Genomic DNA, 144,179 nt, shown 5'->3' with positions numbered 1-144,179 from the left:
GTAGTGTCTTGATTGCTTGTGTAAGAATTTGTCTTAGATTGCTTTCAATCCTTTGAACGGAAAAAAAAAAGTTGACTTTGTTTTGGTAAGTGATGTGATTCAGTTCAAGGGCAACTGTATAGCAAAGACTAGTGAGCCATCCCTGGCACTTACCATGTATGGCTCATTTGGATCTAATGAATACTTATAATACACCACAAGAAGTAGCAGAATCTATTTTACTCATAACCTAAACCAAGTAGGTGAACTAAGAACCAAACTGATCAACTAAGAGTAAAGCAAAATATTTAAACATTTAAAAGCTATTTGGACTTGGGTTCCCATTGTCTTTTAAAGTCATAAAGAAGCTGAGCATCCAATCTTCTTTTTTATTTGATTTCCTGTATTGATATCACTGTTGTTTACAATGCATTTAACTGCACATATCTGAAGCAAAACATGCATATGTATGATCTATGATAACAAGTTAAGGCATGAAAGTTTACTCAACTGTTTTTCAAGACTTCTGTTTGTTCTCTTCTTCTCATAACTTCTGCAGTCCTGACAATGAATTCAGTTCTCAAACTTTGTGCTGAATCAGAACATAAATCTGACTGTTTTCCCTCTCCTTTCAAGAGAGTTTATGGCCAGGAATGATTTTGTGAGGAATTTATGAAAGTGAAGTCTTCACTAACTACAGGGTTATTGCCTTTTCTAGAGGAATAAATCCAAAGTACCTTAAAAGCATAAGTATGAAGTTCTCTTCTTGATAGGATTCAGCACTGACAGACCGTGTCCCAGGGTTTTTATAAGTGCTGGATGTTTTCAGGGCTGTAAAGATGTAAGTGGAGCCCAGGATAAAGATTAACAAATCTCCTCAAGTAGTCAGGCAGAACATCTACATGACAAGCAGCAAACTTGTAAGCAATCTTTTTCTTAAAGCAATGTAAGGCAAAGATGCATTACAGTATTCATCTTTTTATCTGGAACTTGTCACTAGTTTTGAAATAAACCAGATTCCAAATGCATACAATATTATCAGTATTGTGTAGTAGGAAAACACAATGTGAAGTTTCAAAATAATGCTTTTTTTTTTTTTTAACCTTTGAAGAAGTATTAAGTAAAGATAATTAAAGAAGTTAAAGACATATATAATAAAACCATAGGGGAATTGCCACTGTTGATTATGTCTCTAAATTATTTTGAAGTGTGCGTTAATGAAACTGCAAACTGAATTAAGTACCTTCATGTGCTTCTGGAAAGCTGCTCTCTCTGATGTGTTAAAGAATACACATTTTCACTGCAGTAATCAGAGGTTTAAATGGGTTTAATGTAATTAAAAAACCCTTGGAGATATATATCATCTCTTATGAAAATGGATATGCTTTGTAGATTAGAACACATTTTTTCAGCATCAGTATAAGGTTATAGAAATACAGTTCTAAGTACTAACTTTGCTCAGATATTGGCACAAGGCTGCTGTTGAATATAGAAGGAGATAAATGCACGGGATGCATATATGTACAAAATTCACACTGAATATCCCTATCAATACTACAGAGCTTGACATGAAATATGATTCACAACTGCTGTAATACTTTTAATCAATTCTGAAAATGTGACTGTGAATGTCCTTCCCCAATTTATGATGATAAAGGATAGCCAGTCTGTTGTTAGTATGACATTTAAACCTAGCTTTTCACAGCAAGATCAGTACAAGCTAAGCTGTACTGCTTCGCATGAACTTGAGCTCCTTATATAGAATATAAACTAGAATATACCTTCATGCAAATCAAAATTAGAGAAACCTGCATTCCTGATCTGCTTTCATATCTGGTGCTACATACATGGAAGTTTGCACACAATCCCACATTCAGTCTGTGGGAACACTTCTAGAATGGAAGATTTCATTTGCTAAACAAGAAATCACAGCAAAGAAAGTGGAAAATTTTTAAGCATTTTCTGACTGCATGCAGCATATCAGTTTATGATGGTGTTCCCTATTTAACACTTCAACCTTGGTAATTTGTTTCATTTAGACTAATGCAATGTTAAAATCAATTTTTCTTCCTTTTTTTTTTTTTTTTTTTGAGAGAGCCAACTGACTGAATATCTTAAGCATATGTTAAATTCCAAGTAAAAGTTATTCTGAGATTTTAACAGAAGTGTTCATGTGATTGAAGTTAAGCACAAGATTATGAGCTTTGCTGGAACCAGGGGCTTATTGACCTAAGCTCTCCTCCCCCATGAAATGGTCCCTGAGACAGTAAAAACATGATTATTAGTACTGTTTGATGCATGCTTTCTCCCTAAGGAGATATTTACTGGCTAAAAAAAGGACTAAAGATGCAGCCAAGATCCTTTTCTAATGTGGAGGATCGGCGAGGAAATTGCATTTTGGCTTTAAAGTTACATGAACATCCCCCTCAACACAGTTTTGTCAGGAGCTCCTGCCAACAGTGTTATCCTTTGCTCCTGAGAGGCTTAGAAGGTGTGCAGTGAAACCCTGCCAGCTGTCTTCAATGTCAGGTGCAGATTTACCAGCAGAGCTAAAAAGTCTTGAGCCTCCTCCCCAGTGTAGTCATTTGTTTGAAGTAATTTTCTCCTATTCTATAAGCGATTTGACATGGTAACGGCCAAATGACTGCTTGTTTCCTGCTGGATGTCATCCTAATAATTTTATAACTAAACACTTTGCAGACACTCTGTTATTTCATGTTCTAGTTCTGATATGGTCTCTTGGTAAAGACTGGAGTGTGCTAATCGCTGTGGAGAAGGACAGATTGCTACAGATCTGTTAATTATCTTAAGAACACTGTAAGTCACCTCTCTATTGCGGTGATTAACAACTAGCCAATTGGCTTGATCAGCTGAAGTTAATGAGATGGGCTGCAGGTTAAATCACAGGAGAGAGTTTGATTCTAGTTTTACCCAAATGTGTCTTTGATATCTCAGGCAACTTGTTTGTTTACATTTCTTTATTTATAAAGTGGGTGATAAATATAGTTAGCATAACTAAATATTTTAGGCTAAATTGACTGAATAATTAATTTTTAAGTACCTGAAAGGAATGTAATATTGTAATTCTAGGTGTTGTGTTTAGTTATTAAGTTTTAGACACTATGTAAGCGGTCAAAAATCTGATGATTTCTCTTAACTGTGTCAGATGAGCCACATTTTACTTGTGCTGGCTTTACTTACCATCCTATGGAAATTTGGCTATTCAGCAAACAGATAATCCTAAATAGAGAATGTCATGTTTCCACAACAGAACTATACTTTTTTTTCCCCTTGTTCTTAGTTTTAGATGAATAAAATGCTTTCAAGGTTGATGAGTGACAGTGTGAAGGTCTTTGTTTCTCTCACTCAGGGACAATAGAAGTCTCTGAAACCTGATCCCAAATAAAAGCCTTGTAAATTCTGGAAAACAGGGTATTAGAGAATCTGTATGTGTGTATCAATATTTGGGTATAGTATTGACATTTTCCCTGCCTAACCTTAGGATTCTTCATTTCTTGGAATTATGTTTGAATTTGTCCATGAGCTGTGAATGCTGAGCACAAAAAGCATATTATTCTATTTCTGGTTTTGTGTTTCACTGTAAACCTTTTTTTTTTTCTTTTCCTTTCCCTGCAAGGAGAGGATAATTGTTTGTAACTTAACTGTGGGGGGTTCCTGGCCATATGGCAATAGGAAAAATAAAATAAAGATGTAGAAAAAGTCTTTTAACATCTTAAATTGTGTTCATTTGTTTGATTGACAAATAAATTCTAAATATCGGTCCAGACTAGTATGAGAGTGAATAATTTAGTTTCAGTGGAAACTACATATTCCAAAAATGCAAGTGAGTCCTTTAATATGTTATTAACATAGGGAATTGGTGTAACTGCAGCCTTTATTCAATTATCTCTTCTACAGATGTCAGCATCAGATATCCTCAGAATTTGCCTAAAATAAGTATGTCTATGATATTTGATAGCATACTTCAGTGATTGTAATAGAATGATTTCTAAAAATACCAGTATGCTTATGGTATTTTTGGCAGCTGGCTTAAGAATGTTTTCAGTTCTTGATATCTCTGTTTACTTAAAAGCACAACTGCTATTTCTGGTTGGGAGCTGAGTTGTCTCTTGTCTGCTATTTGAAAGTAAAATGACAACTTATATGGAGATAATTATATGAGAATGGGAACACTGCTTAATTGAAACAATCATTTCTAAGCAGAAATACACATCCTTGGACTTGGAAGTGACAAGATGTTACAGTAGCCAGTGTTTACTGATATTTATTTGTAATTTACTTTAAATTCCTAAACTACTATGAAGAACCACACTATAGCAGTTTGTCTTTATTTATTTATATTTTTTTACTTTGTTTTAGCTGAAGGAAAATCATTATTTATTTGATGCCACATATATTTTAATTGCACAGCATACGATATATAATATTGTGTATAAAGGTTTTGGATTGCTAAAACAGGACTTAAATAGTCAGGATCAATTTGTATAACACAGAAACAGAAGTGCAGGATTCCATGTTGAGATAATTGTAACATAGTTCACCTACACAGATGTTTAAATACTTAGTTCAGAGAAAGTCATATATTTTGGATTTGCTAATGAGTGAAGGAGTGACCTTGGTATTATGAAATAACTCTGAGAGCTGGTTCAGACCATAATCCATGTCTGAAATAAGAAAAAAAATAAAAAAACCAAACCAAAACAAACAAACAAACAAACATATGTTTATCTTTTAGTTCAGCAAATGTTTTGTGCTTGAACTTGGAGAGAGACTTGCTGGCATTTTAGAATCTCTCACTCCTTCTAGATTATGCAGCATTTCTAAGATTTATGTCTCCAAGGAAACAGAATTTTGGGGCCCTGGAGTATTCTTATATCTTAGTTTAGATTCAGTGGGAAAAAAAAAAAAATCATTATTGGATTTTGTATTCTGAATAAAGTCAGTTCTTAATCTAGTGAGTTTATCTAAGAAATTAAACTTTACAGGTGTATGGATTTCAAGGCTAATTAGTAGAGAGGATGTGAGTTTACTTTAATCTGTCCTAGTCAAGCTATTTTTGTACTAGTCATTTAGAAACAACAGATTTGACTGACTTTTCCTGATATTTCTGTAAAGCTCTTCTGATCTTTATCTGAACTCTTCATTTGTGATCATGGCTTAAAAAGTGTAAAATGAACTCTAATTAATATTATAGTCAATCACTAGATAAAAATAGAGTGTCTTTTCTTATTCATCTCTATTAAACGTGGTTTTCAATATTTCATACTCAACGTTTTTAGCAAAACTGTCTCAGTGCTTAATCTCTCACTCTGATGCCTTGACACAATTTATGCGATTGTTTTACAGATCATGAGTAAGAAGCCTGGCATCAGTACTGTGGGGGACACTACAGAATTTTTAAAATATGAATCAATCTCTACAAGATTTTAATTTATTGCGAATGTTGGATTTTTTTTTTTTTAAATCACATTGTTTTTCACCTCCAGTTGACTTACTGTGACAATCTCAAGTACCATATCTACCAGAATCACCCTGCTTATTGTCTTTCGCTTCACAAAGTATGGTAAACTGTGACCTCTTCTTTGATAATTCCTGCTCTTCTTTTCCAAACCTTATTTGCCCTTTGTGTTCCAGAGTCTCTTGACCTCCTATTAAGGCTCACTTCCCAGTCCCAGCTCGTATCATATAGTCCCCTTCTGTATAGTGCCACCTGGTCTGACTTACGCATGTTATCTCTCAAGTCACTATAGTTTAATCTCTTTTTATTTCCAACCAGTGTTCTTGCTCCTTTTTTCCTAGATTTTTTTTTCTTTTTATAATTTTATATGGGTGTTGTCTGATCCTTGAGCACAGGTAAAATACATCCAACCAAAATGTAGACAGATACCATCCTCTTCTGTTGAAATGTTTCATGCTTCATATTTTAAATAAATCAGTTATTAATAACTTTATATTAATAATATTAATAACTTTTAATATTCCTCATCCTCCTACCAACTTCTCTCAATATTATAAATCATGGAATTATTGAAGATGGAAGGGGTCTCAGGAAAGTGTTAACTTCAAAATCCTGCTCAAAGCATGATCAACACTAGATTCACATATCGATGTGGTGGAGCTTTGACTAATTGAGTCTTGAAACAATCTGTCTTGGCAACTTCAATCATCCTTATAGGGATTATTTATTTATTTATTTATTTATTTTAATTCTACCTCCTTCAACGTCTCCTCACAAGGCAAGTGCTCCACTCCCCAAACATACTGATGATCCTTTGTTGAAGGAACACCGATTTATCTACATCTTTCTTACACTGGGGACCCAAACCATTTTGCAATGAAGTCTGAAGAGGTGAAAATACTATCAAAGTGGTCTTGAAACATGTTTTTACAGCATATGTTTGGTGGTTTTACACCAAAATACCATACTGCTGTTCTTTCTACTTCTTTATTTTATTGCATGCATGTTGTCGAGCAATTGTGCCAAGTTTAATTGTGTTGAATCTAATAGCAATAGATTGTTCTTGGTTGGTTGACTGTGAACTTGCTCTTATTTGTGAGTATATATTTCTGGAAATTTACATTTGGGTATTATGTTATTTGAAATACATAATTTAAAGAGATTAATTATACAGTTTAACTGAAATGTAAATTATATGTAAACAAATGTATATTTTATGGTTGTGAGTTGATCTGTTGTATATACAGGATAATTTTTGCATTTCACTTTTTCTGTAGAAGTTATGTTTGATTAGCAGCTCTCCTTTCAATACCTAGAATTTTCTTAAATTTTTTTGGTCATTAATACATATTACATTTCTTTATCTTTGCAAAGCGGAGGATGGTGTATATTTTATTCATGTGTTTTTGACTCTAAAAAAAATATGTGTTTGAATATTTGCACTAAATATTGGATGACTTTTAGTAAATATAAACATTTGAAGTCTATTTATTTGCATACAATCCTGGGGAACAAAACCCCTTCTATTTATACAAAAAGAACTTGGCACCAGGAACTCTAGAAAATTAGGATGTTCACTGTAATTATACACTAAGAATGTTTCACTTCTGCATTCATTTACAGTGAAATTGTCACAAAGTCATTGAAAATAACTGTTATGCTTCAATATATTTCTGTATAGTTAGACTACATGACCAACATATGAAATTGCTTAATATTTTTCTGAAAAAGGAAACTTAAATCTCATAGACTTTCTCTTGAAAAAAAGGTCAGTTTGGTTTATATAACCATAAATAGGAGAACAATAAACTGCAGGAATATTGTAGACATTCTGGAAATTCAAACAATTCATATTTAAGACTTTTTTTTTTCCCTAGAAAGTCCATCTATGGAAATATCTATATTGGTCTCCTATGTAACCTTAAATCAGCAAGAATTACACGGTTCTGATTAGTGTAAAGAATTTATTTGGATTCCAGATTGCTTTTCTTAAGATACTTTTCTCTTGGATTTAAGAAATCACCAATTTGGTACAATCTGGCACTTTCTTTTTTTTTCTTGATTATCTTTTAATCAGTTATAATCTTATTGGATACATGGTCATGGTTAACATAAATGATCCTCTTAGTGGCAAACTGTTAGTAACACAGAAAGTAAAGCTCAAGATGCTGGTAAATTTGTCAACTTTTTAAAGGTTCACTTTTGGTAGAGGAGGAGAATTTACTTTGTGGTAAACTAATGAATGATAATAACACTCCCTGGAGTTAGTTTTGGGTAGTCTGTAGCATGCATATGCATGTACGTATGTTCTCTTGCCATCTTGTGTTTTCGTTTCAAATGCATGACATTACATGACAAACCTTGTCTCAGAGTGCATTCTGCTAGCTGAGAGTATTGAAGAGGTAGGGCTGGTTTGTTCCATTTCCATTCATTACTATATTTTCTGCCAACGCTGACAAAAAACAGGAAGAAATTAACATGAGTATCTGTTTGAAATGCTCTACAATACATAGATTGAAAATACTACGAATAGTGAGGCAATTAAATGCAAAATGACTAATGTTCAATTCTAAAAAACACACTGGAGATCTGTCTTCCACTGTGTACATGGAGGGAGGTTTATTCATTTTTATGAGTCAAAGCTAAGGTGAAATTTGGTGCTTCTGGAAGCTGGGAACCACTGTGAAACATGCCCCACTATTGTTAAATTTTGCATGCACAATGAATTGCTTTTAGAGAGAATTTTAGTTGTGTTTGTGTAAAGGTTTAGATCTCATTGTTTGAAAACAGATATGAACATATCACATTAGGTTTTAATTACCAGGCATGGAGGAAAAGCATGACCTCAGGAGTGTGACCTCATTCATGAGCTCCATGGAGTCATTCATTTTTGTGAGACAACACAAAAAAATACCAAGGACTGGAAGGGCAAAGATGATGGAGATTATACCTGATAATTTTTCAACAATAGAGAATTCCTAGAATGAGAACCCAAGAAATTTCAGGAAATAATCCTTCATCCATCCTACTGTCCTTTTTTTTTTTTTTTCCCCCACCCTTCTCATGACACTGGTGTGAATTTGACTGGATCAAGAAGTAAAGGGAAGTATCTTTTTATCCTCATTGAAATCTGTGGCAGGCTTTTCAATAAGCCATGTATTGTACCTGAAAGTTTAATTAGATTTGACATGGCCCTGCCTAATCTTTCTCTCTGTGTTCAGACATGTCTGAAATCATTTGTTCTAGAACTAATTTCTTCTGTCTCCCTTAACAGAACTGCTGTCTTCTTTGATCTTAGAACAAATTTCAGAAAAATCTTTCCACAGTAACCCAAGGAATTAATTTGCCCAAATTGATCAATTTGTTTCAAACCATATAAGAATGCAATATTGGCTCATTTACTTTTACTCTATATTAACTCTTGTCACATTCTTCTCTTAGACCTTAATGACAAATGCTTACTTTCTAATCAAGCAGCTAGTTTATTCACAACTTTTTCTTAACTGTACACTGTTCTTTTGGTTTCTTTAATCTCACATATTTTTAAACCAACTAGAGAAAAAAAAAAAGGCATTTCAATGTCTCATGTGACATTTCAGAATATGTATGTAAAAATAGCCATTTCCAAAACCCAAATAACTATTTTTATATTAAGATGCGTTCCAGCAAATAATCCATATTTTTTAAATTAACACTTAGGCTTAATATATACTTATGTTACATGTATGAAAACTGGAATATCAGATTTTTCTGTCACTTTGAAAGGGTTTCAGAAGTTCATGAAAATATGACACAAAAATGAAACTTTAGCCAGTAGATGTTCTGTCAAGCTGAAGGCTGCTAATGTAATGATAACAATGATTTCTGTCACTGAAGTCCTCCATAAAAGTACGTAAAATACAGAAATCCAAATATACAAATTTATTTCATTTTGTATGAACATCGCTTTGATTGATTATGTGCTTAGTAAGACTTCAATAATTTTGTGTTGCTCTATTCATTTACGTTTTTGATTTATCTTGTTATGAATTGCAAGGTTGACAGTAAAATGTGTTGTTTTTCAAAATTCTCATAAAAATGTTTCCTCTTAACAAGCTCATAAATAATAATAATTGAAAAAAAAAAAGTGCAAAACTGAAAATGAGTCACTTTCAAAAAACCAGAAGACATACCCTCAAAACTTCCTATCTATGATGACTTCATTCAATGAGTGAAATGTTCATAATTATGGAAGAAGATGCCTACTGCACACCTCATTTTACTATGGAGTAAAATTAATACATATATGTACCACAAAACTTCTTCTGAAATTCACCTAATTTCCTTTTTTCCAATATGCATATATGGATATTTAACATTCTTTATAAACTCCCTGTAGCACTAGGTACAACTTACTCTACTAGCAATTAATGCTTAGCTTTTATATAAAAATAATTATTATTCCAGTGACTAATTTAATATGTGATGGATTTCTTTTGTCTGTCTTTGTCACATACTTGAAGCAAACTGCTTTAAAAAAACGTTTATCTCTCTACCTTTCTCCTTTTATACAGTACCGTGTTTCTACTCTTCCTATCTTTCAGTACAAAATCATCTAGAAACAGAACACTGCCATGAATATCTTCTTGCTCAGGTTAGGTTAAGTCATAACTCAGTGGGGAACCAGCAAAATGTGACACATCTGACAAATCAGGGGGAAGAAAAGAGTATCACAACTGAGAAACCTATACTGCTCCTGGACTGGGAATTACTCTCTTGCAGTTACATGTTGTTACAGTGAGAAACAAATCTATGGGGATATGTTCATTTGAGTTACTCAGACTTGCGTTTCATACCATTTCTCATCTTCCTCACCATTCAGATATTTGAAATAAGATCAGCTAGTAGGAAATCATCTTTTACTTCTGAGTCTGTAATAACTTCAATTAATCTTTCCAACAGATCTCTTTTCACCTACTCTTTCCCCAGTTTTTCCCCCTTCTTACCCCCTTTTTCCTCTTTTCTTTCGTTCTTTTTCCCCCCTTTTCCCCTCACAGCCCTTTTCCCTCCCCTTTTTTCCCCCTTCTTCCCCCCCTTTTTTTTTTTTTACTTCCTCTCCCTGCCCCCATTTTCTTCTAGTTAAAAAAAATCCAAAGAAATTCTATGGGTATTCCCATACGTGTGTTCCCATATGGGCTGAGATCTATAGGACCAGCCAGTGCACATTAATTCTGGGAAGCCTATGTACTCGTGAGGAAGAAAACCTATCTTAATATATTCATACAGACATGAGAAATGTATTTTAAGTAACGTTGCCTGGCAAACTGAAATTTCTCTTCCATTTGATGCTAAATTGGTGTACTTCAGGAAAACAGTAGTTCAGATGCAAGTAGTACTTGGCATGTTTTAAGTAGGCCTCATGCCCTTGCTGTGTGAAGCTCCTCCTTCACTGCAGGCTAAAAGACAACAGAATAAAAAGATGACTTACATGTATCTGGCTCTCTCATTAGAGATAGAAACCATGATTGATCCATTTCTATCCAGCAGATTATCTTTCCACATGAACTCAGTGTAATGGCTGAATATTTCTGGTAGAGTAAGGCTCCACTCTTAGCTAAAAGAGTTTGCTCACCTCATTTTGCTGCTGCTTTAAACTACCTATTTTGGTGGGATATGCTGGTTTCTCCTCAGCCTTTAATGTGAAATCTGTGCCTTCAAACACACTAGCCTTAACTATGAATGAATATCGTTGATGCACACACCTTAAAAGTAAGCTGATAGATATTAGTCTTGCATATCAAGCACTGATTGTTGGCAAGTTTTACTAAGTTACTACCTATTGTCTCACACAAACACCTCTCCATCCTAATTTCGATAAAACAATAGTGAATGGGGAGGCCTTTTGAGCCAAGGCCTGAATTCAGGCTGTGGTCAAATATTAAATGCAGATGTAAAACTGCACAGTACAAGTGTGAATGTCTGTGGTGCTGAAAATTATATTTTCCATATCTGTTTTGCTATTCTTGTTGGCCTTCGAAAGCAATATGTCTGGTGATCTTGAAATCTATCCCCTTCTCCTTTCTCCTGCTCTTCTGTTGGTTTAGAACGAACTGATCACCTGAGAAGCCAAGTATGCTTCACGTCCTTGTCTGTGTGGTGCATGGGTCAGTAAGGTCCAAAGACTTCAACTCACAATGACTATTTGTTTTCTGGTTTTTTTCTTTATTCTCTTTTCTTTCTTTTTCTTTCTTTTTTTTCTTTAATTTTTTTATTTTTTTTCTTAATGAAAATAAATAATTTCTTAAAATTCTGACTAGTATTAAGTTATTCTTAGTTTTTACAAAGAAACAGGACTGATTATTTTGTTTTCTTTTTTCATTTTTCTTTTTTTTTTTGTTGTGTGTTTATTTATTTATTTATTTATTTATTTTAAGGATGCTGACATCAGCTGTGTTCAGTAAAGAAGACATCTGTTCCTTGTGAGCTGTTGTTTTTTCTACGGCTGTATAAACTTTCTAGAAACAAAGGTAACAGTTTTCATAGGGAAGACATACCATTTTACAATGTCAAAATCTTTACCATCTTGTTTCTTTCAGTACAGACATTTAGCATACTACAATAAAATATTTGAAGAACACAGTACCATAAAAAAAAAAAAAAAAAAAGATTTGTTTATTGAAATGGGGCATCTTCTTTAACATCCAATTATAACTGTTTATTTGCCAAGATTATTATAACACTTTCAGCATTCACAGTGCCAGGAAGACATCTGTTAAAGTCTATTTAATGTCTAGTATGAACAAGGCGTATCTGACATAACTATTCTCCGTAAGACTCCAAGTTTAGAACATGAAGTTATGGTAGGACTGTGTTCTGTCATACGTAAGCACAAAATACATTTAGAAAATAATCTACAGATGTGCTAGAATAGGTCACTGTTGTTCCCTCCCAATTCTGCTTCTCAAATTCGATCTCACAATTCCTATCTCAGAAAACTTGTGTTCCATTTTCAGTACTTTTTACTTGTATGTGCAATTATTGTTCAAGTTGTGAATAATGATTAGGATTTTAGGTGTTCCTGTGTTATACACTGCAGTGCAATTTTCCTAAGACTTCAACTCTGATGGAGCAGTTTGCACAATCTCTGTGTCATTCCAGTGAGGATTTATAAAGCTCTTGAGTGACAGAATAGTATTTCATTAAATACTAATGGTATGTTTTTACTTTTTCCCAACAGTTCCCATGATAAAGTCAGATCATCCCAATTATTCACCTTCAATAAATGTCTAGGAAAAAACAGAATTTTCATCAATTACATCAAAAACATGTATGTGGTTTTCTTTTAGTGATGGTTCACATGCGTAATGATCATGTACGGATAATGCTAATTACTGGAGATTAAAGATAGCTCTAGGTCTGTGGGAAATTTCCATGGACAAATCTCCCTTGTTTCCCTCAGTACATCTGAGTGCAGAGGACCAGATTACTGTCAATATTTTGGTTGTCACTGCAACTGGAGAACAAGAATGGTTGCACATTTATTTGTACTGTGGGTTTCAGTTAGAAAACAAGTATTTGCCTCAAAGCAGGAGCTGTCATCAGAGATCACATGTAGCTTTCAAGCCCACTAGTATTAATCTTCTTTGCATATCTTAAAGACTGAAAACCTTTCTAATTAAACTCTTAAAGCCTCTTATCTCTGAGGCCTGGCTGATGCGCTAGTGGAATATATCATTCCCAACAACAATGAGTAAAATTGTAATTCCCTACATAGTACAAACCAAGTTTATTGTAGAACATTATGTTCATTAGAAAGTAATAGATTTTTTTGCATGTTTGATCAAAGCAGCTGGTATTTAATGTAGGCTGAGAAGCAGAATACTTTTTCATACTATTTAATGGTTAATTCATGACCAGGTTTGCAATTTGCTGAAAAAACAATGGAGCAACTTTATGTGATGCATATGCTGTCTAGATAATGTGCATAAAATACTGGTCAGCAGGTAAACTTAGCACAGATAATTCAATTAGAAGGAAAATAACTTTTAGGGCATAACTTCATTTTTGCATTGTAAAAAAAAAGCAGAGGAGACATGGGTGTGTATTAGGAGATAAAAAATACTATCTTGTTACATTTTTCATGTTCTAAAACAGATACTTCAGCTGAGATCAGAAAAATCCCCAGACCCAGTAGTATTCATGTTACATGAATGGATCCAGGAGATCTTTCAAGTTACAGGGCTTAGTTTCCACCCTGTATCACAGAAAGATAGCAAGCACATTTCTGCCTCATCACCATTGCCTGCAAAGCTCTTTAGTTTGTGCAGAATAAAAATTTGCACTGAGATTTTGAATGACTTGCAGTTTTTCAGGCAGATCTGAGAATATGGAAGCATGGAAGCTTACTGAAATAAGCTTAGTGAAGTACACAGAGGCAATAAATTCCTTCTTTACTCAGAGAAAAATACAACCACCTTGGGAAGTAGCCAGCTAATGGGTGAGAGAAATAAATACAAACTTCTCATCTCCTCAAAACGGGGCAGTGTTCCATGTAAAGAGATCAAAATAGACTATTTTATATAACACGAGATATTTGAGTTAGTGTTTGCACTTCCCTGACATACCTCCTGTGGTAACACTCAAAGGACTGCAGTGTTTATCTGTTTCTTGTTCATCACCTTTTCAGTGGTACATCATGAGGGTTTCTACACAAATGCACACAAAATCAAATGTACATATGACACAGCATTGGATATATGAAAATAAAGAGAGGTAGGCCAGCAGTGATATCTCTTTTTTAAGGACTGAGATAATGTATTCCAACAAAGACTTCATAAACACCACAAAAACAGTTGTGTCTTAATGAGGACGTACAGTGGCAGCATACAACAACAGCGGTTTATCTGCATTGTACAACATGGGTAACTTCTACTAACTTTTTCCAAATTGAAATTAAAAGGGCAGTTTAAGGGAAAGTTAAAAAAATATTTTACAGTATAATAACCTTTTCATAGTAAAACAACTATATACTTTGTGTTATGTATCCATTTTGTGAATATTTTTTTTTCATAATGGGTAATTTATGCCCTTCTTAGTTTGCACAGTATTTTGTATTCATAATTGTTCTCTGTATTGTTCTCTTCAACCTCGTTTTGTTATTTGTACATGCAGTCACACACATTTCTACTCAAACTTTTCTGTTGGCATGTCACCGTCTAAAATGTGAGATACCATTGTAGCCCAGCCTTTCCTCAGAAAGGTTATCAATATTAGGGGGACATGCTCTAGGAAAGAATAATTTTCCACCTTGATTACAAGTCTGGGATTGCTGTTATTACCCATCAAAGAGTGGCCAGACAAAAATGTAAGGAAATATATTGGCTTATTAGATCAGTGCAAACAACATGCATGTCTTACCTGTCTTGTTTCTAGGTCCCATATCTCTATATCCAGTTCTAGTATTTGATGTGGTATAATTAATATAAAACCTTTGTCTTCAGAAATAGGAATTTAAAAAAAAAAATGATCATACTTATTCGACTACTTAATTTACTGTTTAAAAATGCATACTGGTATTTTTTGTGCCTCCTTAGTTTTTCATTAAACATTATTTTTTCATAAAACTATTGAACAACTAAAGGTTTTTAATCCAAGAAATCACAAGATAAACTATGGAGCTGTGCTAAGAATTGCAACACTACCAGTGTCCTCAAAGACAATAGGAGTAAAGATGTCAGTGGAAAGAGTAGCAAATTGTTGCAAACTCTTAAAAATTGCAAAGATCCAGACTATTCCCTATAAAACTGGTGAAATAATAATAACAAGAGAAATAAAAGCAGAATCCTAGTTTTCATTCCAAATTTCTAATTTCCTGTATTTTCTGTAGAAATACAGTGGGTGGTATTGGTTTTTTGTTTTGTTTTGTTTTGTATATATATGGAAGAAATGGTCCATGCAGAGTCCAAGGCAGGGTAAGTCCAACAGGAACATATCAGTTCAGTTTTCAGTGTTTAGTTTAAAACACTGCTGGAACAAATGTGAGGCAAAATGTACCTGATCAGCCTTGTGGTAACATGCACATGCTTCTCTCGCAACAACTGTTGTGGAACAGAATGCCTAACGTAGTAAAACCGACCATAACTAATTTGCAGGGTTGATGTTCCCTATATGAATTGTAAATAAATAAGAAGAGTGTTTTAGTAAAAGACATTTACATTTCTGTAAATGATAAAAATGTTTTTTATTTGTTGTTTCTTCTTTACTTTCCAAATAAAGTTTTCTCAGTTTTGCTTACTTTAGTTTTGATTTTATTTACTAGTTTTTCCCCAAATTGCATTTAATCTTAATTGTTATTCTTTTTGTTTCATCTGTGTTTTTATTTCCTGTATTGTTTTCCAATTAAATATGGTTTTATTTGAACTAGTAAACATGATTGCCTGTCTAAATCTGATAGAAATTATCCACCAAGAACTTAAGTGTACAGCTGCACTGCATGTTAATTTGTCTCACTGTTTACTTCCTGTTTTAATATCAGTGCTGTAGCTTTTACAGATAGTTTTCACATGAAATTATGAATTAATTTCCATTTCTCAGATCTTACTGATCTTCTGCTATTGCTGATACAAAGAGTTCAATGGATAACTTCCAATATAATTAATAAACTGTTATAATAAGGATAAATTTTCTATGGAACATTTTTTTCTTTGATTATAATACTTTGCTTCACCTAGTGAATAGAATGGATAAATTTTTCTGCTTTTGTTTGTTTGTTTTTCTGCTCTGGCTGCCCTTTGCCATCTTCATGTTACAGAACTTTTCTCTCACCCCTACTTTATACTGAGACTTTTTAAAGGCAAACTTAAGGTCTGACATTTTCACATTAACTTTGCGTAATGGAAACAAAAAGGGTGAAAATAGTGTAACAGATAACAATGTCTGTACATCTTCCTGAACCAAAAGTATGTTTAATACCACTAAATATAAGAGGATTAAAGCTAAGGAATATAACAAGAGAAAAAGGGAATTTTAAAATGAAGGGAATAGTAAGAGATACTCATGAAAACAATATTAAATGTTGTTACTTTTAAGAGAGAGTTATCTGTACATTTTATTGCTTTTTAGATTCCAGGCTGCTGAAAATTCTGACCTTTCCTTTTGTAAGACTTATCAGAAAATAAAATAAATCTTTCTGGATCCTTCTACCTCTCCAATAAATAAATACGCAGAGACACATACAAAAAGAGAGAATTCAATAAAATAAGTTTAAGAAATATCTCTCATATCTGAGTGTATTAAATTCTTACATTCACCAGGTACTAAAGAATGAAATAAAAAACTGAATCATTTTAAATCAGGTGTCCATGATCTGTTATGATACATTTTCATCTGAGACATAAAAAGAAACTGGACTTATGAAAAACACTTGACACCATCCCAAACAACAACCCTGTTTCTAAATTGGAGACACTTGGGTTTGATGGATATACCACTGGCTAGATAAGGAATTGGCTGAATGGTCACACTCAAAGGGTTGTAATCAATGGCTCAATGTCCAAGCGGAGATCATAGAATCATCGAACGTCCTGAGTTGGGGGGGACTCACAGGGATCTTTAAGTCCAACTCCTGTCCTTGCATATAACACCCCCACAGTTCACACCGTGTGTCTGAGGACATTGTCCAGTCCCTTCTTAAGCACTGTCAGGCTTGGGGCTGTGACACCTCCCTGGGGAGCCTGTTCCAGTGTCCAGCACCCTCTGGGTGAAAAACCTTTTCCTAATGTTCAACATGAACCTTCCCTGGCACATCTTCCTACCATTTCCTTGGGTTCTGTCACTCGTTACCAGGGAGAAGAGATCAATGCCTTCCCCTCCTCCTCCTCACCTTCTCAGGAAGCTGTAGACCATGATGAGGTCTTCCCTCAGTCTCCTTCAGACTGAACAAGCCAAGTGACTTCAGGTGCTTGTCATATGGCTTCTTTTCCAAACCCTTCACCAACTTTGTAGCCTCTTCTGGACGCTCTCTAGTAGCTTAATTTTTTTTATCCTGTGGTGCGCAGAACTACACACAGTGCTCCATGTGAGGCTGCACCAGCACAGATCAGAGCAGGACAATCCCCTCTCCTCCCAGCTGGCGATGCTGTGTTGGATACACCAGGACATGGGTCCCTCTTGGCTGCCAGGGACACTGTTGGCTCATGTTCAACTTGCCGTCAACCAGAACCGCCAAACCCCTCTCTGTAGAGCTTTTTTCCAGCATCTCGTCCCCCAGTCTGTCCCCCAGGGCTACTGCGTCACAGGTGCAAAATCTGGCACTTGTCAAACTTCTTGTGACTGGTGATTGGCCAGTTCTCCAATTTGTCCAAATCCCTCTGCAGGGCATCTCCATCCTTGAGAGGCAATAGCTCCTCCCCATTTTGTGTCATTGGTGAATTTATGTCGTATTCCCTAAAGTCCTGTGTCCAAGTCATTTATGAAGATGTTGAAGAGTATGGCCCTAAGATGGATCCCTGCAGATCAGTGATGAGTGGTGTTCTCAGGAGTCCATATTGTGACTGATCTTGTCTAACACTTTTGTCATTGACATGGACAATGAGATCGAGTGCAACCCCAGCAGCTGTGTGGTACAGTTAACACACTGGAGGTAAGGGATGCCACGCAGAACAACCTGGACAGGTTGGAGAGATGGACCCATGTGAACCTCATGACATTCAACAAGGCCAAGTGCAAGGTCCCACCGATCAAAAGAAACATGTCCAGCAGGTTGAGGGAGTTGATTTTGCCCCTCTACTCCACTTGGATTCGACCCCTCCTGCAGTAATGCATCCAACTCTGGGGCCATTAACATAAGAGGGATGGGGACATGTTGAAGAGAGTCTACAGGAGAGCGATGAAGAGGATGAGAGGGCTGAAGCATTTCTCCTTGAGAGACCTGACATTGTTTGGTCTGAAGGAAAAAAGGTACTGCAAAGACCTTACAGCAGCTTTCCAGTACCTAAAGAGGACTTACAGTAAGCTGGAGAGGGGCTTTTTACAAGGACATATAGTGACAGGACAAGGGACAGAGGCTTTAAACAGAAAGAGGGTAGGTTTACATTAGGTATAAAGAAGAAATTCTTCATCATGAGGGTGGTGAGACCCTGGAACAGGCTGACCAGAGAAGCTGTGGATGCCCCATCCCTGGGAATGGTCAAGGCCAAATCGGATGGGTTCTTAAGCAATCTGGCCTAGTGGAAGGTGTCCCTTCCCGTGGCGGTGGGATTGAAACTAGATGACCTTTAAGGTCCCGACACAAACCATTCTGTGATTCTATGATTCTGTCAGAATCAGTCAGCTGGAGAAGTGTGATGAATCATCAGAGACTGCCAGTAAAACACAAATTCCTGCCTCCAATAGTGTGGCAACTCATTGCTCAATTCTGATGACTTTCACCTGCCATTAGGTCTACAGATACTAGTTAGCCAAAGTCAGAACTTACTCATTATTTTTATTTGAAGTATGAGATTAGTCTTAGTCTTATATCAGTTGGTTCTTGAACCTGGGAGGATTAGAAGTCTTTTTTTATGGAATCACATATAATTTTTATACTGAGAAGTGCACTAGATAATTCTCACAAGCAAACAACCAGTGACAGTTGTCATTACTTCTGCATGGTAACATCCCAGACAATGGGCAATTGGAAAACTCAGTATTTCTGTAAAGCAAATGCTCTAACAAACTGCATCAAGTTATAGTGAAGTTCTGATAGAAAGTGAATTCTACTGAATTCTGAACCCCACTATTTGAGAGTAGCACCGTTAGCTAGCCTTCATGACCACAGTTAGCAAAAAAAACCTCCAAACATACTGAAAAACCTTACTTCTTCTGAAAACAGATGATAATACACTGTTTTGAATAACATTGAAGCCCATAGACAGCCAAGGATTTAAATCACCTTACTTTTCAATGAATTATTGAGGTGCAGAGCAGTTTTTTAGAAAAGGGTCCTCTGAGGTGCAAAGCAAGTTGCACTTCCTGTCAAATGAATTATCAAGATGCTTTATAAAGCAACCACCCGTAATGGTAAAGTAGCTGTGAACTACACTGTTTTGTGAGTGGTGCTGGCTGCTTTATATATGGATTCTTGACAACTGCTGTCACTTCTCCCACACAGGATCTTTAAGTAAACTGACTGTATTTGTTTTGATATGATGTGCTTAATCAATATTAGCAAAAAAAAAAAAAAAAAAAAAAAATTTAAAAAAAAAAAATCTCTCCATGCTGGAAGAGTTCTCAACGTAGGCTCAACTGGAAGAAATCAGAACACCTTTAGGTACTGAGGAAATACTAGTTACCATCTTCCTCATCACCTTTACTTCTTTTCTTCGGACTGGTTGACCATCTGCAGTTCCTACCATTACTACAGATGGGTTCCCTGAAATGCTGTTTGGAGCATAAACACCCTTGGATATAAAGCTTTGCTTAGTGCTAGTACTAAATCAATATGACTTCTTCCTAAGCCCTCTTATTCAGCATTGTTTGTATTTAAAAAAATCTTGATTTTGCAATTGTGTGATATTAGACAAGCAATTGTTCTGGCCTAGAAAGTATTGAATTATATTCAAACATCTTGGAGAAGTTGATACTAAGAAATGCTATAACCTTTCATTTGATATGAAATTGTCAGTTGTTCTGTTTCTGGACAGTTTTGTTTTGTTCTGGCGTTTTGTAGCAGCTGAAGATTGTTTCTCTTAATGAATTCGGGCAAATACACTGTCTATGAATGTAATCTTATTTAAAAGTCATTTTGGTTGAGTGGTTGTAGAAACCAGAAGTTCCTACCTGGTACTACCTGGAGGTACATCTCCAAAGTTCTATAACCATATGAGGAGCAAACAAAAATGCTTGGTTTTGCTGTTCAGCATTCACTTTGTGTGTGACTCCAGGTCATTCCATTTTGTTTCCAATGTCAAATAATTATCTGACAAAGATGAAAAATGGAGAGGCTTATCTTTTTTAGGTGCAGGGAAAGAGCATTAAAAATGACAGAAAAGTAAAACTTTAATTACACATCATGCCAATGAATAGCATACACATCCCTGAGGAAACATGGACTGAATTGGATAAGGTGTTTTAAGCTTGACTACTGTTGGATTTCGGAATTATCCTGTTGTTGCATCTGTTCAGCAGATGTGGTAGAGTTGATCCATATGTTCACATTGTTACACACTATAGACCTTCTCCTTCCCTTCTCAAGGTACTGAATGTTTCAGTCAAAATGGTATTTAAATGACAGCAACATTTATTTTCCTGTCAGATTCAGAATTTTTATTTGTTTAGGGTTCATCATTGTTGTTGTTTTGTTTTCTTCAGTCTTACGGAAGTATATTAAAATTGTAAAGTGACCAATATAGTGCTTTAGAAAAACTGAGCTGTTTCATCTTAAAAGTAAGTCAGCTTAAATCCAAAACTTTCCTCCAAACCCTTTTGAACAAATGAACAAAATAGCTATTGAAGTCTTTTCCCTACAAGTGTGTAATGAAAACCAGAAACTCTTTGTTCTTTTCATCCATTACTGTGGTTCTTTTAACTTTCATCTGTATTTTTTGTGGCTGAGCAATGATGGCCAGTTCCACAATTTTTTACTGCTTGTAATTTCCCTGTAATACTATGTATTATTTGCAACATGGCCATTTTTAAAAAGACTGTACTGCCCGTTGGTAGCAAAACTGAATTCCATTTTACTGTTGAAATGACTTGTAGAATGTACAGCATAATAAAATGTTTTGTTCTTAATAAAAAATGAACTAAAGACAGCCTTCTGTGTGTGGTATCTTCTTATTTTGAGAATAAAATATGTTGTAGGTTCTTTTTTTCTGGTTGTTTTTCCTCTCCTTCAACTGTAACATATTTATTGCCTTTGATTTTAAAAAAGAGAACACTAAATAATAAATTTCCCAGACTAAGAAAATTAAAATTAAGTGGAATTGAAAGGATGACCATCTATTCCTTATATACCCTTTGAAATTCCAGTTTATGTTGACTTTGAAACTTGAATTTAGATTTGTTGAAAGAGAAAATTTCTATAACAAGTTGTTGCATCAATTGAACTTAAGTTTTTATTAAAGTTTTAGGTGAATAACATAGGTTTTTGAAAAGGCCAAATAATCTGAGCTAGTATGTGTCTTGTTATCCTAAGTATTTTTTTTTATTTTCAGATTACCACTTCTATTGAAGAAAGAGATAATTTAATTTATAAATAATACTTAATGTGTTTTGATAATAAATAAGTGGTTAATTTTTTTATTTTCTCCTTGAAAAAAATTAAATAGATTCAACCTAAGCAGAAACAGAAAGGTATGACAAGGATTACTTTGTTGATACGGGGACAGGAGATAGTATAGATGGAATTTTACTTCATTGACTAAATGTTGGGTCTTTCTTACACCCCTGGTAATAATCCACCACCAAAAAAAAAAAAAAAGTCCTGCAATGTTTTTAGGTAAACGTCTAAGAAAAGAAACAATGGTCGACAGCAAGTTGAACATGATCCAACAGTGTCTCTGGCAGCCAAGAGGCCAACCGTGTCCTGGGTGCATCCAGCACAGCATCACCAGCCAGGCAGGGAGGGTATTGTCCCACTCTGTTCTGCGCTAGTGCAGCCTCACCTGGAGCATTCACTGTGTGCAGGGCCGGGACACAGGACAAAAAAACTATTAAGCTATTGGAGAGTGTTCAGAAGAGGTTTATGAAGTTGGTGAAGGGTTTGGAGAGGAAGCTGTATGAGGAACAGCTAAATTAACTTGATTTGTTCAGCCCGAAGGAAACTGAGACAGGACTTCATTGCTGTTACAGCTTCCTCACAAGGGAAGCAGGAGAGGCAGCTGCCGAACTCTTCTCTTTAGTGACCAATGACAGAAACCATGGGAATGGTAGAAACATGTGCTGGGGAGGTTCATGTTGAACATTAGGAAAAGGTTCTTCACCCAGAGGGTGCTGGACACTGGAACAGGCTCCCCAGGGAGGTATCATGGCCCAAAGCCTGACAGTGTTCAAGAAGAGACTGGACAACACCCTCAGACACATGGTGTGAACAGTGGGGTTGTCCTTTGCAGAGACAGGAGTTGGACTCGATGATCCTTGTGGGTCCCATTTCAACTCAGAACATTCAATGATTCCATGATTCTACTTATATGGACTGAAATACCAACAAAGTAAATTATGCACTAAAAAAAAAAAAAAAAAATTTCTTAGACATCTGTTTGTATTTTATAAGGTACCTTTGTCTTCCATTCAAAATAATAAGGAAAGGGAATTTCAGATTAAGATCTGTGGTGATGATAATACGTAGTAAAATCTTGCAGTTTCTAAAGATACAAATTTTTATTTGTCAAAGACAATACTGATAATAAAAAAAAAAATTAAAAATGGCATTGGTCAATGTGACTTCAAAGTCTCAATACTTAAATGTTAAGCTGTGATTAGTGTCACAAGAAAATAATTCCTGTCCTAAAAATCCATTTAATCCTGAAGTAATTTGGCTGAAATGCAGTCATGAGTGGGTTGTACTGTCAGTAGCTGCCAAAGTGTTGTAACTTTTGTTGTTGATATTTTGTTCCCCTTGCAGAGTAATTTTCTTGTTGATCTGTTGGAATATATAACTGGGTATCTTCTATTAATAAGGATTAACACCTGTAAATGAAAAGCTGTAAAAAAAAAAAAAAAATCTAAGATGCTTGGAGCCATATAATCATCAAATTATAGAATCATTTTGGTTGGAAAAGACCCTCAGGATCATCCAGTCCAATCGTTAATCTAACGCTGGCATTAAACCATGTCCCCAAGAACCTCATCTACACGTCTTTTAAACACCTCTAGGGATGATGATTCCACCACTGCCCTGGGCAGCCTGTTCCAATGCCTGACAACCCTTTCCAGGAAGAATTTTTTCCTAATATCCAATTTAAACTTCCCCCAGCACAACTTGAATACATTCATTTTCTTCCTATTACTTGATATTTAGGAGAAGACTTTCTTTCAGGAAGTTGCAGAGAGCGATAAGGTCTCCCCTCAGCCTCCTGTTCTCCAGGCTGAACAGCCCCAGTTCCCTCAGCCACTTCCCATCAGACTTGTGCTCCAGAACTTTATGAACTCTGTTGCCCTTCTCAGCTCTCCCCAGCACCTCAACATCTTTCTTGTAGTGAGGGGCCCAAAACTGAACGCAGTATTGAAGGTGCAGCTTCACCAGTATCTGATACAAGGGGATGATGACTTCCCTGGTTCTGCTGACCATGCTATTCTTGATGCACTCCAGGGTGCTGTTGGACGTTTTGGTCACCTGGGCACACTGCTGGCTCATGTTCAGCTGGCTGTCAACCAGTACATGCAGATCCTTTTCTGCCAGGAAGCTTTCTAGCCACTCTTCCCTAAACCTGTAGCATTGCATGGGATTGTTTTGACTCAAGTGCAGGACTCAGCATTTGGCCTTGTTAAACCTTACACAATTGGCCTCAGTCCAATGATTCAGCCCGTCCAGATCCCTCCGTATGGCCTTCCTGCCCTCCAGAAGATCAACACTCCCACCCAATATGTTGTCACCTGCAAACTTACTAAGAGCGCACTCAATCCCCTTGTCCAGATCATTGATAAAGAGATCAGACAGAACTGGCCCCAATACTGAGCCCTGGGGAACACCGCTTGTGACGAGGTTCCAACTGGATTTTGCTCCATTCACCACAACTCCTTGGGCCCAGACATCCAGCCAGCTCTTAATTCATTGCAGAGTCCACGCATCCAGGCCATGAGCTGCTAGCTTCTCCAGGAGAATGCTGTGGGATACGGTGTCAACATCCTCAGCCTTTCCCTCATTCATTAAGCAGGTCACCTTGTCATAGGAGATCAAGTTCATTGAACATGACCTGCATTTCATAAATCCATGTTGACTGGGTCTGATCACTTGATTGTCCTGCATGTGCCGTATGATCGCACCTGGCTTGATCACCTTACCTTTTTTTTGTACTTTGCACTTTTAGAATCTCAAAAACTTTTAGAATAAATGTAGTCTTGACCTTAAAAAACCCTATGTCATTGTATTTTGAATACATTATAAAGAGTAATAATCCACACTGTGGATTTCCATGTCTTGCTTTTTGATGGAAACTAGACTGTGAATTTGTCATTGTCCTCTCTCATGTGGGGATAAATCCATAGAACAGTTAATACTAAAGCCCTTTGGAGTGGCACTTCTGAGGGAATGTTTTATTCATGTTAGGTATTGCAAATAGTGATATTTCCTTTGACATTTCTTTAAAAATAAATAAAATGCCCATGCAAACAAGTCTATACTTTCTATAAAAAAATCTTCTATCAGACTTGTATTGCTGTCACTGAGTGATTTTGACAGCTCCCACAGTGGTTAAAACAAATAGCAACAGTTATTATTTTAATTGCCTTAAATATATAATAGTTCATAGCATCTGAGGCCAGAATAGATCACTAGATTAATTAGTATGGCTTATGATGTGTAATGAGTCACCATTTAAAATTCATTTACTGATTTGTTTGACCTATAAAAATCTGATTTAGAATAAAGCACATGGTCTTAAAAAATCTGAATTTATTCTAGGGACAGAAACTAGGATGTACCAATGTAACACTGAATCATGGGGTCTTGGAGTGTTGTGTCTTGTAAGCAGGTTCATAGCTGATCGTATTTTATCTTGTAGAGGAAAAAAATAAAATAAGATGTAACAGAGGCAGTAAGGTTACCATAGCACTGTGAAGTGACAATGTCATTTACCAGTCTCTATAAACTATTATCTTTTTATGAATGCAAGTATCATAAACGATCTCTTTTTATAATGACAGTATCTAATCTGCTTTTGTTGTGGTTTGTCTGTGACAATTAAATACTTTGCACAGGCTGAGTCCTATGTTTCTGTTGTCTTTCAACATCTTAACACAGTCCTGTAAGTACTCGCCTTCCAGAAGAATCAGACACAGCATTTTTCCCTGGTCTAGCCCCTTCATTGATCTACCATACTTCAAGAAAAGAATTCTCATCCTCTAAGCCATGCAAGCATTCAGTGGTATCGAACCATGAGTCAACCTCTACGAAAATGTACTAGAACAGATTTTTTTTCCCAGATGCTTGATGCTTCCTTAGTGACATTTAGATTCACCAAAATTTAATGAACTTTTTTTTTTTTCTTATTCAATTAAAATGAAAACTTAGAGAAAAATATCATCAGGAACTAAACTAACTGTTTTAGAAAAATGCGGACATACTTTATCAACACTCACCTCTACCAATTCTTTCAAAAAGAAAACAAAAGCGGAAACAAAATCTGTTGAATAGAAGAACAGATTGATTTACATTTCTTGTACTTTTATTCTTTTTTTGTCTTTGAGGTCATAGGAATTTCTTAGATAAGATCTATTTTTAAAGTTCAAGATCAGTTCTCCAAGGCTCCAGTTTTCTGGAATGTTTTAGTCTTAAAGTATCCCAAATCTGATTCTTTGAAATTAGTTGTAGCTGATTACTTTCCAAAGTCAGAGATACAAAATAGTCTCCCTTTTCAGATGAAAGAAAATACTAGGTAGTCTTGACTATACATGTTTCTTTTATTTTCATTCTCAATATACTTATAAAGCCCCTTAATGGTGTTTGACCACATTTGATGTTCATATTTTTGACCTTTTAAACTTTATAGTTGTTGAAATGTTAAGTTGCAGCTTATCTGAATTGTTAATAAAAGGTTATTGCTTTCTCCTCTTATATGTAATTTCTTTTTATTGTGCTTTCATATGTCCTTTTTCAGGGCAAATCTCTTTGAATTTAAGTCTGTAAAATGTTATTTGAAGCAAGCATTATGATATCTCTGAGATTATCCCAGCTGTTATTAGCACCTTTCTCCTACCCTGCTCTTTTCCCCTGTATTAAAAAGTCTGTTCCAAACGAGCTATGGGTGATTTTTTTTCAGTTTCAGATAAACATTAGTTAGTACCATATTTGATTTGCATAAAGTAAATGTGTCATCACCAGTGCTCAAGTAATAGCTTATTTTAAGTGAACATATACTGTTTATTGTTCAGAAAAAAATTATTACAGCTTATAATGCAGTGTTAAATATTATCCTCACTAAATATACCCAAAATAACACAGTCTTGGTTTAATAAGGACCTACAATTTAGATTTAATTCTTTTGTGAGTGATCCAAGCAGAAATATCAGTGTCATGCTCATACCTGAAGCTTTGGTTTGTGCAGAAGTTATGTAGCCTTGATGTCATCCCATCTCACTATCTTATTTCAAGAGAAATGAGAATAAAATAATTCACTTTTTGTTTTTCAATCTTTATTAAAAGAATTGTAATGAAATAACAAATTCTACTATTAGTGTATGTCTAAAGTCTGTTATCTAAAGAGGAAAAAATAAGTAAGGATAGAGCATCTGAAGCGTGTTTTCACAATTGTAATACATCCTAGTTTCCTCTGACAGACATGGCAGAGCACATCACACTTATTATATATCTTGTTTTGTGTTGTGTAGGAAATCAATGCCCAGACGCTTTCTGAATATGATGTTTGTTTTCCTTTGTGGTCCCTGTAGAGGCAGTTTAGAGAACATGATTACCAGCAGGAGAGACTGATGGAAAGCATTCCAAAGAATATTAAATAATGGGCACGTAAATAAATGATACTAGAGAATACCAGATCTGTCTTTTGTAAAAAAGAATTGCTCACAAACTTGTTGAAGTTCTTCAAATGAGTCAGTATACATGAGAAATCCCACAGGCACAGGACAGACAAAATAACTGGTTCAGAGGCAGGACACTTGACCAGTTTTTGTAGTGGGTAGGAGGTAATTGTAGAGATCAAAAGAAGAATATGAAAGCCACTTTAATATTTTGGATAAAATCATATATGTAAACTAAATTGTTATTCAAGAATGAGGGCTTGGTTTTCTAATAGACAAACCTAGGAGAATATCAGGTAAGTAGAATTTAAGAAAAAAAAAACAACAAGATGTTATGAATTGTTGAAGAAATATAGAGAACATTATGATGCCCATAGCTAGAACTGCAGCAAACTCAAATACTGAGTAAGGCAAGCAATACTGTATCCTATTCCAGTCTTTCAAAAAGAAGATAACAGAATCGAAAAAAGCTGAAATGCAACAAGAATATATGTCTTGGATAGGGTAAACTATTAAATAACATAAAATCTTCACTGTGGAGATATTTTAGGGCCTGTTAAAAGCCTATAAAATTTTAAGTGGCACGGGAGAGAGTGAAAAAGGAAAAGGAGATAACGAGTGACAGGTTAAAAACAAGAAAAAGCAATGCTATTTCATGCAGGCTGGCATCCTGTTTGTTACAGTATGGTGGAAAGTAGAAGTTTATATGAGCTCCAAAACATTTAATTCATGGAAGAAAAAAAATCTAGCTGATATAGTTCAGGAGGATGATATCACCTTTGATTCAAAAGCCCATGATCTGGAGATCACTGATGTGCAGAGGATCACCAGAAAATATCGCTCTGTGTGCTCTCTTATATGCTTCCCCAAATATCTGCTATTGGAAATGCTACCTTCAAAGTATGATACTGATCTTTAATCAAACCAGTTACTATTTTGTTAAGTTTTTCTGATTTCTAAAATATTCAGTTTGTAACTCTTGATATTTTAGGGCAGATGTTTATTTTTTGTGGTCATAATTAGAAAGGACAAAGTTAACTAGACATGATTCTGACCTGAAGACAGATCAAACTAGAAATTATTATAATTTCCCTGTTAAAGGATACATTTAGACCTATGAGACGAATCCAAAAGTTTTCCAAAAGCCATAATAAGTTTTGGCTCTATGGAAACTGGAATGAAGGTGATTTAAAGAAAAATAATTCAGATGCTTTGTCTCATCATTAACTTTTAGACATGTTTGGCTGGTTCAGTCAGAAAGCTATTTTAAGCAATGGAGGTATGGACAAAAAGGTTGGAGAAGTCACATTTTCATTTCAGGGATTTATTCTTTCATTTCTCTCTGATATCATTCACTGGTGCTGGAATATATACATAGTGCTGGATGTATCAGTCTTAGCAGAGCTGTACCATCGCTGGAAGATAAATTAACGTTTTCTAAATTCTGCATTTTTTGGGAAAAAAAATCTACAGTTTTCACTTGTCTGAGGTGATAGAAGAAGTATTTATTCTTTCTCAAAATCCCTTCTGCATGGCTCAAGAGCTGGATAGAATTCAGCTACTTTCAAAATACATAAAAATATTCTATATATATCTGATATAAATATATACTTCTAGGATAAATATTCTACTACATTTCACTATAAAATCAAATAATTGAAATATGGATGTGTACACAAAGATAACTGAAGGATAGTTAGGTATGGAGGAAATCAGAGAGTTGTACAAGAAACCTAGTGCAAATGTACCAAAAAAAGAAAAATTGTACAAACAAGAAAGATGTCCTCTGTCTTATCCTTGTTAAAAATGGGTGTGATGTGTCTGTTTTTGCAGTCATTATGGACTTCACCTGACTTCCATGACTTTTCAAATATCATAGAGGGTGGCTTGACGTAACAGTACTGGTGCACGAGAAGAAATCCAAGGCAGTAAGCCCTGAAGAAATAAAATACATCAAAAGCTTTTTCACTTGCAACATTTGTCTCAGGAAACTAGTATTATGGGGATGTTAACTTCCAGTTATTGTGTCTTATCTGTTTGAAACTTGAATGCTTGAATCTAGAGTATCAGCCAAGCAACTTATTTTCTTCCTCAGAGTCAAGATTGTAATGAAGATTTATATGTGTAGAGTAGATCTTTTATGAGCAGATTCCTAAACTGTCTTATGAACTGTCTTGAAAATTGTTCACATTATTCTCCAGGGAAATTCTGGTTTCCTCTACAGCTCACTCATTGAGATACATGTATATTTTTAGAAATATAAAAAATGAAAACAGTCTCTATCATTTTCTCCTCAGGTCAGTACTAAACAATACTAATCTGCTCTACATATATGGTTAAAACATTGTAAAAAGTATCAATATGAAAGGCTAGTTCTGTCAAAATCTCATGAACTAGAAAACCATCCTGAGAACACAGGAAATAATGAAGAAATAATGAAGATCCCAGACAAAAATATTAGTTTGAATTTTTTTCCAGTCTGTTAAAATTTACTTACTTTTTTGTTGCACAGCAATTATTGGAGCATGAAAAGGGCTCCTTTTATAAACCATTCTTAAAATAAAGGAAGATCGGTAATAATATAATATATCGCTCTTCAAGTTTTTATTGATCGGTAGATCAACAGTCTACAGATCTGACGAAGGTTCTTGTTACCTATCTAAATATTTTAAACCTGAAAATGCTTCACTTGGGACAATGTAATTTTGCTTTATATCATGCAAAACTGAAGCCATTAAATTGAAACTTTTCCTTCTCATTCTCTTGTGGACATATATGCACATGTATTAATACATTTGGAGAAAATGTGGCTGCAGTAATAGAAAGAGTTTTGTATTACAAAATAGAATCATAGAATCAGTTTAGTTGGAGGAGACCTTCAAGATCATTGTGTCCAACCATAACCTAACTCTTTCACTAAACCACGTCCCTAAGAACTTCATCTCCATGTCTTTTGAATCCCTCCAGGGATGGTGGCTCAACCATTTCCCTGGGCAACCTGTTCCAATGCCTGACAGTCCTTTCTGAGAGGAAATTTTTCCTAACATACAATCTAAAATAATTGTACAATAGGAGTGGACCTGCAGCTAGAACTGTTGGTTCTAAGGCTCATTGCTGACCACTGTGTACATACTTCAAACTAGCTCCAACTGTTCACACGGACTGACTACCCATTAGTGACTGGGAAAGATACTTCAGCAGGTTTTCACTCAAAAACAATTCAAGTTGCCTATTCTGAGATCATTCTCTGATATTAACTAAAATACAATGAACAGATATGCTAAAAAGCTTGCCCCAGATTGAACCTAAAGAGTAAAAGGCTACATAATCATTAGCTGACATCATCAAAGTCAGCAAGTTTAACTTTGTTTTTGAAAAAGTTACAGAATGTTATATTCAAGTAGGTTATTTATACATAGCTATGAAATAAATGCAGAAGCAAGAATGTGCAAAACCTCCTTTCCAATTCTGCTTCTTATTGTTTTTCACTTTGAAATAATCTAGAGGTTCATTATTGGTAGAGGTGATTTCTCCATTTTGATTGTCTTCCTATGTTTATTCCCTGAAGCCTGGTTAAAAAAAAAAAAAATTAAAAAAATCAAGCAGTGTTTGAAGATTATGCTTGACACTTGGAATTTTATAGTGTTCCAGGAAGGTTAAAAAAAGTCAAGTGCAGCAATTACGTTATTACTCCATTAGAATGAACAAACTGAGATATAATGTATAGTAAATACAAGATTCAGAAGAAATTAAAACTCCCAAAGCAGCCATTCTGAGAAGCAATCATGTCATGCTTTTGCAAAATACACCCGATTAACAAAAGAAGAGAGAGACTAAGCAATAGACAATTTCTATTTGGAAAGCTTTTGCATTTCTCAAAGTGACATACATTAATATTTGAGTATAAGAATCACATTGAGTAGGTTTTGAGAAATCTGTCCCTGAATAATGTATAAATAAAGTGGGTGAGTAAAAATTTTAGAAACCTGACTTACAGAGAAAGAAGAAATTTGAAAAGAACAATAGTTCTGTGAAGTCTTTGAAACCAAGAAATTTTTGTATTTTACAGAACTATGTCTTGTGGGAGAGGTCCAGTACATATATTTTTATATATATGTATAAATAGAATACTAATAAGGGTTAAATTTATGTTGCAGTTCACTCAGTGGAACAAAAAAGCTTCTATTAAAGAAATCAAAACAAAACCCAAACGAATAATGCAAAAAAACCCAACCAACCGAACAAAGAACAACATGTTTTGTCAAAACATAGACTAACCATCTGAGAATTGTAGTTAAATTTACCTATGGAGTATTTACTTGTAAAACCTGCCAAGCAAGCTCTGAGGTCCCTGTTTTTCCTCCATGACTTCAATTCTGCCTTGCAAATCCTGGAAGCTGGGTGATCTCTAGGTCTATGGGAACCTGAATTTTAATATTTCCCCATTAAACTGGAGCAAGCTCTGTCAGAAGTCTGCCTTGTATAATTGTAACTGACACTATATCATAAAATGTTTTGCTTTTAATGGTTATCTTTCATGGAAGAATTCTGTCAGTTCCACGACAGGCATCTATAGTAGCAAATGTACTTGTTCTTCCTACTAGTGATTCATTTGCAGAGAAAAAATTGCCGATTAAACTTGATAAACATTATTTTTGTCAATAGAAATACAGGAGTTTTTAATCTATTAGTTAAGCATACACCAAAAGTAGTACAACATCAACACAACTCATGAGCTTGCACCAAGATTTTAATTGAATGTTTGTGGGATGTTTCTTAGTACCTCAAATGCAATAAGTGTTTAAAGTTACAACATCTTCTAAATTGCTCTCCTTGAGCTCTTAACTAGTTCTGATTTTTGTGGTAGCTAATAGTACTTGTCAAAGGAAAGATACAGAAATTTTCTCAAGAGTTTAATTTTGCTATACACTGTAGAAAGCAAATTTTAAGCATGTTAATATACATTACATAAGAAAAAATCTCAACTTCATGTAATGCCAGTATTTTCTAATTCTGTATATAACAAGAAAGTGGAAAAAAAAAATTGTTATTTTCAAGTACAAGACTCAACACATAAAGCTAAGCATTTTTAAAACGCTGAGGAGACCAACATGAAGCAGAGATTTCTACCCTCCTTCTCTCCACTGGGTGGAAAGGCCATTAATTTTAGATATTTCCTTCACTAGACTTTTCAGAAGCCGATTTTTTTCAGGACATGTTCAAGATATAAGTTGCTATGATTCACCTGCCGGAATGGATGGTAACTGTTTATCCACTTGGCTATTAAAGTTATACTAATGTTTTTTCCAGCAGCAGAAAAAGGGGAGACATCTTGGCTAAGATGGATCTCAGTCATAATGAGACAAACATCACAGTATTAACAGCTAGAGAATAGAGTGCAACATTTCACTGAGATTTGTTCTCTCAATACCAGTTTTTTCCTATACTGTCCTTGTATGAGATATGCTTTAATTAGTGGGGTACAGACTTCAACCATCTACCATCTATAATTGGATTGGGTGATAGTGATACTTGCTAACTAATTTGGAATCCATAGGAGCACTCCTGTAGTAGAAATAGAAACAAGTTTACTTTCTTTTCTTCACATAGAATATTATTGTTCTTCATTTTGTTAGTACAAATAATTGTTACTGTACTATCAGTTGCAAATACATATGTATGAATGAACTCACAAAGAAAACATGGCTATTAAAATAATGTTATGCATGCAAAACAAAGAGTTTGCATGTGGATGCACATGCTCAGCTCAGGAATGTAACAAAAAATTCTCTGAAACTTTTGTCAACAAATTAGATTATACTACTGGGTAGAGCTTGTGTGAAAGTACAATGATATGCATATGCTGCTTTACTTCTAATATTTCATCATTTTAAATACAGATGTTTCACTTGAAGGGCAAAAACTGATAAACTGAAAGTGTCAGAGGATGCATAAAATTCATAAAGCAGGAAAATAATCAGATGTTGTATAGCATGATGATGGCTACAGAAGATAATCATTCTCAGCTTCATCAATCTCATATAACGATCTTCTTTTAAAGGTCAGGAACAGATTGAGGCCTACGCCGAAAATATATTACGTTATGGTCACACTGGCTACTTGCCAACTGAGTATCTGAACTCAAGATGTGTATAATCCATGAGGTTTGAAGTTTAAATTGCTGGACACCATAAATATATTAAGCAAATTAATGTCCAGTGAATTTTCCATAAGCACATTTAAAGTATATCTGGTTTAATCTATTTCTTATAGAGAAAAAATGTTAAAACTTTTAAATACTATTTAGTTTGACAGAGTTTAAAAAACTTTTTCTCCTATCTGGCAAGCCAAATGATGCAATTTTTGTGTGAAAGCTTTCTGTATTTTTTTTAAGCTCTTTATTCTGAATATGTTTATGTCAGACTTCTTACATAGTTCTTTTTTTAGTGTTTTTTTTTTTTTTTTTTTTTTGTAAGTTCAACTGTCTTTTAATGACTTCACTTTTTACATCTTCACTTTTGAGTGGAAAAAAATGAGATTCACCAATCCCCCTCTAGATAACTGTAAACCATTAATTTACATCAAATTTCACACTTTTCTTTATCATTGTCAATTTAGATAGCTCTGTGAATTTGGAAGCACTGCTTTTTTCTTGTTTTTATTCTGCAGACAAAATTTACTGGAAATATTGTTTTTATTAAATCTTTAAACTTAGTTGCATCAATAGATTTTGTACAGAATTTTTAAAAGTTGTTGTTTGGTTTTAATATGTATTTCTCAGGTTAGTTTTGTCTAGTCTTCTGTCAATACCACTACGATGACGCCAAATCCAAGTCATTATATTATGTTTATGCAAGATCACCATTAGCTTTGTCTTTCACAAAAATGATAAGGACTCTCTATTGAACTCTCTTCCATGCCAACAGAAAAAAGCATGTAGCAGAACTGCATCTTCTCCATGATACATTTTTCTCATTTTTTTTCCTTAATCTGAATTAAATAATATTCTCATATAAAGTCTCCATTTAAAACTAAAGTGGAATCTTTCATTCTGAAGGAGAGTAATAGAAATTACAATTCGAATTACATCAAATGAGACTTAAAAATGGATTTATAAACATTAAATTGATCTGAAATATTTCACTGTCTACATTGACAGCATGAATTCAGGAAGTAAATCTCAGTTAGCTCCAGCAAAGATGGATGGTTTAACTGAAATTAACATTCATTACATGCAAATCTATTCAACATGTAGCTTTTGTCAACAAAGCAAAACCTGTGAGAGCTTTGAAACAAAATTTGTCCAAGCTTGCTCATCTAATATTGAGTTTTTATCAAGACAAAAATGTATTTAGAGAAGACAATAAGGAAGAGGAAAAAAAAAAATCAAAACCCCAAAACACCCCTTCAAAACAAAACAAAATAAAACAACAAAACACCTTAAAGAAAAACTTTCATTTCAATTGGAACCATAGAGAATCTTGAAGAAGAACCTTCAACAAAATTTTCTATCATAGGGTGTCTCAAATGAGTGTGAGCATGTTTTCAATGAGATTCTGAAGTAGCAGGGTAGGTTTAATGAAGAACAAACAAAATGAACATTAACAACTTGTCAATGCTCTATCCTGTTTATGTAGGTGTTCTAAAACAAATAAAGGATGCAATTATTGAACAACAGACTACAGTGTGTAACGTCTTGTTAACTAGTGGTCACAGGGATGATATTCTGAAAAAGAAACAAAAGCTATTCTGTACACTGATGTGTCTCACAAGCCTAATGGAGTGCTTTGAGGTAATTAGTGAGTGTCTGAACAAGAAGAATATCCAGGTAATCCAAATCTACTTAGATTTTTCAAAAGTTCATTCATCTACACTCTTTCTCAAAACATCTTGAAAAACCAAATCCATCATGGGATAAACGAGGGACATTCTCATACAAATAAACTGTAACTGTTAAAAAAATAAAGTAAATAGATATTAATTTTGAAGCAGACACTGGAGGGTCATATTAATATGAGATGGTGCTTCTGCTGTTGCACCTAGTCATCTCAATACTCATACCTTTTATGAAAAAGCAAGATATTTGGTTTAGTAAAAAGAAAGCCAGTTTCAAAGAGTTTCAGAGAGTCCTTGCTGCTGAATAATTGAGAATTAAAATGACACATGAAATAAAATACAGACAAATGTAAAATTATAAAACTCTGAAAATCTCAGTTCAGAAGAGTCAGTTCAGTGATAAAGTTTAAAGGATGACAGGAATTATGAAGAAATAACAGAGAAAAAGACAGAATTCACTCTTGTACTGTAAACTGCATCTTGAATGTTCAGCAAAATCCTCAGAGAGTGCACAATTAGCTTGCAAGAAGTTAGAGATGACAGACAGGTGATTCAGAAGGAAAAAAAGTGTTTAGGAAGAAAAGAACAGAAAAGGATATACTACCAAAAAAGGTAGATACTTAAGCATCCCATTCAAACCATGGACTCCTGCTGAGTTTACGTCAGTAGTTGTTTATCTAAGTCTTGAAAAGCTCCGAGGATGGGCATTTCACAACCTCCCCAGCAAAGCTCTTGTATTATTGCACTACCTTAATACCTAGAGGGTTTTATGTTGTCCTTTTAGAACTTCTAAACTACAATGTTTGTTTACCGTCCCTTGTTTTATGATTTTGAAGTACCCAGAAAAGTGTATCTTCATTATCTTTTTAACTTTGCTATATCTAGTTGTAGGTTGCTATAAGATGCTTTTACTCTCAGCCTGCACTCGCCTAAAGTAAACAAGCCTCTTAACAGCTCCTTTAACTTTCCTCGTAAGTTATATTCTTTTGCCTTAACAGTCTTGGCGACCGACAATTTATGGTCTTATTAGTGCTGACCAAGATACAGAATAACTTCCCCTGACCTGCTGCCTGTGCAGTTTTTATTCAACATGTGAACATACATCAATCTGATGCCCACCCAGCCTCCTAGTCCTTTTCATCAGAGCCGCCACCCAAGCAGTCAGTTCCTGGCCTGTGCCCATCTGTGCTCCTCTAAACCGCATCACAAGGTTAAACTGCACTAGATGCAAAACTTCGCACCTCTGTTGAAATTGATGAGGTTTTGTAAGACTGGTAGTCAAGCTTTCAAAGTTCCTCTGCACTGAAGTTCTACCATTTGGCATATTAACCATTTCACACAAATTTATTATCAGCTGAATATTTGTTGAGAGTTCTTTCTTCTTCATTGTCTCGATTGATGTTTAAATTATTAAGCCATACTGGCTTCAGCAGCAAACCGTGGATTAATTTGTTAATTTGTTAACATTGCTGTTTTCAGGCCAGAAAAGCACTTCACAATTGCAGCAGAGACTGTGAAGCTTTCATAGTTTTCATTCAGTTAATTGCAGCCAAAAGTTTACAGTGAAGAAAATACTGAGCAGATAACTGTCTTTGAAAGTATAACTGCTTGGTATACAGAAGAAAACACTATTTAAACAAGATTTTTAGACACACACATACAAAAGAAAGTGTATTACTGTTTTCTCACAATGGAAATTCTATCCCTAGTAGTCACATTTATATTAACTGAATTTAGTGTGAAATTGCAAAATCTATTATTACAGTTTGGATTAATAGCTACTCTCACTTAAGAGATTCTGTCACTTCTTTGATGGATTGGGATAATAAAAGGATATAAAGGCCATGCCTGGCTGAACTGAGTGCCTCCATGTAATCTTTTTTCTCCATAATGTTTGGGAGACTGTATTTCTGAGAGTAACAGAAGGAAAGGAAGTCAGACAATACATATCCTGTAATACAGGAGATGTCTGTGCTCAGATGTGAGACACAGGCATTATGGAAAGTGTTCCAAGGACGCAATATATATGACACTCTACAGTTTAAAGGGGACCATTTCTTTGTAATTAAAGTCTCAGATGTCAGTTACTGTTTTTGTCACTGGCATCACATTTTCTGAAAAGCAAAACATGCTTTTTGACAAAACTCTGGGGGTTAATCATCTATGAATCAAAATCCCCAAAACTAAACCCAGAAATTGTTTAACTTGTTGCTGCTTTAATTACATTATAGAAATCAAGCTTCCTAGCTGAAGGTCAAAAGACTTAGCCTTATTGTCAGTTTGGATGTCTTCTCCTCACTCAATCAGCTCTTCTTCCTTCATTCATGAAAAAAAATAAATAAATTTTAGAAAATATTAGTCTGTGGAATTTGACTGGAGTCAGGGAACCCAGACACCCTGCTCCATGTAATGGAATCACAGGCTGACACAGGAGATCTGGAGTCCATCATGTTTGTGTAATCTCTTCCTGTGTTTATGCTATTGAGACAGGATTATTCGTGTCCTTCTCTAGAGGGCCACTGCTCTCCCATCCCTGATGCTTTTGGGTGGATTGGTGCTGCATTTCCTACACATATTCTATATAGCTTCATCTAAACTCAGGGTTTGAACTTTTGTGGAAGCTTAATATCTTTCATTAGTCCTTTATTTTTGCTTCATCTCTCACTTGGCAATAAATGGCATAAATGTCAGTTCCATAGTAAAATGTAGAAATGTGATGTCAGTACGTATTTCTCATGAGTCTCACTGCTTGAGAATTGTAGTCACAATTTATGTCGCTGAGGACATCACTCTTTCAAGCGAAGGGTTGCAAATGGCAAACCTGTGTTATATATGGTCTTCAACAGCTAGCTGATTATAAGGATGATGGGAGATGTGAAGCTTAGCTGACAGTAACACTTCAGTAACTTTGCGGGGACATCATTTATTAAAGGCGTAGTGCAGCAACTCTCTGATTCTTCTTCTGGGCCCAAATTATATTTGATGGAACGTTTAAGAGATCATCATGAAGATCACTAGTGTTGGTTGTCTGGGATGCCACAGAGGTAGTTCAGAAACTTTAAAAAATAAAATAATTCCTGTTTCTCTATGAGTGAGAACAGGTGTTCAATTTCCTGTACATAAAATGAAGGAGAAGCCTGAAATGAAGCCATATATGTTAAGAATCTGATCAGGAAGCTAAAAACATTCTTTCCGATTCTACAGGTTTCCTGGGTTTGGCTAAAACAGGACCAATTATCTTCTAGTAATTTTTCCTTTCAGTTGAGCTTCTTTTAAGGTACTACACTTTCTGAATTTGGCTACAAATTTTTCAGGTAGCATCTGGTTCCAGAACACATAACACCTGCTGTTTAGAGTTTTACTGAGCTAATGGTAGAAATGTTATGCAAAAGAGGCACATATTTATTCTTACTACTATAGTAGCCACAAGTGAAGGGTTATAAAAAGGGGTTGTACTTGCAGGAGGGGCAGGCAGAACAGGTGACTCAAATTGACTATTTCAGGTATTTTATTCCATACAGATCAGACTTAGTTTAAAGCTGAGGAATCACAAGGGTCTCACTCTCTTCTTTCATGGTTGGCATCTGAAGAGGACTTTGTCTGTTGTTCTTCTGACTCCGGTTCTGATCAGTACATTCCTGAATCCAGTTCCCATCTAGTGGCAAACCTAACCCAGGACTTTCCTGTGTCTGCTCTGCAGCCCCTGGCACAATGCCATCCACCCTGGCCCACAATTCCATGATCATTTGGGAGATTCAATACTGGGTTTTTATATCTTGCATTATTTATCTTATGAGTAGTATAATTAGTAAAGTTGTTTAAATTTTCCAGACTGGAAGTCTTTCTTCCTCTTCCTCCTTCCTTGGTAGGGATGGTGAGGGTTAATAAGAGAGCATCCGCGGCTCCATTTAATGCCTCCCTGCCTTAAACAGTGGCAATGGGCAGTTTTAAATATTACGATTTTGAATTTAAGACAAAAAAAAATATTTTTAATGATAAGGGTTGAGGGCATTTTAATGATCACAGAACATAATCTATTCTAGGTGTATAATTGGGGAATTGCTCGATATACTACACAATCTAGAAGTGCACTGAAAATAACAACCTGCATTTTTTTAATTCTTAGGTTTTGACTTATTGTTGGGATATGATTTCTGAGTACTTTGAGCCATAGAGACTCTAAATGAAAAGATACTATAATATAAAAAATGAGTTACAGCTGAAAAACTGCTACTGTGCACATACACACATTTTCTGTAGTGGACTTTTAAAGATATGCAATGATGTATGTATAGCATTTTAGGTTAGAGACTCTCCCTTTATTTTGAAAAAGTATTGCTAAACAAACATCTTCCTAGAACATGATGGCAGTCACAGTACTACAGGTGACAGAATAAATGAGATGTCCCAAGAGACTATATTTAACTGTTAGTACAGGGGAATAAAAGAAACCTACATCATTGTGTGGACAGAATAGAAAATCATCAGAGACTTGTGATAAGTCAAATGCACATGTGCAAATAGCTCTTGCAAGTTCACAGCTATGTGACTTTTTGTTAGTAACAAACAAGATACTGTCTTGTATTTTTCCTGCTCCTTTTGTTTTAATTAAATTATGAAACATTGGCTTTATTTTCTGTAGCTCTAGTCTGCAATATTTTAAAGGCCTTAAAAATGTTATGTGCAAAAAATACAACAAACTCCTTTAAAGGCTGGGTGTGTAACTTCCCAGACTTTCTGAGAGCCCTGGCCCCAGAAACCTGATCTCATTAGTTTCAAAACAGTAGCTAAAACCCTTAGTCATGTTATTACTAATGATTGTTCCACGTTTGAGTCCCTCATGGTATGAAAATTATTCTCCTATGCATAGTAGGAAAATTACTGCCCCTTGTCCTTTTGCCTTTTCAATAGCTAGCAAATGTGTGTTGCTGACAGCAGCCATTTTCTTGAACGTATCTCTGAAAGCTGTGATCCCAAGTTGATAAATAGGATATAGCCTTTTGCTAACCCTCTTCTCTTAACTGTTGCATTAGATGTGATTAATGAAGGCTGCAGCCTATTGCTTGCTTGCTTCTAATAGCTAGAGCTAATAGCAATTCCATGCCCTTAGTATTTTGACCTGAAGAGCATATCACAAATAGAAAGACTTCAGTAAAGTGAGGTGATTTTCCCCCTCCTCCTTAAGTAGAAAGAAAAATGACAGCCCTGAAATTCTAATCTAAGAAACAAGATCTCCTGTTCCATCTTACTAATAACATTAAGACCCCCTCAACCAAATAATTTTATACAATAGGTAAATGAGAAATGCACTTACCTGCATAGAGGACTGCAGTCTCAGAGTTCTGTTCCACACTGCTCAAGTCATTTTCACTGAAGGCACTCATTTTTACATTAGCTACTCTTAGACTATTATATTGAAATATATATATTACTTTACAGTAAAACTTACGTAGTTAATCTGAAAAAAAACCTCAAATCTAATTAAGGATATTTTTTAAGCCATATCCTTTCTCTTTCAGAAATTAATTAATCTTGAAACTCTTAGTAGAAGAGGCATTGTTTACCATTATTGTCTTAGGTTTATAGTGTTTGTCAATTGCCTAGTATAGGGTAGAGAGTCCATAGAAGAGACAAAAAAATGAAGACCACCCACACTAGGTATAATGCTCTCCTCTACAGTAGGAAGTTGGAAGAATTATTTAACTTGAATCAAAATATGTCTCTAAATCGAATGATTTGTGAGTTTATGTGCTGACACATTTGATTAGTTTATGGACTTTTTAATTGTAGTTTACCTAATTTCTACACTTTTTTAACTTAACAAACTGGAATGGGAACTGAAGTCATGATCATTAGATGCAAGAATATTGCTGTGAATATGATTAGTTCAATGAAACCATTACTGTTTACGTGTATACACATTTGTAAACTGCATATATGCATATAACTGCATATAGGAACACATATATATGTTCAGCAGTCCTATAATTCTAAAACTAGAACAATCTGGATTTTTTTGAAAATTGTTTGCATACGAATCCCAGCAGACAAGCCTGACAGATTTCTTCATTATATTAAACAAATGGGTAAGTAAATAATCAAGTTAATGTGAAAACTTTATTAAATTGCATCTTAGAATTCAGGTTTCTTCTTTTACAACATATTAAAAGTGGTCATGCTGAGGATGACAAATAGGAAAAAATTCAACAAACCGTATAAACTCTCATTTTAAACAGGGAAGATACTACAAACAGCTTGTGGTGATAGTTCAAGGCCTGTTTTAAAAAGATGTTACTAAAATAATTCTAATCTTTCATTTATTCAAATGTGTATTTTATTTTTCGTTATTTTTGTATCATTGTTTTGTAATACAGCTATTGCAATGTTTGTGAAATTTACAGTCGCATATATGCAAATAAGAACAGATACTGTGAAGTGACTTTGAAAATTTTAAGGTTTATGTTCACAGAGAAATTAATTCAGTGTAGCCAGCATGGATTTCACTCTCTGGTTTATTGTGCGTATTTTTTTATGTGTAGGGAGGAAGCCTATAATCTTTCCCAATTTAATTAACAGACCACTGAAGGATTTTTGATGAAGATATATAGTTACATATACACTGGAAGTATGGTTCTCTATGTGCATTTATGGTACGGCATCTCAGAGTCTGTAATGATTCAATTTTGTTGGCGTGTTTCCACAGTCACAACATCATATGTTTATCAGTTATTTACAGATTATATAAAACATCATCTGTGTCTGCAGACTGACAATGAATTCCGTTATAAACAAAGGAACATTTAAAATGGTTGGTTTTTTGCTTGAAGAGAAGGGGATGCTGAGCATTTTGCAAGAAGTAATTATCAGGAAACCCCAAGGTGCCTCCTCACTTTCCCCCTCTACTCCCACATGCTCAGGGACGGCAGGTGGTAGATTTTATTTTCCAGACTTTCACCAGCTTCAGTGGATCCTTTATTAGGCACTAAACAGCTAGACATACCCAGCAGTTCAGAAGGAAAGTCAAACCAAGAATCTTTATCTCAGAGTAAAGCTCGTTTTTGATATGGATTTTTTTTAAAAAAAATTTCTGTAGCAGCTTGATAATCAGAAGTACACATTATTGTTAAAAACATGTTTGTATTTTAAAACTAAATGTTCATTTCTAAGAGAAAAGCAAAAAATTATGTGTTGTTGATTCAAGTGACACACCTAGGTGCACAAAGATAGGTAATGGCTATTACAGTGGAATGTAATGTATTATTCAAGCTATAGGGACTTCACAGTAAAATTTTATTCTAAAATTACAAATATTCTATGTATTCTTCCTTGCTTCATTATTTCTGCATAAAAGGTCTATGTGTGAAGAATTTAAAGACCATTTTAACCAATGGCTTATCTATTTTATATTTTACACAAACAAAATGTCCTAGTTCATTTTAAATTCTTCAGTCCTGCCACAGATTTGAGTGGTGCTTCTCACTACTTCGTAAAGTGATACAGTCACTTCACTGCATTAACCTGTAAACATTACAGTAGCTGCAAAAGAAAAAAAAATAGATTATAGAGACCTATTTACTTAAAAGACATTTAAATAGTTCTGTGTTGGCACTATGTGAACTAAGCAGCAACCAATCTTTTTGATACACACTGCTGGGAAAAAAAAAAAAAAAAGAGATGAAAATGTCTGAATTAGGTCAACAGCAGCAGGGTCTGCAGTGGAGGAGTGAACCAGAGAATCCTCTATGCACATACGTATTTCCATGGCAGGTTTTGGCTGTAACCACCTCATATCAAGAATTTAAGTGTTTGTTTGTTTAACTTTTTTGATGGTTTCCAAAATTTCTTTTCTTCTTTGTTTCAATTTGAATTCAGGTTTTAGGTTATTGCAGTATAAGTGTCTGAAGTTCTTTATAAGTCTACATTCATGTAAACTATACATAGCATAACAATATTACACCGTAAGTATGAGTTACATCTATAATATTAAAAGAAATGCAAGTTTGAGAGTCACTTAGCTTTGTCGATATTTTGACTATGCTTAATGTATTCTCAGAACAAGTAAGAAAAAAATAAAGGGAGTTTCTGAGCACTGAGTAAAGTCTGAAATAGCTTTATCCCATAGGGTACTTCTAATTTTAGGACACTATTAATAGATCTATTAATAATAATATTACTATATTATTCTATCTAGGTTACAGTGGAGGCTTATGCTTCACCTTACAACAAACACTTTAGTTTACATTTCAGATTAAAACAAACTCCCTAGCTATGTGTATTGCAAACAGATAACTTCTTGTGGCATATAGTATTTTAGTCCAAAACCAGTTCTGTTTACCCAGGACGATAAGGGACTGATGTATTATTCAGCATGTTTAAGCAGTGTAGGACTCAGCCCTTAGTTGCAGAAAAACATGAAAAAAATTTCCTCATGTAAGATATTTAACAGTAGGGCAAGAAAGATAATGTTGAGAAGAAAATTTTTATTTGCTAATTACCCATTTTTCTTGTAGTAAACTAGTTATTCCTCATTTACTTTTCAGTGACATTAAAAATTCTTCTAACCTCAGTTATGTTCCACTTTAGTCAAGTATTGTATAAGCTAAATTACCTTGTTATCCTGCTGGTAATGCAGGTGTGCACAACACAGGTTATACTGCCATTTCTAAGCAGATTGAGACACTAATTTCTGTTTGCTTTCAAAACTCAAAACCTGTAATCATAATTCTTACTCTTCCCTAAGCATTCCTCTTTTTTATTTTTTCTTTTTTTCCTTATCATTCTTTCTGTATAAACCTATAATTAATTTATTTTGTTCAGTCACAGTGCTGACAGACATCTCATCCTCTTTTTGTCATCTCTTCCATTTGTTTCACTCCTTAGAACTTCTCAGATTCTCATAAAATCAGATTAGGACTAATTTAGGCTCAGAACAATCAATACCGTTTTTGTTCCCAGCTCAGGTTTTCATCAGTTCTGTGATCACCAAATTTTTGTCCAAGTGGTCATTGTTCATATGGCTTCTCATAGTGTCTGAGTAAAAATGGCTCTCACTAATTTCATGAAGAGTATTTCTAAAAAAGGTGCTGCAAAAGAAATATTTATTCCCAACTACACAGTGATGTCTTGAAAATGGAAATGTAGCATAACGTTTCCCGACACAGAGAAATGTCAGTTGTAAACAATGGCTAATAAGAAAGACATCTTATTAAACACAGTTCTAGAAGTAATCTGTTTACCATTTTTCTGGAGAAAGTAATCTAATATTGAGCAGAAAAGAATGAAATTTCAATAGTTAACAACTCTAACAATCTTTCAACTATATCATTTTAGACCAAGACAATTCATTATTCTACAACCCTTACATGCTTTCATAGCCTGCAGGTGCAGCTAGGTTTTTTGTTTTGTTTTGTTTTGTTTTGTTTTTAAATCAGCTACTTATTGTAGCAGCTGTGTTTATAAAAATGATTAAGTAGTTCATTTTATTCAAGCACTTTTCACGCTGAATTCAGTTTAGGCCTTCAGACATATGGAGCTTATTGATGACTTCACTAGAAGTTGAGCATATTTACAAAGCCAAACTCAAAAGCAACAAGTTTATACAAATATAAGCAAGTTTATACACATACATATGGTTAGCTATATTTCTGTTTCTTTTTCAGGTAAAACTTTCCTAAGTTGTTCAGAAAAGGATTATGTAAACACAGAGGAAAAAAGTTATCATGAAAAATGAAGCAAATTAAAATCACATTGGTCTATTTAAATTTATTGTGATAAGTGTGCATTAAGAAGTATTAAATAAAAAAAAAAAACACAAAAAACCTCCAACCAACCAACCAAAACAAAACAAAACAAACACAAAAAAACCCAAACAAACAAAGCAGAATAGAACAAACAACAAACTAACAAACAAAGAACACAGAACCCCCAAATGAACAAATAAACAAACGAACTGACAAACAAATTGCCAGGCAATTGAGTTGCACCTGCAATTTTTAAAATTTTATTCTGGTGCCAGTTCTTGGAACAATTAGTAGAATACAGCTGGAGGAACCAAGGCATAGTATATACTGCAATTTGTTCTAAATAAGCACATGCAGGTTATGTAAGAAAGAAAGAAATCCCTGATGAACACTACGTAGTTACAACATGCTGATAATATCAGGTTGTTGAGTTCTGTTAAATTGTTGTCCTTATGATTATCATTTTAGTTAATTTAAAAGCATGCCAGTGAATTGGAATGAGTTTTAACATGACAACAGCAACAGATGTGTTTGGAGAACCAAACAGTCTCATTTACAGTCTGTCAGGTTCTGAGATTGCTGGCACAGGGCAGGGATTCTAGCTCATTGGGGTTTTTTTTAATTGATTATGGAAAATGGCAGCTCAGCTGACCAAGAGGATACTGAGTTTGTCATTATGGAGTGGATTTGCAGCCACAAGAAAAATTGATACACACATCATTCTGTGCATTTCAGTGCATTCTGAAAACATTTTTCACAGTTAGGAATGTTGAATTCGTTTAGTCATCTCAACTAATCTATGTCATTAGAGACATCATAAACCAGACATGGAAACTGTCATGTGAAAACATTTGATGTCGTTTGACAGTGGTGTGTAGAGGTCAAATGAGGAAAAGACAGATCAGGAAAGGAGCTGCAACTCTTTTAAGTGCTCTGTCAAGCAGATAACCAGCAGAATGTGTGTATGCAGTTATAAAAGCATGACTTTGCACAAAGTTTTCTATTTGCACAAGGAGAGGAATAGTTTGCTGCTTCCCCCATCTCCTGCCTTTAGCTCTTACTAACTTATAATTTCTTCTTTTTCACAAAACCTTTTGTACTAATTGATACATAATTCCTCTTTTTTCCCCTTTTTTTGATAGCTATTCAGGTGTCAAAAAGTCATAAACCTCTTTGTGTCTTCTGATAATTTTAACAAACATGTCTCTAACAAATCCCTGTAAAATTCTTTCTATGTTCTTCTTTATATTAACCCACTAATATGTATCATATGACACCCCTGTAACACCCCCAAAAAAATCAGAGGATTACTTCAGAAGAAAACATTTCTGCTGAGTTTCACTGCTATTAAGAAACATAGATAGTCTCTATTTGATTTGAAATGGACAAAATATTTTTCTGAGCTGAGACGGAGGAGAAATTTGCTAGGAAAAGCTTTTCTGGATGAGCATGAGATAGCTAGCCACAGAAGAGAATACCATGGGAGTGAAATGTTGCTTCCAAATCCTTTTATTTTTACTTATGTAAGTGGCTTTCAGTTTTTAAATAATAACCGGTCCATGGGGGAAAGGGTATTGTTTGTGTCAATAGCCACAAATTTAGAACAACGGACTTCAGTTTTCCCACTGAACACACATTTCCCATATGTATTTAGTGAAATCATCCATAACAATGTTTCATGAGCACCTGGGCAACCCAGACCTAGAAATCTATTTTCAGAGTCATATAAATAATCAAACTGAACTTTCAAAGGGAAGTGAGCTTTTTCTCAGAATGATACTCTGTGGACTGTGGAGTAGCTGTAGCCAAAATTGATGTTACTAGCTGACTGACAAAAAAACCCCACATCCAAAACCAATAAAACTCTAGGAGTTTAGGTGTCCTTTTGAAAAGGAATTTTGGAAACCTTTATTACATAACCTTGCCTGTTTATGGGTTTTTTTTAATCTAAATTTACAGAGTGAGAACGATACCTCCCAAACCTGTGGTTCAGGCTATATTCATTAGTGACTGTGAGCAATATTTCAATATTTCAAACAGATGAATGTTCAGTGACTACGTGTCTTTCTTTTAGCTCTGACACAAAGATCTTGCAGGGCATTGCACTTGTCCTTGTTGAACCTCATGAGATTCATATGGTCCCACTTCTTGAGCTTGTCCAGGTCCCTCTGGATGGCATCCCGTTATTCATACGTGTCAACTGTACCACTCCGCTTGGTATCATCTGCAAACTTGCCGAGGGTGCACTTGATCCCACTGTCTATGTCACTGATGAAGATATTAAGCAGTACTGGCCCTGGTACGGACCCCTGAGGGACGCTACTTGCCACTGATCTCCATCTGAACACTGAGCCGTTGACCAATTCCTCATACACAAAATAGTCTATCGATCAAATTTACTTATGTCCAATTTAGAGAGAAGGATGTTGTGTGGCACCATGTAAAAGGTTTTATAGAAGTCCAGATAGATGACATCCATAGTTTTTCCTTTGCCCACTGATGTAGTTGCTCCATCATAGAATGACCACTAGGCTGGTCAGGTAGGACTTGCCCTGGGTGAAGTTGTGCTGGCTGTCCTGAATCACCCCCCTGTCCTCCATGTGCGTATTCCATGATCTCCCCAGGCACAGAGGTGAGCATGACAGGTCAGTAATTCCCAAGGTCCTCCTTTCTACTCTTTATGAAAATGGATATGATGTTTCCGTTTTTGCTGTCACCAGGAACTTTACCTGACTGCCATGACTTTTCATACACTATGGAAAGTGACTTGGAAACTACATCAGCCAGTTCCCTCAGGACTCTGGGCTGCAGCTCATCAGGTCCCATAGACTTAGGTATTCAGGCTCCTCAGGTGATTTTGAACCTGATATTCTTTTACAGTAGGAGAGACTTTGCTCTCTTGGTCCCATCCTTGAGGTCTAACCATGCAAGAAGTGTGGATTTACTAGCTCAGAGAAAAAAAAAAAAAAAAGTGTTCAAAATATGAACAGGATAATATTTGGGGAACACCTCAACCCTTTGGGGAGAGTCTGAAATTTTCTCTTTTCCGGTATCTGCCATCCAGTAAGTCCCACTCTTGGTTTCTTGATAAAGAGTTTAATTTTAGTGTTTTGGGCTTTTTTGTTTGTTTTTTTATTTTAGTCAGAAAAATCTAGAACAAAAGAGGGAGTTACACAGAACAATACATTGCCTTGAATAAAGAACATTTACTCTTATATATCTAAGGAGTTTTATGAAACATTTTATTTTACTATAGTAGAGAGAAAAAAACAAAAAATGTTTCCATGTGAGACTGCTATCTGCAATGCTTATCAGTGAAATTTTCCATTTTCCTTTTATGCATCTATTTTGTCACTCCTGGACAGAGGATTCAGAGGTAGGTGGAAAAGCATTCTCATTTGATGTTGTTTTTTCCTGGACAACAGGATATGGAAAATGTCTGTGAAGGCTTGCTATGTGTTCTCTTTGTAAATTAATTTAAAGAAGATTTTCTACAGGCACTCTAAAATGCTTTGCTAGGGTATAGATATTTGAAAATAATTTTCTGGAAGACTGTCTGCCCTGCAGAACACCCCTGAAATGACATTTAAAGAGACTCCACTTCCCATTAACATATATTAGAGACTAAAGAGCTGTGGTTTTAAGTGTTAAATGAGTCCCAAAGGACCAAACCTGAAGGTCTCAACAGGATGTCCAGTTTGATTTAGTGACTAAAGACTAGAGCTGGAGAGGGAGGAAAGAGTCAAAGGAATAAAAACTTACACTACCTTTCTGAAGCAGGAAGATACCGCTATTTTGACGGTGCTATTTTTTGTATGAATTATGCATTACTGATCAAAAATATATTTTCTTTATATCCCAAACTTGTAAAATCACTGCACATGTACATATGAGACATCCATTTTCACTCACTGTCTTCTCAGTTGACATTCTCTGCCCTCAACACATAGCCATCTGGAGAGTTAAGGATGATTCTTACAAGATCCACTTCATCCAGTGCCTTCTTGTAAGATTTCTTACTACCCTAATTCTTTTTATGTTTCTCCATTTTTCATTGATTCAAGCAGGCTTGGGGTCATGAAACTGGCAAACAGGAATCAGTGTGTTTTAAAGCAAGTTTGCCTAAAGCCTGCCTTCTTTCAATATTGATGTGAACTTTGCAGATATTATTAGGGGACAAAAGCTTTCTGTGAAGCTGAAGTCTGTGTGTAATTCATATCCAAGTCACCACTTTTGCAGGAGTTAAATGTGTACTAGCTTCTCACTCACGCTCATATTTCATGGTTGTATTTGTCCTGAATGCTTAAAAAATTAGTTACTTAAACTTCTAACTGATATAGCAACTCACATACAAACATGCGTGTTCATGCGTGCATTATGTATATTTTAAAACTGATACACAAATAAATAGGCACTTATAACTCCATATCTTCATTGACAAGTTAAAAATAAATTCTGACATTGTTTTGACTTTTAACCTTTCTTGACAGGCAAATTAATATGGAAGTGCAAGATTAGATTTGTGCACCTTTCTGGGTGTTTTACAAGAACCTGACTATTTTGAACACTACTACAATCTACATTGTGAGGCATAACAAACTTTCAAAAGGCTAAAAGTTAGCAAACAACTAAGGGGAGGAGCAGAAAGGGAAAAGAGAGTCTAGCTCATCACGTAATTTGTGAGTAATTAAGAATCCAAGAATGTTCAGGATGGAGCGTCGAATGACAACAGTGTATTTAAGGATCATTGCACAAAAAAGTGAGAGAGGATGTTTATTTACCTTTTTTTGGACTTTGTACAGCAGTTCTGGTGCCAGAAGTCATAAAAGTCTGCCTATCACAGAAATATGGATCAAAATTATCAGCATGTATTGCCTTCAAAAGGAAGTGCAGTACCATTTGACACAGTTGTTTGAACAAACTCCTCCCCTTGTGACAATTCATGTTTTTATATGAAATACAGATAGATAAATTGGCCCTGAGTTTTTGAACAGTTAAATCTTTTCTGTTTTTCCAACAAAAATAAAGTGAGAAGCAAACCAGAATATGTCCTTTGTGTAAAGAAGTCTAAATCACACGTAAAACTTCAGGACTCTTGTAGAAAAGGAAAAGGCAGAGGAGATAAACCAGGATTAGCAGTGACTGGTTCACTAATCCTCATTGCTGTCTCCTCAACAGTAAACCAGGGTGCCATTTCAACTTGATCATCCCAGGAGACTTCCTCCTCAATAAAATCCCAGCTGTTTTCATTTCTCTTTCTGTAAGGTGAAAAGTCAAAGATACTAAATATACATGATTCATATATATGTTTTTGATTCATCTAGGCTGTCACATCCTCCCATCTTCCTATCTAGTAAAAAGAGAAGGGTTAATGGTTGCTAAGAGAAAGACTGACTTTTCTGCACAATCGCCTCAATTACTTACATTTCTGCAGTTCCACCAGGAGATAAATAGCTGAAAATTTACAGTTTATAAAGGCAGGCCTTACACAGGACTGATATTATATTGCCATCACAATCAGTATTTCAGAATCTGTGCAATTTATTTCAGTATCTTGTTGGAGATAAAAAGTGTATGCTGAAGTTTGTGTTATTTGACCTATGGCAGTAACTTAAACTGAAATTTACAAAACAGGAGTAAAATATAGGTAGACACTAGTAGGTAGGTAGACATAGAAACACAGGAAGAAGAGAGTAACTTCATATTTTTTATAAAGAACTTTTGTAGTCTAGACCTAAGGTGTTTTTTGCTGTTTATGATTGATTTTTTTTTGTCTCTCACCATTTACATGAAGACCTGTATAAATACTATTATACATATTAAAAAAAAAAAAAAGACAGAAAGATAAAGAAAATATAAACCTTTATCACAGAATCACAGGATGTCAGGGATTGGAAGGAACTTCAAATGCTCATCCAGTCCAATCCCCCTGCTGGAGCAGGAACACCCAGATGAGGTTACACAGGAAGGTGTTCAGCTGGGTTTGAATGTCTGCAGAGAAGGAGACTCCACAACCTCCCTGGGCAGCCTGGGCCAATGTCTGTCACTCTTACTCAGAAGAAGTTTCTTCTCGTATTTAAGTGGAACCTCCTGTGTTCCAGTTTGAACCCATTACTCCTTGTCCTATCATTGGTTGTCACTGAGAAGAGCCTGGCTCCATCCTCGTGACACTCACCCTTTATATATCTGTAAACATTAATGAGGCCACCCCTCAGTCTCCTCTTCTCCAGCTCCAGAGCCCCAGCTCCCTCAGCCTTTCCTCACACGGGAGATGCTCCACTCCCTTCAGCATCTTGGTGGCTGTGCTGGACTCTCTCCAGCAGTTCCCTGTCCTTCTGGAACTGAGGGACCACAACTGGACACAATATTCCAAATGTGGTCTCCCCAGGGCAGAGCAGAGGGGCAGGAGAACCTCTCTGACCTACTGACCACCTCCTTCTAACCCACCCCAGGTACCATTGGCCTTCCTGGCCACAATGGCACAGTGCTGGCTCATGGCCATCCTGCTGTCCCCCAGGACCCCCAGGTCCCTTTCCCCTATGCTGCTCTCTAATAGATCATTCCCCAGTTTGTAATGGAAGCTGGGGTCTGTGTAATTCTAATTTCAGCACCCAGTTGAGTTCTGCTTTTACCTTCTAGCAAACCTTTCCATATACAGCTCTGTGTAAAGAAATCAAGGCTTTTCCTTCACTCCTTCTTTGCCTCCCTCAGAGAGCGAGAAGTAGAGAACATCGTTTTCCTGAAGTACACAGTCTGTTATTTCTACCTCATTCAATTCCACACAGATTTATCTCCACAAGAGATAAAGTAAATAATCAGTATTTATTTCCAAGACCTTGCAGACCTTAGCAAGATTTGCAGCAGCTACTGTCCTAAGCCTTTCTTTTTGTCCATATATTGCTGTTTCTATATTTGCTGCATTCCAGAACAATTTGAGTCCTGAAGCAGTCATTTTGTAACAACTTTAGCTCACATGTAAAACCAGCAATTCACTGCATGAAGTTTATACTAAGCCACTGTGGATTTTTCGCCAGCCTAGCACACAAACTAAAAACCTACATTCTGAAAACTGGAAATTCACTTTTGCACCCATGTCTTTGTAGATGCAGGCTCGAAAGAGTTTTTTCTTCTTTCAGCTATGAGAATTCTCCCTTTTAAACTGGCTGGTCAGATCTGGATTTGACAGTGAAAAAAAAACATGACATGTATCATAAGCTTCAACTCAGTTGCAAAGGTTTATGCCAGAGGCAAAGCTGCAGGCACAAATAAATAAATAAATTCAAGGGACCTGAAATGTTATTGGTGCGTAATGTCAGAGTTGCTGTGGAAACCATCTCACAACTTTTTTAATGCCCTGAAGACAAACCCCTTCTCTACAGCACAATATTTTAGCTGATTGTAAACTAGTAATGGACTATTTGAAAGACTGAGAGAGCTGGGGATTTTCAGCTTGGAGAAGGTCCCAGGGAGACCTTACTGTAGCCTTTTCAGTACTTAAAAGGGGCCAATAAGAAAGTTAGGGACAGACTTTTTAACAGGGTCTGTTAGAATAAGACAAGGCATAATGGTTTTAAACTAAAAGAGGGGAGAACAATGAAAGAGACATAAGGAACAAATTTTTCACGAACTGGGTGGTGATACTCTGGAACAGGCTGTCTGGAGAGGTGGCAGATGCCCCATCCCTGGAGACATCCCAGACCAGGCTGGATGGGGTCCTGAACATCCTGATCTGGGTGAAGATGTCCCTGCTTACTGAAGGGGTGTTGCTGACCCTTGGAAGTCCCTCTCAAGCCAAATAATTCTATGATTTTATGATTCTACGGTTGTACTTATGGGTCATATATAAATTGAAACATAATGATCCTACATATCTTTCTAGAAATTAGATCAATTTTCTTCTAGTTTTATTTTGTAGACATTAGCACTTTTTACTTTCATAGTCAACCCATGTTTAACCTTCTTGATAAAGTGACTTTGACAACAGGTGCATGTAAGTTTAGTTTTATAGCATTTGTGTAGGTTTAGTTTTATAACATTTGTGTAGGTTTAGTTTTATAGCATTTGTTCAGGTTCCTGTTCCTTACTAACATAAAAACTAGTACAATTAATTTAAATTGCACTGTTCATGCAAGATGCATTTTCTTGAATGAGCAAATTAATGGAATCATACCTCATTGCTCAGCTATGGACTGTTCTTCTGCCATTCTGCTTTGAAGTTTACTTTTGAATAGTTTTAAGAAAACTGAAAATCTGCTAACACATAAAGCATGACAACTGAGTTACGTGACCAAAGATAGATCTCTATAGTCCTTCATAAAGACAGTAAGTCAGTATTCCAACATAATGTGATAAAATAATAATAATTCATATTACAGTGTTCTATACATCCCTATAATTACGTTAAAATTATAGTGTATTACATGTTTTATTCTACAGTCTTTCTAAAAAACCACAAAAAATAACATGAGTAAAATTTTCAGAATGGCTCCCTAAACCATGATTGAAATGCCCAGGACAATTTTAGATTTTCAGAAAGAAGAAAATAACATTAATTCATTAAAATCTGAGAGCCATGTAAGGCTAAGTTTTTCATTAGTTTTTTTTACCATGGGACTATCAAATTTCCTTACCAATAAAGAGTGGTACTTTAATGGAGTTTATTTGTCTTCTGTTCTTGCATTTAAGCAGTAGAACTGTGTCTTGACAATGATGCTGTCACATGCCAGACCAGAGACAGGATGGACAGAAAGGAATCTGAATCAGTCCCTCTTCAGTCAGACTAAGCACTCATCTTCGTGATGTCTTGAATATCCCCGTGTGCTTTCTGGAGGGTGGGATAACATTGAATCTTCAGCTAGTTCTGAATCCTATTCTTGTAGTACTTCACTAAAGCAAAATTTCTGAGACCAAGAATGCAAAAGGTACTTTACTATTCTAATGAGTATGACCCTAGTTAGAGTGTTTGTAATATAAAGTCTTGTAATACAAAAAATAAATGCATTAAAACAAAATGCTGGTCAGATCCAACTCTTGACTTTCTTGGCTTTCTTGAAGTAACTGGAGAATATCCACACTGATTTATTTCTTCTTCTGATAGACATATCTTCAAAGAAACTAGGCAGTGAATCTGAATACCCACTACACTGAATCAGGATGTAATTCTTCCCCATTTTGAGCAATGAGAACTACTTAAAATAGGAATGACCTACCTTTTAACAACATCAACCTGAGATTAAAATATCATTTCACAACCTCCTTCTGAGACGTTGATAATAGTGCTTAAAGTGACTTTTTGAATATTGTAATAAAATTTTTCACTGAAGTCTGAACTTACACATAAAATTGCAACAATGAAATAAAATTTTAAAATGGTTTCAGAAAAATAATTACTGAGTTATCCTCAGAACTTGCAATTCAAGTATGCAAAATGTAAATTATCAAATTTAGCAAGATCAGAAGAAAATGTCTAAAACAGACCAACCTTGTTTTATTCTGATATTTGTTTTTGGTTTTTTTTGTTTGTTTGTCTGTTTGTTTGTTTGTTTGTTTGTTTTAAGTGATCATTGCTGTTTGATTATCAAGCAAAGAAAATATTATCATAATACCTCACAGGTTTAAGGAATATAAATCTTTGCTGAAAAGCCATTTTAATACCATGAGTCTGTCATGTCAAAGTGTACCTTTTTAGAATGGTCCTGTGGAATTTCACCTGTAAGTAGGATACTATGACAACAGCTGGAATCTTACCTAGGTTATTGCAGTTGCAAACCTGTTGCTTCTTGCAGAAATATATTATTTCACGATTAAATTGAAGATGACCTAGAGTTAAGAGATGGATAGTTTTCACCCATTTAAGGAAGACCAGATTAATCCTTCACTTTTACTCCTCATTCCTTACTTAAGCCATAAATATACAGGATTTAATGGTTTACCTCTGAAAATAAATATATAAACACTTGCCTGTGGGATAACTAGATGTCACTAGGTCTCAGGATTTGTCAGCCTTTTTTTTTCAGCAAGCAACATAGTTGATAGTTCAGGCACTATTTGATAAAGAGTCTTGCTTCTTTTCAGAAGTGAAACAAATTACCTTCCTTTCAAAAATGTAATTGTCATTCTATATCACAACAGCTTTTAAAATTACTGTCACTGAGATCTTTGTGACTTTATGACTGACAGCAGGGACCATCAAACAATTTATATGAGATATGGTAGCCATCCACAGCATTGCTATGTCTTCTTGGAGTGCTTGAGCTTGTTCCTGAGTTGTGTTGGTATATTAAAAGGTGCTCAGTAGTTAGAACAGGAAAACCCTTCTTGTCACTCTTCGTTCTTGAAAAATTGTTGTCTGTCTAGAGGACACAGGAACATCTGAAGCAGCTGTGTAACTCCTAATTTTTCAGCTAATGCCCAAGTGTTTCTCACTGAAAGATATATTTTATTCTCTGAACATTTGAAGTTGAACATTTGAAGAACATTATCTCAGAGTACGAAATAGTCACTGGGGATTTTTTTCTTTCACACAGACCAAAATCTGTTAGTCCAGACAGACTTACTATGTCTGTTGTCTATTTTCCACAGACCACGTTCTTTCAGTCTTTGTTATTTTTCTTTTCTGCCATGAAAGCTTAATGCTTTCTTAGGAATAAGAAAACACTAGACAAAACCTCAGGGAAATCTTTCGAAGTGGTTTATGGAGACTGAGACAAGCGAATGCTGTGCGCTGATAGACTTGCACACTGCTTTGAAAGTGTCCTCCCACCTCTCACATTTGTTATGGTTTAGCAGCGGATGTTCAAGTTAATTTTTTTTTTTTTTTTTTAAATAATGAATTTACATATATTTATTTGTATTCTTGAGCAAGCTGAAGAAAGAGACTGGTCTCCACAAACCCATACTTGCCTGTGTTTCCCTTGATGTTTAAAAGGTCTTTGGAACCCATGCTCTTCAAGCATGCTCTTCATCTTTGCTTATTTAGCTTGAACATGTAAGTGCTTAGTAGTATTTATTTTATGTAGAGAATGTAAAGCTCATCACCCATAGCTCTGCCAGTATTTGGACAAATCAACACCTTAGCCTCAAGGTCCTCCTGTTGCTTCAAATAAAGTAATTGTGTGCCAGTGTTTGGCTGTTTGTGTGTGTGTGCAAGCCTATAAGAGTAATTTCAAATTTCTTTCAAAATAAATATTTTAGAATATAGTCTATATTTGGAGACAGTTGTTTATGTATCTAGAAATATTCTTGATGTATCTAAGGAGAACAAAAGCAAGCATTCAGTACAGTTCCATGTTTAAACAGATAAGTCTTACAAATTTCCTCATATGCGTGTATTTTCCTTGTCAAAGAAAGAGAAAAAAACATTCATTTTGCAAGAGTATTTGTGTTTCCTGTACAATGTGATTTGGCTGGCAAGTAGAGGCCCTTCTCTCAAACACATGGGAAGTGATAGAGGATGCAGCAATATCAGGTGTTTATTGAGGAATTCTGCAGTTTCTAGAGTATAACTAAAAGTGAAATACGAGAATAGAAAAGAATCTACCGACCTCAGGATGCTTTAGGAAAGATGGTTACTGCTGAAGCAGTTTCTTTTGAATGAAGTTTTGGCTGATGCTGGTTTGGGTTAGACAGAAAGGAAGAAAACATTACGACCTCACTACTGCAAATTACTTTTCAACAGACGTTTGACACAGACATGGTGTATCTTCAACAGATAATGATGAAAAGATTAAATGATGAGATGGACTAAGTGACTTATGCTTTCCATTTATAACTTCTGCATCTTTTTGTCATGGAATTTTCATACTCTATTTACTTTAAATATTTTCTAGTGGTGCAAAGTAATGTTAATTTGTGAGTGTTTAAACACTTCCGAACAACAACTTAAGGGCCCATGTCATAGCAAATGCAAATCACTGTTCTCTTAACTTGTGCTTGTATCAGATGTACATGAATGCATAAAGTAACAGTTCACATAATATAATTTAGATTATAAACTGGTACATATCTTACATATTTAAAAGGTTTAGAAGATGAGAAAGTGCATCATCAGCTGCACACAATAATTCCAAAAGGTTTAGTAAAACAACTGTTTTTCAGTTCATTGCATTAAGTGTGCAGTGGTATTTGCTCTGGGATATTAGGCAAATCTCTAACAATGGCTTGGAATAGTTTGATAGACCATTAGGAAAATTTCATTTTGAATAACTATTATACAAGATACAGCCTCACAGCATAACATACCTACATATTAAGGTTATGTGATATGGGTATAGAACATCTGTCTCATCAGAGGTGGTGTTAACAAGCTTAATCTACCATCAATATGTTTGCTGGCCCAAGAAGGAAAGCTAAGGCTGTTCTAGTCTTCACATTAGCAATGCCTGTAACGTATTTATTACTAAAGTTGGTTGTGCGGGTTTTCCCTTCTCCATTCACATAGCAGCATGTGACAGCAGATTTTCAATTTTTTGATGGGTTGATGTAGCAATCCAAAATGTTTATTTAAAAATCTAATTTAAAATGTCCAAAAGTTTAAGTGTCTTGATTGTATTTCATTTTTAATGAAATATTAATGAAAAGTGTTCAATTTCTGATTGTACTAAACGTCATTTAAAATTTGAAACAAGTCTGTAAATTAACAGAGCTGTTCATCATCCCTCACAAGCCCAGTGGATCAAGAACCTTATTTTAATAACATAAAATCCTTTCAGCCACTTTGTTTCTTACATTTTATTTAAAAGTTCTTGTCAAGTATTTCTTCACCCTTCTCACGAACCTAGCTAGCTTTCAGGAAATTATAATTAGCCAAGTGAGAAAGTTATGGATTCTTCTGTAAATTGTTAGAATTCCTTATGCTTGCGACAATGCCATCACATAATTTACAATCAAGTAAAGCTGACTATAGTAACTACAACTTGTCATTACAGTGCTATAGTAACTCCAGTGGTACTACAGTTGTGTGGTAACTGCAATACACTAGTGCTGCTGCAACATATTGAACTGCTTGCTGAACAGTGAGCACAGTAATGTAAGATTCTGAAGCAAACAGTCAGACCTCATCACTCTTTAAAGTAACAACACAATGTGAGTGTAGTCAAGCTTCCTTCTTACTGAGGGTCCAAAGTTGCATGTTTCGATAATGGTTATAAGAAAACAGAGATATGCTCAAGATATTGTGCCACTGAAGATATCTAATTTTCTCCAAGAAACAGTGAAGAGTATATCTTATTTATTTTTTATTATGAAATAGATTAAAAATAACATATATGAACAATTTCATGAAAAGAAAATTGACATATTTAATTTTATTAAAACAAATCTCCCTGATCCTTAAATCCATCTGAATCTGTATGTTTCTCCATACATTTGCATATGCAAATTACAACATACCTTTTAACCACTCTGGCTAAAACAGAGGTGTAAACAAAAAAACATGGAAAAATGTTACCGTGCCATATGCATCAAGAGACACACCACGGAAAATCATAGAAGAATTCCCAACCAGAGACTGAAATGATGAATATGGGTTCAAGCCAAACAGATGTGTAAGGACTTGTAGTCAAAATTTTAAGTTTCTCAGCTCTAGTCAAATTAGGTCTGTTCTCAGAGAACAGATCAACAGGTTTAAATTCAAATGGAACTTTGAGTGAGCAGAGACTTAAGAATCCAGTTAAGTGTAGTCATCATCGGATGATTGTCTTGGGCTGGTGCAGAGGACATGCTAACGAGTTGAAGTAATATGATTTACTCATTTGCTAGTTTTCCTTCAAATCTGGTCTTACGAAGTGAATACACAGTTTTCAATAATTTTTTTTAGCAGTTATTAATAGAATACTTCCATAATAATCTAGTAATCTAGAAGATAAGACATATTTTCCATAAATTTTCAAAAGAATTTTCCTTTCTTTTCTTCTTATCATCCCCATTTTCTTTTATATTCTAGACAGTATCTTGTTTTCAATCTAATAGGATAAAGTAACATCTTTAACCTAAAGATACACAAAAAAATGGATGGTTTTATGTGACAGATCTTCACCTCAGAATCTATGCTGAAAAAAATGTATCACCTTTGCTAGGTATATTTCTTGGGTTCACATAAACCCAAATATCAACATTTTTAATATTTCATCTTTTAGTTTCTTTATCTGCATACTCATGCAATCGACTCAATATACATTTTACTTATTTTAATATTTTGTACTCTCTGATACATGTTTTACCTGTCCTGAATTCTTGGAATTTTTCTGTTCATTGATAAGTGTAGCTTGTGAGCATAACCAGCTATCAGTAGTCAATGACTGTAATAATCCAAAGTTCATGCTATATATCAATTAGGTGATTTATAAAGCAATTAGACATCATATCACAAAATCAAGACTGAATGTCTCCTTTGCACACAGTATTCGTATAGCTTCAAATACCCTAGAATTTTGGAAATAGATGTCAATTTATAATCAGTCTTGGAAAAAAAAAAAAAAGAAAAAAAAAAGAATCCATGTAGATCTAGTGATGCTAAGATAAACTTATTAATGAAGCCAATATACATAAGTTTTAAATGTAGTTTGTGAGAATAAATGTCCTCCTGTAGTCTTCTGTAGTAGAAGAATAGAAATATATGTGAACAAATGCATCTGCACCTTTCATCACCACAGATTCCAAGCACTAATATCTCAATATGTACCATATAAAACACTACAGAACACAATGGTTTTCATCTGGAAAAAAAAAAAAAAAGGTATAGATTTAATTTCTTTATATACTGGTAGGTAGTAAAATTTCCAACATAACACTAAGATGGAATCACTAAAAGAAAGTTTATTACTGTCTTTAAAAATGAGACCGCTCAAGATAATAGGTGACTAAAATAAAGTCAATAGAGTTTTTCATTATCTCGGTTTCAAAAATGGTTCAAACTCATCTCCAAATATTTTCTTTAACATTTTCACCACAATTTATTATTATGGGTGAATCTGATAGTATTTTGCTCTTGTCACAGAATGAGTGGAATGCATTCGATACATAAATCACAGAAAACCACACTATGAATCTTAAGTTCCATAGCAATTTATTCTTTCCAGATTTCTAGACACAGATATTGCTGATGTTTTGGAGTTGTCCAAAAATATGCTGTTTCTTCCTGAATTTGGTTAAATTAAAAAAAAAAAAGAAAATCAGAAATTCAAATAATTCATACCTTTTACACCAAATCTAAATATTAGCAGCTTTGCAAAACAGATATTTACTTAGTAGTTTTCTTAAAGAATTTATAAATATTGTTAGAGGAGAATGTATCATGCTGCATCCTTCAGTCTAAGAGAGGCACACTTAGCATCCCCTGGTACACCCAGCAGCACAGAAGATGCACAGAGCACGCTTATAGACCATAGATGTACATACATATACAGCTGACCACACAGATCACAAACAAACATTCTTGGTGGGTTTCACATCTGGATACTGAGGCTGATGTTTCTGCTAGGACGACCTTGACAGGGGTTTGAACATGATATTCTATTTTCAGGAGTCCTTAATTGGATTCCTCTCTCTTATTCTGCTTATTCTGCAGATGGACCTTTGATGGACTGATGGACCTTGTGGTGGGTCTGGGAATAGTCAAGTTATTATTTGGGCTTCTGATCTTGCCATTATTTCTCTCAACTCCTTTGGGACTATGCAGATAAACTTTATCACATAAGCTAAAAAAAAAATCTTGGAAACAAATACACATAATCTCTCAAGACATTCAGATGTTTTGCAGATGACAACAAATTGGGTGGGAGTGTTGATCTGCTGGAGGGCAGGAAGGCCACACAGAGGGATCTGGACTGGTTGGATCATTGGGCTGAGGTCAATTGTATGAGATTTAAGAAGGCCAAGTGCTGGGTCCTGCACTTGGGTCACAACAACCCCAGGCAGTGCTTCAGGCTCGGGGAAGAGTGGCTGGAAAGCTGCCTGGCAGAGAGGGATCTGGTGGGTGTTGATTGACAGCCAGCTGAATAGGAGCCAGCAGTGTACCCAGGTGGCCAAAAAGGCCAATAGCATCCTGGCTTGTATCAGGAATAGTGTGGCCAGCAGGACTGGAAAAGTGATTGTGCCACTGTACTCAGCGCTGGTGAGGCCCCACCTTGAATCCTGTGTTCAGTTTTGGGCCCCTCATCATAACAAGGACATTGAAATTCTAGAGAGAGTGCAGAGGATGGAGGCAAAGCTGGTGAGGGGTCTGGAGCACAAGTGTGATGAGGAACAGCTGAGGGAGCTGGGGCTGTTCAGCCTGGAGAAAAGGAGGCTGAGGGGAGACCTCAGCAGACGCTGTCTGCAACTACCTGAAAGGAGGTTGGAGCATGGTGGGGGTTGGTCTCTTCTCCCAAGTAGCAAGTGATAGAATGAGAGGAAATGGCCTCAAGTTGCACCAGCGGAGGTTTAGATTAGATATTAGGAAAAAATTCTTCATGGAAAGGGTTGTCAGGCATTGGAACAGGCTGCCCAGGGAAGTGTTGGAATCACCATCCCTGGAGCGGTTTAAAATGGGTTTAGAGGAGGTTCTTAGGGACATGGTTTAGTGCTAGGGTTAGGTTAGGTTAGGTTAGGTTAGGTTAGGTTAGGTTAGGTTAGGTTAGGTTAGGTTAGAGTTGGACTCGATGATCCTGAGGGTATCTTCCAACTGAAATGATGCTATGATTCTATGATTCTAACCGATACAGACAGTGGCTTTTGTAGACAAAATTAGGTGTTGTTCAGTGTGGAGAATGAATTTTCCTGTAGGAATCAGTGTTAAAAATCATTTTGGACACTTTTTTTGAATGACTGCAAACTGCAACAATAATCAGAATGCACTGCAGTAATCTGATCTAATAAGTATGATCACTTTAAAATTATATGACAAAATAAATATAGCCATAGCTATGCCTCCACCAGCACACAGGGCAATCAGCAGACTTTCCTGTCAGAGGGCAGGAATACTCCATCCTGTCAGATGGTAGGTTGCAACTCTGACTGGAACCAGTGCAAAAAGCGGGTCCCTTAATTGGCCATTTTAGACATCACATATTCCTCCAGAATTATTTTTCCTTCTTCACCATTGTGATTGTACCGCAACCTCGAGCTAGCAACATCACACTGAATTGTACAATCTTCCGATGGAAATCTCCAGAAATTGAGTCAGGGCTTGGAGAAAAAGAAAACCAAAGCAAACCAAACAAACAAACAACCAAACAAAAAGCCCTGGAACTCAGCTTTCTCTAAGTTTTGTCAACTTCACTGTATCAGCTGTTGTGTGATGTATTACAAACATGCTTTGAAGGTGGGAAGAACTCCATGGTAGGAGAGGAAGGAGGGAGGAGATGTTTCAATAACCATGTATTTTCTAGGCCTCTTAATAGCTATAAAAATAAATTCAAAGCATAAATGATTTATAATTAGCATTTAATTAGGTATTTATAGTTGTATTCTATGTAAAAAACACCCAAGAAAATTAGAAACGGTCAAACTGTGTAGAAGAGAGGAAGAAAAAGGAGCTGTTGAATAGAAACCTTAGAGCATGAGTTAAATATGGACCAAGTATGCTGTCATGCCAGACTGAAAAGTTCAGAGGTTCCCTGAAGACCCAGCTACTACAAAGCAAGCGAAAGAAACTGAGAAACTGACATTAGAAAACAAGTGCTCGGGAGGAAATAGGGAAAGTGGTTAGTGATTTCTTTCTCTGTCTTAAAATTCTGGCAGCTGAATAAATTTCAATGGTTAATTAAACCAAAACCAACAACAAACACCACCAGCCCCCAAACCAACAAAAAATCCAGGAAGAATTGTCACAGAATGAGGATAAATCTGGACCCCATCCACAATCAACAATTAAAATAAGTCAATCCGTAGCACATGTCATGAAAACTGAAATTACCCTAGCAACGAACAAACAATTTTCCACTGAAGCCAAGCATATCTCAGCGTGATGGTGTAGCCCCAGATTTTCTGATCACTACAAAGAGGACCCTACAGCCCACAGATAACTTATTGCTAAATGGCATAGCTCACACCTCAGCAGAATGCAACTGAGGAGAATTGCCTGCAGATAAAATCAATCCTATGATGAACTGACAGTCAGGGAGGAGATATTATAGTACTTTGGGGGCTATTTAGTTTAGGTTTTGTCAATAGCTGAGCAGCCGTACACTGAATGAACTGATGCAGAAGCAGAAAGATGTCTAACATCTCTGCAAACAGCATTACTGTAGCCAGTAGCCTGTCAGGAAAGAGAAACACTTCAAATATATTTGCATCCTAAGAAATGAGATACCATCTTCACAATGTTTTGTGCAAGAATAAAAGAAATTTTGATAACAATGAGTACCAAATACATACTGACATTGAGATTCCCAGACTACAACCAGAGGATTAATTTTTTATTTTGTGGTCAGTAAGATGTAGCTTGATATGGAAACAAATACTTATGGCCCCTGAGACTTCCAGTGTCTTCTCTGATTTTATTTTGTTTTGAATAATTGTTTCTGTATATCTCAGTGCTATTACACATCTGACTAGATCCTAGCTGAATCAATATTAAGGTCTAATGACTGAGAAATCAGAGCTTCAGCAGCCTATCAATGAAAGCTCATCAAATGTTTGTGAATGTCTTGCCCAGTGGCAACATGCAAATTGGAACTAGTAAATAGGCCAAAGGATGTGAAAAAGTCTCCCGCTGACATAAAATGACATCTGTTAGCTAGGTAAGAGCAGAAGCAATGCAATCAGAGTGCTGCCAGCACGACACTTACATTCAGCTCAATCTAGCATGATATGATGATCAGTTATGTCACTCAGAGGTTGTTCTTAAAGCTTTGTTCTACCCTGAAGATGCAGCTCCATAAAAACTTCACAGTAGGGGTTCACATTTATTGTCTCTAAATGACTGCAGGTCAAAATTGCACATTTTACAGGATTTCTCCTCCCTTGTGCCCATAGCTATCTATTTTTATATATCAAAACTTAGGAACTGAAAGTCGAACTGAGAATTTTTTTTTTTTTTTTTTTTCTTTTTTTCTTCTTAAACACTAGTTGCCTAATACTTTGAGGGGAAAGAGCTACGGAACTGGTTATCTAGAAAACTTCAGTTGTGGTTACTGCTTTTATGATGTGAGTGTTTGCCACAGCTATATAATTGCTGGACAGTAAGTGAGAGAGTGCAAATGCCATGAAACAAAAGAAAAAATAAGTGCCTTCTCTGCACAGCCCTTAGTACTACTGTGGCCATGTCTCTAAAAGGAACTGACTTCAAATTACATGTTTTAGTTTTAAAAAATCCCAAGCAACAAGACAAATCCAAAAACATATGCTGGTCTGAAATTAGAGTGTTGAACACTTGGTGTGTGTTTTGTGTGCTCAACATCCTCTTTTGACTGTAACGAAAATCGTTCAAGACATATCTTTGGCCATGTGTTATTTGTCACTTGTGTTCTTCAGCATTTTGTTGTTTTTCTCATGCTTAGACCAAACATTTAGATTGAAAGAGGTTAGAGAGCTATTGTGCAATTAGGTAAAATTACATTATTAGAAGAAATGGTTAGTTTTGGAAGAGGAAAGTGATGAGGACAAGTTAAGGTACACAAATGCACATGGAGAGGGATGTGTGAACATATTCCTGGACATCTGCTACTGACTTTCACGTACTCCTTTCTGAGGGCCGTGGTGATCATGTAACTGATATTTATTAAAATTCCTTGCATCATGTAGAGTAGAATGGATTGGCATATCACACCTCTGACTTTCTATTTCAAGGATAGGAACTCCGTGATTTTTTGTGGGCAACAGCTCCTATTGTGTGCTTTCAGGACCACAGCGGGTCTGGAAAATTCCAGAAGACTTGATCCTGGCACCTGCAGAGGCTCCAAGGTCTTTAAAACCCCCATTGAGCCCTCCTAAGGTATTGGCAGAAGTGCAGTAGAAGGGAATTATTTCCCGCAGAACAAAAGACAGCTGCTCCTTTCCCCCATGCAGTATAGCCCAGCAGGAGCCTGGCTCCACAGAAACTCTCCACAGAACTATACTCTTGCATTTCCCCCTCTGCTTCCAGTCTTGTTAAAAATGCTTCATGCCAGAATATTGACAAAACCTTTCAGCAGCATCTAAAATCCTAAGCAGGTGCCCAGTGAAGAGCTTTTAAGGACATTACCATCTCTGCAATAACTTCAGGGTAAGAAGCTGAGATTTTTCATTAGGCCATTGATAGTGATGCTTTTATCTTCCTTCTTTTTATACATCGCTGGCAGCATATAGGTCTGCCTTAAAAATGAATTGCAAGACCTTTTTCCCAAATTTATTTTCATATATAAGTGGAAACATTTAGTTTGTTGTATTTAAGGGAAATTTCAATTCTTTTTTTACCGTGTATTTTCTTTTAAAATATATCTGGAAGTCTAAATCTTTTACTCTAGACAGACAAATCTCTTATTCTCATCCCATTAGAACATTTGAAAAATGGTTTAGGAGGCTAATGAGTTCAGCATACATGCATAAAACTATAATTGTCCTTCAGGGTCTTCAAATTGTAGGTAACTCACTAGTTTAATTATCGATATCAGCCTTTCTGCAGAATCACTGGCACTGGTTGTTAGGAATCAGATCTATTGCTGTACCAAAAGTAAAAATGAGCTTCTGAGAGTAGCAAGCATCAATATAAAAGTCCAAGATACTGTGCTTAGTGCAAGGTCCTGCACCTGGGTCGGGGCAACCCCCAGTATCAATCCAGCCTGGGGGATGCAGGGATGGAGAGCAGCCCTGGGGAGAAGGACTTGATGGTGTTGGTGGATGAAAGATTGGACATGAGCACTTGCAGCAGAGAAGGCCAATTGTACTTTGGGCTGCATCAAAAGGAGCGTGGGCAGCAGATGGAGGGAGGTGATTCTGCTCCTCTATTCTGCTCTGGTGAGACCCCACCTGGAGTCCTGTGTCCAGCTCTGGGTTCCTCAGCACAGGGCAGACATGGAGCTGTGAGAGAAAGGCCAGAGAAGGCCACCAAGATGATCAAATGTCTAAAACAGCTCTGCTGTGAGGACAGGCTGAGAGAGTTGATGTTGTCCATCCTGGAGAAGAGAAGCTCTAGAGAGACCTCATTGTGGTCTTTCTGTACTTAAAAAGGGCCAATGAGAAAGGTGAGGACAGACTTTCTAGCAGAGCCTGTTGTTATAGGACAAGACATAATGGTTTTAAAGCAAAGCAGTGGGGGGGTTCAGGCTAGACATGAAGAGGAGATTCTTTTTTAATAAGTAAAAACTGATTATAAAACCAAGGCAATTGAAACATGAATAATCACTAGTAAAACCTATTATACACATGCAGAGGGGGAAACTTGCTTCTGAAGAGAGCTTCCAGAAAAATGTGAAGTCTATTAAACTATTTTACATAAGCAACAACAACAGGAACACTAGATTCTAACCAATGCAGCATAAAGCTGCTACCCTATGTCTTTTCAGCTTGTCAGATTTTAATATGTAAAGGAGCATGGGTGACTACCTACACAATGGAGGGATGAGAGAAATCCTGTATGTAGAGAAAATAAACAGTTTTGTGACAGATTTTGTTCTGAATCTACTGTTTTGATCTGCTTATAGTTTCCAAATTTGAAATTGCTGTGGATTTAATTTGAAGTATTCTTTTTATGCTTGTTCTTATTCCATGTTGCTGCTTTATGTTTTGAACTATGACATGTTGATTATTTTTTTATTTCCCTATCTGCTTCCTGATTCAATATTCCTAAAAGCAAAGCTGTACAGCAGTTTTAAAAAGCGGAGGTACAAGTATTTCACCCTATTTTACTGTTCTATCAGATATAAATCACGTTGTTATAACTACTGACAGGAAACAGGCTTTAAGTATTAAGTATGAAAATCTGAGATATTTGACCTGATTTCATTATGTAAAGGCTCCTGTGAAGACATGGCATTAAAAATTATTATTAGCATATTTATATGTACTTCTGATAAGTTAATAACATTCACACTAAAAACAAACAAACAAAACAAACCCAGAAAACCCTTACATTTACAGAATTGCTACGATCTGTCCAAAATATGCCTTTAAAATGAAATTTTGCTATTAGAGGTACAGATATTTTACTATGTTACCTAACAACCTGCTGTTCTGTTTGTTTGTTTTTTCTTCTCCCAAAAGAACACATTACAAGTAATTCTATGTGAAATCAAAGGTTACTTAATACAGTCTCCTTTTTTGTGTAATTCCAAAACAAATTATTGTGGTTCAAACAGTGGGTGCATAAGATTAGCTGTGTCTAATATCACTTACGGATTTCACCCAATGCCTAATGACGAGAATTTTTTCCTTGAGTCTGCTAGAACAGAACCTACTAAAACTGTCAACACACTGTAGGAAAACGAGAAAAATAAAAATATTTGAGTATTTTCTTTGACAAGTTTTAAAAGTTGCTGTATATTTACACTTGCAGCACAGTTCCCATTTCCTATCAATTTTTTACTATAATGCTAAAGTGCCATTCATCATTATGCCCAGGTTATCACAATAAAAATACAATACAAGATTTTATTCTTACTGACAATTATTAATAATCATATTTACCTAATGGAGAGTTCAGTTGGAACATCTATCCCATGTATTCCTCAATATGTACAACACTTTTCTTGAGGAAAACACTTTACTAGGAATCCTCTTCAGTGATTTAAAAAAAAAAAAAAAAAAAAAAGAAAATTATGCCTTTTGAAGAAATTCTAAGGTTTGCAGGAAAAGTAAAATAAGTGTGATCTGATTGTAATCTGATCTGAGAATCCTTGGTCCCCTCTGAATTCATGGGGCACTGTCAGTTCTCGTCATCAATAACTATCTGTCATTCAGGGTTGTTATCCTTGTTAGTTTGGTGATAGTTACACAGTGTGGCATTCTCACTCCTACTTTCACCGTGCTCTGCATCTTCTAGTGACTTTTTAATGAGCTGCATAACTGCAATATTTGCTTTACGATTCACAGACCATCCTCTGATAAGAAAATGATTTAGAAGATGATAAAAAAGTTAATATTTTAAAGTGCTACAGTAAATAGTCTTGGGAGTGCTGGTGAGCCAGAACCAAGGAATCCTTTGAACTAAACACAGTCATTTCTCTTAGCTGGATTACATGTGTACCTCACAGAAAATAAAGAAAATGTTTGCACTGTTCGGTTTACTACAAAAAAGCCTGACATTAGTAATTTGCAGTCCCATGTACTCTACCATTTTAACCCAAATTCAACTTCGGCTAAATTTTTATTTCTAGTAGTGTAAATCTGGCTTATAGAACATAGTTTCCTTACAAGAAATAGATCTTGCAGGATTCAGAATTAGAGTCTACCTTTATTTTCCCTTAGCACCATGATATCAGCCTGTGGTCCTGAATGTGATCAAAACCTGAGATAGTCTTTGAAATATACTAATCTATCCAATTGGTTATTATGAACAGGAGAGAAAATGTTTTGCAAAGAGAAAGTGAGTGTTTTCAGTGGTAGCGGAAAAGCAGCCCCAGAAGAAATTCAGTTAAATATCCGGTTACTTGTACATGTGTTCAAACATTTTGACGAGACTATCATCATTATACGCAAAATTAATTACTGCTGTTGCAGCTACTTCTTGACCTCACAAGCAAAACATACCTGTTAAGATGTCCGCATTTTTTCATGAAATATCAAAAGTAGAATTGACATAACTATTCTAGAGAGGGATGTGCATGTCTGTGCTCTATGAGCATAGAATTTGGCCAATATGCATCTTAGAAATAAGAGCATTTAAGATTGTTCACTGGAACCATAAATGTGAGAATACTGCTGAAAAAATGTTTTTGATACATTGTAGGATTAGCTTAGGAAGAATGAAGAAACAGTTACTTTCCCCAACTGTCTATCACTAATATTGGAGAGAATGTATTATAAAATATAAATAAATAACAAGCATTAAAGGCAACTACTGTCAGATTTTTAATAAGTATCTGCCTTCCTAAATAATTTCCCCTTTCGCCAGCTCCCTGAAAGAATTAATGAATATTTTATGAGTTAGGTAAGGGATGATAACAACACTTCTACATTTTGTACTCTTAATTAAAAGCTAGCATATTGAGAATAAATAATTTCTGTTCTTAGTTTTTTTATATCAAAATAAGGATGACTGAGAAAAGGCAAAGCTGAAATTACACCATCAACCAAAATGAACACCAAAGCATTTCTCTACAGAATCTTCTTTTTACGATAAACTGTTTTTTTTTTTGCATGCAAGTTCATATGCAAAAAAAATTTATTTAAGTTCAAAATTTGATATTTTATCACATTAAATAAAAGCATAGTCTTTAATATCTTATTTAATACAGTGAAAATAGTTAATGCAATTTACTTTTTTTTAATAAACCAGGAAGATGTAATCAGTTTTGTACATTGCGTTGCAATCATGCAGTTCAATATCTTGGTATCTTTTTTGGTGTGAAAGATCCCTTAAAAACATGAAGAAAGTTGTTCACCATTTAACAGAGCATAAAAATTAAATTATATTCCAGTTAACTGCAGAAAAATACTTTCAGGTTCAGGAACCTCTTGGATCTGTGTCGAGGTTTTGTTTGCAGGGTGACAATAAAACTGTGGCAGATGTATTGTTAACCTCCTCTTCCCCACCTTTCCCCTTCAGTCTCTCCCTCTCCCCCTTCCCACTCAGGACAGGTGATCAGGAGGAAAAGAAGGACAGAGAGAAGAGAGGTGGAAAAATTAAAAATGTTTTACTAATGCTACTAATAAAAATAATAGAAAATAATAGAAAATACACAAAACCAATCTTGAAGGTCCCAGCAACTGCAGAGCCAGCACCTGAAGTCCTGGACTGGACTCTGCAGCCAACCGGAGTTGGATTCAGTCTGTCACTAGGCCTCAGTTTGCAGGGACGACTAGCAAGATCCTCTCCTAATGTTGGCCATAAGGAAAAGGGAGAAAAGCCTCATGATCTCCCACTTTTATATGAAGTATTCACGTGAATGGGATGTTATATTCCATTGGTCAGCTTCTTGATCACCTGTTTCTCATTGCCCCTCTTGTGAGGGTGCATCCATGCTTATCGATAACCTCACATTCCATTGCTAAGTTTACCAAAATGTGTATCTGGTTTTCCAGGAAAATGCAGCTAATATGAAAGCTTTAGCTGACAGGCAAATTCAGTAAAAGAGAAAATTGTTTTTAATAAAACCAGGACAATCTGGTATTGAGGAAATGAGTTTTCAGCTTTACCTACTGCTGGGATAGTGATCGAGGACAGAGTCTTACAGAGAATTAAGTATTGAAATAATTTGTAGAATTCAAAGATTAAACTCATGATATGATAACTCAATTTCCTGTTGTTTTTGCCATGGTTTTATTGTGTAGTATTTATTATAAATATTACAGAGTGAACCTGACTTCCAGTTGGTCATGTGCTGTGCAGTAGAAGAAGAGGAAAATGTTGATTTTTGTCCGTTTATCTATTATCTTGTGGGTCCCCTGACTATTATAATTTATGAGAGTTAGGAAGCTGCAGGTGCATGTTCTGGGGCTGGAACTGTGCTGTGCTTCGTCTGTCTTCATATAGCAAAGTGGTTGCAATGTACTACTGTGGGCATTAAATTCCCAGTGGACTGTATGTCAGCCCAAACCTTGATCTGTAAAGACCTGGTTAATTTCCTATTTCTTCAAGACCAGCTGTGTGGAGAGGCAGTTTCTCTATCAAAGTTGATTTGGAGTTATGTACAGATGTTTTTGATTTTTGAAAGGGAGACATTCTCCAATGTTTCTGAATAAACCTTTTAAGCTTAGTTGACTACTTTTGTCTTATTAGTTTTGCGTTTCTTGGGAGTAATTTCTCCAGAAACACATTATTTGAAAATCTTTCTCTTCTGTCAAGAGTTGTTGAATTTATTGTTTCAAAAATCACATCATTTGGCCCCATAGAAGTAAAAACTAAGTGAAAGAAGAGTTTCTTAGGAACACACAGCCACGGTTTGAAAAAAGACTTGCAGAAGAGTACAAAAGAATATGCTTCTGGTTTCTGAGTGTTCCTCTTCCTATTTTCATGCAGTGTGGATGCAGTGTACAAGGTCATTTCCGAAAGTCTATGCAGGGGCACTGGGAAAGTTAAACAGACCTTCTCTTAACAAAAACAGTAGCAACAATACAAACATAGTGAAAATACTAAATCTGATGGAGCTTGGTGGCCAAAATCCTACTTGTAAGTGTAACGTTTTTCTTGGAATGCCTCTCCTCACGCACATGCACATGCATGCCCATACTGTTTCCTGGAAAGACTGCCATTGGAGCACACTCATAAACCATTTATGAGAATTGCGAACTGCTGCCCAAGGCAAGACTTACAAAGTTCAGTCTGCAAAGAGCAAGAGCAAGCAGCCTACAACCCAAAAACTCAATTTAGCCAATGGCCTTTTTTTTGATCCCTCTTCTTTGATGGAAATGTGGCATCTGAGACATGACTAAGTTCTCTGACTCACTAAATGAGTTCTCTCTCATTAACTATGAAGTATCCCAAATCCCCAAAACCCAGTTTCATTTCCATCACTTCATTCACACAGAAAACATTATTTGGCTGAGTACTTTTTAATTTTCCCATACTGGCCATATGCAAACAAAATAAAACAAATATTAAATATAAATTAAGTTAATTTCACTGAAAATATTAGTCTGATCTTACAATGGGACCAATTCATTCTTCATTTAAAGCACTACAATTTGAAATTCAGTCATAGTATACATTTATAACAATAAAACTTCAATATGATACAAGGTTATTTCACACAGAATTAGCTGATGCTTTTATTGTAGATTAAGTACCTGTGTTCATAGTGGGTTTTATTTTTTTTTCTTTTTTTTATGTGTACTTTTATTTTTTATCCTATCTCAAGAGTTGTGATTTATACTTTATTCAGTCCAAATGAATGAATACACAACAGTATGTATGAGTGAAATATTATTCCAAATATAAAATAGACACTGAATGCAGACACAATTTAAAGTGCAAAATGTACAAAGCAGATTAAGGATACTTTTATTAATAAATGCGAAGGGAGGGTCACAACAGTAGTCTACAACAATGAGCACTGCATTAGCATCCTGCCTTGACAGGGCAAGTTGATGTATACTTAGCTTTACATCTTGAGTTTTCTGTGTATTGTATTGAAGGTAATGGTTGAAGACAATGCAGATACTTGGGCTTGAGCACCTTTTTCAATGGGATCCTCATGAAGTAGATGGGTTGCATGCTATACTCATATGTCATCGTATGATATTGTGTACACATACAAATATTTTAATCACCTTCTCAAGATGGTAGATGTTAGTGACCTATTTGGACAGAAGTGATTTAAAGTTTAAAAATATTTTCAAAATAATGAAAGAACAGAAGACAGTCCAAAAAGAGCCAAAGAAACAGAAAAATATTATTAAAGGTTGAATGAATCTTCCCCTTCTACCCACTGACAATAAAATTAGATGCTATACATAGGCACATGGCGATATAGGCAGACATTTAATAGCACAGGTTGGCCACTATATGTGAACATCTTAACTGAAGCAGAATATGAACTCCAACAAATTTATTGTAATGTTTAGTTTTTTGTACTTAGGAGACAATGAGCACGGCAAAGAAGTTGCTTCAAATGGATGCTAAATTTTATTTATGCATTTCTATTCATGAGTTACAGGTCTTTACTTCCTATGTTTATTATACATTTTTTCATTTTACTCTAATTTTTTTGTTTTGTTTTGTTTTGGAGCCCACACCCTTCTCATCTCTCTAGGTTTTGCATTAGCTAATACACTGGCAGTGCTACAGAAACATTGTAATAGCTATTCTCTGCAAAAACCACAAAAGCTGCATATGTTTGAATAAAAAAATTCGAATTTACTGTGTTTTCTTTTCTCAAGAACAAGATTTTAATACATCCTTTCATATTGGAGAGCCAAAGAATAGTTCATTACTGAACATGTAAAGTATCACAATTCAACAAAGAGACTCTGAACTGCATATTCAAATGGATTTAACTCGAACTCTAATTCTGGGGCATATTCAAGCAATATGGGTTTTACTATGGTTTAATCGTGAGCCTTGAGAAAATGGAAATGATTTAACAACTTGCAGCTTCCTGTTTACTCCCTCAGATAGTGCAACAGTTGTGCTTGATATTCTCGTTTTTCTTTTGTTATTGGAGAGAGGAATCTCGTTTATGAAAGAAAGAAAAAAAAAAAAAGAGAAAAAAAGAAAAATGAGATTCGCCATATCTCCACAAATTTGCATTTATTTTTCTTAAGTGTATATTCTTCTAGATTTGCATACGCCAATGTCAGCTGGGTAGTTGACAGAGTTGTGTAAGCATATCTCCACAGCAATAATTTAGCGTGGTCATTAAGGTGTTTATTTTGCTATTTCTGCTTTAAACACAATGACTGTCATTTTGAAGCATTTTCTCACCTTTGAGGTGAGAAAGGGACAAATAAAGAAAAGAAGAACCTTAAACTGAGGAAAGCAAAATGAAATAAAGGAACTCATGTCAATATCCGTAATCCCATGCAGTGACAAACGAATAATTATAAGTAATTTAATAAGACTATTCCAGCAGGTGAATTTTAGCTTTAGTGAAGAGAAAAAAAAAATTCCTGAAGATTCTTTTAATGTAACTTATAGGCTAATATCTGACCCGCTTCAAATCTTGTGATTAGTACAACTCTGAGCATGAAAGAGAGACAGTTTTTTTTCTTATCTACTTTTTATCATTATTTGATAAATTGAGATTGAGAGCACTAACAGCTTCTCATCAAAAAGTTCAATGACACATGGACAATTTCCTACCACACAGGCACAATGTAGTGACTTAAATTAGAAATATCTTTGTCATAGTCAAAGCTTTTTCACAGTGAGGTACAGATTAATTTAATTAAAATATATAATGAAAAATAAATATTTTGTTTATTTTGAAACAAACCTGCTTTTACTGTAGCACAATCATATTCCTCAGAGATAAACCACTAAATAAGACTCTAAACTATGCTGCCAAATGATGCTATCTGAGAACACCGGTCCAATGAAAATAGGTATATGTAAGAGTTCCTGTATAAGGTGCTAATATTCAACACAGTGACAGCAATTCAGTGTAGTTGTCTCATTGACTGCATCTGAACACCTAACAGTGTATTTGGGAAAAGTGTGCAAATATTTCTCAACTACGGTGTTCAGAGGGCCTGTAATTGAATTTTTTCATCTTACATTTTTACATCAGCAGGCGCTAACAAATTAAAATCAAATATTTGTTTTCCAAATGACACATTATTCTGCTGAATGCATTTTGAAGTTCCTCTTTTTTCAGCATTTACCAAAAAGTATGGATAAAGAAATTGAATATTTCAGGAAGTGGCATCTAATACCTTTGAATTCAGTGAGATTGTAGCTCTGAAATACTTTAGGTAAGAGACTTAGGGAAAGTGCTTGTATGTTTGCACTAGAACAATATGTGTGTAGCCTTCAAAACAATGTAATAAAAAAGTTCTGCAGTGGTACAAGTCTTACTTCAAATTCTCTTGTACTCTCCTGTACAATAGTTGTACAATAGTTCCTGTCAATAGTTCAGGAATATTCACATAGGAATTTGGTTTCATGATATATTGAATTTATGACTTATTTAATGTCTTGAAAAATAAATAATAATTTAAAATGATAATATTAATGGATCCATGTTTTCTTGGTATTATAAAATGATTTTATTTATTAAGTATGGAATGATTCCTCCTTACAATTTATTTGTCCTCAGACATGTATGGAAATCTTGTTTTCTTTAACATAAGAGATGTAATTGTCTGCTAGAACACCTGCACAAGGCCATGTTTGCTTTTGGGATGGTGTAATTATCTATTTTTATTACTATGATAAAACAATAATTTCTAAAGAGTTTAGTTCTCTGCAATTATTAACATCGTAGAGAATTAAAAAAAAAAAAAACAAAAAAACAAAAAAAAACCCACTTAAAAAATTCATGTTTAAACAAAATGTCATGCTTCCCACTTTAAACACAAGTGGTCATTATTCCTAATTTACTGGAGAGAAAATCTCATGCAAAATAAATGGTCAGCCTCTTACCAATCAGATTTTAAAAATATTTTTAGAGGAAGGTGTTTATTTTTGTTTTAATTAAATTCCTTTAAAAATGATACTCCTCAAAGACTGCCCTTTAACTTTTTAAATTTCAATTTAAACAATTTGGAGATCAGCTTAAAATGTTGCGAAGAAAGAGAAAATTTATTTATGTAGTTTGATACCCAAATTTATAGAAGTAGTTAGGTATGATTCTTTACGTATTAACATTTTGAAGGATATTTAAAGTATACCTCATATAAACTTGGAGTCTAGGCAATGTAATCGACTGTTTTTCAGTCACAGGGCAGATTTTGCCTGTGGTTCTGGTGTCAGCTTTTGCTTCTACCTTGAGAAAATATATTTCATGCTTCTAGTATGTGATTTCTCCACAGTGGAGAAAAAAAGAAGAAAAAAGAAAAAAGAAGAAAAAAGAAAAAAAAAAAGAAAAAAGAAAATAAATGTCAATATATTGATCAACATACAGTCTCTATTTCACTATAATGAATTCAAAAGTAACTTCTGTTATGGTAAAAGTTGGTAAAATATTACTTTTACTTCCTACAATGGAGAAGTCTAGAGGTAGACTTGAAGAGCTGGAAATGGCCACCTCTAAGGTAGACAGATTTCAACTTGACAGTGAACATTTTGGCTGGGGAGGTGTATAACCTGCCTCAGTGGCCCATGTCAATGCGCAAAGCTGGCACAGCTGTCTAACTAGGAGAAATATTTTTTGTCTGAAGACAGTGTTTCAATCTATTATATGGATATTTCTGTTGTGAAAATATTTTCGTAGAAATCTTTTTTGAGGGACTTTTTGAGAAAATAGTTTGTGCAGTAGTCCTGATGCTGTGTCATTGACAGTAATACTGTGTTCTGATCAAAATTGTGTGATAAATGTATTATGATCATACTGCAAAACAACAGCATGTATATGACTTCATCAATCACATTTTATTAGTATTAAGGGGTTTTGATTACATTAAGATTGAAAGTACTTTGAAAATAAACTGGATTAACTGTTCAGATTTTGAAAATTATTTATCTAAATGAATCACACGTAGGTGAATTACCAAGAGAAAGGAGCTTTAATAACTAAGAGCCATACAACCAAAACACTAAACTACAGAGTGATTATATTTTAGCCTATGACACACTCAAAATCACAGAATCACATAAAAGCTGAGAACTGGAGGACAACCACCTTGCCCAAGCAGGGTGACCTGAAGCAGCTTCTACCCAGGACCATATCTCTACAGTTTTTTGAATAACTTTAAGGATGGAGGCTCCACAGGCGCTTTGGGCAACCTGTGCTCAGAACATTGATGTTCTTTGTCATCAGAGCTCTCACCTAAGTGCGATGAAACATAGTCTTGTTCTCTAAGGAAAACTGTGTGGTAATATAATTCTGAGGAAAAAGTAATTTGACGAAGAAACTGAGATTTCTGTCCTGTGTTTTCTTCTTCCCAAAGATGTAATTCTGCCTCTGCTGAGTCAATAAGAGTTTTCCTGCTTAAAGTGTACTTCAGGAAAAGATTGGGTTGTATCTCATTCACACACTCAAAAGTGTACCTCTGATCTGGAAATCAATATATGATGTTTCAATATAACATATACTATTTTTCAATGTTTTGATTGACAGTAAGAAGGAGAATAGCAGAATGAAACTGGAAACAGATCCTTAATCAACATTTTTATGCTAATGTGTATCCAAAAACCTTACTGAAAGAGAGAAGTGAAGTTTTAAGGTTTTCTTGTTAATTTTTGTTTTGATACTTCCATTCTTTCCTATTCTTGCCTGTATATCTCCAGGGGTATAAATCTTTATCATGAAATTAAGCAAGAAAAGAAAGTCCAATTAAAAACAAAATAAGTATTATCAGTAGCCATTCTTTTCAAATGGATTCTATCAGTCAACTATTCCCTATTTCAAGCATTTGTAAGGTATAATAGTGAAAAGAATTTGAGGTTTTGTCAGAAATCCATGTAATCCTACAGAGGATGTTATGGACAATTAAAATAAACAAGAGGTAATATCTGTGTCTAGTTCACCTGAGATCAACCTCCCAAACCAAAGCTGAAGTAACAAAAACCTATCAGGCTGATGGCTCTCACTGAAAGAAAATTTTCATTTCAAAGATGTCTTCACAAACATAAAAAGAGTAACCTAATCAATCTTTTTTAACACCCTTCACTTTCCTTAAGTAACTTTCTGGTTTCTGGTTTTGTTTTTGGTTTTTTTTTTTAATATATTGTGTTACAGCATTTTCCTAGAATTCTCACACAGTGTGTAAGAACAAGAAAGTGAATCCAGTAAAATTCAGTATCACAGTTAGATATGATTAATATGGTGATCATAATTCAATACATACTGTTGCAAAGAAGAAGATGTTAGATATTTGTAGACTTCATACTCAATCAAATTCATGAACATCATTACATTTACGAAAGATATGTTGTTCTAAGCACTTCTTTTTGTGTTGTGAGTTTTTAGGAGCATCAATTAAACTAAATTATAAGGTCTTTATATTCAGAAACTGAAGCTGATATTGTGACATTAATCAACCAGTAATGTCATTGAACACATCATAAAAGAGAGAAAGATAATAATTTTGTGTAAGGGTATGGTTCCTTAATGGGTGCATGTGTCCATCTGGCTGGAAAATAAATAAGACAATTTTTAGCATTGCATTGAAATGACTGCTGAACAAGGTAATAATTGAAAAGTGTATGACAAGGGATGCATAATAAGAGAGATGGGTAATCTTAGCAAAGATTTTTTTTTTCTTTCCCCTTTACTATGTAAGCTAATGTAACCCTGATTTGAAGCATTTTCAGACTACAGATTTTAACTTCAGTCCCAAGATACTGATAGTCCCTTCCTGTGTGTATTTTTTTAGAAACATGTGCCACGTAATACCTAAACTCCTATAAATGCTTTTGATTTTAACCTCTGGCTTTATTTATGCACAACTTTATTTATTCTCAGATGCTAACATACTGTTGTCTTGACCTGCATTATGAGATAGCGTCTGTAAATGCAAGTATGATTAAAGATGTACAATTTGAAAAAAACCCAAAAAACCCACAAAACAAACCAAAACAAAAACCCCCACATATTTCTAGCACCTACAGAAAATCACGGAAACTTAAACACTTTAAAGTCAGTGGAAATTTCACCATACGGAACAAAAAAATTAAGAAATGAAAAGCTCTATCAAATATAATCTTTCAACTAAGGAAGAAATTAAGCACTACAGAAATCTCTAAATTATTTTTCTCCAACATATTAAAAATTAAAATCAGTCCACTTTCTTTATAATCTCTGTATGTGAAACACTTTCAAAGAGTCTTCATCTCTCCCTGAAATTAATAAAATTTGCTACATCAGTGTTTCTGAAAGCTGAATTATCACAGAATCACGGAATCACAGAATGTTAGGGATTGGAAGGGACCTTGAAAGATGATCCAGTCCAATCCCCCTGCCGGAGCAGGAACACCCAGATGAGGTTCCACAGGAAGACGTCCAGGCAGGTCTTGAATTTCTCCAGAGTAGGAGACTCCACAACCTCCCTGAGCACCCTGGGCCAGGCTCTGCCACCCTCACTGAGAAGAAGTTTCTTCTCAAATTTAAGAGGAACCTTTTGTGTTCCAGCTTGCACCCATTACCTTGTCCTATCATTCATTGTCACTGAGAAGAGCCTGGCTCCATCCTCCTGACACTCACCCTTTATATATCTGTAAACATTAATGAGGTCACCCCTCAGTCTCCTCTTCTCCAGCTCCAGAGCCCCAGCTCCCTCAGCCTTTCCTCACACGGGAGATGCTCCACTCCCTTCAGCATCTTCATTGCCCTGCACTGGACTCTCTCCAACAGTTCTCCAATAAGCAGGTGAATTATGTCCCAGTCATTATAAATTTTACAACCATGAATAAAATTTGGGTAAAAATTGCAAGGAACTAGTTTTCTCATGTTTTTATTTCTTGTCATTAGAACATATCTTGGTTTTGCATTTTAAAGATGAAAGAGATCTCTATTCATTTTGTTTTGTTTTAAAATTCCTCAGTGCTTCAGAGTATTCAGAGAACTATAGCTCTAATTCTCTCTTTCAACTCAGAGTAAACTGTAAATCAAATTATATGTCATTGCATTCCCTATATCACAGATTTGCAGTTTTAAATGAAGTTTACTTTAGTCATAACATACAGTAACTCCTGAAATTGCTTTTGAAATAATACCTAACTTTAGTTTTTGATGTAAATTCTGATTTTGATTGAAGCAAATAAAAAGTAGCAGCATTTTTTGTGAGTTCTACTCCTGTACCATATTTTCAGTCAGGATTATTCCTTTCTAGCACAAAACCTAATGCCTACGTTACCTTGAACAATGAAAATCTGTGCCCATATTTTTAAATTTTTATAGGTAAATCTGTTCCTGCTGATCAACAGGAGCTCTCTATTTTTTTTCAAGCAGGAACAGGCAACATCAGACTAACCCTTAATAAATTGCTACCACTTTTACTAGTTCTAATCAGATATATTGAGTTAGTTGAGGTTTGTTTTTAGTGTTTGTTTGTTTGTTTTTAATTATTAGTCTTACTTTTATTTACTTTTTTTTTTTCTTACAGTTGAGGTTGAAACCTCACAAAGTATTTTAAAATAAAATAATTTATAATTCATTTAAAGAAAAGCAGCAATTTGTGAGGACAAACTGTTCCTGCCAATGCTATCCTCATTAACATTTTCACTGGAACTTGAAATATGCCTAGAAGCCAATAGATAGGAGATCATTTTGGAATCTGGCGAACAGCATATGTTGGTTTACCATGGAGAGGAGGATACTGAAAAGGAAAAGGTATTTTCTGTAGAAGTTCCTGCTATCTGTCTAGCTTAAGGGAACACTTATTTTAGAAGAAAAAAAATAAAGGTTAAATGCACTGTGCTGTACTCCACACAAGTGTGGGCAGAAATATCTACATGATCTTTCCCTGTCTCTGTCATGATAAAGAACTCTGCATCTGAAGTTGTTCTCCCTTAATATTCTCCAAAATCCCCAACTCTTATTGTAACAGGTTTTCTTTTCCTTCCCGCCTCCCGGTACTTTTCAATTCTCTTCAGCATGGCTACTAATAATAAATAATTTTGGGTAGATGACACTTACTAGATGAAAATGTGAAATTATGTGGGACTACAAAGAACATTCCTTCTAAAATGGAAAAAACCCAATTTAATATAATTTCTAATTTATATGAAGTTTTATTAATATTTAAGCAATTGTTAGCAGTTTTTTAAAACCAAATATTTGCAAGGATATTTCATTTCAGTATTTGAATTTGTCTGAGAAAACTAACCCACATAATTGAATAGGTATATATAGTGTATTTTTTTTTGCTTGAGTAGTAAGCTGAAAATTCAGCCATTTCCATACCTCTGTCTCAGTGGTGTGTGTATATTTCCTTTCAATTTAAAATCTCCTGTTCAAGGTACAGTATTTTCCATGCCTAAGGGAATAATTTAAAATACCATAGTCCTCATTCCATCACCACTTCTACATGGCTCAAGTTCTTTTAGTGAAACTTTTGGGAAAAGTATGGATTTTCTCATTTTACAGATAAGTTACACTGTAGTGGTTTCATTTAGTTGAAACTCTCTTTAAAGATGTATACCTCTTTCCTAATAAAAGAAATTATTGAAGAATGCTATGGAAAAACAAGAACAGAACGTGTTTTTTTTCTCAACTGTTTCAACCTGGGACACATATAAATATTTATATTCCGGTATTTCAGTTTGAGCAGGATGTAATTATACTTTTATACATACATGGCATTAAAGCAGTGCTATATGGTAGAACAAAAGTTTGTTCAATGTTCTTGAAGAATAATCACATGTTTACTATACCAGAACTGCTTTTTGCATTAGAATGAGAGTGTAATTAGAGATCTGTACATGTAATCAACACATCTTTTTTCTTCAGTTTAGTTCTCATACTGAAAATACTGACATAAAAATAGAGAAAAAGACCTCACAAAACCAGAAAAGTCTATATCTAGTCATATCTAGTCAGTCATTCATGCCAAGAGGAATAAGGACTGAGAAAAAACAAACAAACAAACAAACAAAAAAAAACCACAAAACCAAAAACAAACAAAGAAACAAAAAAGCATAATTAAAGACCTAGAATACCTGAGACAGAGCACATAAAAAGACAGCATTAATAATATTTAATGCAAGAAACAGACTATACAACATTAGGGTTTGAAGTTATTATTTAGTGTACAGATAACTGAACGTGGAGAAGATTTTACCAAAAATAACTCCTTCCTATGAGGTTCTAATAAGAACCTTCTTTTCTCGAACTTTGTCTTCCAGACATTTTCTGCTTCACATCAAGGAACTACTGCATTTTTGTGTCTCGTATGCTTTTCCTTACAATATAATATTGAGCAATAGTAATAAAATCTAAACAAGCTAAGATCACAAAATGAATTATCAGATGAATTTCACAGCATAAGGTTATGATGTTTATCTACTCTTTGAACATATTCCATAATTAGCTTTTACCTTGAAGGAGATACTGTTCCATTATGGAGTAGAACACAGGGTTAAGAGCTTGAATGAATGAGTTGTTGCCTTTCTTTATAAACTAAATATTGCAATAGAATATTTTGTGGTAAAGGTGTTCCACAATGTTTCACTTGGCCCTCTGTGCGGAACGAAATGTCTGAAGATGTTATGGTCTTCTATGTACAAATACAGTAACAGATCTAATGGGTTCACATGTGACACAGCCATCTGGCAAACTCAAAGGTTACTTTCAATAACAAAAACCAGCAAAAAATACTGCATATTAAATTACATTTGTCCTGTGTCATTGCTCTCCGAACTGTAATCCAAAACCTATTAACAAAATAAAATATGCTTTCAAATCAGTAGGTAAGCTATTCTGCAGGGAAGAAAAAAACCAGCAAAAAAACCCCCTAGTTACTTTCTTATTTTTTTCGTATATTTGAAATACTTCCAAAGGAATAATCCTTTTAAACATTCCAAGTGTTTACACACACATAAATTTATATCTAAAAAAACAGAAATAAAAAAAAAAAAAGGAATACGCAGTCCTGCAAACATAATAATTAAGAAAAAAAAGCACATTTTGAACATACTTGAATATTCATATCTACAGTGGGACTGACACAGGATTGTGGTGATATCCCCATCAAGGTAAGGGACAAAACCAGACCAAATCCTCAGCTAGTATATTCTCATGTATGACAGTATGCTGGCTATGTAGAAAATTTTATAGGGAATCCTTGAATCTCAGTGTCACGGAGGCACCCCGAGGCTGATTTAAGGGACAACAGGGTCCAAAACAACTTTTATTAAACCAGTGAGAAACAGGGTTTTAACACTCCAAAAGTGACTTAAATATAGGTTCGGGTATCAGTTGAGGAAAATTATTAAGGGGTAACAACTAGTACAACAGGCGGTCCACAGAGTACATACACGTGGCTTCACCCAAAACTATGCTGGAACCACCCTCGAGTCCCAGAGGAGTACACACTTGCCTGAATCCGGTTTCTGGATTATTCTTAGAGAGATAAAGGTAAAGCGTACACTCGCAATTCCACGAGTGTAAATTTATAATACACTCCCAATTGTGCGAGTGTTTTACTTACGCACGTGGCGGCAAGGCAAGCGGGGTCTCCATCCCGGGGAGGAGGGGTCTCAGCAGCAGAATCTTGCTCGTAGCTCCGAGAGACCGGCAACAACTGGCTCAGTCTCGACGAGAGTCCCGTTTTTATTGGCTGATCAGACCTGACTGTAGGCATTCTAGAAGCTTCTCTGCACCCCCACACCCTGTGTGGGGCGCCCCTGAAGCCTCCAAACACCCCCCACACTGGTCACAGGTGCCCAGCGGCTCACTGGCGCCTCGGCACTCCCTTCTCCTAATGGCCCTAGCCAGGGTGCTCTGGGCCAAACAAAAGAAGCCGTCAGCCTCAAGTAGCAGAGACAGGGAGATGTGCCTACTCCCTCCATATTGAAGGAGGTGGGGGGAGAGAGGGGGGTTTGCATTCTGCCACAATCCACCCCGTGACTACAGTCATGGTCTGATACTTTGGAGTGGTGGTGCAGTCACCTCTTGCCTCCAAAGTAAAAAGGGGACACTTCTGCCGGTGAGCCTTAATGTCCACTGTGGATCACCGTATCTCATGGGTTGACTTACCCCTGCAACGCAGTTATTAATAACAATCAACAATAGAATTGAAATAATTAGAACAATCAACAATTGCCCAAGGTAATTATTGAGTCCCAAACATCAGTCACAGTTCGTTAGTGTTTCCATTCCTGTGACTGCCTTCCTTCTGAATGGCTTGCATCTGGATTCTCTTCCATCTCTTGCTGGTGATAGCTGGATCCCTTTCCACCCCGTCATTGCTGGTGTCGTTTTGTTTCCAAGGCATCTGGATCCTCTTCCACCCCGTCATTGTCCTTTGCCCTGCAAGAAAACACAAGAACAGACCTCGGTCCTCGAGGAGGAACCGGGCTTTCAGGGTTAGTAGTCTGGAACTATCCACCGAGCACTAATACGGTGGGTTTTCCCATTCTCATCAAGGGCTTCCCAGGCATATAACCCTCTGGGTTTTGCTAGAGTCATGGGTACAATACCAATAGATGGTAATTTCACCATGACAGGCTGGCCCACTTGTATTTTTGAGGAATGCGCTTCCTCTGTGTTGGTTGTCAAGTTGCTGTCTGTCAATGGCTTTTCAGGACAGAACGCCCTGATTTTGGGGCTCCCATAGCTTCCCCAGCGGTTATTGACAAGGAAGACAGCTTGTGCTAATCGCTTGTCCCAGTTGTGTCGTGATACATCTGCATACTTCTTAATCAAACCATTGGTTCGTTCCACGATCCCATTGGCTTGGGGATAGTATGGTGTATGAAACACCCACTTAATACCTTCTCCCTTAGCCCAGTCTTGAACCACGGCAGCTGAAAAGTGTGTGCCATTGTCACTCTGGATATTCTCAGGAGTGGGTAGGATACCAAACCACCCACACAGCGCTTGCACGGTTTGATCTCCAGTGGCCGTGTTGACAGCAGTGGCCATTGATAATCCTGATACTACCTCTACCCCCACCAGGATGTATTTCTTTCCATTAGAGGGTCTCAGTGGCCCGACATAGTCCATTTGCCACGTGCTCCAGAGAGTCTTGTCCTGCCTGATATGTAGGGCCGGGGCCTGATTTGGGTGATCAGCTTTAAGTCTGATCCGACATTGTGGACAGGCTGTGAGAATTGCTTCACATATTCCCATGGACACTGGCCAACCCCGGGATCGGCATTCGTAATAAAGATCTGCTTTTCCAGAATGGCCTCGCTTAAGGTGTAACCATTCAGCTAACCGTGCCCACTCCTCTGGTATGCTTTCAGCCAGCCTGATCTGGGCTAGAAAGTCAGCTTGTTGATTCCATTTGGCAGCGAGGGTTCCATCCTTTGCATGTCCTTTTACCCAACCCACACTCAAAGGTCGTGACCTGCCAATTTCTAATAGTCTTTGCCAATCTTCAGCTCTCCACACTCTGGTGCGATTTACTTCCCATTGGTTAGATTCCCATTGGCATATCCATTCAGTGGCACCCTTATAGGTTGCATAGGAATCAGTGTAAATCATGGAGGCTCCTCCTTCTGCTGCTAATAAAAGAGCACGCAGTTCTCCTACTTGAGCACTACCTTCCCCCTCCTCTGTTATTCTTTTTCCAGTAGCAATCTCCAATGCTGCTGCCTTGTACTGCCAGTTTGTCCCTACCCGATGGGCTGATGCATCAGTGAACCAGACTCCTTGTGTGTCTGAGTCCTGAGTTAGCTTAGGTGCTTCTTTAATAGGAGAGGGTTTATAAGGCAGGCTCAACAGGACCGGATCAGCGTTCACAGGTTGTTGAAGTTTTGAAACTTTTACAGAACCCTCCTTTAGTAGTAACAATTGGCTAACTCCCTCTAAATAGGCGTACCATTTTCGTACTGTTGCTTTCTGTGCCACCCCCTCAGGGGGCGGTAACCCTTTAAGGATTGAATTCAACAGAGGGAAAGGGCCTTGTACAATAACTTCCTGTGACGTACACAGTTTCTCTGCCTCCTTAACTGCTCGGCTAAGTGAGAGAAGCCCCTTCTCCCACTCCGAATATCGTTGTTCAGCTCCCTTAAATGCGGTGGAAGAGAACAACAAAGGTCTAGCTGGCCCTGTTGGACCCCTTTGGAATATGGCACAATAGGAGGCATGTTCTGCAAACCCCCATTCCACTCTCAATGGGTCTTGTGGATGTAGTGGGCCCAATTTCTGATAGGTTTTAAGTTCATCTTTTAGAACATTAAGGGCCTCTGTATGTTGTAGAGTCCAATTCCATTTCTTGTTTTTTCGGAGTAGGTCATATAGGGGACGGGCAATCACTGAGAATCCTGGGATATGTTTTCTCCAGTACCCTAATGTACCCAACAGGCATTGTAGGTCTGCTTTGCTGTTTGGGGTGTGTCCCTTGTCTATAGTAGCCAGAACATCATCAGGCACTGCTATGGCTCCTCCTATCCACCAAGCCCCTAGGAATTTAACTTCCTGGCTGGGACCCTGGCACTTGGACGGTGGAATATCTAATCCGTTCTGTGTTAATAAATTCCAAAGAGTTTCTGCTACTTGCCCCACCTGTTCCTTATTGTTTCCACCCACTAAGATGTCATCTATATATTGATATATGCAAATGCCTGAGGGTACCTGTACAGTGTCAATGAGTGCAGCAAGGGCATTGTGGGCAATAGTAGGAGAGTGTTTGTACCCCTGAGGAAGCCGATTAAAAGTGTATTGCTTCCCTTCCCAGGTAAAAGCAAATTGTGGCTTGTCTTCTTCCCTTAGGGGAATCATGAAGAACATATCTTTAACATCTAAAGCAGCCATCCATGGGTGGGCTGCTGCTTGTATTACAGTCACCACTGAGGCTATGTTTGGGACGGCAGCTGTTAGTGGTGCAGTGTTACTATTCAGTTTTCGATAATCAATAGTTAGGCGCCATCGCCCATCAGGCTTGCGAACGGGCCAAACTGGAGAATTATAGGGAGAATGGGTGCGGCTAATTATTTGTCTTTTTTCAAGATCATTAATAACCTCCGTAATGCCCCGTTTTGCTGCATTTGGCAGGGGGTACTGTGGAGTACAGGTTATTGTAGATGTGGGTAGAGCAGGAGCAAGTTGCAAAATCCTAACGTCAGTAGTTCTTTCGAACTGCAAGGGTGCAGAGGTAAGTGGCAATATTCTAATACGGGCTACCTCCGCTCTGTGGTTTCCAAAGCTCCAAATCTCCCCATTAGGTAAGCACCACCGTCTACCTGCCAAAATATCAAATCCCAATATGTTTGCCTTATAAGGACTCAGGGCAACTTCCACAGCTGTTGTCCGTTTTTCCCCAGGTAGCAAAAGGTGGGTTCGAGCTAAAGGACATCTCTCTGCTACACCTGTTACCCCTACTATATTGATGGCTTTCCTTGATGGTTTAATCCCAAGTTTGTCAGCTTGCCGCCTGTTCAAAACACTGATTTGTGCGCCTGTGTCAATTAGAAATTTCACACTTATTCGCCTTGGACCAACGGGGATATGTATGTATGGTTCTTTATCACTGGACCATTGGCAAGAAAATACAAAGCGGGTGGGGCGGTCCTGCTTCCCATCCGCTTCTACTAGTTTTTTGGCTCCCTTTGTGAGGATACGAAAGGGTTAATGTTTCGCTTGTCCTCAGGGAGGGGGACGGTTACCGGCGCCTCCTCTTTGTTCTCTGATCTTCCCTCTAAGTATTCCACCAGCTCCTGTAGGTGCTCGGTGGAAAGCTTATATAGCAGTGTTCGGGGCACACCCAGAGCAGCCGCGCGGCGCCAGAGGCTGCTCTGCTGCAAGCTGCTGCTCTGATCTGACCGGCAGCCAAAACGCTTCGGTTTCTGGGACGGGGGGGGCGGCCTCTGAAGAGGCTCGGCTCGGCTCGTCTTCCGGACCGTCCGGCTTCTGCACGGGCCGCCGCTCGGGTCTACCCACCCCATCTCGCGCCCATGTGTAACCACATTGTGTAAAATTTCCGCCCAGGTTAATACATGTTCAGGAGGACTTCGGGGATTTTGCTTATTACGATCAATAGTCCCCTGAATTTTCTCCTTAAGGGACTGGACATATATTTTTAAGGCATCCGGTAATCCTTTAATAAGCAGCCGAAGGGTGACCGGATCCACCGGCGCCGCCATAGGGGGGGACTGCCGGCCCTTTTCATACATTGCTTGTATACAAGCCGCCTTTTGAACTCCCTCAGCAAGATCTGATAAGTCTTTTACAACAATTGCAACTGGCTCCCCACGTTCCCTGGGATCTATACCGCCAGCCCAGTAAGCTACACGAGATGTGATGGAGTGATTACCATCCGGACCATCACTTAAAAATACCCCTGGGCCCCAGAAGCCTGTGGCCTCGTCCTTACTCAATAATATCCTATCACCCCCGGTAAGTGAAACGCGCCAAAGATATTCAGTCTCTGTCTCGCCCGGCTTGCGTGAGAATCTAGTTTGTAAATCTCCTAGCTCCAGTCCTGAATATGGCGTGCTATGGGTAGCCGTGCGTGGATTTTTGCCTCGTCCATCCGTATGTGTTTCAGTTCTAATAAGAGGACGCACGTCCTTTGTTTCTACCCCCCCTTCATCAACACTGTTTTCAGAATCAGTATCTTTGTCGAGAAACGGGGGGGCCGAGGGGCACACCTGAACTGGGGAGACGCTAGAGGAAGTTCTCATATTAATTAACAAAAACTCAAGTTTTTGTTCCAAAAAAACAAGTTTCTGTTCTAACAAGCCAAATCTCTGTTCTAACAAATCCGACCGTATGCTTTGCCGAGAAAAGTCCTGTATCAGAGAGTCAAACTTTTCACTTTCCCGCGAAAGGTTTTCCTCCATTCGCTGCTTAATTTTACACAAATCCTGTGCTACCTTTAAGCAAACACCCAAACTGAAACACACCGCGATCCACATTACGGCAAGACCCCAGGTTACTGCAGAGACATTAAACAACCCTCTAAATAATTCCTCCATATCTGATACCCTGCTCGCTGCGCCAAAATTGTCACGGAGGCACCCCGAGGCTGATTTAAGGGACAACAGGGTCCAAAACAACTTTTATTAAACCAGTGAGAAACAGGGTTTTAACACTCCAAAAGTGACTTAAATATAGGTTCGGGTATCAGTTGAGGAAAATTATTAAGGGGTAACAACTAGTACAACAGGCGGTCCACAGAGTACATACACGTGGCTTCACCCAAAACTATGCTGGAACCACCCTCGAGTCCCAGAGGAGTACACACTTGCCTGAATCCGGTTTCTGGATTATTCTTAGAGAGATAAAGGTAAAGCGTACACTCGCAATTCCGCGAGTGTAAATTTATAATACACTCCCAATTGTGCGAGTGTTTTACTTACGCACGTGGCGGCAAGGCAAGCGGGGTCTCCATCCCGGGGAGGCGGGGTCTCAGCAGCAGAATCTTGCTCGTAGCTCCGAGAGACCGGCAACAACTGGCTCAGTCTCGACGAGAGTCCTGTTTTTATTGGCTGATCAGACCTGACTGTAGGCATTCTAGAAGCTTCTCTGCACCCCCACACCGTGTGTGGGGCGCCCCTGAAGCCTCCAAACACCCCCCACACTGGTCACAGGTGCCCAGCGGCTCACTGGCGCCTCGGCACTCCCTTCTCCTAATGGCCCTAGCCAGGGTGCTCTGGGCCAAACAAAAGAAGCCGTCAGCCTCAAGTAGCAGAGACAGGGAGATGTGCCTACTCCCTCCATATTGAAGGAGGTGGGGGGAGAGAGGGGGGTTTGCATTCTGCCACACTCAGGTAAAGTATGGAATAATAACGTTCCCGTGCCTCAGAATCATGGTTGCACATACATGTCTAACAATAAATGATCTTACCCTTTGAATCCTTTGATGATCTTGAATCTTATGTTGCAAGCTTTTTAGATTTTATTGGTGCTTCAAGACCCTTCATTCTGCTTTGTATACTAGTGGGCTACAAATCAATACTCATGAACGTGTGACATTAATTCAGATTGCTTTTAAGTAAAAAATTCTAAACACTTAAAAAACTTTAATTTTTGTCTTTCAGAAACTGCCGATTGTATGGTTACAGATTATTTTTGTGACCATATTGTACAAAATTCCTTCACCAGAGTTGTGGAAAAAAGCTTTTTCTAAGAGACAGCAACTTTACTTCTTGGAAAAATATATAGGAAAATTTAAAATTTAAATTATTCTTTTTTTTTTTTCTAAATTACTTTTCAGCGAAAATATCTGAAAAGTTAAACATGGAAAATTTCATGGGATGAGAGTAAAATAACATAATAGATAAAGCAAAAGCTGAATGCACAAGCAAAGCAAAATAAGGAATCCACTCACCACTTCCCATGGTCAGGCAGGTGTTCAGCCATCTGCAGGAAAGCAGGGCTTCATCATGCATAACAGTTACTTGAGAAGACAAAAGCCATGACTCTGAAAGTCCCCCCTTCCTTCTTCTTCCTTCCAGCTTTCATTGCACGACATCATCTGGGATCAGATATCCCTTTGGTCAGCTGGGATCAGCTGTTCCAGATGTGTCCCCTTCAAATTTCTTGTGCTCTCCCAGGCTATTCACTGGCAGGGGATGTGAGAAGCAGAGAAGTCCTTGATGTTGCACTGTTCAAAAATAGCTGAAACATCCCTATGTTAGCAACACTGTTTTCAACACAAATCCAAATAGCCCTATACAAGCTACAATGGATAAATTTAACTCCATCCTGGCCAAAACTTGGCCGTGCATTCAGTATAAATATAGAGTCAGGTGACGCAGCTGGGACATTTCAAGATTGCAAAGTACTATAGCAATTACAAAGAACTACAACTAACATTGAGGTTTTTTTTAAGTTGTTCTGAAATGTGTTGGTAAAAATCTTAAGAACAGGCTGTGGATGTGTAATATATTTGCACAACGGCTTAATGAAAGGTTAATCTTGTAATAATATGAATACTAACAGAGGATAGCACTGCATTATTAAAATGGTTTTAGAACCTTCAGTCACTGATAGATGACTAATTGAGTAATAATTTCACAAAGAATAATATACTTCTCTTATTTGTATATTCTTTGAATGCAGGAGGAGTCATGTCTTTATTAGCTCTGATAAAGAATTCTCAATCTGGAAACTTATTTCTGAATTCTGAGATAGGATTAAATGAACATGATTGTACTGTACCAGAAGTGTGAAGTTTCTCCTGAAGATAAGACCAGACATAGAAGCTTTCTGAATTCACGGACATAACAGCTGCCCGGGAGGAGAATGTTCTATACTGTCTGAAGATTTCTTGGTTTTCATAGGAATGTGGTACTCATTCATGGTTTGCTAGGCCTGTAGAGACAGAAAGGGGTTTTCACTTAGTATGTAACCTTGTCCGTTGACGAGTGCAAAGACGTGATTTGTGCTTTGTGAGTAAAAATGGTGCGTGCTTCTCCTGATTAAAAAAAAATAAGGGATTAACCACTAAAATACTCTCTGACTTCATCTCAGCTATTTATCGTCTAATGTTGATCTTTTTGTTCAGTTTAATCACCCCTATGCCTTGCCCAACAAGGTCAAGGCCAAACTATCTGAGATTCTCTATTAATATGAAGTGATGTTGATTAATTTGAGAAATATTAGGAAAACTGTAGCAGGGGCTGTATCTTCTGCGTATGCTTAGATTGTATGCTGGCCACTTGTTTCTTGAATTCACCGTTCACAGCTGGTAAAGCAAATACAGAAGCCATATCCATTCATCTTTTTTCTTGTATTTTTTCTCTTTATGTAGAGCTTTTCAATTTTTTTTTTTTTAAGATAATGTAGCTATGACTCTTGTCTTTACTACAGGATTGCACATGTAGGCTTATAATTTATCTGTTGCTGCAGATTAAATGCACACAGAAACTGAAATTGAATAAAATGCAAAAGCCTACTTATTTGCTCTTGTAGAGCATATTAACAATCTTTGTTAACAATATGATATGTTTTCTGGGATTCTTATAGATCTAGAGATAGTACTTCTTTATAGCTTTTGCTAGAGGGATTAAGAAAATTCTTTAAATGTATAAACATGAATTTCATGTTGTGATACTCTCCAAATTTCAGCTAAGTTAAGCAATGATAGTAAAGCTAGGTATTCCTTATGTCAGAAGGGAGAGGCTGAGGCAGGGTCCCATTTCAAACACACCCAGAAAACTTCTACAATCTTCTTCACCCTGTATTAGTTATTTCAAAATATTCAGAAGCTTATGACTATTTATAGAGATGATATTTTTGGATGGAAAATATGCCATCAGCTCCAATATTTGTGGGTATTTTTTTTTCCTGAGTTCTATTTTTTTTTCTTTATTGTTGGTTCAGAGGAACTTGTGGTTTTATCTTACATGATTGCATTCCCAATTAATATTGATTAGAATCTGGAATAAGCCTTATTTTTATATTTCAGAAATGAATGATGATCAGCTGCTAACACAAGCACTTTTATATTGTATTAGTAGCATAAACTACTTATTAGTAAAATCTTCCTCTATATTTCTCTCCATATAAATAAATACTAGTGAAGAAGAGACTTGCAGTCTTACAGAGAGTAGAATCTTAGCTTTAACTGCTTATGAAGAATAACCATATTGCCTTCTCTATGATTACCCACAGCGTGCACTGCTAAGCACCTAAGTTAACATGAGCAAGACTGAGAGTGAGGTGTATAGCATTAGGCAGATTTTGTCATGCCTAAATTTTTATTGTGACATGTTAGGTCAAAATTAGCTAGCAAGTAAAATATCATTTGTGAAGTGGTTGCTGCCTACACAAATGCAGGAGTGTGGCTGAATATGTACACACAAACACACACAGAAGTGTGCATCTGATTATTGCAGTCTTGTTTTGGACATCTGTTTTGAACATGTGGGTCAACAGTTCACATTTGATTTTCCCTGGGAGACAAGAAAGGAAAAATCCACCAGAAAGTGGGTGGAAGAAGCCAGCTATGCCAGCAAAAGCATGTCTACAGTCCCCTGGGTTTTATTCACCTTTCATGTCTCATTTAGTCTGATTTTGATTTCCAATATAACTACTTTCATAAGAAGCAGTCTGGGACTGTGTACATCAACACTTCACTATAAATTAGCTACTGCTTCTCCAAAATACCCATTCTTTCTGTCAAACACATGTGAAGCTGGTTTCTACAGAAGCAGTGATTTGCTGTATGATAAAATTCAGACGTGCCCACAGACAGAACACAACTGAAAAATATAGACACCAGGTAAAAAAAGAAATAACCAATTTGTGGTTATCGGAAAACAAGGTTAATTGACACAGGTCAACCTTTACCTCTATTTGTGTTTGTACAGCAACATGTTAAAAAACTTTAAACGGTCATAATCCCTTTTGTTGTTTTTGTTGTTTTGTTTATAAATAAACATGTCCTTCAACCCTTCTGATTCATCCTTTATCTGCAATGAATTGACAGGCAACAATATTTCTTGTTGGATGATTCAGATTCATTCCAACACGGGGTCATTTTTCATGTTGTCCCCTGGAAAAAAAAAAAGAAAAAAAAAGTGTGTGGCTATGTAATGAAACATATAAAGAAAATCAACAAAAGGACAAAATTAAGATTTCCCCCAACCCTATAACTTCTCAGAATATGGAATAATAATTTCATGTGGGTTTTTCACACTTACTTTGCAGGCATTGTAGAGCAAATGAATTGTATCTATAGCTATTCCAGCAAAAATGCATCCACTTGAGTTACCTATGAATTATACTGAAGTCATTTAGCTCATTTCATAAACCTCCCACATTTAAGTTCTTTTAACGGCCCAGCACTGGGAGACAGGTGGCCAGAGACTGTAAGAGAAGATTTCACAGGTGTTTCCTGATAGAAGGAAAGAAGACGAGACCTCAAAAGGTCTCATGTTCACTTTGGTCAAACTCGATATCTAAGCTGTTACTAATTCAGTCTTCCCTCTTCCCTTTTCTTGCATCTTGCTCCAAACTTATTCTTGTTATAAATTAATGTTCACCATTGACCAAATCTAAGTTTCATTGCCCAGTAAATTCTATTTTCCTTTCTCTACTTCTCTCACCAGAACTCCACATTTTTTTTATTTAATCTTAACTCCTTGCCCTCAGCTATCTGCTTCTCTTTCTCCCATCTACCTGGACCCCAGTCACTTACATTATCAGTGGAATCATTTTAGTTAAGCTGAGATCATTATCGTAATGAATTATGAAAGTAGTATAACCATCTCTAAAATATTAATCCACTTTCAATTGCTCCTTCTTAAATTTATTTTGTTCATTGTCTTTTTTTTTTTTTTTTTTTTTGGCTTTTCTTTGGTATTATCTCACAGATAATCTCATATTTAATTTAATAGAACTGGACTGTTTTCACTGATATAATCACATATTGAAATTTCCACTACTATGGAAAGCTTTTATACACAATAAGTAACTTCTATTGTGCTACCTGCAATGATGTTTTCAGGCTGACTTTGTGACCCTTTTTGACAGCTTGTCAAGAAAATTAAGAGAACTTTCTCTTTTCTAAAGAATTTATAAGGAAGTTCCACAGATGATATTGTTAAAAAAAAAAAAAAAAAATTAAAGAGCACTGTTTTTCTTTCCAAGGCCTGAAAGACCTGTCTTCATCTTCACACAACTGTAATTATCTATTGAGTTTGTAGCCCCATGTATTTTAAAATGGATTGGAATTATGAGAACTTAGGAACTAAACTATCTTTTCATAGCTTTCACAATACTTTAAAGAAATAAAGACTATAAACACTGCAGAAAGAATCTTTTATCTAATGTAAATGGAAGCCAATAGTGGGTGCTTTGAAAGTTATTATTTGGAACAATTGGCCAGAATCAAAACTCAATGGAAGCTGTAACTGTCTTAAAAGTACAGTTTGATGTGATATAATTGATTTTACTCTTTGTTATGTTGAATACATACACCATTATTTAAAACAAAGTTATTAATTGGATGAGAAGATACAATATTCTATTAAAATGCATCTCTCTCTTTATTTTTTTTCTGTCTCCTTTTCCCACAGGTGTAAGACTTCTGATTTATGGTCATTATTACCTATACCCTTCTCTGAAAAACAGCTAAGTCTATCTCCTTCAATACATCTATGGTCCTCTCTTAAAAAGTTCAGCAGACTAAGACAGTTTTTCAGACTTAAGTGATTTTAAGATACTTCTGCCAAAACTAATTTGGGTTACATCCCAATCATGGTTTTCAGGAAATGTGAATGAAACAGATGGGTTTAAACACCAGGATACTTACAACAGAGCTGTCAAATTATAGAATATACTCCAGATGCTGATGTTCTCTTTGTTCCTGAGAAAACTCATCCTGTGAGGTGTTTGCATTTTCTGCCACATCTGTTGGATAACACTGCATGAAAAAAGCACTTGAAGATCAAAGTTCTCTGTACCCACTCACAGTGTACTTCTAACACTCTCACTACTGTATGAGAAGACCGGGAAAAATACAGAGATATCAGCTGAAACAAAAATTTGTGACTCAAGACATAATACAAGGGAAACACCTGATCATGATCATATTCCAACTACTTGTATCTAAGCTGCTCACACAATACTTGATCATTTATCTTTCTTTTAATATGCTACCATCCTTGTTAGATAAATTTTAGCTAGTTTCTGTAAAGACAAAAATAATACTTCTGTTCATATCAAAGGTCCATTTCTTCACTATCCTGCCTCCATAGGTGGTCAGGAGGGGCAGAAGACCTGAAGCTGCCTACATCTGGCTTCCTCTGGGTGTGCTAGCTGAAAACATCATGTTCACTATTGCCACCTTCACTGCCTGTTGCCAAACTTCAGTCATCATTCTTGCTGGCGTTGTCTCAGACACTGTTGCACAAGATCACACTACTAAGACCACTACTTCGTTGCTACCTCTTACATCTTCATTATCCTAACCATCATGTAATGGATTGAACTTTCTTCACAAGAAAGGCCTAACCCTCCCTCCACCCAGACAAAGTACACATTTGAAGAGTCAGTCCCTGAGCCTAGAGGAGTACTTTCACATGTGGTGTGAAATCTGGTTCGTGCTTCACATATATGGACCACCACGGTCACTTGAGTCAGACAACCTGGACTATCCATCAAGTGGGAGCACCTCCGTAGGTACTAATGGTGGCAAAAGCCACCATTGATAGGAGAAAGAGCTTTGTGTAAATGTGTGCACACTGATCCAAGCTGAAAATATTAGAATATTTTAATTTGGAGGGCACCTACAATAATCATTTAAGCCCACTTCCAGAACCTGTTATTGCGGTTCTAACTGCTTCTTTTTTCTATTTCCTTTTCCACCTTTCATATCCCCAGAAAAGCCCTCAATGTAAACAGGATCTTCTTATCGGTGTGCTCCCAGTCCTGGCCACACCTCTGTCTATCTCATCTGTAGTAGGAAGCCTGACTGAGGGATTTCAGTAATATGAAGGCTACTTGTTTTCACTTCTCATGTTTGCTTTAAGGTAATGATGTAAGTCAAACTTAAACTTTGGACCTTGTGTTAAATGTAATGTAATTATTTCATCTTTGAGCATTTTATCTGTGTGACTGTGGGAAACAGCCTTCTCTGAAAATATGTCAGATAAATCTATGTAGAAAGCAGTCTCTCTGCTTTCATTGCTAATTTTCTAAAACTATTTAAAATTTTAAGGCAGCAACTAAAATACTTCTGTTTGTCACTTTAGTGATAAGATGATTCATATATGCTTAAAATACATTACCGTGATGAACGTATGCTTCTGGGACATCTTAACATCTCCAAGGAGGAAATCTGGCTACAAAGGGAAGACGCAAAGCAGTAGATTAACAATTTAATATGTTTAAACATAATCTGTACCTGTTTTACCTATTCTTAATGAACTTAAATCGAGGTCTTTAAAGGAAGTTGAACTTCTGCCAGTCTTTACAGTCTCTTGAAAATCAGATACTAACAGACTGAGTATACTCTTCAGTATGAAAAACTACATCACTGAAAATTTGATATTGATCTTTGTAACTTTTACATTTTTGAGGCCAGAGGGAAGTGATTTTGGGAATAGAGGTAGATTTATTTTAGAGCTCAGGTGGTATCCATCTTATTCTGGCATATCAACAAACATTTTCAGTCTGCCCTGCTGCTTCTCTAATCCATTGGATGCTTAAATCAGGAAACATGTTAAGAATGACCTTTTCTGCTTAGATTTATAGTTGATTTTAGATGCTTCTCTGTAATGAAAAATGTTGAGTTGTTTTTTAGATTAGATGAAACCAGATCGGATAGTTCAAAATCTGCATAGTTACAGCTGTGCAACAAAATATTTCAGTGGGTCCAGGCTGGAATAAATTGGATCAGAATACAACCTTCAGTTTGATAAGTGTTACACATTATACAGTGAAAACAGTGGAGTAATTTATTTTCTAATACAGTTCAATCTTACATCTGCAATAACACCTGAGGCTCAAAAGTAAGACAGTAGAATAGTGAATAATGATCAATCTGGGTCGAACTGGTATTTTAGAGGAATGTTTTCAAGTTTTTGGGTTGTTTTTGTTTTGTCTTGTTTTGTTTTGTTTTGTTTTGTTTTGTTTCTCTGTGTGTGTATGTGTTTTGTTGCTGTTATTGTTTGTTTTGGTTTTTACTGGAGTATTGAAACAAGACAAAGAATCCAAGTACTTCCACCCTTATCCCACCCCCTCCCACACTGCCTTGGTTATTCCTTTAATTTTTAAATTAAAGGTAAGATTTATTTTGTTGAAAAAACACTGATAATGTTGAGAAGGGAAAGGATAAACACCAAGGAAGTGCAGTTAAAAAAAAAAAAAAAAAGAAAAAAAAAACAGACAGAAAACTTGTATAGTGTAGAAAGTGGCAAACTGCTTTGTGAAATACACTTTGATAGCTTGGTCCTTCACCTGCTCAGCTCAATGAAATTTCACAGCTATCCTCAGTTCAGAAGACTTTTATGATGCTGGTTTAGGGAATTGTTGGAGTTGTGGCTTGTAAGGGTTCCAAGCTCTGCCAATTCTCTGCTGTCATATACTACTTCTGTGGCTCTAAGGAGACAGAAGCAGTTTGGAATTGCTCAAAGACATATCATTCTTCATTGTTTCTTGATTTAAACACTCAGTAGGTTATAATAGTGGCTGGACAGATGATGGAACAGCATAAAATTTGGCAGAGTCATAGAAGTTGCTGTACAGATGGACAGCTATACAATGTGGGAAGCACAGAGTATCAGAAAACTTAGTTCCCTGTACCATCTGTGGCTTAAAGAATCTCACTAATCGGTGCAATATATCTGTGATCCTGAAAAAATCTAATACAAGTTAAACATCCCACTTTTGAGCTTAGTTGATCATACTGTGTCACTTCTCAAGCCATGCATACTTAATAAAAGAAATAATCTACAATTAAAACTGGACTAACAGATGTGGTAATGATGGAGACACTGCTGAGATTTCATGTTCTTCATTTAGACAATATTGATCTGAGAAAAATACTAGTTAATACTTCAGATACAAATAAAAAATTCAAATAAATATATAAATAACAGTCACTATAGTGTTTGGACAGGATTTCTAGTAAGAAAATCTATCTTGTGTGATTTTTACTGATGTCTTGAAGGCTACCTGTTCTGAAAAAGTTGTCATAATACATATCTCATATATTATAATATTTAATATATTATAATGTTATATTTACTATTATGATATTTAATACCATAATATGAACTATAAAATATAATTATATAATTATATAATTATATTATATATTCTATTACATATATAAATATATATATTAAAAGTATATATTTTTTCTTTTTAATAATCACTGCCATCTTAGAGGATCCCATCTTTTCAAAATACATTTCCTACTAGACAATCTTTACACTGCTGTGAGCGGTTGATGGATTGACAGGAAATTGTAACTCAGAGTGTAGTCAACTTTGCTTTCATTCCAGGCAAGTCATGGTGCCTGTGCAACTAAAGTACAATTTTGGATGATCCTTTGAATTTCAGGCTTCACATGTTTTTATACAGAGATGATAACTTGTCATATGGGAAGGTAGGTCTGTCTATATTCTTATATAGTTAGATTTAAAGAATCAAACGTAGTATGAATTGAATTACTCACAGTAGAATGGCCTAAGTCATCAGTGATTCATATGTTATTCCTTAATCCAAAGTCTCAAAGGCATGAGACTGTAAAAAAATGCAAATACAGAAACAAATATAAAATAACGTTCAAATAGGTCCCCTAAGGAGTACATATTGGTCCTGCCTGGCGTGCATATGACTAAATCAGTTGCAAAGACACATATCTTCAGAGACAGAAGGATGCTGAGCATTAAAAAAAAAAAAGTAAATAACATTAAAAGGAGATCAGTGTATCAGTTTCATAAAACAAACAAACAAACCTGTTGTTTACCCTTTTCTTCTAATAACTAACAGCTACTGGAAGCCCTGAAATTTTTCTCCCATACCTTATAGATCAAACAAGGCCAGGACTTTCAGCTTCCCACCATGCATTAAATAGTCAAATCTTTTAGCATTGTTGTTGCTGTTCTATGACTTCAGTATGCATATACCTCACAGAAGTAAACATCTCCAATTTATCCAGAGCTGGGCAGAGAGGAATAATCCCGTGTTCCACATAAAACATTACCTTTATACATACCAGCATAACATTTACTTTATATGTCAAAACGTCACATTGTTGACTTGTAAAATGTGATTCAACATCCACTTTGAACTTTTTCTGAAGAACTATTGTCTTCTCTTTTAGCTCCTGTTTATGTTTTTGATTTCTCCTTCCTAGATGTCATATTCAGCATGTGCCTGTATATAGGAGACCTATATTGTTGACAAGAAAAAAAAAATGAAACTATAAGAAAAAATCCTTTTCATTTAGAAAGGTTGAGCAAATTTCTAGATTCTGACATCAGATAAAAAGAGTGAGACCAACAATGATTATCCATAACCACTGATTCACTCTTTTTCCTCTCTTAACTCTGAAAAAATCAAATGCAAAGAACATATTATTTTTAAATTTTGAGCCCTCAAAGTAACCTAGAAAGGTTATAGTTACTTTCTCAGTCTCTACTTATTAAAATTTAATGTATTGTAATTAAAATATGAGTTCTCAGATAATCACAATAGAGGATATAATGAGGGAAATTAGTATCTTGTTTAATTTTATTGCCCTTAACAGAATTGCAGCACTGCTGACTCTGGACGACTGTTTTTTAATGAAATAAGGACATTACTGACAAAATTTTGATTTTAAAAGAATGCTCTATTGTCCTAACCTTGAAAAAATTTCTTTACCATTTTTTCTGTTATGTATTTATTTTAGATTTTTGGGTCGTCTCTGTGTATTTAAAGCTTTCACTCTTGTGAAGCAACTACTGAGTTTTGCACAGATTATGTCCACTGTGTTTGCAGTGTGCCAACTTTTATTAATCAACAAGCATAAGAATTTATTATTGATAATACGTATTCATAATTTTGATGCATCTACGAACACTGAATGAGATAAGAATGTGTGATACAATGAGAGAACATTATAATATGACATCTGTACAGAGTTCTACAACTAAAAGACAGGGTAATAATTATCTTCTTCTAAGAGTCATCACTATGTTCCTGATTCTTCCTGTTGAAGAACTGTAGATAAAGTAAGGTGGTTTCAGAGTTGTATCTGTAACCAAAATTGAAAAAAGTGTCATGGTCAGAAAATAGTCACTTTCTATGAAAGTAACAGTCTCAGTTCAATATTTCTCACCATAGAAGAGCTGTCAAAAATTGTGTCATGGCAATGTGGACTTGTTTGTTTGTCTGGAGGTACGAGCAACTCTCTCAAGAACATTTATTCTGTGTTTCTGTTCTGACGATTTACGTGGCCTTCGGAGTAGGCTCTGGCTGAAGAGTGCTGGTCAACATTTCTAGGCGTTAGATTCCCACACCATGTTTTAGATGAATAAGAAAGAGTTAATGTCTTCTCAGTGATAAGCAGCTTTGATCTGTACTTTCCAGCTGCAAAGTAATTATTGTGTGTAGGTCAATACTATTTTACGGCATGGTTTTCTTCTGTTCTTCAGATTGTGCAGAGACATATCATAGTGAGTATACTATATTTCTGCACATATAAATGACTGCGGCAGTCACACAACACTGAAAAGTCAAGCCTCGTTACCTATTCCCAGACCTAGGTAAGACACCAGTTGATCTTGATTTCTTTTCCTGTGCTTACAGAATGGAAGAATCAATACTACAGAATAATGTATGAGCAATTAACAGGTCTCCTCAGAAATAAATCTTACATAAATGATAAAGACATGGTTTCCATAGCTAGGACACAACCTCAGCATACTAGTTCATGATGGAATTACTGGTAGTAACATTTTTATTGTAGCTTTGGTCCATGATAGACGTGATTACGTTTTAATACACTACATCTCTGATATATCTAAATTGAAGAAGTGGTTAAATGTTATACACCTTTTGAAGCTTTCATGTTGTTTTGTTGTGTCTTTTTTTTTTTTTCTTTTTACTATAAACATTTTCTCAATTTCACTCCCATATCAGTCTTCAGCTCCTCTTCATTGTTTTGCTGTTTCCTCATACAGTCTTTTACTGCAGGTCCTCTGCTGTAAAATCCATATCTCCTTTATGATGTCTATAGATATGCTCTCATTTCTTCTTTGTTTCTCTATTTCTAGGACAATGGATAGAACACCCTTTCATGGTCATAAATTTCACCACCTGTAGTCAAGCTACCTGTCTCAAGGAACTTGAGTTAATTCCTGTAAGAATCAGTAAAGAGACTCCTATAGACTCTGTCTCTCCTGAATGAAACATAAACAAGGATTGTTATGTACACCCTTTGTAGTTGTTTGCTGTGTTTGTTTGTTTTTTATTCCTTCTTTTCTACCTTCACCATGAAACTGTCTGTGCATTTTGACTAGGCATGGACTTCTTTCATCTTTTCTGCCGGTACCTACATCGTTGTATTTCAATTATTGGTTATAATATCATATCATATCATATGGCATTACTATTTTAAAAAAAAAAAAAAAAGTGTTCTGTAACTCTTATCCAGTCTAATTTAATTTTTTTTAAATTATTTTTTTTAAATTCAAGTAATGCATAAATTGAGGAACAGTTTGTGAGGGAAGCTACTGCAATTTAGATGTTGCGTAACTAGAATAGGTAAGATTAAGCTATAGAAGTGAGTAACTTGGTTTGAGACACATTTTCACACTCTCTTACCAAGTGACTTTCTCTCTGTGTCTTTCCTAAGCATTCTTCATCTCAGAATTGCATCTGATACTCCTTTATTTTCAAACTGCATGCACCAAAAGCCATAGACTAGAAGTAAAACGTATGTGTGGGTGAAAATTACATCTTGTTAAGTAGATATGACAGCAAGTAAATTGTAAGGGAGTATAGGCAGTCTTTTCAATTCAATTGCTAATTATTTAACTTTATTAACTTCATTACATTATTTATTTCCGAACAATATTTTTTTTAACTTCAAACTAGATTAAAAAATCCCAGCTCATCACAAAGTTATGTCTCTGGAGTTTCTTGATATGGTCTGCACCCCCGAAGAATTCTTTTCTCTTAAACAAATTATGACCTTGATAAAGGTAAACAAGTGAAATAGATATAATTTGAGCAAGATATATCTATATCCCAATGGACCATCACAGAACTCTGAAAAGATGATTGCAGGTCCTGGTACCTTTCTGTTTTGCAACTAACATAGAGCACAGCAGCAGCACCCAGAGGATGCAGAAATGTCATTCTGTTACTGCCCTGGAAAACTGTTCCAACCACAGGCAGTGATATCAGGGTTTCCTATTGACTCTTTTCCTAGAGATACTCATGACTTCTGCTTATCCAGTGTTTCATATTGCACACAAAGAAATTCTATTTTTTTTCTGGACTTGTGCTTAGATTCAAAATATTTGGTTTCAGGAGTCAATAGGTCAAGGCAAATCTGTAAGAGGATTGTCTTCTATCTAATCTGTAGGTTAGTCTATAGATTCTGGGATGTCCATAGGTTTTTAGATTAAGACCTATTCAGAATTGGTTCAGTTATTTGGTTAATATGTATCTGAGCAAACTGAAATGTCTACAGTGCTTACATTGAGAATTACGACTACATCATGCCTTTTGTGACAAGGTAATGAATATTTGTGGTGTTGGTATTAGCACCTGTCATGGAGGGACCCCAAAATTAGTTTTAGGCAGACAAGCAGGTTCAAAACAGGCTTTTATTCTGTCCGAGAATGTCTGGGAAAGTCTGGGAAAACAACCAATTAGAAATGGAGTTTATATGATCAGATACTCTGGTAACATAAAATATAAATTTGGATATCAACTTTGAGGAAATTACTGGGGTACAGCAAATAAAAATAATGGAGATCCACAGTGTGCATACATGTGACTCACCAAAACCAATGCCAGAGCCATTCCTGACTCCAGGAAAATACATGTGCTTAAATTTAGGCATGGCATACACTCACTGGTCTAGTGAGGAAAACACCCACCCAGGCAGCGAGGAATTATTTAATACACTCACTTATCTAGCGAGGAAATAGCTAAGTTATCACTCACTCACACATGGAGATGAGACAGTCCCATTTTTCTTTTGGGAGGTTACCTTAGATGGCGTCCCAGTCCCGGGAGGGCTCTTGGCAGCAGAATTTGGCCCATGCTCCGAGAGGACCGCATAAAAAGCAGCCTCGGCGGACCCCATTTTACAGTCATCAGATCTGGCTGTGGGCAGTCTAGAAGCTTCACGGCTTCTTTGCACCCCCCTACTGTGGTTATGTGCACCCTGCACCCCACTATTGTGGCTACATGCACCTTTGCATCCCCCTACTGGGCTGCTGCGCTCCCTCTCTCCTAACGACTCTGGCCTTGGTCTCTCTCAACAAGAGCCATTAACTTGCCTCATTGCAGGAGAGGGAGGAGGTGTTGGGGAAGAGGGGAGGTGTGCGCACATGCAGCTGCCACATCAGTTCTCAGCAGAGGGGGTAGGAAAGGGGGTGTGGGGGACTGTGCACTGCCACAGCACTTGACATTATTAGAAACTTTTTCTAAGTTTTCAAATAGTTTTTTTGCTACTTCTTGTTTCAACGATGCTAATTTGCTGTCTGTGTTGCTATGAGAGGTACTTGCACAGTCACTGGAATGAAATACGTACTTGTAGAGCACTGATCATATCTTGGTGGAGCAGACAAATGAAAGAGACCAGAATATTTGTATCCTAAAAGGTCTTATTTATTTCCTTTAATTAAAAGGCATCATATGGGACTAATTTACCTGTATATTCTGAAGAGATAAATTTTGACCCTAGCCTTCAGATTTCAAATAGCCTCACAAGGACACTGTGAACTGAAGATATGAAATCTTTCGGGACTTGGTTGTATTAGAAGTTTAAGTATACCAGAAAGTTTGTCCCAAAAGAATCAGATGCTTAGGGTGCTTCAGATTTCTACATAAACTGTGTAGGATTTTTCACCTTCATAATTTGGATGGTGGGTCAGAGGACATCCTCAGCAAGCTCACTGGTGACATAAAGCTTGGAGGAGTGGTTGATATACTAGAGGATTGTGCTGCCATCCAGAGGGGCCTTACCTACCTGAAGAAATAGATTGACAGGAACCTTGTGAAGTTCAGCAAGGAGAAGTGCAAAGTCCTGTACCTGGGGAGGAACAATCCTGTGCAATACTGTGTGCTGTGGATGAAAAGGCTGGAAAGTGGCTTTGCAGAGAAGCATGGGGTCCTGGTGGGTAGCACATTGAACAAGAGCCAGCAGTGTGCCCTTCCAGCAAAGTCGAACAGCATCCTAGGCTGCTTTAGGAGGACTGTTACCAGCAGGTTGAGAATGGTGATCCTTCCAGTCCACACCACTGGTGGGGTCGCATCTGGAGTATTGTAGCCAACTCTGGGCTCACCACTATGAGAGATCGACATCCTGGAGAGAGTCCAGAGAATGGCCCCTGACAAGATTAAGGGACAAAAGCACCTTCCCTGTGAGGAAAGGCTGAGAGAGCTTGGACTGTTTAGCCTGGAGAACAGAAGGCTCATGGGGAAACTCATCAATGTCTACACAAGGGATGGTGAAAAAAGGACATATGTAACAGCTCTTTCTAGTGAGACCTAGTGACAGGAGAAGAGGAAATGGGCACAAAGCAGAGGTCAGGTTTTGTTTGAACATCAAGAAAAACTTTTTCACTGTGGGGGTGACTGAGAACTGGAACAGGTAACCCAAAGAGGTTGTGAAGTCTCCTACCCTGGAGATATTTAAAAAACATCTAGACGCAGTCTTGGAAACCAATTCCACGTGCCCCTGACTAAGCAAGGCATTGAACTAGATGTCCTCCAGAGGTCCATTCTAGTCTCAATCATTCTATGATTCTGTGATTCAGATCATTCTTTGGTATCTGGCAATAGGATTTCACCTCTGTAACATCAACATTGTTGTGGATATTGTTAATAATGTGTATAAGTATCTAAGATCCATTGATTTTGGACTGTGGTATGTTGTGATGCCTAGAGGCAGACTGAAGCACATACTTGCATACTAACCTAGCTCTTCTCCTCTCTGGTTCTTACGCAGCAATGGAACAGTCGTGTTTTGTTGTCCAAAGTACATAGAAGTATCCTTCATATTTTATGTAAATAAACTAGCATTTAATTTTCTTTTGCATTGTTTTGTGTTTTGTGCTATGTTCTGTTATTTAAGTTTTGTGCTTGACAGACCTACTATATCTTACTAATGTTGTTTTTATAGTTTTGTTGAAACTGTAAAACTATAATATCTTACTCTTAATTTATCTGTTTGACAGTGTTTACATGTTTATTCCTTGACTGTGTATTATAACAGTGAAAAGAGCTTTCAACAGAGAAAATAGTGTGCTTACAATGTATAAGAGGAAGTATGGTTGAGGTCCAAATATATATATTTTTATATAACGGTGTTTAAAGTAAATGAGGGAATTTGCAATCCAATTGAAAATGTATTAGAACATGGAAATATGTTACAATGGCATGCTCTTTCTATTTCAACTGATTATATCTGTTTCATTTTAAGTGTAGTTTAGACAATAAGTGTGATATCTAGAGGAGAAATGAGGAAAAAAGGAGAGAGCGTAGAGAATACTGGCTGTTTTCAGAGTTGTTACATACAGTCTGAAGACTAATATCCACAAATAAGATCAGCTACTTTTATCATTTAATTTTTGGTTTTGTTCTACATTGTCCCCAAATGACATGGAAAAGAAACAACATTTCTGCAAAAAAGTATTATGGTTCTTTGATACTTCAAAGGCACCAGACACAACGATTTCAGAAATTGTTGTAGAATATTACCCTCAACCAAAATTCCGACTTTTCTTTCTAATGCGACATCTGCTCTGATATTTTTGCTGAGTCTTTTGGATTTACCATATTAAACTATCTGTACTTGTACATACTTCAAAAGTGAGAGCGCTTTCACACTCATAGCCAATGAGTGCATGATATATTTGCTCAATATTAACATTCCTCCTGCAGAAAGGTAATATAATAAAAATCCTTAAGCAAGTGTGATAAGTCAAGGAAAATCTTACTGCTAGAGAAAATAAGTCCAGTGTCCTTTCTTGGTATTTTTCTGAAAGAAGGAAAAATATTTCTTACAGTGTATAGTGCAAGGTCATAATTTGATATTTCATTCTCATTGTTCTCCTTTACCTTTTCATTTTTTTTAAAGAATTTTCACTATCTGTAATAAAAAGAAATTCTCTGCCTCCAGACAAGATAAGTGAAAAATCCTGGTAAATGAAGTCACATTTTCTTCTTTTTAAGTTTCTATAAGTGAGATTTAAAAAGAGGGATAAGTTCTGCTTAGACAGTATAAGTTAAGATAACAGTGTTTTTGCTTGAGATAATTTATTAGACTTTTGTTTATAATTGACTTAATAAAGGTTCTGTTGATCACGAAGGAGTATGGTTTAGGATCTTTTTTATGGTCATGCCATTAGAAACAGCCTGATGGAATGGTCAGATATTAGAAAAAGCCAGGTACTGAAAAATTTCCTTGCACATCCAAGCATTTTTCTGAGCTCTTGTTTTTAATCAGTGCCACACTTCTCTTCCTCAGATTATGACTCTTTTTATTTGTGGACATTTATCAATGTTAACTTCTGGCAGAACAAGTGCTGAGCAGGCAATGTACATTTATTGTGCAACGTTCTGAAATGAGAATTTGATCTGAAAGGAATATGTCTGTGTACAGCATATATTCTTCTTTCTCTGAGAAATATATTATTCATTTGGTATTATAGTTACACTGAATGAAATATCTTCATTCTAACCCTTTTAAGGTGAAACTGATTCACATATTCTTCATTTATTTGTTGACATCTGCATGTAGAAAACTCCAAATATTTTTGAAACAGTCTTGAAATGAAACTGTAAGCTAACATATAGACCATATTACTGTATGTAGGAGTTAATTCTTCACTTAACTTAGATGTTACAGGGCTGATGACACTTGCTGTTGTAGTTTCTTATTTCCTTTCCAAAATTTATTTTGTTTCTCCAGAATCTTGCTAAATTTAAATTATTTTATGAAGAATGTTTTGTTACATACATATTTAAAAATTATGAGCACAATTAACAGGAGTTAAGCATCTTGGGAATGTGATCCTAAACAGTTTAGTTATATCTGAAAGACAAAGCTTGGACAACTGGTTTATAATTTCAAACAATTGTCTTGCCTTTGTTTTTGAAATACTCCAAGGATTCAGAGGAGGAGCTGGACATTTTCACGTGTTGCTTTTGTGCTGGGAAGCTGTCTGTTATCTCTGTGGCAAATATGCTCTATTTCAGTCTAACTATAAATTTTCTCAGTTCTTGTGCACTCTGCTCCTTTACAGGTACATTTCCTAACTTTTGATTTTTGATCATGATTTACATGGATATAAAAACGTGTGTGTTGAATCAGGGACCACATAAGGAGTCATCCAGTGCTGATGTTTTGAGACAATTCAGATGGAGATAATCTTACCTCATTTGTGTTATCTCCAAAATTATAAATTCTATTTTTTTTTAATATGTTGATTTCTCTTGTTTCTTAGATTTGATATCTAAGAATAAAAAATTTGCTGCCTTGAAATTTCAACAATATTTAGGCTTTGGTCTTCCAGTGATCTTACTTCATATAGTCAGTCACAGAGACTGTAACATGTCACAATCTGAATTACAGCAAACTAACAAGTAAAAAGTGAAAAAAAAAAATAATACCAGAAGTAAAAAGTTTCAGGTGTTGCTGATTGTCTCCTAATATTTGTATACATCAGTAAGTATCTATTTATATACCACACAGTGCTATACTTTTTAACTGTGTTCATATTCCTATTAGTGGAAAGAATCAATTCAAACCCACATCTGTGCCTTTATGTGTCTGTTGCTTTCAGGTGTTTTATGTAGTTCCATCCCTCTTCAATGCACAGTTATTTAAGTTTGCAATACCAATATATGTGCAGCATAGATGGAACCATCAGAATTTCACTGTGACTGAGGAGGTTGGATAGATGGTTTAAGAAATATTTATTCTGCTCCTAGAATTTATTAAACCCCAAAGACTAAAGTATGAAGATTAGTGTGATACACAGTAGGATTCAATATTTTACTTGAAAAATATCTATCATTTTAATACAGTCTCAAAGTTTTCTTAATATGTCATCTAACAGTACCATGAGATGCAGCTCCAGGATAAAAATAAATGTATCTTGCAGGACTACGTGTCAGTTAGTAAGTCATCATTTTCCATTGCATCATCATGTTTTTTGTTCTAAATACACTAGCTCAGCATGTTTGGAAGTTGTTTTCGTGAGACACAACTGCTTTTTAATTCCCCAAACAGACATGAAGATTTCACCTACAATATTATCAGTGATGTTTAGAATATATTTTCCATAAGTGTTCCTATTGCCTACTAAAGAAAATATTTATTTCTTTCTTGTATCCATATGAAAATGACAACTTAGATTTCAGTGACTTCTGAAAATAGAAGGTGTCACAGCTGAGTGTAGTCCTGTTATAAATGAGTGTGACTCTTCTTAGCCTTCCTTGTCACTGAAGATTATGTCTTCAGCAGGTTTTTTGATATTTCTCATTACATATTTAATATCCTGTGGTTTAGAAACTGTCCAAGTCATTAAATTCAAACAAAAACCTTGAGGTGAGTTGAAAGCTGACCACATCAAAAGATTTGCAATACTTGTATTAAACAGATACTAGAATGTTTGACCTTGGGAATAATTGTATTGAAGTAAACCTCTATTGAAGGAGATCAACATTTTCTTATTTTTTTGTTTTCTGTCTTTCATGGAAAACCTCAAACCTTATAAATTAAAAGAAAAACCAAACTGTATGAATTAAAATTAATGAGGTCCTAGTGTGAGCTTCTCTGCTACCCCATGAGAAGAACAGGTCTTTGCAGAATAGTTGTATAAGCTTGTGTCCGACTGGTGTTTTTCTCTTCACCAAAAGGTATCAACTGGACTTTTTCTGATTCACTGTTTTGCTTTTGTGTTTCTGTGTGTTATAGAATCCAAGTTGTTCCCAGCGTAATATTTTTTTTTTGTGTCATCAACCACCTATAATTTGTAATGGAAGTAGAATAACTTTTTTATATATTTCCCCCAAATTAGAGCAGATTTATTTGGTGTGTTGCCTCACTGCAACAAAATATTGTTTTTCAATCATATAATGTAGTAAAACCTATATTTGATCTATGACATGCTGTTTTCTATTATCAGTACCATTCCGTTTATGAAAGTAGCTGCCAGTTCTGTACTTTGATTTTTTTTTATGTTCTTCAGTTCTTCATCAGTAATTGCCATAATTTAACAAATACCAACTGGAGAGTTTTTAAAGCCGTACTGTGTGGAAGCTGTAGATCATCTGTGACAAATAGACTTGCTTTAAACTTCATTAATTTAAATAAAAGTAACCATGATATAAAAGTAATTAATAAATAATGAATTAAGAAAAAAACACAGCAGCAGCAACAATTATAACCAGGAAAAGCTGACGAAGCAAACTGTGAGGGTTTAATATATAATATGTTTGATTGGAAACAAAGCTGTATGAGTAAGTCCAGGTAGCTCTCTCAAACACAATCTTTTCAGTCATTTGTGTACACAAATACATAGCAAGGTAGTAGACAAAGGATTAAAGACAAGAGTTTAGTTGAAAGGTTCAATTGTTCTCATCTTTCTTGAAATTTGGCAGGGTTATGTCCTCCTTGACATGACACTTTTGTTATTCCCGTGGTTATTTGTTAAGCTTATCAGAGCCTGGCTGTTAAGTACCCACAAATGCCCACAGCACAGCCCTGGCACTACACAGCTGGTACCTGCCAGCTGGGTCACCGCCGTACCACAGCCGTGGAATGGCACAGGTCCCCTGTCAGCAGGGTTGTCCTTTAACCTTGACTCACTGCACCCAAGGGCTGCACAAGGGCAAAGTCTGGATGACTCTCCACTCAGCACATCCATACTCGGCCAAACACCTGTCTATATAACAAAGATGACACTCCACTGCTGCATTTTATATTGAATAATATTAATTTTCAGACTTGTACAAATCTATTTACATAAGCAACACAGTGTATCTGGTGCAGACTTAATCTTTCAATCTCCAAGTACTTCTGTTTCTGAATCTTCCAGAAAATCTGTGAGTAGTTTTGGTGTCCTGATCAATTAGGAATTCTGTTTTTATTTAGTACCATTGTTTTAAATGTACCGTTTCTCATCTTGTGCTTTTGGGGTGAAAGTTAACAGCTTGCAGCCTAAAGTTTGAGCCAATCTAGCTGTTAAGTATGCTACACTAAGCAAAATTTATATAAGTATTAATAGTAAACAAAATGGCATGGTAGGCTTGCAGTGAGAGTAGAAGATGAGAGCAGGCAGCATCAGGAGCAGCAGACAGACAGCTATAAGGGACATGTTTTGCAGCTGGGTGCAGTGGGACTTGTGGCCCAGAATTTCTAAGGTTCTCTGGAAAGACTGTAAAATCAGACTAGGATAAGAAAATAATTAATTAAGTCAGAAGCCTAGAAAACTCATGGGGTGCTGGACAGCATTCAGCATCAATAGATGTGCCCACTATGCTGGAGGATGCTACTTGGACCACCTTCTCCCCTAGTCCTGGTATCCAGAGTCTGCAGCATCCTACTGTACCTAAAATTCCTCACAATTCATTCTTTGTTACTGGTCAAGGCATTTCTACAATACCATGTATTGTTCTGTGTCTACTAATATTTGTTGTTCTTTTAATAGGAAATGTAAACATTTTAATTTCTTTTGACACAGACGAAACCTAGAAAGACATGCATGGTGACCTTTATTTTCTAAAGAAGCACATAGACAAACAGAACATTTCAAGCAATCTTTGTATGTCTTGCTGGCAGATAACAAATCATCTAAATGTTCTAGAAGTATAGAACATCCAGGTAACATATCTTTCCAGTTTTCTCCTTGCCACCCTAACATGTGATACTTAAAATAGAATAATAGAACCATTTAGGTTGGAAAAGACCTTTAAGATCATCAAGCGCAAATGTAAACCTAACACTCCAAGTCCACCAATAAACCATGTCTCCAAGTGCCACATCTACATGTTTTTTAAATCCTTCCAGGGATGGTGACTCCACCACTTCACTGGGCGGCCTGTTCCAATGCCTAGCAACCCTTCAACAAATAATTTTTTTTCCCAATATTTGATCTGTACTTCCTCTGGTGCAACCTGAGTTCATTTTCACTTGTTCTATCAATTGATAGTTGGGAGAAGAGACTGACCCCCACCTTACTATGACCTCCTTTCAGCTAGTTAGAGGCAGCAAGAAGGTCTCCCTTCAGCCTCCTTTTCTCCAGAGTAAAAAACGCCTCATGCAGCTGTTCTGACCAGCGACAATATTAGAGTCTGAGGTCTTCCCATTCTTCATTAGGTCCCTTCATTTTCTTAGGGAGGAATATTCCTCCTCATCTCTCTAAGATTTCTGCACGAGCTGACGACTGTAGCATCCTTCTTGCTTCCTTATCTTCTGTCTCAAACCAGCTTGGGGACCTTCTTTTACATATCTAAGTAAAAGTTCAACATAACTGAGTGAGTGAAAGTTCACAGCTTGCAGTCTAAAGCTTCAGGAAATTTAGCAACTAAAGCTAAGCAAGTTTTGTGGATCATGTTCTATATAGGTAGTATACCAAAACACACAACATATAGAAAATACTAATTTTCTAGGTAAGATAATTTGGGTTTTTTGCCTAGAAAAATCTAGGAGATGTATTTTGAGTAGTATGTTTCATTTCACCTGAAAGGAGTAGAGATGGCAAGCAGTGATGATTCTGGTTTTTTTCTTCAATGTTTATATTTGCTGTGTTTGTTTAAATCTATACACCTCAAAATAAGAATTCCATCTAATGCTGTAATGGAAAGTTATAAAAAAATGGAGTGCACTACAACTTTCATCTCAATAAATTGACCATCAGGGCCAACAAGGGACTTTTCATGCTAGACATTTCAAGAGTCTCAGAGCTGGTATATATTTTCCCTTCTAAACTCTCTTTAAAAGGGGGTTCAAATAAAAATAAATAAATAAATAAATAAAAACAACCTTTTTTTTTTTTTCTGTTAAGCTGGTTGAGAGCTACAAGAAGCAACTAATTAAACTACGTTAATGTAAGCCTTTTTGTCTGTTTGTTTGTTTTGTTTTGTTTGGGTTGGGTTGGGTTGGGTTTTTTTGTTGTTGTTTTTTAACTCACCGGTTTGCTTGTCTGGTGAAATTTTTCACATTGTGGAATCAGGGACCTTTCCTCAGGCTAATCCTGAGTAACATTTCGACTGTGAGGTCATTCAAAGCAGAATATTGCAAAATAACAGCTATAATGCTACATTAACCAAAAGGATCTTCACTCTGTGTTCAGATTGGGATACAAACATCACGAAAAGAAAGTTAAGAGTTCAGTCTTTCTGGAGTTATTTATTGTAAGCGAAAAGAAACAAAATGGCTTAGGCATCAAAGTATCACCTAACTGTTCTTTTAGGCTTCTGAATAGAACGTGTAAGTTTTCATGTCTGTGATCAGCTGTCAGTTAACCAAGATAGTTCTTGGGATCATTAATGACACAATTTTCTGCTGCTGAAGTTCCTGAGATCGCTAAATGTGAGCTCTTGCTCTGCACCTGGGTTTTAAGAGCTATTAGGAGACCTGTAAGTATCCTCAGTCCACAAATGACTTTTCTTACCTCTGCTGTGGGGTCTTAGCATAGACTTTCTCATAATACAATTTCCGTAAGAGTTATCATACTAAGAGCAGGAGTTGCTCATGGTCATTTTTATTATACAGCTGTAATGTGAAAAAATTAATTCTGTTTTCTGAATATGATATGTAAAGTTGTGTGGAACCATCACCTGTGTGCAGTTCTAATCAGTTGTCTATGAGAAGGGTTAGTTTGGATCTGTCTTCAAGTAGGTACACAGATGTTTGAAGAAACCAAGCCTAATTGTACAATAAAAGATGAGAAAGAAAAAAAAAAAAGGTAAGTTTGGATACATGACAGTGCAAGTACATTTTCCAGGATAATGTCAGAAAAGCCAGACCTTGGGTGGTAACCACCTTGAAACCGACAGCTGCCCCCAAAGTCAGATTTCACAAGAGTTAACTTCATTAAAAAAGCCGTCCAAGAATGCAGACATGTTGGAATGAAAACTCAATTATTTGCACTTTAGAAGCATTAAAAGGCTGAGTAGGGACAGGACCAGTTTTTACAGAAACAAAAGACAAGTAAATACCTTGAAGTTAAAGGCCGGTGTTAGCACAAGAACAAATTTATAGAAATGCAGTGATTACTCTGAGGTAGAAAACGAGAGATATGTCTTTAAGCCTCAGAGTGGTGACATCAAGAACCATATCTAACAATATTTGAGATCCTTGACTCAGGTTTTCCAGTTTTATATTCCTACCATCTAAGTGGCAGGAGCACATATCCTAGATCTAAAGATTCACTAATGCGTAATAATCACATTCTCAGGTTTCTTTCTAAATGTGAATTTATGTGGTGGTTTCTCTCTGTGTAGTAAACATTTGTGTTAGTAGACACTTGTGTACACTAGAAATTCACTCAAAAAATAAAAAAGAAATTCAGACATTAGAAATAATCAAAATCTTGTTTATTATTTAGGTCCAACACTGGAGTCATGTCTGAATCCTAGTAAGAATGATAAACACTGGAGAGCTCTGTGTGAGGTGTAGAGCTCTTGTTCCTTGTTCTATAAAGTTCATGTGATAGAATATCAGCTATACCTGATCAAGGGTGATCTAGAAAAACAAACAAACATATAAACAATAAATTGTTTGTCAGAGCTTTCACACATGCATACACAAAGAGGAAAATTAATAGATAATGAGGAATGAGAAAAAATATTAAACTTTGGCTGCTGTCTAAAATTTAATCTCTGATACAGAAGCACAAGTATAATCATCTCTGGACTGTTCTGAACAGTACAAGGGTTCTTTGATAATTTACACATTACCTTCCTTTCTCATAGAAATCCCATAAGGACTATGGTTTTGCTAGCCTTTCACATCTGCTAACTGATGAATGGCTGGAACAGAATATTATGCATGTGCAGTCATTTTGAAGCTGCATAAAACTTTGACTTTTCAATATCCAGTAGTTTTCTTTCATTTTTTATATTGTATTAGATCGGATTAGATTGAACACTTCATTAGTTCCAAACAAAACAAAACTAAAGCATAAAATAACCAGAACTTTAAGTGAAAGCTATATAACTATTTAAAAAATTACACAGATATAAGTAATATTACTTAGCATAAAACACACTGCTTATCTTACTCTGTCAGAATTCATGTGCTGAATTTATACATCCCCTCTGTTCGTTGTTGAAAAAGTATTCCGATCATAAAAATACTATGGGCCTTTGGTGACACTAAAGTTTAATGTTACAAAATATGGTTCTTTGAAATGCACTGAAGCTCTTGTCTGATTTTATTTGTCCATTCTTTTACTTCCTCTCCCTGCAGGAACTAATTTTCTTTAGTAAGATCAAGTTAGAATGCAAATGTTTATTAAATGCATATTCAAACCCTGCAGCCACAGGCGAACTGCTGCAGTGCTCACATATTGCAGTTTGGCTACTGTAGGTGCCTTTGTATTAGAAACTACTTTTCCCAAGGGCTGCCTATAATGAAGAAGTCAATGACCTGTAAATTACAACTAAAATGCTCAAGCTGGTCTTGCAGATGAATGCTTTTGATTATGGTCTACAGTATGCAGAGTTCAACTTCTATTTAAAGCAAAGAGCTTTGGGTTTATTCGGATGTATGTGTTTCTTTTTAATTTGAAGGTTCAATATTAATGTGCATTAAACAAACCTTCTGATTTCAAATTTTATTGAGAACTTCAATATGAGTTACACATGTGCAATGACTGTTTGCTATTTCAAAAACTTATATGAAAGACAGAAAAAAATAAAGCATAGATCCAAGTTTATAGTTTAATGTATTTTACTAATACATATAAACTTATAACAATAAAAATAATTTACAACTGATGATAATAGAAAAAGTTTAGGCAGATATGAAAAAAAAAAAACAAACAAAAAACAACAAACCACAAACTTTCTCAAAAAATTAAAAGTAGACTGGTTTTGAACACATTAAAATAAAATACTTCCAGAAATAATTTTAAGATATTTTGGGAGAGAAGGGAGTGGGAATCTGGGAGGAAAGATAGCTATTTGAGTGGCAGATTCCCTTTTTCTAGTCTAGGGATGATGAGAGCAAAAACCTTGGTCTTTAGAAATCTGAATGTGTGTGATTTCCAAATGGAAAACTCCTGCCTGTAATCTAATCATCTTTGTCTTTTAGCTCAACAAGGATCTACCTTCCAAAATGAAGAAGATGACATTTTTAAATGTCACACAAATAAAAATACACAAAAAGAACCTCAAAAAACTTTTGAAATACTTTCATTTCAAAGGTGGAACAAACCAAGGTCTTGAAATCTTAAGGTGAAGTAGAATTACTTCTTTTAGTCATCTCTTGCTTAATGTTTATTTTTTTTTATATATTAGATTAATTTTTTTGAAGCTGAATTTTTCTTTTAGATAGTAATTACTCATACCATGTGCATGAAATTCAGGTCATGTATCGAACTGATTTGTAAAAGTGCATTTTCTTGAGTGATACAAACGTAAAGACAATCTTTCAAAAGGCATGGCAAAAGAAATACAGTTCTCAAACAAAAATTCAAATTTTAAAATACCTTAATATTATAGTTAAGAAAGTTCTATTATTGTCTGGTAAACTCTGGATTACTTTGTTTGTTGTTTAGCTTTCACGTTACTGGTAAATAAAGAAAGCAAAATAAGAGGACTTGTTAGGCTTATAGGATAGAAAACAAACATTTGGCAAGAGTATGAACTAGTGAAGCTTCGGAACACATCTTAAAACATTTGAGGACTATTGTACAAATCCTAATCCTTCAAAAGTAAGTGCAAAATAGTAACAAAATATGCTTTTGATATCGTCTCTAATTTCATTAAGAATTCATGACCACCAGAAGACAACCTCTTCTGAGAAGGAGCACAAGCAGCTACATGTAGGTCAGCACCATTTTTTCTCCATCTTATGTAAAGAGAAACATCTGTGTATGCAGGAGACTATCCAGAAGAAAAAAAAAAAGGTTTAAAAATAAACAAACAAACAAACAAACAAAACCCAGTCCATTACAAAAAAGGGAGAAACAAAGGAAGATTTATGAAGGAAAAGGGCAGAAGAGTTAGGATCTAGGAGATGTCAGGACCAAAGAAAGTTATAGAAGCAGAAAAAAACCTGCCTCTGAGATCAGAGTTAGTGCTTTAGAGATGTTCTGAATGTGGTTGAACAGTGCAGCAGGAGCAACCAGATCCACACAAAAATAAAACTGTTTTTTACATGTTGTCTCTTTTTACAATGTCATTAAAATTATTTAAGGAAAAAAAAAATGGAATAAAGTTATGTCATAATGGTGGGATAAGGATGGATGGGAGAAGCTTCAGGAGAGGCTTGAAATGTTTTATAGCTTCTTTTTATAATGGCAAGTATGGGTGCCAAATAATGATGAACAAAATGCCAACCTACCGTATCAGTGTGCATTAGACAAAATGTTTATAATCTTTATCAAGTATTTTCTTAGTATATTCATGTTAGCAATATCTTACTAAGATGTTTTCTGTCATTGACATTTTCTCTGAAATATTATTAAAAATTTTGAAAAGGAAGTACGGGACAAACAAGAAGTGACAGATTGAGAGCTCCCAGGAAACAAATATAATTTTGGCACAGAAGAGGTGCAGTTTAATGTACAAAACTCCAGGAAGTGTTCAATGGAATAGGATGTGATACTGTGGTAAACATAATTTATTAGTGGTCTGAAGAAAGAACAGGTAGCAGCAAAGAACTGATAGAGGAGTGATACAAGTATCAATAACAGAAGAACAGAAAAGCACAGATGATAGGCTGTCATCACGATCTGGAGGATAAGGAACTCACACAGGAGCCTGGACAGAGATTTGGCAGATACTCATATGTGTTAGTGAAGTACTTTGTCAGTCTGTTAATCATTTGCCAGGATCCTCTGTTCCCTTCCTGTGCCAAGTTTCCTAGAAAATATTTTGGGAGAGAGGTTTCTCTTGGTATTCACACGAAAGAATATGATCAAAACACTGGGAAAGACAAGTGTACTTTCAAAGTTAAAGCTGTAATGCTTTGCCTAAAATAACGAAGGTGACTACAATAAGAGGTCCTATCTTATTTGTATAGTCAAGGGAAAAAAAGCCTAAATTTACATTCATACATACATTTAAGACTACATACTTGGTCTGCTCAAAATAAATTCTTGACCGTTTGAGGTATCAGATTCTGTTTTCTTGTAAACTTTCCTTTTGTTTGAAAAGGGTTTTTTGTCAAAATTAAAAAGAGATGTTTTTCTGTGATAGTTAAACGTACTTTAAATATTCTTTATTTTTCCTAATGAAGGAGTTTTGGGGAAAATTTTGTTTTTAATATTAGTAGTTTGTTTTATTGTTCTTTTGTGTGTCTAGTTAAGAACAAAACTACAATTCAGCAACGATGAGAGAATTTGAAGTGTACCTCTAACACTGAGAAGTCTCTATAAAGTCAATCTTATGTAGTTTTGTGTTGAAGAGTTGGGCCAAATGCATGATGGAAAACAGCCTGTATTTGAAAACATGACTTGCTGGGCATCCTGTTATACCACAGATCTCAACTTATGAAGTGATACAAACAGCTCAACAGGTGGAATTCATAAAGCGAGTTTGTTGGTTGTTAGTTGTCTTTTTTTTGTTTGTTTGTCTGCTTGTTGGTTTGTTTGTTTGTTTGGTTTTTAAAAGAGATTTGTATTCTCATGAGTTTGGACCAAATGAATTAATAATTTCTGTGATTTTATGATTCTGTCCTTTATACTGCATACCCACAGATTCCCTAAGGTCAGGCATGGTGAAACTAAACCTCCCGCCTTTTATAAACTTCACAAACAGAAATGAATCCACAGCTGTTCCCTGAAGATCATGAATCTGCAAAGAATTAGGATGCATTTTCTTACATGTGGTACTTCAAAAGACTCCCTCATCTCCTTGTGGTGGGAAGCTTTTCTAACATTAGTGATATCTAGAAACTGCAGAGTAGAGAGCTGAACGGAATTCTCTTTTCTCTGCTTCCACGCTGATTTTGGTCATGATTTTGTTCATTCTTTGCTTGTTTTCTTTTAGTCTATTGTACTGTGGCACAAATTACATCCTCTATTGTGCTTGTCTTTCGAAAGACATATTTCATTATTATTTTTTTTTTTACTGAATTCCATGTGGTGGAATTACATTTTCAGATATACTGTCAAAGTAATGCAGTTTTTCTCTCATTGCTGTTTTTGAACTACTTTGGTAAAGAACAACTGAGTTTACCCAGCTTGGTACAACATAGGCATAATCTGGGGGGACAGAGGGAGGGTGGGAAATGCTTTTTAAATCACTTAATTTCTCTTCACTCCATTATTGAACACTTATAGGTTAGAATTTTAGATTAAGAAAAAAGAGCTCTGATTATATAAAGAAAGTGTTTTCTCTTGCTAACAGTAAAGACAGCAAATACACAACTGACTTGCATTAACTCAGTACATTGAGACAGGTCCATGTGTCATTCAAATAGCAGGATGAAGGTAGCCTTGGAAGCACCTCTTTTTCTTTGTGGTGATGGAGAGTAGCTCTTCAAGCACTGAAGTCTGCATTTCCTCTGGCTTGTGGCTCAGTACAAAGGACATTCACAGTGTTAGTAAAAGCCTCTTTATTAACCTGACCCTGTAGGTCTCAGGAGTTGTCCAGGCTTGTGTTGGCCTAAGCTGACTTTGCCTTATTTTAGTTGTGACTCAAAGTGGTTAGGAGGCAACTCACTATGATTTAGCTTGCTTCAGCTTAGCTCTGTGTGGACAATATACAGTAAAATTCTTGAAAACTTACATGGTCACTAGGTAACAATCATTAGCTTTATGTTAATTCTGGGAGACTGTTGTATAATTTCAATAACAGTTGGGGTGTGAAGATAGTCAAACAGTAGCTAGGAATGGAGGAATTAAGAAGACTAACTCTGTTAGAATACACTTTAAAATAACCCCAGACTGGACCAGGACTGAGGTGAAGGAAATCTGTACCACGAACAGCACACACCTGGTGATGTGCTTAGGATGCTGGTGAGTTGTCCTAGTTGTCATCACCATCAGCCTCAGGCATCCTCAGAAGGAAGGTGAGATCTGGACAGCACTGAGAGTTTGAACATAACATTATAGAAATGGGGGTAGATATTAAAAACTTTGTGTATATTTGTCTTAACTATCTGCATAACTGTATAAGTCACAAGGGTGGGCTTTGTAGCTGGGCTTTGTAACTGATTTTTTTTATTTGGCTGTTGAAACACAGATTCGACTGGAACTACTCTGGACTATCTGACATGGTGAGCTATGTTCTGATGTTCTGCCATCTGACTGCAACACACTATTTTATAGTTGTTTCATTACATCTATTATCTGAGACTAAACCATCCTTTCTCCAGTAATGGCAATGATGTACTCTGTGGTGGATTGACCTCAACCAGCATCTCAGAGCCCACACAGCTGCTTAACCAGTCCTCCATCTCCTAGCAGGACTGGGGAAAGCACAGGAGGAGCAAAAGTGAGAAGATTCCAACATTGAGGCATTTACTAAACAAAACAGTTTAACAAATAATGAAAGAGAGAAAACCAAAAAAAGCGTGAGTAGTACAAAGGAAATTGCCACCTCCTGCAAGCGGACATTGACAGACTCGGAACACCTTGAAACACCAAACCTCCCCAGGTTTTGTTGATTAGCACTATATGGCGAGTAATATTCCTCTGGCTGGGTCAGGTCAGCTGTCCTACCTGTGTCCTCTCCCAGCTTCGTTCATACCTCTAGCCTATTTGCTGGGTGAACAAAGTGGGAAAGTCAGAAAGCCTTGATACTGTGCAAGCAATGATCGGCAACAGCCAAAACATCGGTGTGTTATCAATAGCCTCTTAATCACAAATTGAAAACATAGCAGAATATGGGCTGCTGTGGAGGAAATTAACTCCATCCCAGACAGACACAGAAAAATCTGCAGGAGAATGTAAGAGAAAGACATGTTTCTGTACATCCGCATGATACTCTCACATCCAAACATGTTCTGTTCAGGGACTTCCTGAACAACTATGAGTTAGTCTCCTTCTTTTGGAGTAGTATAAATTGAATTGTCCTCCTGTGCTGATGTAAATATGCTCTAGAATTTAAATTGGTATGTTATTTTAAGGAAAACCAATATGATTTAATGATGTCGTTCAGCTTTGAAGGTCGCAGTTTGTTTGTTTATTTGTTTTTTAATTTATGGCAATGTATATTTCTGAAGTAATATGATATACAGTATTGATAATGTAAAATTTTTGAGTCTAGATTCACAACTGATACAATGCTTCTGTATTATATGAAGCTATTACTTGGTATAATGCTACTGAAACCAAAATAATTTTGTGGGGTATGAATTCATGGATAATCAAAAATAAAAAATTATGATGCTACAGTTCACATGAATTCCTACTGAAGTAAAATTATCTTCTGTCCTAATAATTACTTTTGGCGAGTGTCACTAAGGGAGCTGTTAGAATTCATTTCATGCTGCATCAGGTATGAAATTCTGCTGTATAAGGCGTGAGTTTACCCAAGTTAGATCATATTAGACTAATGTGATATTCTTTTTCTAGATAAAGTAGATGATGTAGATCTAATCTATGTGAACTTTGATAAAAAGATAGTATTTTACACACAGGTAGTCTACAGCAGTTGGCACTAATATAAATACGAGGGAACATCTACATCACCTGATACGGAGATTACATTTTGCTGAATGAAAAACAAACTCTCAAACTGGAAAAAATAGTGACCAGAAGGCATTATCATACTTTCTAGGACCACTGGTGGAGAGGCTGACCTATCTCTAGCATTTATTGTGCACAAAGTGCAATTCTGTTGACCAGTCTCTGAAAGAGAGGCACCTTCCCCCATATGAATGTATAGAAAAGCTACCTGCATTTTTATTCTGTTTATCATGTTTTCTTATAAAGTAGTCTAAAATGCTTGTTTCTTAACGCCAAAAAAAATCAAAGGAGTATAAAAGCAAATGAATACAAAATAACTCTGAATAAATTTGGGTTGAAAAAAATCAGTGAGGATGGGTCTGGGATAGTTTCCAAAGGAAGAAAGGCAGCTTCCAAAGGAATAAAAGACTACCACAATAGAAGATGTAATTTAATTAGTTTCTGTCAAAAAAAAAGAAACACAATTGCCTTAAATATAAGACTAGACTTGTGGGGAGAGATTCTCCAGTCTCGGGTTTCTAATTTTAATAACTACCAAACTTGAAAATGTTTACATACAAAATCAAAGCTTGGATTGGGTCCTGTTGGAGTGCGGATGACACCTGACAACTTTCCTCAAAAAAAACCAATAGAACACCTAAACAAAGCAGTGTGTTCATGTATTTTCATTATGTTGGAGTAAGGCAAGTGTAGTTATTATCTTCATTTATTCACAATATTCATATGAGATTGTTCATCCTTCCCATCTTTTGACAACCATAACAAGAGTTCACACAATTTATATATAACTGTATGTATGTGTGTGTGCAGGTGTATATTACATATGCAGACAAAGACATTTTTCTCCTATATGACATATTAATGAAGAAACCAATGAATCATCATTGCCTAAGTTACATGAGACCTCATGACAGGAGATTTCTTTTTGATTGACAGTCAGAAATGGAGCATATACTGAACCAAAATTTTTTTCAAATACTGTTAACAAAGGGTGCCAGTGAACTTGACAGAACATACCCAGTTAAGTACAGTCTTCTGCACTGAACAAATCCATGTGTTTCAGGTTTGTGGCTTTGTTTGGTTGGTTCGTTAGTTAGTTTTGCATTTATTTTGTTTGGTTGGTTTGGTTTGTGGTTTTTGGTTTTGTTTTGGGTTTTCTTTTTCTTCCTCTGGAACTTTCCAGTAGATCAAGGAGATATTTTCAACCCAGAAAAGTACAGTAAGTGAACAGAGAAAGTGTTGTTCCAGGTAACATGATTGAACTCATGTGAGTTGCAAAAATCTTATGTGATCCACTTTTCCTTGGATATTACCAGCAGCTGGACAGAGAGCAAGATGAACAACATATAAAAAGAACACTTAATGCCTTCTGGGTATAAACACGGTGGGGTGACATATGTTATTTCAATGTAGCAATGAATTTCATAATGAGCTATAGCCAAGAGTGAATGGTGAAGTACTTCACCTCCATCAGACATTTCTCAAGCTGCTCACAATAGGATGTGATAGGCAGCAGCTCTTTCTTCTGCTGCTTCTCTGTAGAATATCCTGCAGGGATTACATCTTTCCCCTCTCCTCATTAACACATCTAAGACCTCCATGAGAGGACATTTGACACTTTGGACTGCAATGCTTCCAGTAGCTTCATAGCCCTCAGTTTTACATTTGAACAGTGACACGGCTGACAGCCTGGCAGATATTACCGTGCCTGATTGACAAGACTTAATCACCTAGACAACAGCTGGTTTAATATTAATCATTTCAAGATGCATGAAATGCTCTAAGGAGATGGTGGGGATAATTATATTTCCCTCCAATAAAGGCAACTTTTCCTGTGTTACCAACAAGAAAACTCAAAGGCTTCTGACTATGTCCTTTTATAGTATTTCTTAAACCACAAATATTTATAATAACATAACATTTTCTACCGCTCATCTGTGACAGAGAACTTGCAGAGTCTGATATTTACATCACAACTGATGTTATGTGTTTGTACTGTTTATTCAGATAGAAGGTTTGTTTTTTTTCAGTTTCTTTAGAAATTTTCTGGAGTTTAGGTAGGAATCTATTCCTTTTATGAATAAAACACACCTATTTATTATCTGAAGATTTTAGGATAACTCAGTGTTTCAGAGAAAAAAAGTCTAAATAAAACTAGATTACTACTCATAACTAATAATGAACTCACCAAAAAAAAAAAAAAAAGAAAAGAAAAAATGGTAGCGGTATCAGAATCGTGTGGGTTATTTATTGGAATAAAGTCACTAGTAAACTAAGCAAAAGTTAAATTGTAATAACTCTGTCAGTATGTTAGGTGATTTTTAGAAATGAATAGGTAAAGAATCTAAACTAATTTATAAGCAAGTTTAAAAATCTTTGACACTGTGTCAGCTTTTTCCCAACAAATCATCAACCTATTCCTAGGTCAAAAGCTACAGAAGTCTCTAAAGCAAATATGATCAACAAATTTGGGATAACTTTGTTACATTCATGGGTGGTTTATAATGTGATGAGAGCAAACAGCTTGCACTACATAGTTTTCAAAGTGGAAAATAAAATTTATTTTCTTTATTTTCCCATTAGAAAATAAAGAAAATTAATGTATTAGATTAAATTATTCCAATATTTTTTCCTCATATTTTATCCAGGAACTGTCTTCTTAGCTGGTGGACCATGGCTGTTTAGGTGATGGTTTTTAATGTCCAGACAGCTACATAGGGAAGTGATCAAAAGAAGCAGAATGTTTTTACAGTTACCAAAAGATATTATGCCTATGAATTTGGGACATTCAATTTAGAACTTTAACATGAAAAGAAAAAAAAAATCTTTTGAAGGAAAAATATCCATTTTGTCAGGAAGGATTTTTTTTTATGATATTTCAAGAAACAAACATCAAAACCTCATCAAACAGCAAAATACAGAAGTTCATAAAATAATGAAATATTATGTAAAACTGATACCATTAGACATTTGCACACATTTGCACACATTTCTTTATTCAAGTCCAGCCATGAGATACTTGATTTGACCTAATCATTGTATACTGCTGTTTTCCTGAGATAGTGGATCTGCATGGAAAGTTTTGTTCAGTACTGCCAAGTATTTTTGCAGATCGCTGGTTGCTGTTTTCTCAGCAATTTTCCTGTTATTCCACTTAGTTTGATGTGGTGCTAAATACTGGAGTGTCATCTTGTCTTCAGCTTATTCTACATGAGAAGAGCTGAAACCAATAAAAGAGTTTATTGTGCATTTTCTAGACAATATCCCATATGAATCCTTCTACTATGGTGTCTTTAATAAATTCTGGAATGGCGTGGGTAGCCTTGATATTACTTGATTTTTTTCTGTTGATCTGATTCAACTTCAAATGAGGACTTATCATCAAAGAGTTGTATTGATTACAGGGTTCAAAACAACTAGATAGTACATGTTTTAAGAATATTTTATAAATAGTCTGAACATAGATTACAAATAGATTACGTATAGATGATGCATCTTTACACTAATAACTATCATTTTAACAGTCCACCAAACTGTAGTGCGTGCTGGACTGTTAAATATTTCTGAGCCCATATTGAAGTTTTTGTTCTAAAAAAATATTCTATCTCAATTCAGCAAACACTAAAGACTGATTTTATACAAGAGTTAGTTTGGATCTCTTGTAGTTATAAAACCTATAAACCACAATAAATATTTCAGATTAAGAACTTCTCAGTTACTGGAAGTGTATTTAGTTTTCTTTGTTTTATTAAGCTTGCTTGAATGTCATGTTTAAGCTTCCTAGGTATTCGAGATACACATGTGGAAATAAATCACATATCTTTTGACGAACTTCTTGTCTTACTGCAGAACCACAGTAATATGCTTATTCTGAAAGAACAAGAAAAAAGAAAATAATTGATTACTTGTTACAATTGCAGTTAGCTACTATAATGGCAATACTAAAAATTCTCTTTCAAGCTTCTTGATGTTTAAAGTACCTTAATCATAGCTTTCATTATTATGCCTTAGAGGAATAAATATTCAATAAACTGCAACTAGGTTATTATCTAGAATTTAAGCAAAACAATTTGTCAGCCAAACGTCAAGCAGAAGAAGTGAGGCAAACACACTACCCTGAAGGTCAAGCAGTCTCAGGAGGACTGTTACAGAGAGTAAGTTTTCACTTGATTGACAAAAAACAACTTTCTGTTTCAGAGTTCTATCTCAGTGGTTTGAAAGAATATAAGCTCAGTGTCTGTATTGTGTTGGAGTTGCCAAATTCTTCTAACAGAATGATTTGAAACTACAGTTTGATTCTATAATAACTTTGCTGAAAGAAAAATTGAAAATAATAAGAAGTTCATAAATTGTCCTTTTCCTAAAAAGACTTATACAACACTGACAATGAGCCAGATGACACTATATTATTTTATCCTCGGAAAGTGAGTTTACCAAACATGCTGGAATTTGTTTTATTCATAATTCTGGAAAAAAAAAAAAAAAAAAAAAAAAAAGCTGAGAATATTTCTGACTGGATTAAAATTACAAAAATCAGCTTCAGAGCACAACTAATTCCCCAGTCTAAGGTATATAACATTTAAATCAATGCTCTGTGATAGGAAATTATGTTTGTTATGATGAAAACCATAAAAAATTATTTGTTTTACTGGAGGATTTTTCCTCCTCTCCCTTTATTTGTTGCCAAAACTGGAATAAAGAATTTTGTTTTGAAGTTAAATCAGACTGCTCTGTTTCTAATCCAGTTTCTTTTTCTGACTTCTCTATTAAATAGCAACAAATTATTTATTCAGTAAAACAGTTTTTAATTTCAAACAAAGAAAAATTGTCTTGTCTTTTGAGAATAAATGGAATATATTGTAAATCCTTTAAAGAAATTAATTTAATTTAGTTTTACATGGTAAATAAATGTAGATGTGAAGTAGTGAACGGAAAGGGAAATAAGACTGTAATAAAATATTTCCAGAGTAATGTTGTATGAAGAAATGAGTAGATGTCACTTTGTTTGCATAAAAAATGTCATTATGAATAATGAAAAGTCTGTATTTTATTTTTCTTTAGAGCAAAATAACAGATTATACTTTACTACTCCTTTGATTTACTGTACAATTCGTTCATAGTATTTTGCACTACTCTCATCACTGATATGACTCTTGGTCATGAAAGTGGCAGAAAAATTGAGCAGATTCCGAACACTCAAGACTTTATGAAACTGATTTGGGAAGTTATTTGATTTATTTTTAGAAGCTAGAGAGCAAAAATTTCAGTCTATACAACCAGTAGATTATATGTGGTACTGACAGCTTTTGCAGCATAGTCCAGTAACATGCTAAGTACTTTTGTGGTAGATTGTGTATATTCTATAGCAGACATTTTGATCTACCATAAAGAGTGAAAGGTAACAAAATCTACACTTACTTCAATGGCATTCAGTAATAGTATTATTGTAATAGGCTATTGGTTCTACACTATAAACTCTGAGACCCAAACTCCTTTAAAACACATTATTTTTTCTTCATCGTTACACTTTTGACTTCAGCAGATTTTTTTACAGTAATATGCAAAGTCAGTTCTGAAATGAGTCTGTTGTGTAAGTCATTGGCTAAAAGATTAATATTTTTTTCTCAGATTCTTCCACTGATAAAAAAAAAAAAAAAAAAAAAAATTAAGCACAACAGAATGTTCAATAAAAAACTTGAAGATTATGGTTAGTAGTATAGGAACAGCAGCAAACTATCAGTATTATCCTAAACTATTTGATTTCCAGATACCTAAAAAGAACTGTCAAAGAAACATACAAATCCTAAGATACATTTTGTAAAAGATCAGCGATTCAGAATTGGAACATGCTAAAAGCAAAGGGTTTGATGCATGTACTACTAAGTAAGAAGTTATCAAAAGCTTATCAAAATGCGTACAATCTTCTACATTTTGTTCTACACATTTACTTTCAAAATAATAACAGACTTTCATTTTCTTGAGTTTGATCAAAATGATACATTTGTTAGCTATTGTTTTTACAAGAACTTTGTCTTGTATTTATTTTTTAAAAATTAAAATGTCAAAAATTCAAATTTCAAACATAAGAAATACCTGGTTTTGAAAAGAGGTGTAACAAAAGGAACAAGATTGATTGTGATTTTGGATCTCATGTACCAACATAACTGTTTTAAAGATGCATTCAGCTATAATGAGATTATATTTTAATAGAATAATTTAAAAAGTTGCTAATTACATTTCTTGAGTTAACAGGGGAACCATTAGAGAGAACACTATAATTAAAAGATCAACATATTCTTCACTTCCTTCATTTTGCCATTGGAAACTAAGTATATTCGTATGTGTAACTCTAGCTGTATTCATGATTCAGTCATTTTTAAAATTTATTTTGTTTCATGCAACAGAAAATGTAACTACTAGGTAGGACTTCAAAATATTTGAAAGTATATCATTATTTCCAAGCTTTGATAAAGGAGCTGTACATATAAAATACTACTAAATACTTTTTGCTGTCATTCTAGTTTTAATTTCAGTTAAAACAATGCAGATTTACTCTTCCTCTACTAAACTTTCTCATAGCTACATGCTCTAGGTTCAAAATCACTCTAACACACTCTCAAAAAGAGGTGGTGAACACACACCTCTTACTTAGGTTTCAGTGTAGATTTAAGAAGCTGTTGCTTTATGAACACTGTATACAACAGAGGTACAAAGGAACAGAAGAGCTATAGATCCTCTGTGGTACTGTGTGCATCTGAAAATTTATGAGAAAAACTTTTTAATTTGGCAGTGATCACTTCTGATCATTTTCTCAGTTCAGCTGAGCTTCCACACAGCCTGGAAGCCACAAGTTGTGTCGAGAGCAAGATGGCAGTAACTCCAGAAATGAACAAGGGGGGATTAAGCTCTTTTCCCTATAGGTTCTGACTCTTGCTCCCTCCAGCATGGTCTGTGTTATGCAATTTTGGTTATGTGAATGATGAAAATACTTTAACAGATCTTTTATAAAAAATTGGAAGATGACTTGCTGAGTGTACTGTTTATTTGTATAATGAGCAGTTAATACATATACTGCTGAATAGATGTTTTTCATGAGCATGAAAACTAAACTTCCTAACTCTAAACTGTGCATGCAGACACCTGCCTTCTTGCACAGATCATTGCCACTCACATCAAGAGCTTAGACAATGACTAATTCTTGTGCAAGGTTGAAAAAGAAGGCATTTCTTTTCACATAACTTGTTCACAGCTTGGCACCCCTGGTCACAGTTTAGGTTTATTTCAAAACTACTTCTTACAATACACGAAATACTAAATAGCGGTAAATATACCTCTTGCCTTCTTTATGTTCCATTCATGTGGTACATGCAAATAGAAGATAAGTAATACTATTGACCTTTAATACCCATGTTAACCATTTCAGAATGAGAAAAAAGCAAAGCAGCGGTGTAGGTCCTACAAAGATTGTATCTCATACAAAAAATGAAGGAAGCATTACATGTATTAAATTGTGATAAACTCTAAAGGTGATGGAATAATCCATTTTCTCCTAGAGGTAAGAAAGAGGCTTAATGAGTCTGTCTTCCTCTTCCAGAACAAGTAAGAAAGAAGATAAAGATTTTATGTTTGGAACAATCATAACAGGGAGAAAAATTAAGGAATGATTTGTCACTAAAGACAGCCATTTGGCTGCAGTATCAGCCCGTGTAATGAAACCCACTTATTTTAATTGTTCTTCCTCCAGAGATATTCCCACATTATTTTGTAGCCTTGTGGTGAAAAACAGGTATTTTGTACAACAAAGCTGGTTTTTTGCAACACCTCTGAGAAAAAATGTTAACCATTCAGTTCTTAAAGAAAGAGCTCCACTTTCTGTAACTATGACTTTTACTAAAACATTGCATTATCAAATGTGGGTATTCCTTGTTTGTTGGCAGGTTTTTGTTTGTTTGGTTTTTGGGTTTTGTTTGTTTGTTTTTTGTTGTTGTTTTTTTAAATTTATGTCCCATCGTTTATTTAATTTTGTGAAAATGTACTTGAACAAACAGTAACGTCTCTTCTAAGCCTATCAAAGTGATGGTACTCAAGTGGAGATTAAAAAAACCCTGCATGTTATCCCCAATGCACACTTCACCCTGTGGTTAATCTAACCTATGACGGTAGCTCTTCCATTTGTTTATTTTTTTTTTTTTTTACCTTATTGCTCATGCAGGCACACAAGCTGAGAGCATCATTGAGTACACCCATGCAACACACTTTCATGTTGATTAAAAGTCTTGTCTCAGGGTCTGGATTTTAAAAAGTGAAGACCTGAAGACCACCTGCAAAAATAAAAAAAAAACTATAAGACCAAGTACCACTGAAGGTCCACTTTTTCATGTCATTAATGTGTCTATGTGGACAAAAAAAAATCTATCAGTGCACAAATATTCAATTTTATTCATCTTATTTTCTTCTTCCTTCACAATCATTCAGCCTATAGAAGTAAGTACTTAAATAAATATGAACTATACGACCTACTTAGAAAGAAAAAATACCATAGTTTCTTGGCCAAGAATGTAACAATATGCTAATCTAAAAGACTTGGCACTTCTGTTCTAAGTCACATGAAAAAGATTAGGAAAAATATACACTTTGAGTCTTTTTTTCCTTCCTGCAAGCTCAGGAGGGCACTTTCTCGTATATATGTAAAACAAATGCCGAGTCCACTGAAGTCCTCAAATCCTCCAGACTAACAGACATAACTCACTGAAAAGTAGCCTGAAAGGTACTTAAAATATCCTTATACAAAGGATGGTTATCTAGCATTTAAATAAATTCATACAGATGGAATTTAGCCAGTGTTGCTCTGTACTGTTGTTTTAAAATTATTCTTCTGGGTTTCTTTCAGAAATATTCAGGAAAGACTATATTGCTGTTGAAATGACTTGAGAATCTGAAAATGTAATTGAAAGTATTCAGAAACTGTAATAACTTCCAAACATTTACTAGCTATTCTGAAACAAGTTTATCAATGTGGGTTTCAGAGAGGTGACAAGCAGAGATCATCTTGTTATTAAATTGTCAAAGGAACGATATATTCCATATTCCTCCCTATTTTCTTATTGCTGCTTTTTTATATTTGGGTTGGTTTCTCAGTAATTATTAACCACAGCCTGTTTATCAGCATCTCTGCTGCAATAACAACATTTGATTCTCCCCAATTTTACAGATGAATACAGGTCTCACATTTTGTTATATTTTTTAAGTTTTACAGAAATAGGAGATAAGAGAAGAGGGACTGCAAATGCCTCAGCTGTGAAGAAAGCTGAGCTCATATACTGTTGGGAATGAGAGAAAAGGAGATCTAATAATTGCATGACCCAAGAGTAAAACTTCAGTAGCACTTTGCAACTGCTTAGACATGAAAATCAATCAGCTACAGTACCTCTGTCCTCAAAAAGCAGGGTTCATTATATCTAGCTCTTAGAGAACATTAATTCTCTGCAAGGGGGATTTACTGGCTGCACCTGGACTAATAAATAAAACAGGTGAAGATTTTTTCACTGTCCATAAGGGACAGGGGGCAGAGGTCTCATCCATGCAATTAAAATTTCTTTCCTTCCAAGACGTGCCTGTGTTCACACCATTACCCTGTGCAGTGACTTAACTGTGGAAAAGCTTCATCACAATCCGTGTCAACAATATAACAAAATATACAAGTACGTGGTAGCAACTGCCCTGTGTCCTTGACCTTTTCTGTATATTGGTGTATAGATTATACCACTGTGTCACGCTAGCCTCGGTTATCTGAACATAAATCTCACCTGTACAAGTTCTATTCATTCTATATTAGAAGAAAATTAGTTACTTGAAGTAAACTTGTTGCCTATAGGTCTTCAGTGCTACAAGGTTTTGAATCTTGTTATGTTTTCTAACTTTTAAACTTTCTTATATTAAAGTCAGTAGTATCTTCTACCCTTGCTGTTTCCTGAGCACAGATGAAGTATTTCTGGTTTTCCCCCTTTGGCTTTCCAGAAAGTGCCCAAATTTTAGAGCCAGATCCTTCTCTCCAACACAGTTTTCCCCATGAACTATATAATCACACTAATTTCCTTCTCTCAAGTGAGATCCACTGTCTCTATCTGATTAAATCTAACTTTGCCTTTTCATCCTTTCCCCCTTGTAGCTATAAAAGCCCCTTTGGCACTACTTTTTACTTAAACCCACCAGAAGTCTGTGATCAGTAGCAATAATTTTCCCTGTTTAAAAAGGGTGGCATTAACTTTTTTTTTTTCTGGCTTGCATTTAGAAAAGTTTTTTTGCAGTTCCACACCCAGCAAGAAACTGAGCTCAAGTGTTTTCACGAGTCTTTAGGTACCACATTGTCCTTATGTTGTTTCCAAGTCCGTGCTCAGCCATCCAGGTTTAAAGGCTCGCATCTGGCTCGTCAGGTAAACCCACAAAAAGAGAATGTCTAAGCTCATTTTTGGTCATGCCTCACTACGTAATAAGGCATCCAACAGCTTCACGGTTGCACACGGACGAACTGTACACTGATGAGTTCCCTGAATTGCAGCAATTACTGCTGGGTCTATGGGAGTCCTGAAGTTTCCAGAGGTGAACTCATTTGCACAGTTCTGTCTCCAAGTCCTGTCTTAGGCTGTTCCAGGTGTGGAAGCACAGTCTGTCAGGCCTCCCCTCCCGCTGAAAGCAAAGAGACTACTCCTGTGTTATAAAACTGTGATTTGAGTTAAATATTATTTAAAATATCTTGTCAACTGCTTACTTACGACCTGTGGTATATGCACAGTAATTCTTCCACTAAAATCAAAGGGATGATTAAAAGTGAGTATTTGTGGTTTTATTTGCTTGAATTGCCCAAAACTTGTGAAATTGGTACTGCAATTTGTGGAAGTAAAAATGTTATCAGCAGAGTTTCTGATACATATAATCTGCTTTAAATATTACATATAGTTCAAAATAGGCCACAATGTACATGTAACTTATGTATAGTCATACTTGATATAACAGGATTATATATAATATATGATTAGTTGTGCATCTGAATCTTTTTACAGTGCCATGGACAGATGACAAAGTAAGAGGAATTCGGATTACTCAATTTTTCTTCTAAGCAGCACCTTTTCTGAGCCATAAATATCTGTCTTAGCAGTAATTGGTTTTCTCTGGTAGGGTGCATCGCTTACATCCTAGCAGCAGAAAAGAAGTGTTAAACTGTCAGTTATGCTAAATATCATTTTTCATTCTCACAGTCCTTTTAGTCTTCTTGCTAAGATGATTTTTATCAATAAATCAGTAATTTTTCTTTGATCTGCATTTATTGAACTCCTTTCACTTCGTCTTTATTTAGCCTCCTATATACTAGTAATCTGAATTCAACTATGATTATTTTTATTTTCACCAGATTTAATATAATTTTTTTATTGGAGACTTTTTTTATACAGCAGATGTTTTTCTTGCTGTGTGTTGATTAACCATATTTCATATTGTCAGCTCCCTCACAGCATTTCACAGTTTGTGCTCAATAAATACAGTACATCATAAACTACATTGCTGATGTTCAGATACACATATCTATTTTTTACTAGCTATATTATTAACACTTCCATTTGCATTTCTGAAATTATAGCTGTCATTATGAATGTTTGTTACTTTCACAGTAGTACTTCCGTTGTTGACTTGGTAGTATTTATTTCAATAAGTTCAGGTTACACCAGAAGTTAGTCATTAAATGGTCTTTGTCTGATTGTTATAAATTATAATATAGCAGGTCATTTTGAAACATGCAGCTTCAGTGATTACTAAACATGAACATTCAGTATGTTCTTTTTTATGTTTTAATATTTATGTCCTTAAAAAATTTTCCTGCTACCTCAATTTTTATGACAATCAAACTTAGTAATTTAGGTTTACTTTGTTTTCTGCCTGGGTAGACCGAAGAGTCATGTAAAGCCCAAGGCAAAATCTGACAGTTGGGGGGGCCTACCATGTGGAGTCTTTTGGTGGTTGATGTTTTGTTTGTTTTTGTTTGTTTGTTTGTGGTTTTCTTGTTGTTTGATTTTTTTTGGGGGGGGTGTTTGTTTGTTGTTTTGGTTTGTTGGCTTGTTTTTGTTTGTTTTGGGTTTGTTTTTTGTTGTTGTTGTTGTTGGGGTTTTTTTTGGTTTTTTTTTGGGGGGGGTGTTGTTGTTGGTTTGTGTAGTAAATGAATAGAAATATTTTCTTTGTTTAACTCCTGATTGAAATTTTATTTGCATTTCTGTTATTGCTTATCCTATCTGGTCTTTTTAGTCAGAAAATTTAAAAGATTGCTTGTGTTACAAAGTTAATTTTTAGCATTTATGATTTATCCACAGGTGAGTCTCCTTCACTTTCAGATCTAGAGAGTCTCACTTTTTATATCCTTGAGATTCTGATCTGAAGTTATGTCAATGACAATGTTTTCATGGTTTTCAATAGAGTTTGGCTTAAAGACTAACCACAGACTTCTCTTTTTTGTTCATATTGCTCTCAGGAAAAGCATGAGAAGCCTCATTTCTGCATTCAAAAATGCAGAAAGGGAGGGACGGTATTTGTTTATCTTTATTTCCTGGCTTCTGTAAAACAGCATCAGATTTCATGTATTTTACTGGAATAGTAATGTTTTATTTTTCATTGTGGTACACATTTGATGTGATAGTATGCAATAAAATCTAATAGTTCCCAAGGAAAAGCAGTCTTTTTAATGCAAAGGTCTCAAACTCAGGTCTCTAAGTGTATTATTCACTAAATTTGATCTACATTTCTTCCTTTAGAAAAAGCTTCCTCACTCCACAAGTATTTCAAATACATTTTTCCGCAATTGCTTAAAAAGCTAAAGGTCTATCCCAGTGTTCATTTTCAGGACTGATTTTCTAGATTTTTTCTCGTGAAACTTCTTGTCTTCTGCATCCTTCTTAAATAAACTTTTTATATTTAAAGTCTTGTTTCATGTTTGAAGTTTATGTCTCTGGGACACCAGATCATCTTGCTCCTGGCTTTCTTTCCACTAGATAAGGAGTTTTAACCACCATATTAAGGTTTCTAGGCTTAGACATTGTCACATGGTTCTCTATTTTCTAAGTGAATTATTTGGTTTGGGCTTGGAGATAATGTTTCTTTTTAAATGCAGGAATGTTTTATACTTTAGTTGGGATAATTGAGAGTGACATCAAGAGAGGACAACCACCTTCTCAATTTCTAATCAGGTCCTAGGAATGTTTGATCCTTTAGATGGCAAAAATTTAATCTTATTTTAAAATTACTTATTTAGATAGTGGTATTAATTTTTAATTCTAGTTATCAGTATCTGTTTGATAAAGCATGAGTACCTATAAATTACAAAGTATCAATCAAAGAGCATTTTCTGCAAAACAAGAGACTTACATCTTAATGGTGACATTCACGTTGCTGAATAGGCAGAGATAACAAGACTGGTATACAAACTCTGTCTGTTAAAATGCATCCACAAAGCATGCCTTGCTCCTGTGGCAAAAAACAGCTTTTCTCTGAGGAGTTGTATTGCCTGTGCCCGACTTTTTTGTCAGCTGGCGGCTTTATTTCCTTTCTACTCTCCCCACCTGGTTATGATCAGGCAGGAAAATTGCTATTGTTGATGTAGAAAGCACAATAGCTGCCGGTTCCCTGGTGTCATTCCTGTGTTCCCAGGCTGTTGCCCTGGAGCCACCTTGAATTTCCTCAGCAGGACAGTTTTACCTGATGTCTACAAATTGTGCTGAAGGAAAGAATACACAGGGGTCTCTATTTTTTTTCTTTTTCTCTAGGAGATATTAAGTTTTGCTCTAAGGGGAAAAAGCTGGTAAATATAATAAAAAGTACATTTTAAAGTTGTGTGGGTTTTGTTTTTTTTTTGTTTGTTTGTTTGGTTGTTTTTTTAATACCTACAAAAGTGTAACACTTCTTCTCCTTGTAATAGAAACAGGTTAGAAAACAATCGCTGTGAATGTTTTATATATATATGTATATAAATTAGTAGTGCTGCTCTTTGTCAGTTTAAAAAAAAATTCTGAAGGGAGTAACACGATGAACTGAAGTAAAACAACAAAACTTCTTAAATCAAAAGTAGAATTATTTAAGTGGCCAAGTGACAGTTGACTTAAACTGAGATTATCTTCATGAAGCCTGACTTATATTTGTGATTTCAACTAACTGAATGAATTCATTAGAAAATGATTTAGACATATTTCAAAAGCAATCAGTGTTCGTAGCTGACATCATTTTATGACTAAAATCAACGCCATGTTTTGCAAAACAATTTTTTTCCTATCTTGCTGTTCTTACCGTCTTTGTTACAGAAGACATGGCAAAAAGAAGATCTTGAAAAAAATCACGAGGACATCTTCTAAAAATGAAAATATTCTCTGAAAATTTAGACATTATAAACTGGATAAATTATATGTCTATATCATCATCCTCACAAAAACCTATTCAATCAGTTCAGTTACATTGTTCCATCATCATTAATGGTCCATTGACTTTTCTGTGTTCTCAAATCATTGGTTTCAGGGAACCTAACTTCACTATTGGAAAATATCTTATTAAATCATCTTCATCACCAAGTTCGACACATTCCAATCTGACACATTAACACATCAGAAAGCTTTATTGACTTATTATCCAACAAGCAGGAAAAAAAAAAAAAAGAAAAAAAAAGTAATTCACACATCCATGGTACGAATTAAGTCTAATAGTGTGAATTCCCTGCTAGGAAAACCTTTCAAGGGGCACAATAGTTGCTAATGTTAGTGATTAAACAGTTCCCTCGTCAAAAGTGCCCATACATATTTTCTCCAAATTATCCAAGTAAATATATTCTTGTGTATGTTTAATCTATATAAACACTAAGAAGGAAGGAGGTCCTACTTGTTGAAGGGTGATGTGGATTGACCTGAGCAGTACAATTGTGCAAAGTAAGAAAAGAGAATTTCTCAGACCGTGCTGATGTGAAGACAAGCTGACTCGGGTGGGTAATTTGAAGCAAGCACTGAAAATGCTTCAGGATGCAGTCCTACAATCAAAATAAAGAAGACAGGACTTTTGTTTGTTTACTTTGATCAAAACTGCCATGAACTAAAAGACAAAGAATTGTTAAAGGTCATTTTCTACTACAGTTGGAGTTAATTCAGTAGCTTTTACCTTAGCTGTTATTGTGTGGCCTGTTTCAAATGTGGAAAAGACAGTTACCTGTTCTCTCCCCTGTGCTGCTACACTCATGCCATACCTTTCTTTTGATATCCTTCTGGTGCAGTTTCCTCAAAATCTTGCTATTTTTTAACTTTTCAGTCACACATATTGGAGCAGCTGCTACTTGACTTTCCCATCTTAGCTTCTACTTCCCTCTCTTCGTGTCATCTTCTCTTTCATCCTTCTTCTACTCTTCTTTCTTCTTTCATGCAACCTATATTCTTCTCCTGGGTCACATCCATTCTTGAGTTGAGAAAGTGTTCTTTTAAGCCCTTATAATCCAACTGAACTTGCCTCAGCCTTATTCCTGAAATATCAAAAATTTCCTGCACAGACAACAAGGATGAAAAGCAGAAGGATCATTTCTTTTCAGGTACAGCTTTGTTGCTCTTTTTAAAATTCTATTGCTTGTGAATAATGTTATCAACATGGTGCGAAAATTACATGAACTGTGAAAAAGAAATATAGAACAGTTCACTTCTGGTTTATTCATTAATTAAAGAAATCGTAAGTATTCTAGTTCCAGTAAAATGTTTTGTTGAAGATTTCTTCCTTTAGTTTTTCTTCTTTCTGTATTTTTCCTGCTGTCCCACACCAATATTGTCCATTTGGTATTTTGTAAATTTCACCTTTTTTGCAGTTCATGGAAAAGCTATCATTCCAGACAAGTAACCTGGGATCTATTAAAAAAAAACAGGGCTTCCCAATACGATTTTATACCTTTTCATGTGGCCTCTGGTGAATATGTTTAAAGTTTCAATCTTTAAACTCACACAACTTGCGTGGTATCAAGATCACAAAATGCTCTGACTATTGCCCACATTGGTGATATTTGGAGCTTACCCACTCTTCTGTGAAGCTTTTTTGCTCCATTACTTCTGGTGGAACTAATGCTCAGATGCTATCTTAAGAAATAGGCATACCTATAGCCACAAGAGTCCTTCCTTCTGTCTCCTTTAGTGAAGTATGAGAACATGGGAACTGCAAAAAAAGCATAAAGCTTACTATAGAAGTTCCAAGATTAACAAAATTAAAAAAAAAAAAAAAGAAAAAAGAATACCTAGTCGTATCTCCTATCATATCTCCTATATATTAACGTAACATTGTAGAATATATGTCCTTGAATATATTTGAAATTCATACATTAAAAATTATGTCCAGAAAGGAAAAAATAAGACCTGTTCTTCAGTCCTATGTGCAGAAAATGCAGGCAGGTTAACCCACTGTTTTCTTTGGAAGCGCGATATTGCTGGGGTAGTGTGGATGGTTGAGAGCTGCCTGCTTTCCTCACTCGGTCTGCAAATAGACCGTGCCAGGGTTTAGAGATGGCAGGAAGTACACAGTGCACAGACTAATTAGTGTACAAGGATCTGGTCAGATTATTTGGTTTACGAGATAAGGGGGAGAAGGCACTGCTTACAGCTTCTTATTTTCTTCAGTTCTACCTCTCTTTACACTGAAATCATACAAAACCATCTGATGAAATAAGTCAGTAGGGCTTAACCTGCCTGTGTTTTCACAAAAACAATGTAATGTACTTTTTAAAATGGCTGACTTTGTAGAAGGTCATTTTTTTTAAATGGTTGACCTGTCAAAAGTACAAGTCTATGCCAAACACCTGTTTAATTTCTTTTTGTGTTCACAGAATTTTCATGAATATAATTAAAGATAGACAAAATAATTGCCTAACCTGTGTGCCAGCATTAGAAGTTCTGTTGAACAGAAACACAAAACCAGTCAGGCTAGGGGCAGAGGAGGAGCACAGGCAAAGAGAGGGGTAAAGATAGGTGATATTGTGTAGAAGGTGAACTAATGACACCAGATTTTTGCACTTCTATACCATTTCAGGAACTGTAGCTATGTTTGAGCTTTGGGACCTGTACTGTTTTCGGGAAGCCAGGAACAATGCTTCATTTTCTGTTTTTGAAATCATTTTCGTTGTGCAGAGCCCCATGCTTGAGATCTGATTAACTCAGGAAGAAAACATACATGTCTAGGCTGGGAAAAGACAGAAACATAAAGATACTACTGTTTCTGTTTGTCTGTTTGCTTGTTTGATTTCTTGACTAAACTAATATATCTCAGTGATATGGGAACAGAACTGGAAAGCTCATCTGCCAGGAGCCTCCAAAAGTAGAACTACAAGTTGAATTTATTTACTGGGTTGGACTTGCTGAATGATGTACCAAGTGAGTTTTGAGTAAACACCTGGAATTTGTATTCCCATGCAAACTAAACTTGCAGTACTTCACATATCTCCACTCAGCAACATTTTCACTAATCCATGGTTGAATTTTGCAAAAAGAATTTTTTTTTTTTCTGTAATATAATTGCAGTTCTTGCAGGTTTCAATGAAATGTGTCTCTTTTTAAAAATCATCTTTAATAGGTGCACTTGCAGGTAAGCCAAACAGTCAGTATACAAAATATGTCTCAAAACAACAAAGCTGCATGATTAATGTTCACAGGTTTCCTCTGTTGAATGACAAATATATGGCTACGAGCTGTGCTTTTTTACACTTTTGTTTCTTATAGCACAGCCAACATCCTAGTGATGCAAAGCTTTTAAGCCTAGTGAAAGGAGAAAAAGAATGCAATTACCATGCCTGACATCCTTGATCAAAATGAAAACTGAGAACGTAAATTGTTTGAGAGAAACTGCAACTCTGGGCTTCCTTCAGGTGTAAGGTAAAAGAGCAGTAGCTACAGTGTTCAGCACATGCTTTAAGTTTTTCAGCAGGGGATTTGAAATGAACAAACTAGTAGTTTGGAGATTTGGAGAGAGAAGTGGTTTCTCTTAGTGAATACTGAAGACTTGTGAGAACCTTAGCACAGGTGAAGAGTGTTCACTTAAACACACGGGCAGCAGGAAGGATTGTGTTGATATTTTATTTCTTTCCCATTAGGGATTTTTATCAGAGGTAGATGTGCCTACAAAATTTATTATTTTTCACTCGAGTGACAGGACTGACTTTGTAAGCAGAACAGAGGTTCTGGAGGCATTTTCAATCTTGAATCCTTTTCTTTCTTATGTAAGAATCTTATTATTTACTGTCCCTGAGCAACAAGGCTACAGATTTTCATCTGAAGAAATGTTTATTTTGGTTTTATAAAATTAAAATAAAAATCCTATAAAAAGCATAAAGCATATGCAATGATACGTATGTAACTTAAATTTGATTGTTCCTTATTCTGTTTCATCAACAACAGCAAGCCAGAAACTTGATGGTAGTTACAAGCTATTTATTAAACGTAAGTAGCAATGGTATTTATAGTGCCTGGAAGAAAGAATCGATACACAAAAAAATGTAGATATGGACAGGTGTGTTTGCAACCAGAGTGCTTGTGGCAATAACAATGCTCTGGAGCTGATTTTCCGTCATGAAGAGCCACAGTATTTATAAAGCTTTTAAAAGTATCCTATGAAGCAGTAAGTGTTTGAGCATCAAAATATTTGACTTGGTGTATGGAACATCAGAGTCCACCTTGAAGTACATTGACCTGGGTGCAGAGGTCAAATCAGGCTCTAAACGAAATGCCAGACTCTAATTTTGTGACCAAGTCCTTCTACAACAATAAAAATTCAGTGTTGTAAAAATAAATATAACTTATCAAATCAAATTTTTCAGTAAATTCTAAACTGGAATACTTGTCTAGATGTTCTACTTTAAGAGTATTCTAATTCTTTTGGAATTTGGATTGTTTGTGAAAAGGGGTTTGTATATTTGTGTATACAAAGAAAAATTTCTACCAAGGATATTATGAGAAAATAGCTAAGGGTATTTACTAGATTATGTTATGGAAAGCTACAGAGGCAGAAAGAGGCAAAACAGACAAAAAAAAAAGACAATTTACGAGGACTGTAATACAAGACCAAGGCCTTTTCTTCACCCTCCTCAGGTTCATTTTTTATAGGACTTTTTATATGGTGTTTATTTCTCAATATGAAACTAGATCTCTATCTTAAAAAACACATGCACTGACAGTGGTCACAAAAAGAATATCTGGAAGATTAATATATTTTTTTCATATGAGCAAGGCAAATGAACTGAGATCTATAGGCTCAGAAAAAATGATACCAGTTCCTGCCACTCTTTTGCCAGCTTCTAGGGAGGATTTTTAAAGCAACAATTTTGCTTTTATCATTTTGCCTTTGATACTAGGAAGATTACAATCTCTAACTCCTGCATCAGTTTTACTCCTCTTCATTGCATGTCAACAGCATGAGTATTCCCGATTTTCTGTCTGCAAGTAAGTGAGACTGCTGCTAATCTGAAACCTGCTCCTGAAAGGCACTGGCACTAGCATCTCTTATTAATATCAAATGAGACAGAAAGAACATAGAGTTTGAAAACATTGCCATTGCCATTTTGCAATGGACTCTTTGAAGGCCTGTCACAGAGAAGACTCCAGGGAGACCTTACTGCAACCTTTCAGTACTTCAAAGGGGTTTATAAGGAAGACGGGGACAGACGTTTTAGAAGGGCATGTGATGACAGAACAAGGTGTGATGGTTTTAAACTAGAATAGGGGAGATTTGGATTAAGTATGAAGAAGGAATTTTTTACACAGAGGGTGGTGAGAGCCTGGCCCAGGCTGCCCACAGGGGTGGTGGATGAACCATCCCTGGAGACATCCCAGGCCAGGCTGGATGGGGTTCTGAGCAACCTGAGCTGGTGAAGATGTCCCTGCTCATGGCAGGGGTGGCACTGGATGGGTTTGGAAGGTCCCTTCCAACACAAACTATTCTATGATTCTGTGATCCTGTCTGTTTTAATCTTTAGAATTTTCTGCCGGCAATTACCATCCTGTTTACTGTGTTAATGCATCAGGATATCAAAAGAACACATTCTTCCATGTACACTAGAGTCCAGACATCACCAGAATCCCTGAAGCATCTTCAACATTTTTTCTTCCCTCTGCATGAACTAGGCAGTCTTTTATGCTCCAACTGTTTTATTTTAGTCCATTTCACTGCCAATACCTGATATTTTGATAAGCATGGCAATACTTTTGAAGAGAAGCAGTATGTATCAGGGATGATAGTTGCAGGGAAAAAAACCTAATCTCAACCAGCTAAGCTGTTTTACTGTTTTCGAAAAGATGTATTTTTAAATTTTTAGTTTCTTACGTTTCCTTATTTCTGAATTTCAACCCAGCATAGATTGCAATGATACAATCTCTGCAGATACCTTTCACTTTTTAGCTTTTTAGCAGGCTGGGATTTATTGAGAGGAAAGTGACTTGAAGAGATGTATCACCAGATGTACTTTTTGCTGAACCTGATGTGCTATATATACTTCTCTGACCTTCAGAATGTAATTGTGCTCAACGTTGTATAACGTGGTCACCCATATTTTTCAACATGTTGTGAAGAGAAAGAAGGTTTCTTGGCATCTTTTAAAACATGTTCTTCTTTAAAGAATGTTCTACACCAGCTATTAGGGAATAAGGCTTAAATTAGTTAAAAAAAAAAACGTTCAGTCAATTTTTCGTAATAATAAGGACAAAGGTGGTAGTTTCCTATTGATAGATTCGGAAATAGTTAAGGAAGTAAGAAGGTTTGGCATTTTGGTGGAGTTTTTTTGTTTGGTTGGTTTTGTTTTGTTTTGTTTTGTTTTTGTTGTTGTTGTTGTTGTTTTTGTTTTGTTGTTGTTGTTTGGTTGGTTCTTGTTTGTTTTTTGTTGTTTTTTATTTTTTTGAGGGGGAATGCAATCTCAGCAAAGTTCTGGGAAGGATACCTTAATTTTCCCTATTTAATTAAATCAAAAATATATACAGTCCTCTGTTCTTATTTTCATCTTGCTATTCAAGAAAATCATTGATTTACATATGGTGCTGTTGTGAGAAAAGAGGTTCTAATCCTGTAAATTTACATCTGTAAAATAACACTAGAGGACATTCATAATGGAAGCATCCATTTTTATATATAAAGTAAGTATACCTATATGCAGTAACATTAATATATGTTTTTTTAAGTAGACACATACATGTAGAAATATATGTTATAAACGCTCATATACGTACATTAAACGTGTGTGCCTTAACCAGTATTTTCAAGAGTGTTTTTCAATAGTATAATATATATTTTACTAAGCAAAGGAAAGCTAAACTCAAAACAGCTTTGATTTCCTTCTGGTAGTAGGTCAGAACCAGGATTAGAAAACCACAGTTTCTAATTCTCAGATCACATCTTGATCTGTCAGACTGTGTTGTCTCAAAAAGCCACTCAAACCAAATTCATTATAGCCGATATTATGTTCTGCACTTCAGAGTTACAGTTTCAACCATTACACAGTGCATTTGTAATATAAGGAAAAACACGTCTAGGTTTAAATGTTTATGCTCTGTTCATTTGCATATAGGTCAACCTATTGAATAATACATATTCTCTTATTATCACAAAGTACCTGGAGTCTACTTCTGGGTATGTTAAGCACATCTTGACAGACCACAGAAAGAAAGGATTAGGCAGCTGCTCTAAAACTTGTTTGTTTTTTTTTGTTTTCCCAAGAATTCTTTTGTGTAAGAATAAAAATGAACGCTAGATGCCTGAAAGTGTTTCGCGTCAGAAGATAAACTGTTTTGCACTCCAGTATAGATTTTTCTGAAATTCATGATGTGATTCTATTGTATATATTTTTATAGTGGGGTAAAGAATAATCTCACACAGTTGCATACAGTTTATTGATCATTGGAAATGAACACCTTCAAAGTAAATTTTTGAAAAAGTATTTTGGAAATACAGAATCTATGTTTGTATAAACATAAAAAGGAAACATAGAGGTATATGTAAAACCACTCCTGAATTAAACTGACTTTAGTAAGGCTTAGTATTGAAGATCTTTGCTGACATGATAATTAATGTGAGGCTGAAATCTAAAATAAACAACACCTTTGTTGTATTAGGCATATTTGCTTTATGAGGGTGTTAGATATTCGACCTGAAGAGTACAATTTGCTTGTTCTTCTGTGAGTAGATAAATAAATAAATCTCCTGTTAGAAGAAGAACTTTTGTAATTAATATCAGATTACAGATTTCCCATAAACTCCAAATGTCTGAATGTTTCCAGAACAGTGATCATTCACTGCAATAACTGTCAAAGATGGATTTACTGTCCCTGTTATGACCACAGAATTATATAATATCACCCTTGGCCATGGGCTAGAACATCTTTTGGAATTTTTCCCTACCAGCTGTTCAAGTATCCTTATAGGAAACTACATGGTTTGCTTTCATTCCTGAGACTGACCATGGGAAAAAAAAAAAAAAAAGAAAAAAAAAATCACCTAAAAAGAAATCTCTGTCCTTTCTCTAATTGCACTTTGTTGTTTTTAAAGACCGTTTGTTATCCAAAAGATAATCAGTATATCCTTATAAACTATAATTCCAAATCTACTCTCCATGGAAAGCCATCAAGAAGACTTTTTATCCTCAGCTAGTCAACAAAAATGTGATAGAAGCTATATTTAAAAGAGATTAAGAATGTTAATAATGTGGACATGATATAAGTAAAGTGGTTTAGTTTAATTTATTTATGGAGGGGTTTTATTTGTTTTGTTTGTTTTTGTTGTTTGGTTGCTTGATTGGTTGGTTTTTGTTTGTTTGTTTGTTTGCTTTTCTGCTGTTCATTTGTCTCTTTGTTTTGCATTACTACTGACATTTAACTGATCTAGTTTTTGTTACTATATACATTAACATGTGGTGTCTCTCAAAACCAACAATCTTCTTTGGATATCACAGAGTACATCTTTATACTGGAAGATGATACATTCATCCAAACATTTCATTATTAGTGTTATCACAACACCAGGACTAGTACTTATGGCAGTTAACAGCTGCTGTACATTTTAACTACCAAGTTATAATGCTGTCCTCAAGGGAAGGAATTTTGCATTTTTGAAACAGCTTGATATTTTAAAAGAAAAAAAATATTATGTCTGTCATTACCCTAAAAGCACAAGTTTTAGAAATACTGAGCATTAGGTTACTGGTGTCATCCAGTTACAGTGGAAACTCTGTATTATCTTGGAGAAAGATGGAGAAGTAAGATGTAAATATGTATACAAATCATACATAAACATCCTGCATACTCTCATAATAAAAAACTAAACAAGGAGAATATAAGAGAAAAACTGTCGTTTAACCACACTGTAGAATAGACCTAATCGTCATTATTCCTTAGCTTGTCAGCATTGCATTATTTTGCAATTGGACTTGAGTTGTGTGTCAAAGCTGCCCTTGAAGTATTCCAGGCAGAACAATAAAATCAATTCCCAGAAATGTGTAATTATGCTACAAATATTTTACACATCAACATTAAAAAAAGAAGTTGCAGAGCAAAATGTTTTGTTCATTATAGTATATTGCTGAAATCTGTTGTTGATCAAACAACTCTAGATTTAAGCTCAGCAATTTAAAATGCAAAAAAAAAAAAGTGAGTAGGATAAGATAATATGATTTTTCAATGTTTTAGGTGTTGTTAGGTTTCAGTAGTATTTCCCCCCA

The sequence above is a fragment of the Patagioenas fasciata genome, chromosome Z (assembly GCF_037038585.1).
Source record: "Patagioenas fasciata isolate bPatFas1 chromosome Z, bPatFas1.hap1, whole genome shotgun sequence".
NCBI classification, from domain to species: domain Eukaryota; kingdom Metazoa; phylum Chordata; class Aves; order Columbiformes; family Columbidae; genus Patagioenas; species Patagioenas fasciata.
Note: the sequence above shows the minus strand (reverse complement) of the source record.